This window comes from Leucoraja erinacea, chromosome 20 (genome assembly GCF_028641065.1).
Source record: "Leucoraja erinacea ecotype New England chromosome 20, Leri_hhj_1, whole genome shotgun sequence".
NCBI lineage: Eukaryota > Metazoa > Chordata > Chondrichthyes > Rajiformes > Rajidae > Leucoraja > Leucoraja erinaceus.
The window spans coordinates 5056516-5196656 of record NC_073396.1 but is presented as its reverse complement, the minus strand read 5'-3'; the positions used below and the strand labels follow the sequence as shown (position 1 = coordinate 5196656).

The window sequence follows — 140141 nt, the reverse complement described above, 5'->3', positions numbered from 1 at the left end:
CAATAGGTGCAAGAGTAGGCCATTCGGCCCTTCGAGTCAGCACCGCCATTCAAGTTCAAGTTCAAGTGAGTTTATTGTCACGTGTCCCTGAGAGGACAATGAAATTCTTGCTTTGCTTCAGCACAACAGAACATAGTAGGCACTTACTACAAAACAGATCAATGTGTCCATATACTATAATATAAATATATACACACATGAATGAATAAAATGATAAAGTGCAAATAACAGATTAGCACATTCAATGTGATCATGGCTGATCATCCCCAATCAGTACCCCGTTCCTGTCTTCTCCCCATATCCCCTGACACCGCTATTTTTAAGAGCTCCATCTAACTCTCTCTTGAAAGTATCTAGAGAACCGTCCTCCACCACCCTCTGAGGCAGAGAATTCCACCGGCTCACCACTCTCTGTGAGAAAAAGTGTTTCCTCGTCTCCGTTCTAAATGGCTTACTCCTTATTCTTAAACTGTGGCCCCTGGTTCTGGACTCCCCCAACATCGGGAACATGTTTCCTGCCTGCTGTACCTGCATGCTTATTTTTAACCGGAGAATCTTCAAACTGCCAGTTCTCTCCCAGTTGAAACTCCAGCTGCCTGACCCGCTGAGTTACTCCAGCACTTTGTGTCCATCTCCGGGATGCAAGGTGTGTTTCATCCCAGTGGGCTGTCTGAGATGAGTGGAGTTCTGTGGTTGCATATAAATCACACTGGATAAACGTGACCCCTCGCTGAGTTACTCCAGCACGTCTTGTGGCAGGTTGCCTTTCTGAAGGGCATTCATCATTCAGTCACATGTTTATGGCAGTTTCATACCTCCGTAGTCACCGATACTAAGTTTTTAATTTTCGACGTAGCTAATTGAATTGAAATTCCCCTGCTGTGGCGTATGCTCCAAACTCCAGTTTCCAGATGAACAGAGCAGCAATTTAATCAAGGTGCTATTGTACACCATTGCAGCTGTATTCTGCAGCAGCCTAGGCTCAGAGACAACAGTGCTGTCATTTCATGCTCCAGTGTAATTAGTTTTACCATCAATAACTAACACAAATGAGGAAGAAAGCAATTCACCAGAATGGACAAAGAGCTTTATATAGGCTGTGACCTGGAAGGGCTCTCTCTCTGAAGATAGACACGAAAAGCTGGAGTAACTCATCAGGGCGGGCAGCCTCTCTGGGGAAAAAGGATGGGTGATGTTTTGGGTCGGGACCCTTCCTCAGTCACACCAGTCTATCTCTCAGTGTGGGAAGGGACAGCAGATGCTGGTTTACACCAAAGATAAGACGCAAAATGCTGGAGTAACTCAGAGGGTTAGGCAGCATCTCTGGGGTAAATGGATAGGGGACATTTCGGGTCAAGACCCTTCCTCACACTAGTCTATCTGTTTCTCTTGCCTTATAGAGTCTGAAGAAACGTCAGCTGTCTCTTCCCTCATTAGATGTTGCCGAACCCGCTGTGTTACTCCAGCTTTTTGTGTCTATCTTTGGAGCGATAGACATTCCAGGTCATAGCCTAGATAGAGGCTCTTTGTCTATTCTGAAGAATTGCTTTCTTCCTACAGTCCTCCAGCATTTTGCCTTTAGTTTGAGATTCCAACATCTGCAGCCTCACAAGTCTCCCAGGTTTTTGTGCCTCTCTGCCAATTCCAGTAGTTTCCTCTCCAGAGTGTTTATAGTTCTCCAGTCTCTCTTGTTCCAACCCTTGGCATGAGTGATTTTATTTGTTCTGTGGCTGAGTAAACTCTTTCCTTTGGTTTCCTCTCACAGTGTGTCTCTGGACTCCAGGCTGACCATTTTTGGATAAAATGGACTCAGAATAAAAATAAGTGTCTGTTACAATGGGATTGCATTGTGAATAACAATCAGAATTTTTTTTTTACATTTACATGATGTAGAAGTCGTTGACAAGTCCAGAATATATCTTTGGTTTCGTTCAGAAATATAGTACGGGAACAGTCCCTTCGGCCCACCGGGTCCGCGCCGACCAGCGACCCCCGCACATTTAACACTACCCCCCACACACTAGTTACAGCTCCATAGATGCTGCCTCACCCGCTGAGTTTCTCCAGCACTTTTGTCTACCTTCGATTTTCCAGCACCTGCAGTTCCTTCTTGAACACATTAGTTACAACTTACATTGACACCAAGCCAATTAACCTACAAATCTGTATGTCTTTGGAGCGTGGGAGGAAACAGGAACACCCGGAGAAAACCCGCGCAGGTCACAGGGAGAACGTGCCAACTCCGTACATATAAATACCCACAGTCAGGATGGAAGCTGGGTCTCTGGCGCTGTGAGGCAGCAGCTCTAGAAACATAGAAACAAAGAAAATAGGCGCAGGAGGAGGCCATTCGGCCCTTCGACCCTCTACCACTGCGCCACTGAGCAGCCCTGATATGTGGAAGGCAATCATTACCTCTATAAAACCTGAACCAGAAGGGAAGAAGCAGGGAACGCGAAGGGAAAATCAAAAACATTTATTCTGTGTAAACCATTTGTTTTCCACATTTGTTACACATTTTAGAGAAAATAGAGGAGAATTTATTCAAGTTCATGGCCAATCGATGTTTCTGTTTCAGCTTCAAATAAATAAAACTCAGCAGAAATAATATTTGAACTCACGTGAGTGAATTGCACGGACCGTATGCAGGTGTGGTGGGCAATTAAGAAGGGAGAGCTGGCGTTCATTACAAGCAGGTACAAGCTTGTGGAACTGACAGCCTCTGGAGAACCTCCTTGCTGAATGTACAGACCTGATCTGACATGTCGGTCGGTGTGATGTGAGTGGATGTACCCAAGGATTGAGGTGCAGCAGACTGAAATACAGTACATCCTCGTTTTTACGCTCCTCTTTATAACGGGTTGTAGTGGACCGACCTAGGGATCGCCACCACCACGAGGCTTGGCTGCCAACGCCACCCCCAGCGCTCACCGCCTCCCCGGCCACTTCCAGACCAGACCTCACACTACCACTGTCAACCCTCCCTGCACTCCGGCCTCCCACGGCCCGCGACCATTGACTCTGCCTCAGAGGGCGGTGGAGGCCGGTTCTCTGGATGCTTTCAAGAGAGAGATAGATAGGGCCCTTAAAAATAGCAGAGTCCAGGGGATATGGGTAGAAGGCAGGAACGGGGTACTGATTGGGGATGATCAGCCATGATCACATTGAATGGCGGTGCTGGCTCGAAGGGCCGAATGGCCTACTCCTGCACCTATTGTCTATAGTCTATTGACTCCGACGATCCTCGCTTCTTCCCCGGGTGACAGCTGGCCAAAGCCGGCAACTCACCTGGATCCCAGCACCGGTTCCAGACCGAAGGGTCTCGACTCAAAACCTCGCCTATCCATGTTCTCCAGAGATTTTCCCCGACCTGTTGAGTTACTCCAGCGCTTTGTGTCCATTTGTGTATTAACCGGCATCTGCACCTCTTTGTTTCTACGACTACAGGTGTACAGTAGAGAGCACATTGACTGGTTGCACCCTGGCCTGGTTCAGCAACTTGAATGCCCAGGAGCGGAAAAGACTGCAAAAAGTTGTGAACACTGCCCAGTCCATCATCGGCTCTGACCTCCCCACCATCGAAAGGATTAATCGGAATCGCTGACTCAAAAGGCAGCCAGCATCACCAGAGACCCACACCACCCTGGCCACACACTCATTTCACCACTGCCATCGAGGAAGAAAGTACAGGAGCCTGAAAACTGTAACGCCCAGGTTCAGGAATAACTGCTTCCCTACAGCCATCAGGCTATTAAACACGACAACCTCAAAAAAGCTTTGTTATATATTACTATTATTATTGCACTACTATTATTTTTTGAGTATGTGTGTATGTGTATATATATATATATGTATGTACGTACTTGCGGGTATGTGTATATATACACACTGAACTCTTCTTTGTCTCTCTCATTCATTATATTGTTTATAGTGTACTATGTTTACATATTCTGTTGTGCTGCAGCAAGTAAGAATTTTATTGTTCTATCTGGGACATGACAATAAAACACTCTTGACTCTTATACAATGATAATCCCTTACTCTGTTATAGTGGACAATTGGCAATAATGGACACCAAGGGTTTACTGTATTGCCTCTATTATTGGCTGCAATCTTTAGTTTAGTTTAGTTAATTATTGTCACATGTACCGAGGTACAGTGAAAAGCTTTGTCAGCAAACAAGCTCATCAGGAAGGCTGGCTTCGGCCTGGGGGCAGAGTTGGATTCATTGGAGGTTGGTCTTGGAGGGGAGGATGGTCCTCAAACTGTGGAGCATCTTGGACAATACAGCTCTCCACCTCCATGACACACTGGTCAACCTGAGGAGCACTGTCAGCCACAGACTGGTTCCACCAAGATGCAGCACAGAACGCCACAGGAGATCCCTTTTCCTTGTGGATATCAAACTGTACAACTCCTCCCCGTTCTGTCGAGGGGTAGACTGAGACCGACTCCCTTTCCACCCCCCAGTCACCCAGTCCTTCTCCCCACAGATGTTGTGCAAAGTACTATTGATACAGAGTCATTACATATCATAACAAGTGCTTTAATTAGAATACATACAGAGACCATCAAAATGAGTACTGTAGGCTGGGAGTCATGTTGAACTGACTAAACAGGGCTGCCCGCATGCCATTAGGGGGTAGTGTGGAATCCCGACATGGAGTATGGATTAGGTCAGCAGCAAAACCAGACACGGAACAAATCGATCTACATCCCCCTTCTTAGGCTTCAGCCCAGAGGGCAAACATAAAGCATGCAGAAGTAATATGTATATAAAGCTATAAAATTAACTATCATCTACAGTAAAGCAATGGAGGATACATTGCAAGGAATACAAGTAACGTGGGTTATAGTTTAGAGTCCAAGATCTGCATCTAGACATAGTCCCCGTGTCTGGCCATGGGCTTGCTGACCTGTCCTGCACGTGTATGGTACAGGCCTTCAGCCGTGCCTCTCGCAGGAGACGTTGCACAGGCACGGCCTCCATCGGGAGTTTCTTAGCAGCGACGACGACTCAACCAGCGCAGGTTTTGCAGGGGATATGTCGACAGGCTTTACAGGGTTCATCATCATCGGCACCAGTCCCATTGGCAGTCCTTTTGCAGGTGCAGAAACAAAGTCCTGATCCCAGGACTGCTCACCGTCTGCTGTCACATACACATCATCTGGGTCATCTACATAATCATACTGAACCTGCCTCAATGGCACCTGCTCATTTACTGGCCGGTGCCATTTCGTCTCTGGAGACATCCGCCAGATTGAATCAAATAAGGCCTTGGCTCCGGACACATCTCCTTGACCGTGCCCATACAGTCATACCCCTTCTGAGTCGGACCACCTGGCCCTCCGACAAGGGTTGGAGAAGACAACTAGAACCAGCCGCTTCAAGACTGGAGGCGTGGGTTCGAATCCCACTTCTGACACCATGTGCAAAGTACTATTGATAGAGTCATTATATATCACAACAAGTACTTTAATTAGAATACATACCGAGACCATTAAAATGAGTACTGTAGTAAGTTGAATAATCATGGCTGCCTGCATGTCACTAGGTGGTAGTGTGGAAACCTGAGACATGGAGTATGGATTAGGTCAGCAGCAAAACCAGACTCGGATCAAATCAGAAATACTGTTTGATCTACAGATGCTGCCTGTCGTGCTGAGTTACTCCAGCATTTTGTGTCCACATTACAGGGTAACTGTTTGGCCCTGGGTATAGAGTGACATGTGTGCCAGACCAAGGAAAGATGGTGAATTTTTTTCTTCTGGGTGAATAGAGAGCCAGATGGGTTTTTCAATGAATATTTATTTAGTGAATTTGAATTTTTGAATTGCAAGAGGGATTGAAACTTGTGCGTCTGGCAGTGTGGTGCTAGACCAGAAAATACTCACCATTCCACCATATGGTCTTTGGCACTTCATCCCGTAAACATGGAGACGCAGAGAGACAATGTTATCACCGAACCATGACTAATGCTGGAGACAAAGTTACAGAACACAAATGAGACCCTTCGGCCCAACTGCTCCATGCCGACTAAGGTGCATTCCTGAGCTGGTCCCATTTGACTGCATTTGGCACATATCCCTCTAAACCACGTGCAGGGAGGAACTGCAGATATTGGTTTACACCAAAGATAGACACAAAATGCTGGAGTAACTCTGCGATACTTTGTGTCTATCTTCCCTCTGAACTATTCCTACCCATGATCAATCTGAAGAAGGATACTGAGCTTAATGTTTAGTTGGGACCAGGAGGGGGCTCAACTATGATTCTCTCCCCTCCAACAGGTGGTATATTCATAAAGATCTCTCATATAAGCAACTACTGGTATCCATGTATATGACATTGGGCGGCACGGTGGTAGAGTTGCTGCCTCACAGCACCAGAGACCCGGGTTCGATCCCGACTACGGGTGCTGTCGGTACGGAGTTTGTATGTTCTCCCCGCGAAGGGTTTTCTCCGGGATCTCCGGTTTCCTCCCACACTCCAAGGACGTACAGTTTTGTCGGCTAATTGGCTTGGTAAAATTACAAAATTAACCTTAGCACCAGGTTAGGAGGATAGTGTTGATGTGCGGGGTGATCACTGGTTGGTGCGGACTCGGTGGGCCGAAAGGCCTGTTTCCACACTGTATCTCTAAACTAAACAAAGCAAGAGTTTCAGTGAAGAGAAGTAAATGAGAGCATGGCTCGTGTAACACCCATCACAATGAAATTTCGACATTCAAACCCTTAATGGAATGGAACCAAGAAAAATACTATTTATGGATGAAATAGTCCACATGCAGCCTGTGCAGTCTACACATGGTCTTGCTAAAGTACATCTGTTTCCAGCGCACAAAACGCACTTCCAACTGAAACCCAACTCTCTGGCAAAATAATTTCAGGATAATGGATACCTGGGAATGATTATAAGACGATAATCTAATTAAAGAGTTAAATTGATGTCATTAAACACGAGTGCAAACCTCGTGCTGTTCCTGGACACAGCATCAAGTCTTCAATTAGATTACTGCCTTGTAATTATTCCCAGGCCTCTGTATGGATTATGTACACGCTATAAAACTTTATAGGGAAGGTTGAGTCACATCTGAAACATTTTGAGGTTTACAGTAGCTATCATTGTAATTCCAAGTGTCCACAATCTTCCACATCAATGGGCTCTCATTACAGATTTGAGTCTTCAGGCTTCAAATTGACTTCTCTAATTTTCGGTAAAACCTCTAACGACACCCCTCCTCCCCCTCTGCCCTCCAGCCCGCCTCACCTTCCTTCCCCCGCCCCTCCATCCTCCACCTGGACTCGGATCTATTTCTCCCCTCCCCCTCTCTCCACATTCCTTCCTCTGGCTTCACAATTCGCAACTCTTCAACCGTGTCTCAAGTCTTCTGTTTTAATTTCGGATCTTTATTCCAACTATCTTCCTATCAAACCCCCCCTCTCCTTGTCACCTGTGTCCACCTATTACCTCTCTCTCCCCCCCCCTCCCTGCTACCACAATCAGTCTGAAGAAGGGTCCGACCTGAAACATCATCTATCCATCCAAACCCATTTAACAAACTGACTAAAATTGAATATAGAGCCAGAATGTTGCAGCAGTCCAGAGAGGGCCCTGTACACTAGCACTATCCTACACACAAGGGACAATGTACAATTTTACCAGCCAATGAACTTACAAACCCGCATGAATTTGGAGTGCGGGAGGAAACCGGAGCACCTGGAGAAAACCCACGCGGTCACAGGGAGAACGTACAAACTCTGTACAGACATCACCCGTAGTCAAGATCGAACCCAGGTCTCTGGCGCTGTAAGGCAGCAACTCTACCGCTGTGCCACTGTGCCTTGCCACTGAATTTCCAAGCTTGCTGTGTGCCATTAGCAAACTGGGATCCACTTCTCTCACACTGTTCGCCTGTGTCATTTGTAGAAGCATACACAGTGGAGGAACAAACTCCGTTCCCTGTGGTACCCCATTAGCAGACATGTACCAACTTAAAGACGACTCATTTATCCATATACAGTCTTCCATCTTTTAAGCAATTCCCTACCCAGGCTAATATGTTACCCCTAAACCCCAGGGCCCTTGTCTTGCAGCTTTGTGTACACCGTCTTATAAAAGACTTGTTAATTAGCTTTCTTTTCCCAGATTTCATCTGATCTCCTGTGTGTTTCACCTCATTATTAATGGATCCATGGCGGCATCAGGTGTAATGTTCAATAACAGGTAATTGGTGCTGTTTCACGTGAATAAAAATAATATAATATATTATATTCTTTGTCTTAATGTAGTTCTATCTTTAATTTACATTTGCAATACATCTCCATTAGATATAGGTTCCCAATTCTACTTATTCCCTACTTATAATGTAGACTTTACGTTAGACTTTACAGATACAACACGGAAACAGGCCTTTCGGCCCACCATGACGACCAGCAGTCACCCTGTGCACTAACACTATCCTACACACAAGGGACAATTTACAATTTTTACCCAAGCCAAATAACCTACAAACCTGTATGACTTTAGGGAATGGAGGGAAACCGGAGCACCCGGAGAAACCCACATGTTCACAGGGAGAATGTACAAACTCCATACTGACAGGACCCGTAGTCAGGATTGAACCCGGGTCTCTAGTGCTGTAAGGCAACAACTCTACCGCTGCACCACCGTGCCACCTTAAATAATACAATATACAGTATATAATATGCTCTATATTATAATAGTAATCAATTATAATATTCCTGGTTAGTATTTTGGTTAGTGGGTTTGTAGACATCAAGTGGAGTTGCGGGGAGTGTTAGTACACGGGGTGATCGCTGGTCGGCACAGACTCGGTGGGCCGAAGGGCCTGTTTCTGCACTGTATATTAAAGCCTACAGCCTAAATTAGCTGTTTCTGGTGAAGGCTTTAAAGGTCAGGAATCTACCAACTTGTGTTTCTGCTAACATAAAGTCTAAATTATCTTCATAATAACATTTTAGCATGGAACTTAAACAAAAGGTTAGAAGGAAAAGGAATCTAAGAAAGTAATGACAACTGAATTAATGTCTCCTATATAAAACAAATCTATTGCACAAGTAGAATGTCATGTTAATATATTAAAAAAAAAGACCTTGTAACGGTGACCAAATGATCAAAACCGTGCCTTGAAAAATATCGCTAGGAGAAAATGGCGGCACGGCGGCGCAGCGGTAGAGTTGCTGCCTCACAGCGCCAGAGACCGGGGTTCGATCCTGACTACGGGTGCTGTCTGCACGGAGTTCGTACCTTCTCCCCGTGACCTGGGTGGGTTTTCTCAGAGATCTTCGATCCCCCCCCCACTCCAAAGACGTACAGGTTTGTAGACTAATTGTCATGGTGTATGTGTAAATTGTCCCTTGCGTGTGTAGGACAGTGTTAATGTGCGGGGATCGCTGGTCGGTGCGGACTCGGTGGGCCGAAGAGCCTGTTTCCGCGCTGTATCTCTAAACTAAAGAGGCAGAGGAATAGTCATTGTTTAACAGCATGCACTTTCTAAGGATCCAAACTAGTGGAGAAATGGAAACAGGCAAATCAAGAGATATTGTGACAGCTATGTACATGTCTACTCATGTGTTGAGAACACATACCTACAAGCAATGGTTTATGAAAATATCCCAATGAATAATATTAAATCTTGGCAGCCAAACCCTGGAGGCATGAGTAAATCAAAAACAAAAAAAATTACAAGGATTTTAGTTTTTTTTTAAATCTCTTCTGCCACTAAATTTACAAAAAAAAGGCTTTTTCACCTTACAAACAATGACACCTGTACTATTTTTCTTTTTCTGCAGGCATCTGATTGATTGGGGTTTATTCATACTTGGTTACTAAAGGAATGGTTTAGAGATACTGCCTAGAAACAGGCCCTTCAGCCCTTCGCAGCAATCACCCATACAGTAATTCTATCCTACACACTAGGGACAGTGGGAGGAAACTGGAGCACCCAGAGAAATCACACGTGGTCACGGGGAGAACATGTAAACTCCGTACAGGCAGCACCCGTGGGCAGGAACGAACCCGGGTCTCTGGCGCTGTGAGGCAGCAACCGTCGTGTGAGCCATCAGCGCCATCGCAGGAGCTGCCAGAGCGAGGTTGTAGACAACGACGAACTGCCTTTGGGGCTCCGACTCCGGATTTTCTTGAGGTTTACTCCTGGAGCCTTTTCCATGACTGGATATGGCCACAAGGCAGTGGAGGTTTTAAATCAGAGCTTTCCCCTCTCCTAGATGGACTGCCTTCCCAGGCTGATGAGCCCCATCTGCCACTATGCAGAATGGAAGGACATTACCCACATCTTACCTGGTTCTTTTGTCAATCATCCTCAACCCATATCCTCAGGTTAGCAATGATATGACCAGTGAAAATAGTTTCCCCTCATTTATCTTATAAAACTCCTCAAAATGTGAACAAATGGGTTTGTTTCTGTTTTGAGTGGGAAGGGGATCAGAAGATAAGATTTTAGTCTAGGATGTTTAGTGCAAAATTATAAAGAGATGTTTACTCTGAAGTTGCGGGAGCAAGAGTGGTTTTAATTATAAAAATACCATCCCTCACATCTGACTTGCAAGGGAAGAGGGAGCGAGGAATGTTCTTCTGAGCAGATGTCTGATCACTGGGAGGCTTCTGGCTAGCAATACCCTACGAGGTCAAGTCTGAAGTTGCTTTTGCAAAAACATTGTACATGTAAATCATGTGGTTAATATTCCCATTGCAAGGAAAGAGAGGCCACGGGCAACAAGAACATGCACGTCTTGAAATGATCCAGTCTGCACTGGCCCAGTCCAGCTAATGACTGCAGAGGTCATTGACGGAATAGGTTTGTGTAGAATTGAAGGGACAGAGCATAGCTGTATATGTGGAGGGCAGGTTGTAAACCGTCCGGGATACTGAGGACCTCTGTTTACATTTGGTGAGGTACAGGCACCATGAGTACCATCACATGCACATTGATCAAGGCAACACACAAAATAAAATTATGCTGGTACACCAACAATTTTCCAGCAACTGATGGTCAGACCACCTTTAGTTTAGTTTAGTTTAGAGATACAGTGCGGTAGCAGGCCCTTCAGCCCACCGAGTCCGCACATTAACACTACCCTACACACGCTGGGGACAATTTACATTTATAACCATATAACAATTACAGCACGGAAACAGGCCATCTCGGCACTACAAGTCCGTGCCGAACAAATTTTTTTTTCCCCTTAGTCCCACCTGCCTGCACTCATACCATAACCCTCCATTCCCTTCTCATCCATATGCCTATCCAATTTATTTTTAAATGATACAAATGAACCTGCCTCCACCACTTCCACTGGAAGCTCATTCCACACCGCTACCACTCTCTGAGTAAAGAAGTTCCCCCTCATATTACCCCTAAACTTCTGTCCCTTAATTCTGAAGTCATGTCCTCTTGTTTGAATCTTCCCTATTCTCAAAGGGAAAAGCTTGTCCACATCAACTCTGTCTATCCCTCTCATCATTTTAAAGACCTCTATCAAGTCCCCCCTTAACCTTCTGCGCTCCAGAGAATAAAGACCTAACTTATTCAACCTATCTCTGTAACTTAGTTGTTGAAACCCAGGCAACATTCTAGTAAATCTCCTCTGTACTCTCTCTATTTTGTTGACATCCTTCCTATAATTGGGCGACCAAAACTGTACACCATACTCCAGATTTGGTCTCACCAATGCCTTGTACAATTTTAACATTACATCCCAGCTTCTATACTCAATGCTCTGATTTATAAAGGCTAGCATACCAAAAGCTTTCTTTACCACCCTATCTATATGAGATTCCACCTTCAAGGAACTATGCACGGTTATTCCCAGATCCCTCTGTTCAACTGCACTCTTCAATTCCCTACCATTTACCATGTACGTCCTATTTTGATTTGTCCTGCCAAGGTGTAGCACCTCACATTTATCAGCATTAAACTCCATCTGCCATCTCTCAGCCCATTTTTCCAAATGGCCTAAATCACTCCGTAGACTTTGGAAATCCCCTTCATTATCCACAACACCCCCTATCTTGTTATCATCTGCATACTTACTAATCCAATTTACCACACCTTCATCCAGATCATTGATGTACATGACAAACAACAAAGGACCCAACACAGATCCCTGAGGCACCCCACTAGTCACCTGCCTCCAACCCGATAAACAGCCATCCACCATTACCCTCTGGCTTCTCCCATTCAGCCACTGTTGAATCCATCTTGCTATTCCTGCATTTATACCCAACAGTTGAACCTTCTTAACCAACCTTCCATGAGGAACCTTGTCAAAGGCCTTACTAAAGTCCATATAGACAACATCCACTGCCTTACCCTCGTCAATTTCCCTAGTAACCTCTTCAAAAAATTCAAGAAGATTAGTCAAACATGACCTTCCAGGCACAAATCCATGTTGACTGTTCCTAATCAGACCCTGTTTATCTAGATGCTTATATCAGATAAGATATATTATACCAGGCCAATTAACCTACAAGGTAGACAAAAATGCTGGAGAAACTCAGCGGGTGCGGCAGCATCTATGGAGCGAAGGAAATAGGAAATGTTTCGGGCCGAAACGTTACCTATTTCCTTCGCTCCATAGATGCTGCCTCACCCACTGAGTTTCTCCAGCATTTTTGTCTACCTTCGATTTTCCAGCATCTGCAGTCCCTTCTTGAACAATTAAACCTACAAACCTGTACATCTTTGGAGTGTGGGAGGGAAACCGAAGATCTCGGAGAAAACCCACGCGGGTCACGGGGAGAACGTGCAAACTCCGTACAGACAGCACCCGTAGTCGGGATCGAACCTGGGTCTCTGGCTGTAAGGCAGCAGCTCTACCACTGTGCCACCTTTAACCCGGCAACATTACGAGATCATTGTGTGTGGCGCCTTCGTCCTGAAAGACTTAATTATTTACATCTTTGTCAACTGTTCATTTGTCATTTAAGTTTCTAGCTTAAGGGGGGGGGGGGAGATAGTTAGTGGGTCAGAGTTGTATTGTTGAATTATTATTTTACACAACCTCTGTTGGTTGGTCCGGCAGAATGGATAATCCAGCAAGCCTACGGAACCAAGGGTGCCAGAAAATCGGTGGTGAATCTGTACATAAATGACACATAAATTCTAAAGACGCGCTGGAGCTCCGGTGAGCTGGACCGCCGAGAGCAACACCTCCGGGCTGCGAGTCTGCGGAGCAGGCGGCGCCGATTTCAACATCAGGAGCCTGGGAGCTCCAAACCGGCGCGGCCTTGTCGACTCCGGAAGCCGCGGTCTACAGCTTGGAAGCGGCCGTTCCAGGTGGCCCAGCCGCTGTGAGGACTCTCCCGACGCCGGGGCAACACCACCCGGTGAGAACGGCCAGGAACATCGGGCCTCCGTAGAGGCAACTGCGGTGGCAGGCCTGACTTTGGGTGAACTTGGGGTTGGGGACTTGACATTGTGCCTTCCCCCACAGTGGTAACCATTGTGGGGGGATGATTTTCTGTCTCTACGTAATCCTGTTAGTCTTTGTCCAAGATGGCTGCCGTGAAGGGAGAGTGGACGCTGGCGCGCTTTGGCTGCCGCTGCTCTCTCTTCACATTGTGTTTTTGATTTTCTGTTTTTGGACTGAATTCTGTTTTAGTTTGTGTCTCTGTGATGTCTTTATTATTTATTTTACTCTGATTATATGTTTATATTCCTGTTAATCTATGTAAGGTGTCCTTGAGATGTCTGAAAGGCGCCCAACAAATAAAATTTATTATTATTATAATTAAAGTTCAAGTTCAAGCGCTTTTTATTGTCACTTAACCAATTATGGTTCAGTGATATTTGAGTTACCATACAGCCATACCAAGTGAAAAGCAACAATGCACACAGCCACATAAAATAATATCTAACATAAACATCCACCACAGTGGAATCCACATTCCTCACTGTGATGGAAGGCAATAAAGTTCAGTCACCTTCCTCCTTTGTTCACCCGTGATGGTCGGGGCCTTTGAACCCTCCGCAGTTCGCCGCTGCCGACAGTCCGATGTCCAAGCCCTCGTGTCGGGATGGTGGAAACTCCGGCGTGGGGACAGATCGGAACACTCCGTGGCATGGAGCTCCCGAGTCGGCCTCTTCTTACCGGAGACCGCGGGCTTCACGATGTTAAAGTCCACAGGCCCCGCGGCGGCCGGATAGCTTTCACTGACGATCCTCGGCAAAGGATCGCCTGCTCCGCGATGGTAAGTCTGTGCCGCGCCTTGAAGCTCCGGGCGGGTCCCCAGGAAAGGGCGCATCATTCCATGTTGTAGGCCGCAGGGCGGGACGGAGATCCGACACGGGAAAAAAAAAAAATCACATCTCCGTCGAGGTAAGTGACTGAAAAAAGTTTCCCCCGATCCCCTCCCCCCCACATAAAACATACCAAGAAACATTAAAACATATGTTTGAGACATACTTAAAATAATAAAAACAAAGAAGGGACGGGACAGACTGCTGGTGAGGCGGCCATTACGCTGGCTTTTAAAAGTAATTGCCAATTCTGCTCCCATTGTTCTTTCTAGTGATGTATTCCACACAACAGTGTAAACCTTTCCTCACCTGGTTCCTTTGGCCAAATCATCTTAAACTTTATGTTTTTGTGGTTACCAAGTGTTCTGCCAATAAAAACAGTCCCGCTACTTCATTCTTTTTGTACCAGAGGGTAAGGTAAATGAATCAATTGGCAAGAGACCGAAACATGCTGAAGTTTACTTAGGAGCAGGCCCTTCGGCCCATCGAGTTCACACCGAGTATTGATCAACCACACACTATGTTATCCCACTTCCGCATCTTATACACACCGGCCGGTTTACAGAAGCCAATTAACCTACCACCTGCAAGTCGTTGGGATGTGGGAGGAAACCGGAGCTCCTGGGAGAACATGCAAACACCACCCAGACAGCACCTGGAGTCAGGAATGAACCCGGGTGTTTGGCGCTGTGAGGCAGCGCCTCTACCAACTGCACCACCGTTGCGCCCCACTATTTTTCATATAATGGAAACTGAGAATGGATGCTATTGAAGCAGCAAGCTGGAAAGAGTGCAGAGAAGATTTGATGATGTTGCCAGGACTCGAGGGCCTGAGCTATAGGGCAGAGGTTGAGCAGCCTGGGATTCCTTGGAGTGCAGGAGGATGAAGGGTGATCTTATAGAGCTGTACAGGATGGTGGGGAGGAAGGCGGCTGGGCCACGTAACTCGCGGCTTGTGGAAGGGTGATCTTTGCCGCGAGGAGCAGAGGTATTGTGACATCATCCAGCTCGCTTCAGCGCATTAGATTTTAAAAAGATGTCAGATTGGCTAACAATTTTAGTAAAATACTCGGGAAATAATGAATCAAATTTACAGATGAGGGGATTTTTGAAATCATGAGGTAAATCTCTACCGGAATATGTAAAAATGTCACCGTTAGCACGTCGGGTTTTCAAGGAGATGTGAATCACAGAAAAGGTTCAAGCAAGCAAGCACACATAAACATCCAAGATCAGAGTTTTATAATAATAGAGATGGGCCAAATGTAGGCAGGTGGGACTAGTGTAGCTGGGACTTGTTGGCCAGTGTGGGCAAGTGGGACCGAAGGGCCTGTTTCCAAGCTATTTCATGATCTTAAGTTGGAACCTGAGAAATAGAAACAGGTGCAGGAGTAGGCCATTCGGCCCTTCGAGCCTGCACCGTCATTCAATATGATCATGGCTGATCATCCAACTCAGTATCCTGTACCTGCCTTTTCTCCATACCCCCTGATCCCTTTCGCCACAAGGGCCCCATCTAACTCCCTCTTAAATATAGCTCACCCTGGCCCGAAATGATAGCAAAAGGGCATAGACAGAGAGCAGATGAATTATTTAACCAACATGGCATAGTGGCGCAGCACTAGAGCTACTGCTTTACAGCGCCAGAGGCACAGGTTCGATCTTGACTTCGGGTGCTGTCTGTATGGAGTTTGCACGTTCTCCCTGTGACCTGCGTGGAGTTTCTCCGAGATCTTTGTTGTCCTCCCACACTCCAAAGACATACAGGTTTGAAGGTTAATTGGCTTGGTATGAATGTAAATTGTCCCAGTGTGTGTAGGATAGTGTGAATGGGCGGGGATCGCTGGTTGATGCGGACTCGGTGGGCCGAAGGGACTGTTTCCGTGCTGTACTTCTAAACTAAATAACACGCACACACAAAGGCTGGTGAAAGCTTGTAAACGGTCGGTCCAGAATAGTGAAAGAGGCAGACAGCATTAGGGATGTTAAGGACTGTTGCGAGCATTAGAAATGAGAAATGAGTCAAACGGGGAATGAGCTGAATTTTGAGTGGGCTCTGTTAGATGGCTCCAAATTGCTTCCTCAGCTCTGTGCATTCCTAAGTTGTTTATCTATATAATTTAGGTTACGATCTCTGGGAACAAAACAATACAGCTTAATGGTTTTCGAACATGCTAAAGCAAGACAAAAATGTGCCAAGTGCAGCAAGATGTGCACTTTCAGACTTAGCCATGTGTGCTTTATATTCACAAGTGATTTCCCTGCTGCAGCTAAAACGCCGCTACAGTTTTGTATCAGTATTTGGCAACAACTGGTAAACAGCCACGGCATGTCTAGTGGGATGCGAAGCTCTTTACCTAAACAGAAGCTCCCTTGAAACTTAAATTCCAATTACGGTAATCAAATTAGGAAGACAGCTGAATGAATGAAAGATACAGCACGGAAACAGGCCCTTCGACCCACTGTGTCTACATGGACCATTGATCATTGATGATCGCACTAGTTCTATCCCCCCCCCTTTCTCATCCACTCCCGACATTTGGGGCAATTTTACAGGGGCCAATTATTAACCTACAAACCCGCGCGGCTTTGGGATGCGAGAGGGGACTCAGTCACAAACTGCGCACACCAACAGCATCCGACGCCAGGATAAAACCCGGGTCTCTGGCTCTGTGAAGGTGTAGCTCAACCAGCCGTGCCACTGTGCTACCCAAACAAGGTGTTTATAATGTTGACTGAAAGCCAGCAGAACAGAGGGGAGAAAAAGAAAGTTATGGTTCAATTCAGGGACTGCAAAGAACAGTTCTGTTGAAAGAATGATTATAAAACAATTAAGAGAATGACCCAAAGCAGAAATTGATGCTACAGGTCCACCACCGATTTTCTGGCACCCTGGGTTTCAGAGCCTTGCCGTATTATCCATTTTGCCGGACCAACAGAGGTCACGGCCTTGGTGGAGCCGAGATACCGGCCTGCAAAATCTACCGTGGAAGTCGGCTATGGGAATTGATCTCCCGGCCGCAGGGAACAAATTCCTCCCGGACGCGGAAGTCCCGGTCAGGTCGAGATCGGGCCCCCCTCACCCACAGCCTAGGCGCCACATTTTCTGGGGAACTTCAAGCGCTCTCTCATATGATTTTGTCCGGATTAAAGGAGATGTCGGGACGCCAATTCCCGGAAAAATCAGTGACGGACCTGTATATGAAATGCTAGCACTGATACAGGCAAGCAATGGGTCAAATGACTTACTTGTATATATATAAAATTGTATATAGGCCTGCAAAACAAACTGTATGTAAAACAAAAGTGGTTTTGACTCACTATTATATGGTTATATTCAAGTTGTTGGTGCTGTTGAAACAACAGAGTTAATGGCTCAGGAGCTCAACCAACAGGAGTTTAACAGTATTGCAACAGGTTAAAATTACCACTTCCAAAAACAGGGCACAAAGTGCTGGAGCAATAACTCAGCAGGCTGGGCAGCATCTCTGGAGAACATGGATAGGTTGGGACCCTTCTTGGGACTGAAAGAGGGGCTCAACCCAAAACGTCGCCTATTAATGTTCTCCAGAGATGCTGCCTGACCCACTGAGTTACTCTAGCGCTTTGTGTCCTTTTGTGAAAACCAGCATCTGCAATACCTTGTTACTAAAACTCCAAGAACTGTTGGCTTAACATTGTAGGTGCAAGGCCTGCGTAGTTTCTTCCGACAAGGATCCAGAAGATACCAAATCATCTGAGATAAAGCTCCCACCAGCACCAAGTAATATTATCTGGGTAGTGAGGATTCAGCTTTTTAGCATCACCGATTCATTTAGCATGTAAATAAGCCTTTTGTCCATGCTGGCCAAGATGCCCCATCCACTAGATATAATAATCAGATGTGTTTAACAGAAAGTCATGTAATCACTTAATCAGAATGGAATAAAATAAATATTTATAAATTTGATGAAAAGCAGGTGGGATAGATACAAAACTCGTATTGGACCAGTTGGGTCAAATGGTTTGCTTCTGTGTATGAAGGCACTGCAGATGCTGGTTTAAACCAAAGATAGACAACAAAAAAGCTGGAGTAACTCAGCGGGTCAGGCAGCATCTCCGGAGAAAAGGAATAGGTGACGTTTCGGGTCGAGACCCTCTTCACCTATACCTTCTCCCCAGAGATGGTGTCAGACTCACAGAGCTACTCCAGCTTTTTGAGTCTATCTTTGGCTTGCCTATGCGCTCTAAGTTGCTGATAATATGCACAAACATATAACAGGCTGTAGTGAGGAAACAGAACAGGAAATTGAAAGAATTCTTCACTGACGATATTGGCAGAAAGCAACTTTTATAAAAAGATTGCCAAACAGGAGGGCGAGATGCTTAGCAAGAATATAGGCGTCAAAAGACTTCAAAACACTGATCCGATCACACTGGAAATGTATTTAATTTGGTTATTAAAATCACAAAGAACACACAAAAATATTGAAGAGTGTGCAAAGAACTATACTGATCCTCGTATACTATCCAAGCTTGGACAATAACTGAGGTGCATGCACAGTTTAGAAAAGCAGCAGTTAATGGGGATACAGGGGGGAAACTTGGTCTCATCTAGATTGTTACAAAGATCAAGCAAGGAAAGTAGAACCAGAGGAGGCAACCCACTGAAACATTAGTTACTCTTAAAATAGAATGGAATGCTATTCTGAGAGAGCGTGGGCACATTGGGGCCGACAGTTAATGATTCATTACTTGTCCTTGGGTTGGAGTTCCTAATCTGAAGATCGTAAAGACTACAACAGGCACAACATTGAAAAATAAACCACTGCACAAAATCCATCACTACTGGTACTGACCCAAATTTTGTGAAGGAAAAACATGGCAATGAGAAAAGATGGAAAGCACTCAGGCAGCTTTCCAAACCTTCGACACCTCCACGGTTTTTACAAGACAGTAAAATAGTGTGTGTCCAAAAAAAAAAAAAAATTTTAAATGACAGCATCATCTACAAGTAGGGTAGATTCAGGAAGATAATCACACAAGGGGGGGGGGGGGTGGGTTTACACAACACCTATGCATTCAATGCCTCTTCCTTCAAGTCACCACCAGAGACGCGGAGGGTCCTCGGCCACGCGGCTTTTAAACAGGGTGATCTCATCCAGGTGCATCATTGGGACATCTCGGATGACATCGGCAAGTCCTTCGTGGAGCAGTGGGAATATGGCCACGTTCAAAGCCGGCCTGGCAGTCTGAAAGCTGCAAGGAAAGACGAGGCTACACGTTAGAAGGGACAAACTAATCCTCACTTCCTCTCAATATTTAACAACAGCGATAATATTGGAGATGAACCTTTCACAGCACGGAGGACTAAACATCCAGATAGTCTTCTGCATTCTGTGGCGTTAAAGGCGACAGAGATTAAAGACGTTGGTATTGTTCAGTTTAGTTTAGTTTATTGTCACGTGTACCGAGGTACAGTGGAAAACTTTTGTTCAACGCTAACCAGTCAGCGGAAAGACAATACATGATCACAATTGAGCCATTCACAGTGTATAGATACATGAAAAGGGAATATCGTTTAGTGCAATCAAAGATAGTCCGAGGATCACCAACAAAGTAGATAACAGTTCAGGACTGCTCTCTAGTTGTGGTAGAATGATTCAGTTGTCTGATAACAGCTCGGGAAAAAAATGTCCCTGAAGATATGACAGGCTGAAGGGTCCCGACCTGAAACGTCACCTATCCATATTCTCCAGCAATGCAGCCTGACGTGCTGAGTTACCCCAGCATTTTGTGTCTTTACTTCCACAGAGACTGCCTGACCCACTGAGTTGCTCCGGCACTTTATGCTTTGCTCAAGATTTTAGCATCTGCAGTTCCTTGTGTTCCTTGTGACTTGATGTGAGCACCTTTGAATTCACCTACTAAACTAATCAACGGATTGAATTGGACATTTCGGGTAAAGGATCTCACATCAAAACATGAATGAGCTACAGATGTAACAAGTTTTCAACAAGAACAGACCGATGGCATAGTGAGGTGGCAAAGGAGAACAAATATCCTATCAGGGTCAAGGGCACAACGATTTGAAGGAAATTCCTAACAGCGGCACGGTGGTGCAGCGGGTAGAGCTGCTGCCTCACAGCAGCAGAGACCCGGGTTAGATCCTGACCTCGGGCACTGTCTGTGTTCTCCCTGTGATCGCATAGATTTCCTCCCACATCCCAAAGACGTGCGGGTTTGTAGGTTATTAATTGGCTTCTGTAAATTGCCCCTAGTGTGTGCAGGGAGCGGATGCGAAAATAGGGCAACATGGAAGCAGTGAGTACGGGTGATCGATGGTTATTGTGGAATCAGTGGGCTGAAGGACCGGTTTCCAATGCTGTACCTCTAAACTAAACTAGGGTGTGGCATTTAACAAACATTAGCTTATTATTGGGATTGCCAGAAATTCAAAGTATAAATGTATATGTTGGAAACTGCAAACAGCATCCGTAGTGAGGGCAACAAACTTAATGATACAGGCTCCTGGCCGACAAGGCAAGTATTTGTAGCATTTTTCTCAATTTCAGATGTAGCATCTTTTGCACATTTGAAATATTTTTGCAAGATATTCCTTAATGTAATTGAACGCCAACAAAGATTTGCATTTTCTTTTACCTTCCTCGAGGTCAAGTCCTTCACAAGGCAACGCTGGATAGAAATGCAAAATCCTGCTGGGAATGCACAACAGTATGAGAGGCAGATACGGGTAGGTGGTCCATTCCTTTGTGTGGAAATGTCAAATACCAGAAGGTAGTGGCTGTACAATCTCAGCAGATTAGATAGCACCAATTGAAAACTAAATAGTTGCTGCCTCACAACCGTACTGTATGTCTCAGTGCAACCCTGTGAAGTTACAGATACAGCGCGCAGAAACACATCCTAAAACTACTTTATCGGATCATTAACAATATCCTACACGCACTAGGAATAATTTACAATTTTTACTGAAGCCAGCTAACCTACAAACCTGTACGTCTTTGCAATGTGGGAGGAAACCGGAGTACCCGGAGAAATCCCACGCAGGTCAAGGGGAGAACGTGCAAACTCCGCACCGACAGCGCCGTAGTCTAGATCGAACCCGGGTTTCTGGCGCTGCGAGGCAGCAACTCTACTGCTGCGCCACCGTTCATTAATTAATTTTTACCTGCTGAAGTTGCATGATCTCGCCTCAATAAGATGTTTGTGTGATTTATTTTGCAGAGATGGGAACATGCCAGATAAGCACCTCACATTCCCTCATTAACCAAACAGGCCACTACGCCCAAAATACATGTAACAATATATTCTTTGTTTTTATTTTAACCTTTCTTTCACATCGTGCAATTTTTTCACCCTCGGCCCAACAGAATCAACTTGCATTTCTGAAGAATCTTCAACATAATTCATTATCCATTCAACAGGCAGCAAGCAGTTACTGGAACAGCCACATAAATTCAAAACCTTCAAGTCAATAATATCCTCCAGCTACGACACAATGATCTGTTTAACACTTTCATGGCTGCGATCCAAAGTTTTGTTTTACTAATTCTTCAGGCTATTGTGTTTAAGATCAGAATCACTGCGTAATTTTAGGGCTCTGAACTTCGCGGGCAGAAAGTGCAAGTGAATACTGATTCAACTGCGACACATCAAAGTGTGAAGGAGGACAAAAAAAAATGAAGGACATCACTCTTGAAGAAATGAAATCGATAAAAAAAAAATTGAGCATTTATATAATAGGGTTAGAAGAAAGTGTTAATGCTTTAAAGCTTTTGTGATAAAGTGCTTTGATGTTCAAAGCCTTACTGAAAGCGGTACTCTCTCTGAACGTGGCAAGCTGTAGCAAACCCCGCAAGTTCGACCTTGCTCTTTCTCTTCGAAAACTGCAGAACGTACAATTCCCACTTGTGCAAATTGTGGAGGCCGATTACAGCGGTGAGGAATGACATTTATATTAAAATAAATGGCAATATATTAAGGCAATTGTAATTAAGTTGGGGTTTTTTTCCACAGTTAATTTATATGTGAATATTGAAGTCTTTGATAACGACTGTCTGTTGCCGTTCAAAAGCTTTTAGAATTTGTTCAAAAGCCTCAAGGTTTTCTCAGAACCATAAGCAATTGAAGTTTATATACAGATATCTCCCGCATAAAGGGGTAAAAACAACTCAGCCACCTCATTTATTCCTCTCAAACATGCAATGTTATATCTGTCATTTGTATGCAGAGAAGCAGGAAGTTTGAAGTCTGCTCCCAGCAGGGATGTGGAATTAACTGCACCGCTCTAAAGAGACAGCACAGTGTACTGGGCCCACTGGCTACATGTCTGCTTGTGGTATTCTATAACGACCGGCAATATGTTGCCTATGGGAGTGAGAATGAGTGAGTGCGAGTGAGTGAGCAAGTAAGTGTGCGACCGAGAGCGAGTGTGCAATCGGGAGAGCGATCAAATAAGATCCACTCAAGGTTGGGCAGAAGAGCAGCAGACACCGAATAATTTCAATCTATTACTTTCTCATAACCATCATGTTTTAAGATGTTTCAGCAGGGTCCTTTTCATCCTTTATCTGTGAATAATTCATCTAAAAGTTTGGTTTTGTCAAATCCACCTAAATTGTCATTTTGACTACTCAGTATTTCATGCCCACGTTACACAATGCAATGCTCAGTAATATCGAAACACCAGGCCTCTGGGTTTCAACCTGCCTTACTGCACAGTGCTGGCAACATGCAGACACAGTTCAAATAGTATAATTGGCCTCTTTTCACTATTCAGCAAACTCTGCCGAAAAGAACATTAAAAAAAAAAAAAAAAAATAGGAAGTGGTCATTCAAACACCCTCTGCCATTTAACAAGATCACAGTGGCGGCACAATGGAACAACGGTAGAGTTGCTGCCTCACAGCGCCAGAGAGCCAGGTTCGATCCTGTCTACAGGTGCTCTCTGTACGGAGTTTGTACGTTCTCCCTGTGACCATGCAAATTTGCTCCAGGTGTACAGGTTTCCTCCAACACTTCCAAAGGCATACAGGTATGTAGGTTAATTGGCTTCAGTAAAATTGTAAATTGGCCCTAGTATGTGGGTTAACGCTAGTGTATGGGGTGATTGCTGGTCGGTGCAGACTTGGTGGGCCAAAGGGCCAGTTTCTACGCTGTATCTCTAAAGTCTAAAGTAAACATCACAATTTATCCTTTACAATTTCCAATGCTCCAATTTCATGCTCCATTTCTTCTCAACTCTTTTATTAAACACCAGTTCTTATTTTGAAACATTCCCTCAACCGGGGGAAACATCAACTCTACATCTAGATCAACTGCTTCAGAAGAAAGGTCCCGACCCGAAACATCTCCTATCCATAGATGCTGACCGACCCGCTGGGTTAATCCAGCACTTTGTGTTTTACTCAAGAATCCAGTAGTTTCTTGTGACTCCAGAAGAATTGTATTTGTTTCAATTAAATAACCTCTCATTCTTCTAACCTGACATGTAGATCTAGTCAGGCAAATGTCTCCTGTATGATAACCCTGTCACTCCTGGAATCTATCTAGTGAACATTCACAGTATGCCCACTTTTTGCATATATAGCTTTCCTTGGGTTGGGAAACCAGGCCTGCCTGTAATAGAGAAACAATGAACTTACAATAGAACACAAAATGCTGAAGTAACTCAGCAGGTCAGGCAGCATCTCTGGAGAATATGGATAGATGACGTTTCAGTCTAAAGAAGCATCCCGACCCGAAACGTCACCTCACCTATCCACGTTATCCGGTGATGCTGCCTGACTCGCTGACTTACTCTTTGTGTCCTCCCCTGTATATAATATTCCACGTACGTAAGAAGGAATTGCAGACGCTGGTTTACAGCAAAGATAGACACAAAATGCTGGAGTAACTCAGCGGGTCAGGCATCATCAATGGAGAAAAGGAATAGGAGACCCTTCATCAGACTAAGAGTCAGGGAGGGGGGTAAAACCACGCAATTTCACTGGATTCTGTACAACTGGAGAGGCATCCCTCCTCTTGTACCCAAATTCTGCTGCAGGTAAGGGGCTACGACTGAAGGATGGGATTAGCACCGATAAGAATCACATTCGGCATGGAAGCGATCCTAAAGGCTCATTTCAGTGCTCTATACTTCTATAAAGCACATTGGCTCCTCAGAACCCCAACTCTTTCAATAAAAATGCTCTTCCTTTTTCACCGAGTGTGATGACCTCACGTCTTTCAGCATGACATTTTATCTGCTATGTCCTTGCCGACTCACTGGACTTATCTACATCTCCCTGAGGCTTCTCTGCATCCTATACAGCCTACACTGCCACCTAGCTTTGCAACATCAGCAAACCTTTTTTATATTTAACCGAGTCAAACATCCAGATGGTGAACACCTGGTGTTCCAGCATTGATGCTGGCAGCACCCCAATGTCACAGAAAGCCGAACATTACCAACTCTGTTTTCACCCTACTCTGTATTCTGCCTGTTTACCAATCCAGTTTGCAACAGTATCTAACCCCGATCTCATGACCTCCGATTCTGGTCAATCCAATCTGCTTCATTTCTTCCATTTCAGTCTGTGACGGACTTAAGGGCCTGTCCCACTTATGCGAATTTTTTGCCGATTTGCCGGCGCCCGTCATAGCCGCAGCAAGTCGCCGAAAATGTTCAAAATGTTGATAATCCAACGGCGACCGGAAAAAGGTACGACTCTTTGGGCGACAGGCGACACCCCGTCTGTTTGGTGGTGAGTAGTCGCTCAAAGAGTCTTACCTTTTCCTGTGAAGAGAAGGAATGGGTGACGTTTCGGGTCGAGACCCTTCTTCAGAAATATAACATTTATTTAATATTTAATTAAAAATTTCTATTTTGTTTAATATCTTTCTTGTTGGTCTACCCTTTTACTTTACTTCTCCCTTCCTTTTAAATCTTCTTTGCTGGATGCTAAATTTTTCCAATCCAAAGATTTAGTTTAGTTTAGAGACACAGCGCAGAAACAGGCCCTTCGATCCACCGAGTCCACGCCGACCAGCGATCCCCGCAAGTTAACGCTATCCCACGCACACTGGGGACAATTTACACTTATACCAAGCCGATTAACCTTACAAACCTGTACGTCTTTGGAGTGTGGGAGGAAACCGAAGATCACGGAGAAAACCCACGCAGGTCATGGGGAGAACGTGCAAACTCCGTACAGACAGCACCCGTGTTCAGGATCTCCGGCACTAAGGCAGTAGCTCTAAGAAGTGTCATATTATTCATTGGAATTAATTGCCACAGAACAGTGTGGGGCGGCCAAGTCGACGGATACTTCTAATGGCGGAGATTGACAGATTTGTGAATAGTATGGGTGTCAGGGGTTATAGGGAGAAGGCAGGAGAATGGGGCTGAGAAGGAAAGATAGATCAGTCATGATTGAGTGGCGGAGTAGACTTGATGGGCCGAATGGCCTAATTCTGCTCCTGGAACTTATTCCCTGCCTCTGTTTAAATAGCACAGCAGCACCACCAGGTTAAGCTGTTGTTCTTGCAATCAGATTCATAGTTGGTCACTGTCCAGTGTATAAACCTGTTCAGTCCAACTGAAATGACCCAGGCAAGTCACCTCCTGCAAGAATCAATTTGGAAGGTGATCAAATAACGAATCAACACTCAATGATCTGGCCCACAAAGACAACACATGGCCATGTGGCAAGGTTTCCGAGTGCCATCAATGTCAGGGAGAGATCCTCCAACCAAACGTGTCACAGCACAAGAGACCCGGGTTCGATCCTGACCTCGAGTGCTGTCTGTAGGGAGTTTGTATGTTCTCCCTGTAAGGAGATAGGAGTTTTCTCTGGTCGCTCCAGTTTCCTTCCACATCCCAAAAGAGTGCAGGTTTGTGGATTGATTGCCCTCTGTAAAATGCTGCATCTCTAAACTGAAGTAAACTAGTGACATCTACCATCTAATTGGTGTAAAAAGTGATAGCCAGAAGGCAAGTGGTATAAAAGATAATGAAACATTTAAAAACTTAATTCAAACTATGTGCACCATGGTATTTCCCTGCAAATTACCTCAAATTGGTTTCTGTACAATTACTTACCTTGTTAAGGAGCAAAAGTAAATTGGTGATTTTTTTTTTGAGGCTGTGGATGAAGCATGGCATAGAATTCAATTCAACATATGGCTAACGTGGCCAGAATACTGGTGTTTGGCGCATCTCCACAGGGGGAGATGGAGAAGCTTCCTGGCTCATCTCACCAGCCTTCTGGTGGGTAATTACAGATTGCCACTGGCAGAGACCTGGCAGCAAGCCGTCTGGCTGAGCGTTTGGATGAAGTCTTGAAAAGACGCAAGAATTGAACTGAAAATAAAATTCCTTGTAAGATTTTAACCATTATTCAAACTGTCTTTAGATTTACTTTAGACTTTAAATTTTAGCGTTACAGCATGGGACTGAGCACTGAGTATAGCAGTTGGGATGTAATGTTAAAATTGTACAAGGCATTGGTGAGGCCAATTCTGGAGTATGGTGTGCAATTTTGGTCGCCTAATTATAGGAAGGATGTCAACAAAATAGAGAGAGTACAGAGGAGATTTACTAGAATGTTGCCTGGGTTTCAGCAACTAAGTTACAGAGAAAGGTTGAACAAGTTAGGTCTTTATTCTTTGGAGCGCATAAGGTTAAGGGGGGACTTGATAGAGGTCTTTAAAATGATGAGAGGGATAGACAGAGTTGACGTGGATAAGCTTTTCCCACTGAGAGTAGGGAAGATTCAAACAAGAGGACATGACTTGAGAATTAAGGGACAGAAGTTTAGGGGTAACATGATGGGGAACTTCTTTAATCAGAGTGGTAGCTGTGTAGAATGAGTTTCCAGTGGATGTGTTGAAGGCAGGTTCGATTTTATCATTTAAAAATAAATTGGATAGTTATATGGACGGGAAAGGAATGGAGGTTTATGGTCAGGTAGATGGGACTAGGGGAGAATAAGTGTTCGGCACAGACTAGAAGGGCCGAGATGGCCTGTTTCCGTGCTGTAATTGTTATATATTTTAGGCTAATATGCAATTTTTTAATGTATCTTTGTAATTCTTTGTACTGTTTGATGTGTATATGGACCTGTGTCTGAAATAAAGCTTTAATAAAGCTTTAATTATACGGTTATATGGAACTAGGGCCTTCAGCCTACTGATCAGCGATCGCCTCATGCACTAGAACTATCCTACACACTAGGGACAAGTTAACCGAAGCCAATTAAACCACAAACCTATACGTCTATGCAGCGTGGGGGGAAACCGGAGCACCTGGAGAAAACCCACGTGGTCAAGGGGAGAGCGTACAAACTCCATACAGACAGCACCCATAGTCAGGATTGAACCCAGGTCGCTGGTGCTGTAAGGCAGCAACTCTACCGATTTGATCAGAATTTCTAGTTTAAAATAACATTTGCTACTTCTTGTGTATGGCGTGCACAGCCTAAAGTTGTAGGACAACTTGGTCTATTTAATTTTTTTACATTTTCTACTATTGTCTGAACACAGAAAATTCTTATTTCCTCCACTGAAGACAGCCATCCATTTTACATTATAGAGTCAAAGACCACGGAAACAGGCCCTTCGGCCCAACTCGTCCCATGCCATCCAACATGCCCCATCTAAGCTAGTTTCACTTGCCTGTGTTCAGCCCATGTCTCTCTAAATCTTTCTAATTTATAATACCTGTCAGTGTCTTTTAAATGCTGTGATAGCACCTCCTCTGGCAGCTTGCTCGAAATACCCACCTCCCTCTGAACGAAAATGTTGTCCCTCAGGTACTTATTAAATCTTGCTCCTCTCACCTTAAACATATGTCCCTCTTGTTTCTGATTCCCCTTTCCTGGGTGAAAGGCTATGAACACTCACCCAAGAGCTTCCCCTCAAAAGTGGTCAAGTCCTTGTGAAAGTATACATTACAAATAATTACTGAGATAACACGTCACCCAATAGTATGAAATATAAAATACATACCACATTACTGGAGAATAAAAAGGTATTGAAGACGACCCATTAAACTGTGCCACTTACTGGCTTTTAAAATAATATTTCCTATGTGTGGGACCCTGCAGAAAGTTAATATTTCAAGTTGCTGGAACTAAAAGGACTGCAGTGAGGGTCACCATATTTGCTTAAGATAGACACAAGAAGCTGGGGCAATTCAGCGGGCCAGAGAGCATCTCTGGAGAAAAAGGAATAGGTGACGTATTGGGTCGAGACCCTCCTTCAGACTGAATGTTCAGATATATGTTCAGGTCTGAAGAGGGGTCTCGACCCGAAACATTGCCTATTCCTTTTTCTCCAGAGATGCTGTCTTACACCAGTTTTTTGTGTCTATCTTTGGTTTAAACCAGCATCTGCAGTTCCTTCCTACACCATATTTGCTTAATAGCTGAGGTAAAGGTGTCAGAATGACAAGCAACTCGAGATTAGAATTGCTCAACTATTCTAAGTATTAGTGTCTTTTCTCTTTCATGAAGGATATGAAGCATCCCTCTAATTTATGGAGTTATACACAACTGGGCTTGACAGCATTATTCATATTCACTCACTTGCTGCCAGCTCCGAGACCATCTGCCTCGAAATCAAATGGTGCAAGCAAGGAGAACCCGGAGGAACGCACTGTTATGGCAATGTTCAAATAACACATACATTGGCACAACATGCTGGAGTAACTCAGCGGGACAGGCAGCATCTCTCGAGAGAAAGAATGGTTTAAGTTTCGGCTCGAGGGTCAGGGGAGAGGGAAACTAGAGATATGGAAGGGTACAAAGAGCATAGAAACAAAAAGCTGGAGTAACTCAGCGAGTCAGACAGCATCTCTGGAAAAAAGGAATAGGTGATGTTTCGGGTCGAGACCCTTCCTCTGAGAGTCAAGGGAAAGGGAATTGGGGGATATAGAGGGCGATGTAGAGAAATATAGTACAAATGAATGAAAGATGTGCAAAAAAGTAATGATGATAGAGGAAACGGGCCATTGTTTGCTGTGGGCTAGGTGAAAACGACTTAGACAATGAGACTCAACAAGACGACGTGGGTAAGAGAGGGATGGAGAGAGAGGGAAAGCAATGGTTACAGGAAATTAGGGAAGTCAATATTCATACCGCGAGGTTGTAAGCTGCCCAAGTGAAATATGAGGTGCTATTCCTCCCATTTGAGTTGTGCCTCACTCTGACAGTGGTGGAGGCCCAGGACAGAAAGGCCAGTATGAGAATGGGAGGGGCAGTTAAAGTGGTTAGCAACCGGGAGATCATGTAGGTCCAGGTGGACTGAGTGGAGGTGTATAGTTTCCCTCTCCCCTAATTCTTAGTCTGAAGAAGGGTCTCGACCCAAAATGTCACCCCTTCCTTCTCTCCAGAGATGCTGCCTGTCCCACTGAGTTACCCCAGGTATCTTCAGTGTAAATCAGCATCTGCAGTTCCTTCCTACAAACACATTAAGTAGCATCTTTTGATGATAATTGGACTGACCATCAACACACTTCATGGGAAAACAAGGTTGATTTCTGGATTGGCACATTTATATTTATTGATCCATATCATGGGATCCAATGAACTGATAGCTTCATTGCACATCCTGTTGGCTCTTAAACATTGAAGAATTAGCCAGTAGGCAGCTGCTTTCTTTACAGCTTGACATAAAGAAAAACCTGCATGGATATTTTTCTGCAGCTGTATGTGAGCAGCCGACCCACAAACTGGAATGTTATGATAGCCAGATAAACCTTGTGATATCGGCATAAAATATTAACGTTACTAAGCCTTTATTTTATCTGCCGAGTATCATTTTGACTTGATCTGATCCAAAAGTTTGCAATAATGAAATTAGTCCCTAATTTTCACTACAGAATCGAACGAACATAGTACAGCACAGGAAAAGGGCCCTTCGGCCCATCATGTCTGTGCCGAACATGATGCCAAACTAAATTGATCTCATCTGCCTGCACATGATCTATACTCCTCCATCCGTTACATATCGATTTGCCTATCTAAAAGCCTCTTAAACGCCACTATCATATCTGCCTCCATTAACACCCCTGACAGCACATTCCAATAGTCAATAGTCATTAGCATTTTTTGGTCACATATGTTCATTGTTAATACAGTGAAATTCTTTTCCTTCCAAACAGAAGGGTGGAGTATCATTATATCCCCGATTCCTGGCATCCTCTACACTCTACTTAAACTTGTCCCACACATCTCCTTTAAATGTCGCTACTTTCACCTTCAATATATGCCCGCTAGTCTTTGACATTTTCACCCTTGAAAAAAGGTTCTGATTGTCTACTTTTTCTATGCCTCTCATAATTTTATATACTTCTATCAGGTTTTCCCTTCAGCCTCTGACGCTCCAGAAAAAAAATAATCTAAGTTTGCCCAACCTCTCCATATGGCTAGCATTATTTAATGCTGGCAGCATTTGGGTAAACTCCTTCTGCACCCTCTCCAAAGCTGCCACATCCAAGCCACATAGTTGCTTTAGAATCTCAATGATAAAATAACAACAGCAACAACAACAACAACAAATGTCATTGGTGCTTCTATTCATCAGCAGGGTTGATTGGTCAAGACATTCACTAAAATCAGGACTGTTGACAACAAAACAGCTATCCTTCTTGACCATGCACTCGACACTATTAAAACATCAAAAAAAAACCTTGAGCCAAAAACTAAATTCAACATTGCATTCTCTTACCAAGTGCTTTGCAATTCACCAAGCTGGTTTGACAAAGGGGACATTGTGTCACTCACTGTACCTTTCCACTATGTTAGTCCAGCAAGCTGCAGTCTATTAACAGCTGCTGCCACTGGTCATCCAAATGATAATTACAGTGGATAATACAGTGATGCCTTGTTTTAACGTTTCTTAATTTGATAGTAATTTATGCATTTGATTGCCAATTTAACAGATTGCATACTGGTCAGTCGATTTTTTGATGCGTTACTTAAATAAAGATCAAACCTCATCCTTTCATATTTATCAGTGTTATCAACTAGTTTGCATGGTTCATGTTAAGACCTTATTTTCCAATTGCAGAGTGGAAGGCAAGAGTTAATTGGTTTCTCCGGTACAAAATATTTTAATATTCACTAGCAGTTTGAACTAGAGCAAGTAATTCAGCAAATTTGAGATAATGGTCAGCATCAGAATGAAAAATGTTATTACCAGGCACCAACAGCGAGAAGAAAAAACAGTTCACTCCCGTCACTGGATTAGCCTTCAATAGAGCTTCTAGGATGGGCAAAGATAGACAAAGTGCTGGAGTAACTCAATGGGTCAGGGAGCATCTCTGGAGAAAGAGGATGGGTGACATTTCGGGTCAGAACACTTCTTTGATTTAGTTTAACGATACAGCGCGGAAACAGGCCCTTCGGCACGCCGGGTCCATACCAACCAGCAATCGCCCATACACTCGTTCTATCGTACACACTAGGGAGAATTTACAGGAGCCAATTAACCTATAAAAACCTGCACGGCTTTGGAATATGGAAGGAAAGCGGAGCAGCTGGAGAAAACCCACAGGGAGAATGTACAAACTCCGTACAAACAGCACCCGTAGTCAAGATCGAACCCAGGTGTCTGTCGCTGTGAAGCAGCAATTCCACCGCCGCAACACAATGTTGGGCTGTTTGTTTGTCCTGTCACAGATAGGTGAGGGGAACCATCTATGCCTGAGATGGGCATAAAACATTCCATGGTTCTGTCGTGAAGATCAGAGGGATTTTCCCTTTGGTTTCTAGACCAATAATTATTTGTCCACCGGCACCAAAATACCTAGTATTTGATTTAATCACCTGTGTGTGTGAGCTTTCTGGGGAGAACAGGCTCAGGAGCAGTCAGAAGCTGTTAAAGGCATGTTGTGAATTCTGTTACAGGATGGTTCTTTCTGTGGCTCAGTGGGTAGATGAACAGTGAGCTGCACAAACCAAAATAATCCCATTTAACAATGTTTAGTTCGTCTTCCATTTGCTGGTGATGGCAAAACAAAGCTACCCAACTTGTCGAACGTTGTTCCAGCGAGTCCTGTGGACACAATTGCAGCAGCTTCCATTTTTTAACAACCAACCCAAATTCTAACACAAGATCCTTTTCCTTGGTGCGTAAACTTTCATTTGCTACTTTGGGATTCAGAGGAACGCAGGTTGAAACCCAAGCTAAATGAAGCGGAATATTGAAACAGATTTAGGGTGGCAGAGTGGTGCAGCTGATAGAGCTGGCACTGTAACGTCACCTATCCATGCCCTCCACAGCGGCTGCCACACCCGCTGAGCTACTCCAGCACTTTGCGAGTTTTCTTTTTGTAAGCCAGCATCTGCAGTTCCCCGAGCCCCCATCAGACATTAAACATTATCGTGCCCGATTTGTTTAGGCCAAAAATATTGTAAAGGAGAAGAATTAAGCACACGATGCTGCCCACAAACTAATGACGACATCGCCCCACTTGCCGAGTAAACAAATGCTCTGTGCATTGGTAAATTCAGTCTAGCTTGGCAGTTCGTACGCGAGTTGCTGGTGCTGCTGCTGCTCCTGCCTGCAGAACAAAGGCGGCCTTAGTTCCTCGCTGACTCGCATCTTGCTGCTGAGATTGTAGTTGACAGATACAGCTAGCTGGGTGTAGAAATCTGGGCTTCAATGAGGCGTAATGCATGGCTAATGACTGAGGCACACATCTGTGCTTCTCCCATGCGTCAGGACACACTGGATTTGTGTTATAATTTCTCAGTCAGGCTAAAACATTCTGGGGTTCACAATGCTGTGCTTTTATATGCATAGATTTGCCAAGGAAAGTGCTTGCCTACTGAACTTTAAAACGTTTAGAATCCTTAACAAAAGCTGATGTGCCCATGTACATTGCTGTAATGTAAAATATACATTCCAGTTATCAATCCATAGCAAAGAATTGCTTCACAATGAAAGCAATATTCTAGTTGACTAAGGACGATATTTCAAGAATTTGGGCATGTTTTAAACATGGTACAAAGTGTGGTACAAAGAATACAAAAATGAACAAGACTATGATCAATCTAGTTGCAATATTAATTAGTGACAATCCAGAAGGCAGAAACGTTCTTCTCTTCACTCATCTTTCTTCTGGAGGCTGGAACTTAAACACTGTTAGTATTCCAACTACATTAATGGCCTCTACTCATCTCGATAGGGCATTCTTTAGCCATTATCATGGCGGCACGGTGGCGCAGCAGTACAGTTGCTGCCTTCCAGTGCCAGAGACCAGGGTTCGATCCTGACTACGGGTGCTTATCTGTACGTAGTTTGTACATTCTCCCCGTGACCACGTGGGTTTCCTCAGATCTTCGGTTTTCTCCCATTCCAAAGACGTACAGGTTTGTAGGTTAATCTGCTTGGTATAACTGTAAATTGTCCCTAGTGTGTGAAGGAAAGCGTAAGTCTGCGGGGATTGCTGGTCGGTGCGGACTCAGTGGGCCAAAGGGCCTGTTTCCGTGCTGTATCTCTAAACGAAACATCAGAGCGCATAGATTTTGTCGTATGCTCCCTACTAACTATATACCTATTTGAACAGTATCATAGAGGAGTGATCAGATATACTTCTACCTTCACCCACTACCACATGAGTCTCAGCTGATCCACAGTCACCACTGCTACTTTCCACACTACCAATTTATCAGACAACTCAAAACAGGGCAATAATCGCAAACAACATGGCAAAGTATAACCCTTGAACAAATGAAGAGAAATTTCATTTTAAATTCAGCTTCAGAGCTTGGAGACTCAGTGTAGTCTAGTTAAGTTTAGAGATACAGCGCGGAAACAGGTCCTTCAGCCCACCGAGTCTGCACCGACAAGCAATCCGCACACTTTAACACAATTCTACACATTGGGGACAATTTACATTAATAGCAAGCCAAGTAGCCTACAAACCAGTACGTCTTCAGAGTGTGGGCAGAAACCGGAGCTTCCCGGAGAAAACCCATGCAGATTAGAGGGAGAATGTACCCGTAGTCAGGATCGAACCCGGCTCTCTGGCGCTGTAAGGCAGCAACTCTACCGCTGTGCCACCGTGTCGGTGGTGGGGGTGAGAGAAGTGTAGCTGAGTTAAATTGGGGGTGATCAGTGTAGACGCAGACACTGATGCTGGAGTCACATGCGAGTGCAGATGCTGGAATCTCAAGCAAAACAAAATGCTGGAGGAACTCAGTGGCTGGAGGAACATCGAGAGCATCCTTACCAACTGCATCACAGTATGGTATGGCAACTGCTCTGTCTCCGACCGGAAGGCATTGCAGAGGGTGGTAAAAATTGCCCAACGCATCACCGGTTCCACGCTCCCCTCCATTGAGTCTGTCCAAAGCAAGCGCTGTCTGCGGAGGGCGCTCAGCATCGCCAAGGACTGCTCTCACCCCAACCATGGACTGTTTACCCTCCTACCATCCGGGAGGCGCTACAGGTCTCTCCGTTGCCGAACCAGCAGGTCGAGGAACAGCTTCTTTCCGGCGGCTGTCACTCTACTCAACAACGTACCTCGGTGACTGCCAATCACCACTCACCCCCCCCCCCCCGGACACTTATTATTTTTTATTCAAATCGTTTGCTATGTCGCTCTTCAAGGGAGATGCTAAATGCATTTTGTTGTCTCTGTACTGTACACTGACAATGACAATTAAAATTGAATCTGAATCTGAATCTGTGGGTCAGGCAACATCTGTGGGGGGAATGGACAGGCGACATTTCGGGTCGGGAGCGTTCTTCAGACGGATTCTGTTTGTTTGCAAAGTTGCTGTCGTGGGTCAACGTGCAGATAAATATAACACAACCAATGAGGCCAAAGACCGATCTATTGTAAACATCAATGTTGACTGCGTGGGCAAAGGAAGAGAAACCATTTCAGCTGATTCTCTGGATTGATAAAAATGGAACAAAGCAAGTACGATCCCACGAAGCAGGATTCTGAGAGGCATTGGAGAATAATCACCAGGGCAAGAGAGCAAATAGATTCAAAGTAGTTTAGAAACAAGGAATAATTAAATACATACATGTATATCGGACGGTCATTGGTGACTCAATAAGAGGCCATTTTGTTATTGTGAACAGGAGAGAAAATATTGACTGAAAGGATTTGCACATCTAGTGAATAGGTGGCACTGGGAGAAAATAAACTAAAAAAAAAAAAAAGTAATGCTGGAGGTACTGCATCTTGCTTTAGCCAACAGTTTAGTAACCGCCAACACCAATAAGGTCAACAACAGCAGTTGGTGAATCCTCAAACCCGTTACATGCAGTTGGCCAAATTGCTTACTGGCCGGCGGTGTCTGCTGAGTAGTCAGACAAATGTTATTGAGTTGGTTTCATAGAAACATAGAAATTAGGTGCAGGAGTAGGCCATTCGGCCCTTCGAGCCTGCACCGCCATTCAATATGATCATGGTTGATCATCCAACTCAGTATCCCGTACCTGCCTTCTCTCCATACCCCCTGATCCCCTTAGCCACAAGGGCCACATCTAACTCCCTCTTAAATATAGCCAATGAAGTGGCCTCAACTACCCTCTGTGGCAGAGAGTTCCAGAGATTCACCACTCTCTGCGTGAAAAAAGTTCTTCTCATCTCGGTTTTAAAGGATTTCCCCCTTATCCTTAAGCTGTGACCCCTTGTCCTGGACTTCCCTAACATCGGGAACAATCTTCCTGCATCTAGCCTGTCCAACCCCTTAAGAATTTTGTAAGTTTCTATAAGATCCCCCCTCAATCTCCTAAATTCTAGAGAGTATAAACCAAGTCTATCCAGTCTTTCTTCATAACAGTCCTGACATCCCAGGAATCAGTCTGGTGAACCGTCTCTGCACTCCCTCTATGGCAATAATGTCCTTCCTCAGATTTGGAGACCAAAACTGTACGCAATACTCCAGGTGTGGTCTCACCAAGACCCTGTACAACTGCAGTAGAACCTCTCTACTCCTATACTCAAATCCTTTTGCAATGAAAGCTAACATACCATTCGCTTTCTTTACTGCCTGCTGCACCTGCATGCCTACCTTCAATGACTGGTGTACCATGACACCCAGGTCTCGCTGCATCTCCCCCTTTCCCAATCGGCCACCATTTAGATAATAGTCTGCTTTCCTGTTTTTGCCACCAAAATGGATAACCTCACATTTATCCACATTATACTGCATCTGCCAAACATTTGCCCACTCACCCAGCCTATCCAAGTCACCCTGCAGTCTCCTAGCATCCTCCTCACAGCTAACACTGCCCCCCAGCTTAGTGTCATCCGCAAACTTGGAGATATTGCCTTCAATTCCCTCATCCAGATCATTAATATATATTGTAAATAGCTGGGGTCCCAGTACTGAGCCTTGGGGTACCCCACTAGTCACTGCCTGCCATTGTGAAAAGGACCCGTTTACTCCTACTCTTTGCTTCCTGTTTGCCAGCCAGTTCTCTATCCACATCAATACTGAACCCCCAATGCCTTGTGCTTTAAGTTTGTATACTAATTTTTTATGTGGGACCTTGTCGAAAGCCTTCTGGAAGTCCAGATACACCACATCCACTGGTTCTCCCCTATCCACGCTACTAGTTACATCCTCGAAAAATTCTATAAGATTCGTCAGACATGATTTACCTTTCGTAAATCCATGCTGACTTTGTCCAATGATTTCACCACTTTCCAAATGTGCTGCTATCCCATCTTTAATAACTGACTCTAGCAGTTTCCCCACTACCGATGTTAGACTAACTGGTCTGTAATTCCCCATTTTCTCTCTCCCTCCCTTCTTAAAAAGTGGGGTTACGTTTGCTACCCGCCAATCTTCAGGAACTACTCCAGAATCTAAAGAGTTTTGAAAGATTATTACTAATGCATCCACTATTTCTGGAGCTACTTCCTTAAGTACTCTGGGATGCAGCCTATCTGGCCCTGGGGATTTATCGGCCTTTAATCCATTCAATTTACCCAACACCACTTCCCGGCTAACCTGGATTTCACTCAATTCCTCCAACTCCTTTGACCCGCGGTCCCCTGCTATTTCCGGCAAATTATTTATGTCTTCCTTAGTGAAGACGGAACCAAAGTAGTTATTCAATTGGTCCGCCATATCCTTGTTCCCCATGATCAACTCCCCTGTTTCTGACTGCAAGGGACCTACATTTGTTTTAACTAATCTCTTTCTTTTCACATATCTATAAAAACTTTTGCAGTCAGTTTTTATGTTCCCTGCCAGTTTTCTTTCATAATCTATTTTCCTTTCCTAATTAAGCCCTTTGTCCTCCTCTGCTGGTCTTTGAATTTCTCCCAGTCCTCCGGTATGCTGCTTTTTCTGGCTAATTTGTACGCATCATCCTTCGCTTTGATACTATCCCTGATTTCCCTTGTTATCCATGGATGTACTACCTTCCCTGATTTATTCTTTTGCCAAACTGGGATGAACAATTTTTGTAGTTCATCCATGCAGTCTTTAAATGTCTTCCATTGCATATCCACCGTCAACCCTTTTAGAATTAATTGCCAGTCAATCTTGGCCAATTCACATCTCATACCCTCAAAGTTACCTTTCTTTAAGTTCAGAACCATTGTTTCTGAATTAACAATGTCACTCTCCATCCTAATGAAGAACTCAACCATATTATGGTCACTCTTGCCCAAGGGGGCACGTACAACAAGATTGCTAACTAACCCTTCCTCATTACTCAATACCCAGTCTAAAATAGCCTGCTCTCTCGTTGGTTCCTCTACATGTTGATTTAGATAACTATCCCGCATACATTCCAAGAAATCCTCTTCCTCAGCACCCCTGCCAATTTGATTCACCCAATCTATATGTAGATTGAAGTCACCCATTATAACCGTTTTGCCTTTGTCGCACGCATTTCTAATTTCCCGTTTGATACCATCTCCAACTTCACTACTACTGTTAGGTGGCCTGTACACAACACCCACCAGCGTTTTCTGCCCCTTAGTGTTGTGCAGCTCTACCCATACCGATTCCACATCCTCCAAACTAATGTCCTTCCTTTCCATTGCATTAATCCCCTCTCTAATCAGTAACGCTACCCCACCTCCTTTTCCTTTCTGTCTATCCCTCCTGAATATTGAATATCCCTGGATGTTCAGCTCCCAGCCTTGGTCACCCTGGAGCCATGTCTCCGTGATCCCAACTATATCATAGTCATTAATAGCTATCTGCACATTCAACTCATCCACCTTATTACGAATGCTCCTTGCATTGAGACACAAAGCCTTCAGGCTTGTTTTTACAACACTCTTACCCCTTACACAATTATGTTGAAAAGTGGCCCTTTTTGATTTTTGCCCTGGTTTTGTCTGCCTGCCACTTTTACTTTTCACCTTGTTACCTATTTCTTCTACCCTCATTTTACACCCTTCGGTCTCTACGCTCACACATTTAAGAAACCCTTTCCCTTTAACTCCATCCTCCACTGTCCCATTCAACACCCCACCCCCCTTATTCAGTTTAAAGCCACCCGTGTAGCAGTGGCAAACCTGCCTGCCAGAATGCTGGTCCCATACCTGTTAAGATGCAATCCGTCCCTTTTGTACAGTTCCCCCTTACCCCAAAACAGATCCCAGTGATCTAAGAATCTAAATCCCTTTTTCAATCTCTAGTGACCTAATGGACTCAGTCTTGCCCAGACTATCCAAACCGAGTGCAGACCAAAGTACAGCAAAGATGTACCAGTGACGTTCCAACCTGCCGGCAGTGTTCCAGTTCCTCCCCCTTAAATAAGCACGAGTATCTTTTGCATTGAATCATTGTGACTGCATCACATGGTCAAAATACGTCATGCTGATCAGTCTGTAAATGGATATTAAATTTTTTTTTTTTTTAATGCAGAAAATACTAGAAACATGCTGGCTGGTAGCATCTGTAGAAAGAGGAATAGAATTAAAGTTTTATGTCCAATGCCCTTCATTAGAAATGGGAAAGCGAGGAAATAGAAGACACAAAGTGCTGGAGTAACTCAGCAGGTCAGGCAGCATCTCTGCAGAACATGGAGAGGTGATGTTTCGGGTTGGGTACCTTCTTTAGACCCGAAACATCACCTGCCCATGTTCTCCAGAGATGCTGCCTAACCTGCTGAGTTGCCCTGGCACTTCGCGTCTTCTTTTGTAAACCAGCATCTGCAGTTCCTTGTTTCTATAAGAGAAGAAATAGGTTGTTTCAAAATATATTGAAGGTGGGGGAACAGATGGTATTTCTTCGAATCAGCAACGGATTTGGACCTGGTTGGCAAATCAATGGACAGAAAAAGCTTTTGTCGAGGGTGTGTGTGGAAGACAGAGACTAGATTCATAATTTCTGAATTGAATTTTTCTCTTTTGCCAAGGAAGCTGCATATCAACTTTTAATTCTTATCCAATTTCTGGATTAACCCTTTCTATTTTCCGCCAAAGCAGAAGCTCTCACATAAATAGATGTCATGCTTAATGTACTGAGCCAACCATCATATTAAAATTATCTGCCAGACCTACGCAGCATGACTGATAACCCATCTTGTGGATGCACCTATAAATGTAGCAAGCCTGCCTGACTAGCTTTGCATACTCCCACCAAATGATCTGTGAAATTACAGGAAATAAACCATGTATCATGAAGTTATTGCAAATTAGAATCACAAGGGGCTGGCGGGGAAGTTGTTCAAGAATGCAAAGATTCTTCCCGATGCTCACCATTAACTAATAAGATCAATGGAACACACAAAATAAAGTCTAATGCTCTTTACTGTGTGAAGTATTACCCCCATCTAAAATTCTATTACCCTTAGAAGCCAGCAGTGAGTTCATCTTGCCCTGGCACGAGGACTCCCACAAATAGAACCACTGCAAAGCATCACATTTATTAGGTGGCTGTCAAATAGCAAATCCAGTCACTGTATTAGGTGTGAACTGTGATACATTGCCAAGCAACGTGAACCAAGAACACTGCTGGATTGAAAGCGAGCACAGAGACACATTTTTGTTTCATGCTCCTTGTGTCATTAACTACACTGCAGTGAAATTGTAACGTGCAGAGGCTGAGGGTGGGGGGTGAATGCAAACCCTACAATATGAGAACTTTGAGAAAATAGAAAGGTAAGTGCTTCAAGCAACCTTTTCAGAAAGCGCCATAACTGAATCAGCGGCTGATTCTGCAAAAGCAACGTACATTAAAATCTAAATACATCCGCCAAAACAGACTCTTATTCCAATGAAATTATAGAGCTTATGCTTCGTAAGGAGGAAAATCTACTCAATTCCGGCCTTTCAGGAGGATATAAAAGAGTGCAATTCAATGCATATTCCCTGCGCCTTTTGCCATTGCTGTTAATTTCCTCCCAACACTACTCTGAATGCAGTCTTTCAATATTTCACTATTCTGTGATCTAAAGCCATTCATTTCGTCTTTCCCTCCCATTTCTCCTTCCAGAGTGCAGTTACCTCAAATGCACATACATCACACACAGGAATGTAGATTACAGATAACATTTTCAGGAAATCCAGAGGGATTAAGTACCTCTATCCATTATGAAAAGGATAATGTACACATGAATCATTTATGAGTCCACATCGACCGTATAAATCAAACAATCCACTAATAACTTTGCAGCGCTGCTGCTCTTTTATTCACACGGTACGTGCTTGGGCGATTCAGTACAAGAATGAGACAGCAAAGGGCAAAAAAAAAACTCCGGAGCTATTTGCAACCGTTCTGCTGAAACATCACTTAGAGGATGTGTTCAATGTGTCACAATGCTGCAGTTAAACACAATACTTTAGGCCCATTCATATTTTGTTAGAATTCAGCTTGTAGAACGGGCTTGGTGACAGCCTCGAATGGAAGTTGGAACGGCAACTCCAGCCCAAATACCTCTGGCAACATTGCCCCCTACTGTCAAAGTAAAGAGATATCCACAAAAAAATAAAATCAGGCAGCATCTCTGGAGAACATGGATAGGTGATGTTTTGAGTCAGGACCCTTCTACAGAGAATCAAATACTAGAGAGCAGAGCTTTATGGTGAGAGGCCAAGTTTAAAGGAGATGTGCATGACAATTTTTGTTTTACACAGATAGTGGTGGGAGCCTGGAACGTGTTGCCTGGGGTGTATGTGGAGGTAGATATAATAGTGGCATTTAAGAGATCTTTGGATAGGCAAATGGACATGCTGGGAAAGGGGGGATATGGATTACAGCTATGATACCAACTACTACCATTGCAATTACTATGGCAATGATTAAGAAACATTTAGACAGGTTTATAGGGATATGGGCCAAACACATGCCGGTGGGATTAGTGTAGATGGGACATGTTGATCGGTGTGGGCAAGTTGGACTGAAGGGCCTGTTTCCACACTGTATGACTATGAATCTATACATGGAAATGAATGCTGACAGACAATGACCCTTCTCTGCCTGCACGTAATCTGCATGGAGGCAGATAAGAATTGGTCTTGCCATCGTGTACAGAACAGACATTGTGGGCCAAAGGGCCTGTTCTGGTGCTGTTTTTACGTTCCACAAGCTGAAAACCAGAGTGGTAGACTGTCACCATATGGCAAATGTTATAAAAGGTGCCGGTTATGAATTTTAAAATAATTGTTTGTTCGTTCCTTCAGAAAGCATCTCAAAACTCACAAAACATGTATTGATGTGATAAACTGTTGCTGAATCAACTGCAGAAGATAGACACAAAATGCTGAAGGGCCTCAGCAAGTCAGGCAGCATCTCTGGAGGAAAGGAATAGGTGACATTTCAGGTCGGGATTCTTCTTCAGACCATCTCAACCGGAAAGGTCACCTATTTATTTTCTCCAGAGATACTGCCTGACCCGCTGAGGTACTTCAGCATGTTGTGCCTATCATCGGTGCAAATAAGCATCTGCAGTTCCTTCCTACACATGGGGAATCAATGCGATTTGTTTAGCGTTCGTTGGTGATATTAACCCATGGGCATTGTTATACAGGGCATCAAGTATTTGGCTCCGTTGTTCACTTGCATATGGACTCACTTGCAAAAGCGAGCTGTTCTGTACATTCAGTAATAACAGGGACGGTGCTCGTGTACAGGGAGATAGTCTTGCTGAGCTGTACGCAAAAATAAGTTTTCCTTTGTACCTTGGTACACGTGACAATAAAGAAACCATTGAACCATTTCTTGATTCGAAGGATTAGGAGGCAGAGATCAGCCAGGATTGAATGGTGGACTCGATGGGCTGAATGACCTAATTCTACTCCTATAACTTGTGAACCATTGGTAACTCGCTGCTTATGAATACAAGCCACTTTGTTCACTTACCCTCGAATCAGCGCCTGTTGGAGTTTTTTGCAAGCCACGAGGGTTTCTCCCGTGAACATGTGGCACATGATAACGTCTGAGCACTTGGTCATGAACGAGAGGACTGCGCTGTGCTGGAAAGTTCCGTGACGAGACACTATGCACAACCGTCTCAGAGATGAGCAGTGACCCAACGCTTGGAAGAACTGCGCACATGCCGCCAGGTACGGCTGTTCCAATCTGCAGGAGAAATAAAAAGCAGATAGTGAAGACTAAATCTCACAAATGTAGATGCAGCCTTATAAAGTCCTATACACTTGTGCTTATGTATAATAATACTTTTTACTGAACTGTATGCAAACATTTAATTTCACTCTACCTTGGTACACATGACAATAAAATACATTTGAATTGTCAGCAATAAAAAAAAAATCACGCCAGACCTACCCCAACACAAAAAATTAAAACTGGAAATATTCGGTTAATTGTAATAAAATAAATAAAGATATGCATTTTTTCATAGGATTTATGTGGAACCTCTGTTGCTATCTACCTGGGCTTTCCCTAGACCATTGATAAAGTACCAAGCTGATGAAATAAATTACATCAGGTTACAGATTAGTGATAAATCTCCATAACTCCTCTCAGGTTCCTCACACCACTCCCTATCCCCAGCAGCTAAAGTTTCAAATGATATGATATATAAGAGAAATTATTTAGTGCAGCACAGTGGTGCCTCTGGTAGTTCTATCGCTTCACAGCACCAGAGACCCGGGTTCAATCCTGAACTCAGGTGCTGTATGTGTGGAGTTTGCAGCTTCTCTCTGTGACCACGTGGGTTTCCTCCAGGTGCTCTGGTTTCCTCCTACATCCTGGGGACATGTGGGTTTGTAGGTTAATTGGCCAGTAGTGTGTCCCGTCAAGAATAGTCTACAACTGCGCTGCATCCGATCAATCACACAACCTGATTAAACTCACTGAACACGGCAAGAAGGCCGGCACGGTGGCGCAGCGGAACAGTTGCAGCCTCACAGCGCCAGAGACCCAGGTTCGACCCTGACTACGGGTGCCGTCTGGACGGAGTTTGTACGTTCTCCCTGTGACCGCGTGGGTTTTCTCCAGGAACTCCAGTTTCCTCCCACACTCTAAAGACGTACAGGTTTGTAGGCTAATTGGCTTGGTAAAATTGTAAATTGACCCTAGTGTGTGATAGTGTTCGGGTGCGGGGACCGCTGGTCGGCGCGGACTCGGTATGCCGAAGCACTTGTTTCCGTGCTGTATCTCTAAACTAACAAATAACCTTTTGAGCAAGGAGTGACCTTGCAGGTAAACCTTGCCATTATCCATGAGCTTCTGTCAGTCTTCAGATGATGTTTGGGGAATTCTGGAAGGTGGAGGCAACTGTGTATGCTTCAGATTTTACATACTCAGATAAGAAAACATTTAGCTGTGTGACTTTGTTTGAACACATAGCAGTCTCACTCAACACCATAAAATGTTGGCTTTTATTGCCATAAGATTTGAGTGCAAGAATAAAGGCCTTTTTGTGCAATTAAATGGGACTCTGGTAAGACTGCACCTGGAATATCATGACAGGTCTGGTCTCGTTACCTAATGTAAGATTACACTTATAAAATGTAAAATAGATTGTTTCCTGGGGAGGGGAAGATTGTTCTATGAAGAAGGATTACGCAGGCTGGATCTAACCTCCAGAGTTTAGAAGAATAACAGCTGATGTTATTGTGAACCACACACACAAGGGCTTGTCAATTGGCCCCCGAGTAAAATTAAAGTCAATGGGAAAGAAAGGGAAAGCTTAGGATTGACTGAAATTATACCGAACATAATGGAAACCCAGAGGAAATCCTCGCGGTCAAAGGGAGATGTGTAATCTCCACACAGGCAGCACCCGCGGTCAACATCAAACTCGGCTCTCTGGGGCTGTGAGGCAACAGCTCTACCAGCTGTGCCACTGACAGAAGTGAAAGGTAGCTGGAATGTTATCTGAAATCACTGCCTGTGATACCCAGAGAACCTCAGGAAATACTACAAATGCTGTGAATAATTAAAAGTAGCGTTAAAGGCGCATTAAGACTCTGAAACTGTTTAAAGCATTAAGTTGAAATGAAAACAGAAGTAAACATTTATTGTGTTCCTTCTAACCGCCAGACTGGAGATCTGCTTTCAAATGGATGATGACACTGACAATAGGCCAGATGAGCAACAACTAGGATTGAGAGGCAGCTCCCCAACCATGCACCCCTCAGTTCCTACACCTACGACTTAATTACACATTAATTTTGTGGGACCAATTGAATGCCATCAATTTCATTTGGCTGCTATCAACATAAGGTCGAAAGTGATAGGAGTGAAATGAGGCCATTCGTCCCATCGTCCACTCCACCATTCAATCATGGCTGATCTATCTCTCCCTCCTAACCCCATTTTCCTGCCTTCTCCTCATAACCCCTGACACCCGTACTAATCAAGAATCTATCTGCTTTAATCATGTGCATAATTGGATCAAATAATATATTTATCCCCCTCTCACACGATGATAGTATTTCCAGAATTGTCTGAGGGAGGGACGACATATGGATATTGATTGAACGATACAGCATGGAAACAGGCCCATTGGTCCACGCTGAACATAAATCACCCTTTCACACTAGATCTATCTTATCCCACTTTTGTATCCAATCCCTCCGCAGCAGGGGGCAATTTACGGAGGCCAAGTAACCTGCAAACCCGCAAATCTTGGGAGCACCCAGAGGAAACCCACGCGGTCACAGAAAGAACATGCAAATTCCACACAGACACCACCAGAGGTCAGGATCGAACCTGGGTCCCTGGCGCTGTGAAGCAGCAGCTCTACCACCTGAGCCACTGTGCCAATCCCAAAGATATGCAAAGACGATATTTAAATTTTCAATTCTAAAACTTAACTGAGTCACAGGGACAAGAGTATTGCAAAGACCAGGAGAGTAGAAAGTACGATGAATAAAGAATAGAGGTGGTGGTAAACGGGTAAAATAATAACAGAAAATAAGAAAATAATAAATTCTTATTTTCTCCACTGAAGACAGCCACCCATTTTACATTATATAGTCATAGAGCTTGGAAACTGTCCCTTCGGCCCAACGTGCCCACGCTGACCAAGATGCCCCATCTAAGCTAGTCCCAGTGCATGCGTTTGGTCCATTTCACTCCAAGCCTTTCCTATCCATGTCCTTGTCCAAGTGATTTTCAAGGCAGTGATTAAACAAATGGACGAGCAGCTGGAAATATGGGCCATGTTCAAATCCCATCAGAGCAGGTAAAGATTGTAAGTATTTAAATAAATCTAATTTGAAAAAGCTATACTCTGTAACAATGAAACCACAGTATTGCCAAAAAAAATGATTCACCTTTAGTGACAAAGAATTTGGGGGGGGGGGGGGGGGGGGGGGAAGTGAAATGGAAAAGTAGCATGGCTGAGGAAAAACAGGAAATGGTGGAGATGGGAAAATTATCAAAATGTGGCAAGGAGCAACGAGGGAAGGCACGTTTGAAATGCAGCCAAAGCTGCGAGAGACTGCTGAAAATTAAGCCTTAGGCAGTGCGTTCTTCATGCCATAAAGGAGAGTTTGGGGAGAAAAAATAGCAACATTAAGATGACAAATAAGATGGACGTTTGCAATATATAAATAAACAAAACAAGCAGCAGCAGCAGCAGCAGCAATAAGACTGAAGTTGCCTGGCCAGTACAAGTAACATTAGGTAGTTAATAACGACGGCAGTTAAAACCCAATGCAGTATTCCCTGTAGCCACAACTCCAGTCTCATCACATAAACATTATTTAAATGTGCAGTTTTACTTATGTTAATTGGACATCAGAATGAATAAGCATTTGTTGGGACAAAAATATTACTCCTTGGGGTCCAAGAACGTGTCGCAAAATTGACCTTCACAAATGAACAATGCAGCAGTGAACAAAGCTGTTCATGAGCAAAGCCGCTGAAACGCACTGAGTGGTAACTCTCCCTGTATTATATCAGTTTTCAATCTTCGACATGAAACAAATAAAACTTGCCACAAAATATAAGATAGACACAAAAAGCTGGAGTAACTCAGCGGGTCCGGCTTTTCTCAGGAGAAAAGGAATAGGTGACGTTTCGGGTCGAGACCCTTCTTCAGACTGAGAGTCAGGGGAAAGGGAAACTAGAGGTGTAGACGGTGATGAATAAAACAAATGAGTGAAACGTATGCAAAAAAGGAACAATGATAAAGGAAACAGGCCATTGTTGGCCGTGGGCTAGGTGATAACTAGTTGCAGACAATGGAACTCACTAGGACGACAGTGAAATTAGTACAAACATTTGCCACAAAATAAGATATGGTAGACTAACAAGAGTTTTGAATGAGAGTGAAAGATGTACAAGGACAAAAATGGGGGACCAAACAATGAATGAAATACATGTGTCGGAAGGACATGCACATGCTGGTATAAACTGAAGACAGACAAAAAAAGCTGGAGGAACTCAGCGGGTCAGGCAGCATCTCTGGAGAAAAGGAATAGGTGACGTTTCGGAGAAGGGTCTCGAACTGAAACATCACCGATTCCCTTTCTCCTGCCTGACCTGCTGATTTACTCCAGCTTAATCAATCAAATACAGTTTGATTGTGTTATGACAGATACATAACTGTAACTGGAGCAATAAACAATAATCATACAAAAGATGGACACAAAGTGCTGAAGTAACTCAGTGAGTCAGGCAGCAACCCCAGAGAAAATGGATAGGTAATGCATCATAGCGGGACCCTTCCTCACACTTTTATTCCAATAACTAAACATATTGTTTTCTTTCACCCTTATCTTTTCAACTGGTAATGAGAATTACTGAGGACTGAGACGAAGTTTCTTTTGACATAACCAGAAAAGGAATTGCCTTTTTCAGATAGAGTCATAGAGTGATAGTGTGGAAACGGGCCTTTCGGCCAACTTGCCCACGCCGGCCGACAAGTCCCAGCTACATCAGTCTCACCTGCCTGCGTCTGGCCATTATCCCTCTTGTTTCAGTTTAGTTTATTGGCACAGGGAAAAGTCTAAACCTGTTCTAGCCATGTTCCTGTCTAAATGCTTCTTGATCCTTGCGATAGTCCCTGCCTCGACTACCTCCACCAGCAGCTCGTTTCCTACACCCGCCACCCTTTGTGTAAAAAAAATACTCCTCAGGTTCCTATTACATCTTTCCCCCCTAATTTTAAACCTTTGCCCTCTGATTCTTGATTCCTCTTCTCTGGGCAAGAGTCTCTGCATTTACACAATCAATTTATCTCATGATTTTGTGTACCTCTATAAAATCACTCATCATCCTCTTGCTCTCCAAATAATGGAGTCATAGCATGCTTAACATCTCCCTATAGCTGAAGCCCTCAAGTCCTGGCAACATCCTTGGAAATCGTCTCTGCACCCTTTCCGGTTTGTTCATTCATAAAAGTGCCTGGCTTGTTTGGCAACTTATAGGTTGCAGCGGGATATTAGTTCACCAATGATCTTTTTAGGAAAAAATCAAAAATATTCAATTTTAATGTAATCACCTTCTTTCGCAGTCTTTTGTTTAAAGAAAAAGAATCAAATTTAAATTCTCCATCTATCATAATAGGATTTGAACTCAATTTCTCCAGATTATTCCAAGTCTCAGGATTACAAGCCCAGTATCATAACTACAACACAAATATAATTGTTTCTTTATCTCGGTGCTATTTGTGGGACTTTCCGTGCAAGCTGCTGCTTCACTTGTCAATGCAGCAAATGACTTCACTTAAAATCACCGGCTCCGATATTCCTTGTGGCAACCCAAGCATTTAGCAACAAGGGCTATAAAAATGTGATCTCCCGTTTTCATATGGAGGATTACAAATTGTACTACAATAAGATGTAAAATGTTGTTATATCTTATACAAAGTGCACCCTTCATTCCTGTAATATATCTCATCAAAATCAGATTACATTCGCTCACCTCAAGTCCTTCAATTGTTTGCAGTGTTTCAGCATTTCACACAGGGCAGGCATGTAGGCAACATTCCCCAGCAGACCCAGGTTTGCCAGTGACAGGGTTTGGAGCTGCTGACAATTCAAGCCGATGGCAGTCAGGCCCGACCCAGTCAGAATGCCAGGGAGCTGAGCCAGAGTCAGAAGGCGCAGGTACTGCAACTGTCCGATGAGCATCAGTTCTTCATCGCGGATGCGCTGCGCCCGCTCGCAGGGTGGCTGCATATTCCTGATGGCGGGCTCGTTCCGAGGCACGTTCGAGGAGAAACTGGACCCAATCAGTTCAAGTTCTTCTAAAAAGGGAACGTTTTCCAGCAGAGTACCAAACACAGGCGGAGGTGCTTCCAAGGGTGGCTGCTCCTGACCATCATTCGGATAGGCAGCAACTCCAATCCGGACCTTCTTCCTCAGACCCCGCCGCAAGGATTGGCTTGGTTGCTTGCCGACGTTTTTGCCACTTTGCACGACACAGCACACAGGCAGCGAGAGGGAGCGTAACTTTTTCAACCTGGCTAACAGCAGGCACAAGTGTTGCCCTGTCCCCTCGGGGCTGTGGTGGTGAGCCGCTGAGAGGTTCAAGTGCTTCAGGTTGGGGCAGCAGTTTACCAGCGCCTCCACCACGTCGAAATCAATGTTATCTTTGGCCTTGCGAAAGACAGAGCAGTCTGACAGTAAGCAGTGGACGCAGCCACTGAGATTCAGACTAACCAGCGACTGAACGTTTCTGCCGCCGTTAATGATCTGATGGCTCAGCTGGCATCCGGAGAGTATGCAGTGGCTGAAGTTTAAATAGACCGGGTTACTCAGAGTAATGGTGTGCAGCAGCGAGGAGTGCAGAAGCGATGACCCATTCAACCAGGAACGAGGGAGCTGCAATGCCTCCAGGCTGAAGTTTTTGGTCATACAGTCAAGGAAGTTCCATGTGGAGCACCCGGTGTCGACAAAAATGCCCGGGACGGAGAGGATAAAGGCACGCAGGTTCTCAGGAGTCCGGATACTCAGGACTGACAGGTAAAACCTCCCCACCTCCTGGTTGACGTAGCCTGGTGATAACCTTGCATAGAACACCTTGAGGTTTTGATAGTGGGGAATGTTGCTCTGTCCGACCATCAGCTGCCCCGAGAGCATCTCGCCATCTCGAGTCCGGTCGGGGATTTCAAAGTAAAGCAACAGCCTCTCCAACTTGGTACAGCAGGGGACGATGCCGTAGGAGGGGGTGAACAGGGTCTGCTTCAGTTCGGTGACTTTGCGGAGGGTGGTCTTGCATGCGCTGCTCAGCTGGCCCACGTCGAACCCTTGCTTGATGTCCAAGGCGAGCGAGCGGAGGCTCCGGAGCACGGACAGCATCTTCGAGAGTCGCAGTGACGTCATCTGGCACCCCGTCAGGTCAAGTTTCACGATGTTCTTACACCGAGTGACCAGGTCAATGGTTGAGCCGGACAACCAATAGCAGCCGCTCAGCTTCAGCAGCTGAATGCCGCCCGCTAATTCTTTGAGTAGCAAGGTCACCTTTGCATCACTTTCCTAGGAAGAAAGCAGAATTTAGTTCAAAACAGGAAATATTTTGAAGAGAACCTCAATTATCACAAAATAAATAAGCATATTTACTGTGAAGCCAATGTGCCTCTTGTCTCTTTCTTTACACAGAGTGGTGGGTGCCTGAAACACACTGTCAGGATGGTGGTGGTGGAGGCAGATACGATAGTGGCATTGAAGAGGATTTTAGAAAGGCACATGGATGTGTAGGGAATGGGGTGATATGGATCATTTGCAGGCAGAGATTAGTTTAACCTAGAATCATATTCAGCACAGCCCTCATGGGCCGAAGGGCCTGTTCCTGTGCTGTACCGTTCGACATTCCATGGATGCCCCTAGTTGTGAATCCTACAATAAAAGCAAATATCCTCTAATTCCACTCTGGTAAAACTGCTTAGGAACTTAATACAATCTAGGAAGTTCCATGTTCCCCACCCACAGCTTACTCATCTAAATTCAAGCAGACATGCCTGTCCTGTCTAACCTTTCCTCATAAGACAACCCACTCATTGCAGTAAACCATCTCCGAATTGTATTAACTGTCAAGTCAAGTCAATTTTATTTCTATAGCACATTTAAAAACAACTCTCGTTGACCAAAGTACTTTACATTAGTGCAGGTACTAACTTGCTCCAAACAGTGGTACATAGATCAACAGTACATACAGAAATACATACATACAGCGCTCCCTCAGAGGACCTCAAGAAAGGCTTGAGAGTAGAAATAAGCTTTAAGTCTAGACTTGAATTTGGGGGCAGTTCTGATGGGAAGAGGGATGCTGTTCCATAGTCTAGGTCCTGCAACCGCAAAAGCGCGGTCGCCCCTGAGCTTATGCCTAGATGGTCAGTAACCCCAAGTCGGCTGATCTGAGGGACCTGGAAGTGGTATGGTGGGAAAGCTGATTTTTGATGTAGGTGTGGGCGAGCCCGTTAAGGGCTTTGTAAACAAAAAGAAGGATCTTGAAATTGATTTGGAACCACACTGGGAGCCAGTGGAGAGAGGCCAGAATCGGGGTGATGTGGTCCCTTTTTCAGGTGCCCCCTTCCTTATAAAAATAAACCACTATTTTACACAATACTTCAAGTGAGGTTATGTCAATGTGCACATAACTAAAGCCCAACCTCCCTACTTATATATTTAATTCCACCAGTGATAAATAATAATTCCTAATTACTGCGTATTGGCCTTTATGAATCATGGACTGGGCCACCTAGATCTCTCCGCATCTTCTCTGCAGTTATATCATATGCAACTTCTTTACTTTTCTGCACACAAGAGACAATTTCACATTTTCCCCATCCATTTGCCAGACCTTTGCCCTTTCCATCTATATATATCCTTTTGCAGCACCATTAAATCTTCTTCATAACTTACTTTTCTACCAATCTTTACGTCATTAGCAAATTTAGCAATTTTGGGGTACTTTCTTCCAAGCCATCACTATAAATTGTCAGAGGTTGAGGGCTCTCTACTGATCCCCAAGGCAATCATTGCATCTTGCCCACTAGGAAAAGCCACATTACATCACAGTCTATATCTCTCGTTTCCCTTTGCCCTGACTCTCAGAATGAAGAAGGGTCTCGACCTGAAACGTCACCCATTCCTTTTCTCCAGACTTGGTCCGACCCAGCTTTTTGTGTCTAATCTCCCATTGTACCTACTTTGTTTCCCTTTAGCCAGTCAATCTGGCCGTGCCAACATGTTACCTCATACATCGTCAGCTTTTGTTTTCCTTAATAAGATGTGGCATTTCATCAAATGTCTTCTGAAAATCCAAGTACTTAATGCATCCATTAGTTGTCCTTTATCAGTTTTTCATGTGATTTCTTCAAAAGAATTCCAATAAATTGGTCAAACCTGATCTCCCTGTCACCTCATTGATTTTGCCCGATTACCTTGAATTTTTCTAAGTAGCTTGCTGTAACATCTTTAATAATAGCTTTGAACATTTTCGGAATAACACACATCGAGCTAACAGTCCTGTAATTTGCTGCTTTCCGTCTCCCTTTCATTCAAAGAATCAAGATACAAATACAAAATGACAGTCCAGACCAGGATCTACCAATCGTGATGCTTTCTGTAGCAAAAACTTACTCATTACACGTGGTCAGTGTCAATTGTGCAAAGCACTCGTCATTAACCGTGAAAACCTATCTACGAAGGTTGCAACTGTTTACACATGCTTACCAGCAGTATCTATAGCACCAGATAATGAATTTACTGACCACACACACAATTTTCATTTCAGGTTAATCTGAAATTTGCAGCAATGTCATGTTTGATCCAGAGATGTTTCAACATTATCACTAAACCATCCTATTTAAGGACGGCACGGTGGTGCAGCGGTAGAGTTGCTGTCTTATTGCACCAGAGACCCATATTCGATCCCGACTACAAGTGCAGTCTGTATGGAGTTTGTACGTTCTCCCCGTGACTTGCGTGGGTTTTCTCCGGGTACTCTGGTTTCCTCCCAAACTCCAAAGGTTTGGAGGATAATTGGCTTGGTAAAGTTGTCCCTAAGATGTGTGGAATAGTGTCAGTGTGCAGGGATCGCTGGTCTACACCAATGAAATGTGGGCTCAATGCCTGGAATATCTCAATTTACAATTATACCAAGCCAATGAACCTACAAACATGTATGTCTTTGGATTGTGGGAAGAAACCAGAGCAGTCATAGGAAGAACGTACAAACTCGGTACAGACAAGCAGCTGAAGTCAGGATCGAACCCGAGTCTCTGGCGCTGTAAGGCAGCATCTCCGTGGCGCCCCTATCCTTCCAAAATGACTGATGTACCTCATTAGCCTAAGCCTGCAAGTAGTTGAAACCAAACTCACAGCTAAATGAATAACTAGAAATGAAATCTGAGCTATTCCAGGCAGTGATCCCACATTTTGTCACTGGAAGGCACTCTACGTTTGACAAATGTTAAACCTCTCCATCACTGTCAACTTTTGTCCAAATTTGCTGTAGGTTTTATTACATTGAAGGCGCTATGTCAATGTTTTGCTCCCACTCTAACTCGATGTTCCTAGATTTAACCCCGATGATTTTTCTGGCTGGTTGGGGCAGCAATCATTGAGTTGCAGGGAAACAAAAACAGCTCCGGAACCCACAACTGATCATTGTCCAGCAATGTACCCTGGTGCACACAGAGCTCGTTTTGCTTTGCATCAGAGCTGAATGACATGGTTGATCTATAATGTTTAGTTTAGAAACACAGCATGGGAATGGTCCCCACAGACCACAGAGTCCACACTGGCAATCGATCACTGTTCACACTAGTTCTATGTTAATCCCACTTTCGCATCCACTCCTTACACACGAGGGGCAATTTACAGAGGCCAATTCTCCTACAAACCCACACGTCTGCGATGTGGGAGGAAACCGGGGCACCCGGAGGAAACCCACGTGGTCACATGGCTAGTGTACAAACTCCACCCAGACAGCACCCAAGATCAAGGTCAAGCCGGGGTTTCAATGCAATGAGATCGACGTTTCGAAGCAACTGCGCCACTGTGCTGCCCAACGTCAGATGGGAATTCAGGAGTGCCAATCGCAGTGTAATCTATTCTCACGGCTTTCACACATCGACGCACATCCACGAGGACCCGTGCTTGGTGAGAGGGGAGGATCAACCCCATGAAATGTCGACTGAATTTGCTGAAGCCTTCTCCACTAATAAAATCTGGTGAGACAACTGAAAACCTAAATAGGGGTCAATGCAGAGTCTTACATCTGCTTACTCTGACAAACACAAACACTTCAATGACAGCGCTTCCTTCACCGCTTACCAGACCAGCAAAGGTCACGAACAAGATGCAATCATTATCTTTGCTTAGATGATTCCAGTCCCATAGACAAACACAATGATGCAAAACTATACACATATCGGGGTAATAGAGGGCCTTTTAACGTCAGATTTTTGACGATTGGCTGTCAATAAATGTAACTATTGCAAGACATCTCATCCAGTTAAGCAGGATAGACAGAATCTGTATCTCAGCTCATGCATTAAATCACAAAGCCACCAAAGAGAATCCGTATTATTGCACAAATTGTAGTTCTCAATTTTAATCTTTATGTTCATATTAAGAAGATCAGTTTTTTGGCTTCAAATCATTTGACCTTAATTGAGAAGATAGCCAACATATTTTGTAGGAATAAATAAACAACATTGAAGGGGATGAGTGGATGGATCAGATTCCCAAAGAGAACCACGAGCTGGATGATCTGGAATTATTTTTATTGCCATGAAGCTTTTGGGGAGGGGGGGGAGAGATAGTCAAAAAGGAAAAGGAGATGAAGGAGCGATATTAATAAAGGATGCGATCAATGCAATAGTGAGAAGCTCAGTCTGAAGAAGGGTCCAAAGCGCAAAAACAGAGTCAGCTAAAGTGGACCGAGAAGATAAATTAACAGAGAAGAGAGTGGATAAGCAGTGGCATAATCAAGGAGATAATTCACTTCTCAAGGAAGATATATAATCCATTGAGAAATAAATACTAAAAGGACAATCCATCTACCCCCAGCTAAAGATAGTACCCGACTGAAAGACATGGGAAACATTATTGCAAAGATTAGTGGCAGTTCAGAAAATTGGGAGCATATCAGAGATCAGCAAAGGATGACGAAAAGAGAAAATCAATGGCAAGACTAAAGGTAGAAAGAAATATTTTTTAAATGACATTCAAAGCGACTGAAAAGAAAACAGCAGAGGTAAATATTGGTCCTTTAGAGGATTGGAAAGGGAATAATAGGAAATAAGGGAAAGGGCAAGACCTTGAGCATATTTTTTTGTATCTGTTTTTATAGATGATTAAAAGCAATACAATAATATGGAAAATCCAGGAGGAAAGGATAGGGAAGCACTTAAAATAGCAAATACCTGAGAGAAAAGCATTAAAGCAAAAGGCAGAGAAGTATGCTGAACTTGTCCCATGTCCCAGGGCACAAGGAGAAATGGTTATACAAATAGGTGGATACAACGTGTGTAGGAAAGAACTGCAGATGCTAGTTTAAATTGAAGATAGACACAAAATGCTGGAGCAACTCAGCGGGACAGGCAGCATCTCTGGAGAGAAGGAATGGGTGACGTTTCAGACTGAAGGGTCTCGACCCAAAACGTCACCCATTCCTTCTCTCCAGAGACGCTGCCTGTCCCGCCGAGTTACTCCAGCAATTTGTGTCTCGGTGGATACAACGGTGGTGATTCACTAGACTTTTTTTTAGTTTTGAGTTGCAGCAGGGAAACAGGCCCTTCGGCCCACCAAGTCCACGCACACTTACATTATACTACACATGAGGGACAAATTACAATTATACCAAGCCAAACAACCTACAAACCGGCACGTCTTTGGAGTGTGGGAGAAAACCAGAGTACCCGGAGAAAACCCACGCAGGGAGAATGTACAAACTCCGGATAAAAATAACACCCGTAGTCCGAATCGAACCAGAGTCTCTGGTGCTGCCCATAGGAAAGAAATGTAACTCAGAAACACAGACAAAGTAGGAAACCAAAAGTGGGCCAGCCTGACATCATTATTGGAAACATGCCGAATCCATTACTTAAAGCTGGTCATTACAAATCATAATATAATTAAGGATTTTACAAAAGGGAAATTACACTTGACAAATGTATTCTTTTTTTTTAACGTAGTCGGCTGGATAAAGGGGAAACAAGAAGTTGTGCGTTTAATTTTCCACAACACAACTGATGGGATGCCACCAGAAAGACGACTACACGGCAAGAGCTCATGGTCTGAGGAGCAACACATTGGAATGGAGAGAGGATTGCCAAACTAACACAGAAAGTCAGGGCAAAAGTGATTGTTTTCAAAGCAGCAAGCTATAATCAAGCCTCAACTATTTAGAATCTATATTAAGGAGTGGTTGAGACTTATATTGCACGTCTTTAAGATGTGGGAGGAAACCGGAGCACCCAGGAAAACCACACGGTCACAGGGAGAACACGCGCACTCCACATAGACAGTACCTGAAACCTGGGTCTCTGGCACTGTGAGGCAGCAGCTCTACCAGCTGCGCCACCACATTCTTGTTCGAATGTGACAGCTAGAATTACATTGCTGGCTGAAACACAAAGTGCTGGAATGACTCAGCGGGTCAGGCAGCATCTTGGGAGGACATGGACAGGCAACATTTTGGGCCGGGCCCTTCTGCAGACTGATTGCAATAGGCAGAGAAAGCTGAAAGTAGGGATAGGACAAAGCCTGGCAAGCGATAGGTGGATAGAGATGAGGGGTGTTTGGTAGGCAGATGTGTAGTCAAAGGCTAGAGATAAAAAGGCAGAAGGGTGTCAGATAAGAGGAATGAAATGGAAAGACAGAGATATTGATGGAAGGGAGCACGAGAGAAAAGGGGCAGGATAGCATGGGAAATAGATCAGATGAGGTGGGGGATGAAGGGGACAGGTGGAGGGTGGGCAGGACATTGAGAAAAATGGTGCGGATTGGAGTGGTGATGATGGGAAGAAGAGAGGGGGTTACATTGTTGGTGATAATTTCACAATTGCGGGTGTCACTAGGTTGTTGTTGGAATGTTATAGTCAGGCTTACAATGGTGATAGAAGCAAGGAACTGCAGGTGCTGGTTTACAAATGCTGAAGTAAGTCAGCAGGTCAGGCAGCATCTCTGGAGAACATGGACAGGTGACGTTTTAGGTTGGGACCCTTCTTCAGACTAAAGAAGGATCCCAACCTGAAACGCCACCTATCCATGTTCTCCAGAGATGCTACCTGACCCATTAAGTTACTGCAGCACTTTGCGTAGTGCCACTGAGCTGTTGTCGGTATGTGACAGTGAGAATGGCATTGCTGGTGCCACTGTGGAATGTGACAGTGAAATTTACATTGGTTGTGTCACTGGGTTGTGGACTATATTAGTCATAATTGTACAGATGCTGACACTGGGTAGTTAAGGAATATAAGAGTCAGAATGTAAGACTCAGCTATTGTCGGTATGTGGTAGTGAGAATGACTTTGAGTGCTACCGGGATGTTGTGGATTATATCAGTCACAATTACATTATTCGGACCACTGAGTTACTGTTGGTATGTGAAAGTGAGAATACTAATATAATGCAACAACAGTGGGTTGTTGTGCACTATATTAGTCAGAATGGCATTGATGGTACATGTGGATTACTGTTGGGAGTGTGATAATGAGACTGCATTGACGATGCCAGTGGTATGTGGCAGTGAGAATAACAGTTGCTGCTGGTGTGTGACATTGAGAGCTACAATGATGGTACCACTGGATTATATTAGTCACAATCACATTGATAGCTCCACTGGGCTATATATAGTATGTGATAGTGAGAATTAAATTGCTGATGGCACTGGGTAGTTGAGGAATGTAATAGTCAGAATTACATTGACGATACCACTGGTCTGTTGTCGGCGTGTGATACTGAGAATTTATTGATGCTGCCACAGGGCTGTTGTTGGTAAATGATAGTGAGAATGACATTGCTGGTGCCTCTAAGTTTTTGTTGGTACGTGATAGTGAGAATTGTATAGATAGTACCGCTGGGTTGTTGGGGATTATATCAGCCACAATCACATTAGTGGTTTCACAGGGTTGTAGCTAGTATGTGACAGTACCAGAACTACATTTCTGGTGCATCTAGGTCAGGGGTTCCCAACCTTTTTCGACCCGTTTACCCCTGGCAACTTTAATAGCACATAACAATGTTATTTCACTTATTTATGAACAACATATGATGAACAGGTACTGGCAAACCAGAACCAAACTGTCAAAGCCCTGTCCCACTGTACGAGTTAATTCAAGAGCTCTCCCGAGTTTTAAAAAATCAAACTCGTGGTAAGCACGTAGAATGCAGTAGCGGGTACGTTGGAGCTTGGGGACGTCTCTTAGCGGCTCGTAACGCTAACAGCAGGTACTCGGGAAACCCGGTAAGCTCGGAAAGACTCGTGAAGATTTTTCAACATGTTGAAAAATATCCACGAGAGCCCCGAGTACCCGTGAGCGGCCATTACCGTAAATCTCCGAGTTCGAATCAGGGCAAATTCGGGAGAACTCTTGATGAACTCGTACAGTGGGACAGGACTTTCAGTCAATGACAAAAAAAAAATGTACAAATCCAGAATCAACAAATTTATCTCCTGGGTAGGTGAAATTTACCCCAGGTGGAGAACCCTTGATCTTGGTATGTGTCAGTATTGCATTGAAAGTACCCCTGGGCTGTAGTGGATTATATCAGTCACAATCACATTAATGGTTCCACTGGGTTGTAGCTGGTATGTGACAGCACCACAACTACATTGCTGGTGCATCCATTGTAGGTGTGTGACGGTGACAACTACAGTGCTGGTGCCTCTAGGTTGTCATTGGTACGTGATAGTGGAAATTGTTTGATTGTACCACTGGGCTGTTGTGGATTATATTTGTCACAATCACATTAACAGTTCCACTGCCCTGTTGTTGGTATGTGACAGTAAGAATTACATTGACAATACCTCTGGTCTGTTGTCAGAAGGTGATAGTGAGAATGTAATTGATGCTGCCACAGGGTTGTTGTTTGTGTGTGACAGTGAGAGTTACAGTGCTCTCCATAATGTTTGGGACAAAAACCCATCATTTATATATTTGCCTCTGTACTCCACAATTTGAGATTTGTAATAGAAAAAAATCACGTGTGGTTAAAGTGCACATTGTCAGATTTTATTAAAGGGTATTTTTATACATTTTCTTTTCACCATGTAGAAATTACAGCTTTATACATAGTCCCCCCATTTCAGGGCACCATAATGTTTGAGACACATGGCTTCACAGGTGTTTGTAATTGCTCAGGTGTGTTTAATTGCTTCCTTAATGCAGGTATAAGAGAACTCTCTGCAACTAGTCTTTCCACCACCTTTGGAAACTTTTATTGCTATTTATCAAAACGAGGACCAAAGTTGTGCTAATGAAAGTCAAAGAAGCCATTATGAGACTGAGAAACAAGAATAAAACATCAGCCAAACACAAGAATAGAAACATCAGCCAAACGTTACGCTTACCAAAATCAACTGTTTGGAACATCATTAAGAAAGAGAGTACTGGTGAGCTTACTAATCACAAAGAGACTGGCAGGCCGAGGAAGACCTCCACAGCTGATGACAGAAGAATTCTCTCTATAATAAAGAAAATCCTGTAGAGGGAACTCGCAGGGATCCAGCCAAAAACTAGTCGGACACAAGTTGTGTGGACTACACGTGTTTAATCTCTCTATTACAGCTCGCTACTCCTCCAAGGACACGGGCGTTGCCCGGCCTTAAATACCAACTCAGGTACCGACCCTGTGACTATCGCCTCCCACACCAAGACACCGCCCTCTAGTTGGATCAGCACCAATGACAGGGTATCCTGGAGCCCATCAGCAGCAGGGACAAACTCCCAGGGACGGTGAGCGGAGCACCATATACCAACTCCGCAGAGGACAATGACAGATCCTCCTTGGGGGCCGTCCGAATCCCCAACAAGAGCCATGGCAACTCATCCATCCACCCAAGGCCTGTGAGGCGATCAGTGCGGCCTTCAGACATTGGTGGAACCGCTCCACCAACCCATTTGACTGGGAATGGTACGCTGTCGTGTGGTGGCGCTGCGTCCCCAACAGGCGGGCCATGGCGGACCACAGTTCAGACGTGAACTGGGCTCCCCGGTCGGACGTGATGTGAAGCGGAACCCCAAAGCGGGCAATCCAAGTTGCCATGAGGGCACGATTGAGTTGAAGTGTCCGTGAGTGGGATGCCCTCCGGACACCGCGTGAAATGGTCAACCACCGTAAGCAGGTGTGAAACACCCTGGAACCTAGGCAGTGGCCCAACGATGTCCAAGTGTACGTGATCAAACCGCCAGCGTGGCACTGCAAAGTCTAGAACGGGCGCCCGGACGTGTCGATGCATCTTCCATGTCTGGCACGGGATGCACGCCCGGGTCCAGCCAGTTTCCGAAGCCGCGCCACATAAACCTTGCGGCCACCATAGCGGTCATATGTGTGGATTGAATTGCCATTGGCGGCAGTTAACAGGGGGCCCCTCTTACCATCACGAAGGTCGAGTCCAGATGGGGGCAATACGCTGACGTCTGTCCCGGCGTCCACCAAGAACCTGAGCCCCGTCCGCAAGAGACTGTGCATCTACCCGATCTATTCCTCTCATGATTTTACTCATCACCCCTCATCCTCCTGTGCTCCAAGGAATAGAGTCCTAGCCTACACAACCTCCCCCTACAGTTCAGACCCTCTAGTCCTGGCAACATCCTCGTAAATCTTCTCTGTGCCCTTTCCAGCTTGACAACATCTTTCCTGTAACATAGTGACCAGAATTGAACACAAAACTCTAAATTTGGCCTCACCAATGTCTTATACAAATGCAACATGACCGCCCAACTTCTATATTCAATACTCTGACTGATAAAGGCCAATGTGCCAAAAGCCTTTTTGACCACCTTATCTACCTGTGATGCCACTTTCAATGAACCATGTTCCTGTACTCCTAGATCCCTCTGCTCTACAACACTACCCAGAGGCCTTCCATTCATTGTGTATGTCCTGTCCATGTTAGACTTCCCAAAATGCAACACCTCACATTTCTCTGTGTTAAATTCCATCAACCATTCCTCAGCCCACCTGGCCAATCGATCCAGATCCTGCTACAATTTTTCACAATCACCTTCACCATCTGCAAAACTACCCACTTTTGTATCATCATCAAACTTGCTAATCTTGCCCTGTAAGTTCTCATCCAAATCATTGATGTAGATGACAAACAGTAATGGGCCCAGCAACAATCCCAGGAGCACACCACTAGTAACAGGCCTCCAGTCCGAGAAGCAACCTTCCACCATCACCCTCTGCTTCCTTCCTGGAAGCCAATTTTCCATCCATTCAGCTATCTGACCTTGGATGTTATATGTACCGACAGTAGAACAATTTACATTTTTACAGTGCAGATTTACAGGCCTATTAACCCAATATACACAGTTACCATGTAATAAACAAAAATGCTATAAATTAATAACACCAATTCCATTGCATAAAAGCCCTACAAGTGCCTAAAATGTTGAGGGGAATAGAGAGTGAATAGTATAGATAGGGTATAGAAACATAGAAAATAGGTGCAGGAGGAGGCCATTTGACTCTTCGAGCCAGCACCGCCATTCAGTGTGATCATGGCTGATCATTCACAATCAGTAAACCGTGCCTGCCTTCTCCAAAGACCCCTTGATTCCGCTAACCTCAAGAGCTCTATCTAACTCTTTCAAATTCATCCAGTGAAATGGCTTCCACTGCCTTCTGTGGCAGAGAAATCCACAAATTCACAACTCTCTGGGTGAAAATGTTTTTTTCTCATCTCAACTTTATATGGCTTCCACTTTATTCTCAGACGGTGGCCTCTGGTTCTGGACTTCCCCAACATGGAGAGCATTTTTCTTGTATATAGCTTGTCCAGTCCTTTTATAATTTTATGTGTTTCCATAAGATACCCTCTCATCCTAAATTCCAGTGAATACAACCCCAATCTTTCCAATCTTTCCTCAGATGACAGACCCGCCATCCCGGGGATTAACATCGGAACCTATGCTGCACTGCCTCAATAGCAAGAATGTCCTTCCTCAAATTAGAAGACCAAAACTGCACAAAATACTCCAGATGTGGTCTCACCAGGGCCTTGTACAACTGCAGAAGGATCTCTTTACTCCTATACTCAAATCCTCTTGTTATGAAGGCCACTTTCTTCACTGCCTGCTGTACTTGCATGGTTACGTTCAGTGACTGGTGTAAAAGGACACCCAGGTCACGTTGTACTTCCCTTTTTCCTAATCTGACAACATTGAGATAATAATCTGCCTTGTTCTTACTGCCAAGGTGGATAACCTCACATTTATCTGACAGAGACCTGTTTATTACTCTTTGTTTTCCTGTCTGCCAACCAATTCTCTATCCATGTCAATACCCTACCCCCAATACCATGTGCTCTAATTTTGCCCACTAATCTCCCGTGTGGGACCTTATCAAAGGCTTTCTGAAAGTCCAGATACACTGCATCCACTGGCTCTCCTTCATCCATTTTACTCGTCACATCCTCAAAAAATTCCAGAAGGTTAATCAAGCGTGAATTTCCCCTTCATAAATCCATGTTGACTTGGACCAATCCTTTTACTGCTATCCAAATGCGCCGTTATTACTCCAGATCTTTCCCACCATCGATGTCAGGCTAACTGATCTATAATTCCCCGTCATCCCTGCTTATCCAGAAATAGTAACATTTGCGGCTATGATAGTAACAGCCATACCACCCACTCAGGTCAGCGTAGAAACTGTTTTCCACACTGAAAATAATTAAATCAGATTTAAGGGCTTCAATGAAAGAGGATCCGGCAGAAGCAATTCGGTTCCTAAGGACAAGTTATTCATCAATTTTCAGTATGTACCTAAGTAACAAACTTAACAACCTATGCATTTTCTATTGCACGAGAATTGCACTTTAATTTCTATTGCACGAGAATTTTTTTTGTCATAATTTAGCCATTTAGCTCATACTTGTGGCCTTAGTTAAATACATTTTGGAGTAATGCTTTAATATTTTTTAGTTTACTCAATGGAATTTCAATTTTGTCATAGTCCTTTCTGTATTTGTTTTTCTTTAAGCATAATAATGAATTATGTTTTTTTTCCCGAGAATAAACAATACAAAAAGCTACAAATAGCATAGCTACAACCAATAGACTCAAAACGTTTAAAAGGTAGCCTAATGATTCATGTGGTTCTTATGAAATGCCATCTTGTGTAATGTCATCATAGCAGATTTAGAATTATTATACCTAGGGATCAGGGTCGGATACACAAGAAAACTAGGATTCGGAATCGAGTGTTTTCGGTATCGACTCCACAACCCTGCTTAAAAGAAGAACCACAGTTCTGGAAAAAAGTTTTGTGGACAAATGAGACTAAGATTAACCTATATCAGAGTGATAGCAAGAGCAAAGTATGGAGGAGAGAACTGCCCAAAATTCAAAGTATACCACTTCATCTGTGAAACATGGTGGTGGGGGTGCTATAATAATAATAAATTTTATTTATGGGCGCCTTTCAATAGTCTAAAGGACACCTTACAAAAATTTAGCAAGTAGAGGAAAAACATGTAAGCGGAATGAAATAAATAGTAGAGACATGACTAGTACACAAATTAAAGACAGAATTCAATTCAAAACACAATATGAGGCAATTCAAGCACATATGTAAAGGGAGGGGGACGTGGGGCTAAGGATAGGCAGAGGTGAAGAGATGGGTCTTGAGGCGGGACTGGAAGATGGTGAGGGACATGGAATTGCGGATCAGTTGGGGGAGGGAGTTCCAGAGCCTGGGAGCTGCCCTGGAGAAGGCTCTGTCCCCAAAACTGCGGAGGTTGGATTTGTGGATGGAGAGGAGACCGGCTGATGTGGATTTGAGGGACCGTGAGGGTTGGTAGGGGGAGAGGAGGTCAGTGAGATATGGGGGGGCCAGATGGTGGAGGGCTTTGTAGGTGAGGACCGGGATTTTTGTAGGTGATCCGGTGGGAGATGGGAAGCCAGTGAAGTTGTTTGAGGACTGGAGTGATGTGATGCCAGGATTTGGTGTGGGTGATGAGTCGGGCAGCTGCATTCTGGACCAGTTGGAGTCGGTTGATGTAGGTGGAGCTGATGCCAAGGAGAAGTGAGTTGCAGTAGTCCAGTCGGGAGGAGATGAAGGCATGGATGAGTCTTTCAGCAGCGGGAGGTGTGAGAGAGGGTCTGATTTTGGCGATGTTGCGGAGATGAAAGAAGGAGGTTTTAATGACATGGCGAATGTGAGGCTCAAGGGAGAGGGTGAAATCAAAGATCACGCCAAAGGTTGCAGGCCTGGGGAGATGGGGAGACAGTGATGCCGTCGCTGGTGAGAGTGGGGTTATTGATTTTGCTGAGTGTGGCCTGGGCATGTATGGCTGCTGAAGGAACTGGCTCATTGATGATACAACTGCTGATGGTAGTAGCACAATGAATTCTGAAGTGTATAGATTCAAGATTCGATTTAATTTTCACATGTACCAATTAAGGTACAGTGAAATTTGAGTTTCCTTACAGCCATACTAAGTGAAAAACAACAATACACACCGCCACATAAAATAAAATTTAACATAAACATCCACATTCTTCACTGTGATGGAAGGTAATAAATTTCAGCCGTCTTCCTACTTGTTCACCCATGATCGGGGCCGGTCTTCAAGAAAGGCTGCTAAAAAAAAGCTAAAAAATGGTCAAATCTTGAATGACCAAGTCAATCACCTAATCTGAACCCACTTGAGCATCCCTTTTATATGCTGGGGACTAGTCCCCAAACAAGTATAAGCTAAAGATGGCTGCATCATCAGAGAACTGTTGATGTCCATGAATCAGACTTCAAGCAGTCATTGCATGCAAAGGATATGCAACAAAACACTAAACATAACTACTTTCAGTGTCACGACATTGCTGTGTCCCAAACATTACGGTGCCCTGAAATGGGGGGACTATGCATAAACACTGCTGTAATTTCTACATGGTGAAACCAAAAGGTATAAAAATGGCCTTTATTAAAATCTGACAATGTGCACTTTAACCACATGTGGTTTTTTTTCTATTACAAATCTCAAATAGTGGAGTACTGAGGTAAATAAATAAATAAATGTTGGGTCCTTGTCCCAAACATTATGGAGGACACTGTACATTGCTGGTGCCTCTAGATTGGTGTTGGTGCGTTACAATGAGTTACATTGCTGGTGCCTCTAGGTTGTTGTTGGTGTGTTACAGTGAGAGCTAAATTGCCGGTGCCTCTGGGTTGTTGTTGGTGTGTTACAATGAGTTACATTGCAGGTGCCTCTAGATTGGTGTTGGTGCGTTACAATGAGTTACATTGCTGGTGCCTCTAGATGGTTGTTGGTGTGTTACAGTGAGCTACATTGCTGGTGCCTCTAGGCTGGTGTTGTTGGTGTGTTACAATGAGTTACATTACTGGTGCCTCTACATTGGTGTTGGTGCGTTACAGTGAGCTACATTGCTGGTTCCTCTACATTGGTGTTGGTGTGTTACAGTGAACTACATTGCTGGTGCCTCTACATTGGTGTTGGTGTGTTACAGTGAGCTACATTGCTGGTGCCTCTGGGCTGGTGTTGTTGGTGTGTTACAGTGAGCTACATTGCAGGTACCTCTACATTGTTGTTGGTGTGTTACAGTGAGCTACATTGCAGGTACCTCTACATTGTTGTTGGTGTGTTACAGTGAGCTACATTGCTGGTGCCTCTAGATTTGTGTTGGTGTGTTACAGTGAGCTACATTGCAGGTGCCTCTACATTGGTGTTGGTGTGTTACAGTGAGCTACATTGCTGGTGCCTCTAGGCTGGTGTTGTTGGTGTGTTACAGTGAGCTACATTGCAGGTACCTCTACATTGTTGTTGGTGTGTTACAGTGAGCTACATTGCTGGTGCCTCTAGATTGGTGTTGGTGTGTTACAGTGAGCTACATTGCAGGTACCTCTACATTGGTGTTGGTGTGTTATAGTGAGCTACATTGCAGGTGCCAGGGGGTTTGCAATGAGGCGGGGTGGGCAGTGGGCAGTGGGCAGTGGGCAGTGGTCCCCGCGGTTACCTGGTACTCTTTGTGCAGGGAGATGGAGTTGACCAGGCTCTTGTCCACGCACAGGGCCGCCAACTTTCTGCTCACTCTCCTGACGTTGAGCAGCAGGTCGCAGCTGGGCACGAAGCCCAGGATGTTGAGCAGGATCTCGTCCGAGAACTCGGTGAGGTTGCGGGCTTGTCCGAGGCCGCGCTCCGAGTACTGGCGCCCGGGCCCAGACTCCGCCTCAGCCTCGGCGTCATCCCCGCTCTCCATCAGCGGCGGGACACGGGCCGGCAACCAGGCGGCACGGATTATACAACAGCTGGGCAAGTGTGTGTGTGTGTGTGTGTGTGTGTGTGTGGGGGGCGGGTTGGGACACTGGAGGCGACGGCGGCAGCGACTGCGCTTCTCCTCACGGCCACGGCACCGACATAGGCCGAAGGCGCCTCTCCGGAAGGAACCTCCCGCCAACCCGTGCAGGCCCACTTCCGGCGGATGGAGCGACGCAAGCGGCGGCCGATCAGCCCGGCGAGCCCGTACTAGCCCTCCCTCCCCACTTCGCCCGCGCGACCGTGTTGTCCAACCGCCTCCCTCAGCCAGCGGCGGCCCCTCAGCCCGGCGCGCCCGTACTAGCCCTCCCTCCCCACTTCGCCCGCGCGACCGTGCTTGTCCAACCGTCTCCCTCAGCCAGCGGCGGCCGATCAGCCCGGCGCGCCCGTACTAGCCCTCGCTCCCCACTTCGCCCGCGCGACCGTGCTTGTCCAACTGTCTCCCTCAGCCAGCGGCGGCCGATCAGCCCGGCGAGCCCATACTACTAGCCCTCCCTTCCTACTTCGCCCGCGCTAACCCACCCCGCGCGCCCGTGTTGTCCAACCCTCTCCCTCAGCCAGCCGCGCCCCCCCAGCCCGGCGAGCCCGTACTAGCCGCCGACCCCGCGCCCAACCGTCTCCCTCAGCCAGCGGCGGCCGATCAGCCCGGCGAGCCCGTACTAGCCCACCCTCCCACTTCGCCCGCGCGACCGCGTTGCCCAACCGTCTCCCTCAGCCAGCGGCGGCCCCTCAGCCCGGCGAGCCCGTACTAGCCCACCCCGCGCCCACCCGCCTCACCTCAGCCAGCGGCGGCCCCTCTAGCCCGGCCAGAGAGATTATTAGCAAAACTGTGCGGAGACGGACAACATATCGGAAAATAAGACAAATTAATAACGCAGATCAAACCAAATCCAGTTTATTGTCAAATGCGTAAGTGGGCTTTAGTTTTAGGTTTGTTATAATATTTTATATTTATATTTATATATATATATAATTATATAATATTATATATGTATAATTATATCATTATATATTATATTTTATCAATATATTATGTTTTATATTCATTATTTATATATAAAAAATATTACATATTTTGTATATATTATAATATTTTTCCACTATTTGTTATACATTTACTATACATTAAATATATCAGATTCAGATTCAATTTTAATTGTCATTGTCAGTGTACAGTACAGAGACAACGAAATGCATTTATATTTAATTTTATATATTTAAATTTAACATATGATAGATATTTTGTGTGTATATATATATGTGTATATATATATATATATAATCTTCATTTTTAGTTATGTATTTGATTTATATATATTTATTATTCATTAAAGGTAGGCACTAGAGTAGCTCAGTGGGACAGGCAGCGTCTCTGGAGAGAAGGAATGGGTGATGTTTCGGGTCGAGACCCTTCTTCAGAATGTTTTTATTCTTCGTCAATATAATTTATTATATATATTTATATATTTGCACACACACCTGAGTCTTCTGGTGCGCACTTTCACGCTTCTGCCTCTCTCACTTTAAACCTATGCCCTCTAGTATTTGATTTTTCCATCTGGGGAAAAAGGATCTGACCTCTCATAATTTAATATATCAGAGCAAATGCCGATTAACCTACTATGGAAGATCAAAGACATCATAGTCAGGAGACTGAGCTCTTAACTAAACAGATATGGTAATGGTAAGCAAACCCCTGGCATATCTGCATTACATGTCAAATGGTCAGGGCACATTCTCGTGGGAACGTGTTGGAAAGGTCTCCGATACGTTGTCTTTAAAACAAAATTATTCCAATCTGTGTCAGCAAGATTTCCTGATTTCTGGGCCGACTTCGATTTTTCCAATGAGAGTTCTGAGTTGAAGTATGCAGTCCGCCAAGGTTTACTGGAGGTACACAAAAATGCTGGAGAAACTCAGCGGGTGCAGCAGCATCTATGGAGTGAAGGAGATAGGCAACGTTTCGGGCCGAAACCCTTCTTCAGACTGATATGAGGTGGGGGGAGGCGGGGAGAAGAAAGGAAAAAGGAGGAGGAGGAGCCCGAGGGCTGAGGGAGAGGCAGGAAGGGGAGAAGACAGCAAGGGCTAACAGAATTGTGAGAATTCAATGTTCATGCCACCAGGATGCAGACTCCCCAAGTGGAATATGAGGTGCTGTTCCTCCAATTTCCGGTGTTGCTCACTCTGGCCGTGGAGGAGGCCCAGGACAGAGAGGTCGGATACGGAGTGGGAGGGGGAGTTGAAGTGCTGAGCCACCGGGAGATCAGGTTGGTTAGTGCGGACCGAGCGGGGGTGTTCGGCGAAACGATCGCCAAGCCTACGCTTGGTCTCACCGATATAGATCAGCTGACATCTAGAGCAGCGGATGCAATAGATAAGGTTGGAGGAGGTGCAGGTGAACCTCTGTCGCACCTGGAACGACTGCTTGGGTCCTTGAAAGGAGTCGAGGGGGGAGGTAAAGCGACAGGTGTAGCATCTCTTGAGGTTGCAAGGGAAAGTGCCCGGGGGAGGGGGTGGAGTGGGAGGGAAGGGAAGAATTGACAAGGCAGAAGGCAGGGGGGGAGATGGGAAGATGTGGCGAGTGGTGGGGTCACGTTGGAGGTGGCAAAACTGACGGAGGACTATTTGTTGTACGTGCCGGCTAGTGGGGTGAAAGGTGAGGACCAGGGGGACTCCACCCTTGTTGCGAGTGGGGGGATGGGGAGAGAGAGCAGTGCACGGGGTATGAGACCCTGGTGCGAGCCTCATCTATAGTAGGGGAGGGGAACCCTCATTTCTTGAAGAATGAGGACATATCCGATGCCCTGGTGTGGAACACCTCATCCAGGAAGCAGATGTGGCGTAGACGGAGGAATTGGGAATAGGGGATGGAGTCCTTACAGGAAGCAGGGTGGGAGGAAGAGTAGTCTAGATAGCTGTGGGAGTCAGTGGGTTTATAGTGGATCTCCTGGTTGCTAATCACTTCCCTTCTCATTCCCAAACTGACCTTTTACTGTCATGTCATTACCGTCTATATATCGCGTTTCCCTTATCCAGACCCTAACCAGCCTGAAGAAGGGTCCCGACCCGAACGTCACCCATTCTTTATCTCCAGAGATGCTGCCTGTCCCGCTGAGTTACTCCAGCCTTTTGTGTCTATCCTTCTGTCCTGGGGCTCCTCTATTGCTGGAGTGAGGCTACACGCAAACTGGAGGAACAGCACCTCATATTCCGCTTGGACAGCTTACAACCCAGAGGTATTAGAATTGAATTCTCCACTTTTAGGTAACCTTTAACAAACCCCCTCTCCACTTTCTCCCACACATCACACCACCTCCCCCCACCCCCATACCTTGGCCTACCTCGACTAGCACCTAATTCAACCCTGCACCTCTCCCTACATCCCTTCTTCTGACTCCACAATTTGCAACTCTTCAATCCTTCGTTCTCACACCTGCTTTTATCTCTGGCCTTTGTTCCAACCATCTGCTGTATCCACCCATTCCCTGTCATGCTTTCTCCTGCCCCTCCTCCCTTCCAGCTTTCTTCCACCCCCCCCCCCCCCCCCCCGCCATCAGGCTGAAGAAAGCTCCCGACTCGAAACATCACCTGTCTGTTGACGCTGCCTGAACGCCTGAGTTACCCCAGCACTTTGAGTCCTTTAAAGTACAATAACGCTACTGATGTGAGCAAAGCCTAATATGAAAAGACTGTCTCGCAGCACCACCTACAGGTATCTCAGATGTCAGAGAAACCTCTCCACAGAGAAACAACAACTGGGGTTGCTGGAAAAATTAATTTTAAAAATTGTGGAAATTTGAATTATATGTAAAAGATGCTGGAAATCTGAAATGTATATTCAATATGTTCAGTAGGTTTGTGTACAGGCACTGATATTCTATCTTAGGACATTTTTTTTTTAGTTTAGTTTGCCTGCAGGGGTGGATGCTCCATTGATGTCCCGGATCACCAACTACCTGACTGGACGACAACAATATGTCAGGCTACCATCTACACCTCAGACTTCAGATATAACTCGGACTCCTGCCATCTGCAGAAGTTTTCAGGTGACTCTGCCGTTGTGGGGCTGCATCAGTGAGGGGAGGGAAGCTGAATACAGAAGAGTAGTCAATGACTTTGTTGAGTGGTGTGGGCTGAATCACCTGCAGCTCAACACCGATAAGACTAACGGGTTAGTGGTGGACTTCAGGAGGAGTGGAACACCCCTGTCCCTGGTCTCCATCAATGGTGTGGATGTGCAGTTTACCAGGGAGTACCAGTACCTTGGAGTTTAGCTGGACAGTAAACTGGACTGGTCCAGGAACGCTGAGGCCCTGTACAAGAAGGGACAGAGCCGGCTGTACTTGTTGAGAAGGCTCCGCTCCTTCAATGTCTGCAGTAAGATGCTGCAGATGTTCTACAATCGGTGGTAGCCAGTGCCATCTTCTTCATTGCCGTGTGCTGGGGCAGCAGGGTGAAGGCCGCAAATGCCAACAGGATTAACAAACTCTTTAAGAAGGAACTGCAGATGCTGGAAAACCGAAGGTAGACAAAAGTGCTGGAGAAACTCAGCGGGTGCAGCAGCATCTGTGGAGCGAAGGAAATAGACAACGTTTCAGGCCGAAACCCTTTCTTCAGACTGCTGCACCAGCAGAGTTTCTCCAGCACTTTTGAATTACCAAGCTCATCAGGAAGTCTGGCTCTGTCCTGGGGGCGGAGTTGGATCCATGGGAGGTTGGTCTTGGAGGGGAGGATGCTCCTCAAACTGCAGAGCATCTTGGACAATACAGCTCACCCCCTCCATGACACACTGGTCAACCTGAGGAGCACCTTCAGCAACAGACTGGATCCACCAAGATGCAGTACAGAACGCCACAGGAGAGCCATCTACTCTGTGGCTATCAAACTGTACAACTCCTCCCCCTTCTGTCATGGGGTAGACTGACTCCCCTTCCCCCAACTCCCCCCCCTAAATCATAGCACATCCCCAATCCTTTCCCCTCGTCACTTTATTTTCATGTATCTTGTGTTTTATGACTGTTACCAGATCGATTTCCCTCCTGGGATAAATAAAGTTCTATCGATCGTATGGTATCGTTTACTTATATAGCATGGAAATAGGCTCTTCAGCCCACCGGGTCTATGCCGATCGTCAGTTACCACTCACATTAGTTCTATGTTACACAGTAACCTCTTTCTCATCCACTCCCTACACACTAGGGACAATTTACAGAAGCTAGCTAACCTACAAACCTGCACGTCCTTGGGGTGTGGGAGGAAACCAGAGCGCCCTGAGCACGTGGTCACATGGAGAACCTGCAAACTTCACACAGACAGCACCCAGGGTGATGATCAAACCCAGGTGTCTGGCATTGTGAGGCAGCAGCTTTACCGGTTGCGCCACTAAAAAAAACCCATAAAATATGACCACTAGGAGGCATTTGGTGACTGTCATTTATCAATTTCATGGCTGAGCTGCTGCTTCAACATCATGTTGCTTACCCGATCCGAATATTCCTTGATTCCCCTAATATCCAGAACCCTATTCATCTCTGTTTAAAATACAATCAATCCCTTCTTTCCCCTGTTCCTCTGCACACTGCTAACACAAATCAAAAACACACCTATGTGAAGTTTAAATGAAGGCTCCAAAAATTGAAAAAAAATAAAATCCAGGTGCACCAAAAGTAGACACAAAGTACAAAGTCAAATGACCTTACCCATTGAGTTGCTCCAGCCATTGGTGTCTATCTTCGCTATAAACCAGCATCTGCAGTTCCTTTCTATACAGGTGCACTCGTTGGCTGTTGGGTTTCATTAATGGCATTGATTCAAGAGTGTTTTATTGTCATGTGTCCCAGATGGAACAATGAAATTCTTCCTTGCAGCAGCAGAATATGGAAACATAGTACATGGTAAACAATGTAATAAACAAGAAAACAACAGTTCATTGTGCGTGTATACACACATATACATACATACACACACACACATATATATATGCATACACACACATATTTACACATAAAAAACAAGCAAACAATAATCGTGCAAACAAACAAAACCTATGCCCCCAGGTTTATGTAGTTCAGAACTTTTTGGAGGTTCACTAATGCTATTTTCCAATTGGGGTAGGAAATATAGATCAGGAGACAATGGGAGACACAAGGCACTCTACAGATGCTGGGATCTTGACTGGATCTTTACTGAATGTTTTTCCTTCCAATATGTAAAAGAATATGTGTGTGTTTATGATTGTGTTTATAGTTTGTTTGGTTGTTTGTTTGTTTGTCTTTTTGCACAAAGTCCGCGAGCATCGCCACTTTTCAATTCACTGCACATCCCGTATGTGTATGTGACGAATAAACTTGACTTGACTTGATTTGTGTAAACCACAAAGCGGTGGAGTAATTCTCTGGAACGGCAGAGGTTGTGGGGAGACCTGTTAGAAGTGGATAAAATTGTTGTGGTCCAGGTGGGTCAGGGCAGAGTGTATATAGTTAGTGTAGGGCAGTACTCCGGTGTTAGACTTTATTAGGATTTTTTTATTTTATTTTTTTATGTTAGAAATTATGACAGGGGTAGACAGTCAGAACCTTTCTCCCAGGATGGAAAAATCAAATACTAGAGGGCATAGCTTTGGGGTTTTCTTCTTGCTTATGGCATGCACAGCCTAAAGTTGTAGGACAACTTGTTCTATTTGATCTTGTTTGATTGTGCACGCCAGGTTGATTGCATTTGTTGAAACAGGGCGGACCACGTGAAGGTTGCAATCTCCCACCCCAGCTTTAAGGTGAGAGGGACAAAGGTTAAAGGAGATTTTTAAGAAGGAACTGCAGATGCTGGAAAATCAAAGGTAGACAAAAATACTGGAGAGACTCGGCAGGTGAGGCAGCATCTATGGATCAAAGGAAATAGGACGTTTCGGGTCGAGATCCTTCTTCAGACTGATGTGGGGGTGCGGGGGACGGGAAGAAGAAAGGAAGAGGCGGAGACAGTGGGCTGTGGGAGAGCTGGGAAATGGAGGGGAAAGAAGGAGAAAGCAAGGACTACCTACAATGTTCATTCCACTGGGGTGTAAACAACCCAAGCAAAATGATGCAGGAAGATTGTTCCTGATGTTGGGGAAGTCCAGAACAAGGGGTCACAGTTTAAGGATAAGAGGGAAGTATTTTAATAATAATAATGGATGGGATTTATATAGCGCCTTTCTAGATACTCAAGGCGCTTTTTAGGAGCGAGATAAGAAAATCATTTTTTACACACAGAGTGGTGAATCTGTGGAATTCTTTGCCACAGAAGGTAGTTGAGGCCAGTTCATTGGCTATATTTAAGAGGGAGTTAGATGTTGCCCTTGTGGCTAAAGGGATCAGGTGGTATGGAGAGAAGGCAGGGATGGGACACTGAGTTGGATGATCAGCCATGATCATATTGAATGGTGGTGCAGACTCGAAGGGCTGAATGGCCTACTCCTGCATCTATTTTCTATGTTTCTATGAAATATGAGGTGCTGCTCCTCCAATTTCCGGTGGTCCTCACTCTGGACAGAAAGGTTGGATTCGAAATGGGAGGGTGAGTTGAAGTGCTGAGCCACTGGGAGATCAGGTTGGTTATTGTGAACCGAGCGGTATACCTCGCCAGGGGGCCACATGAGTGGCACGGGTGGGGGACAGATTTGTGAAATTTGGAAAATGTATAGACTGTATTGAACAATTTGTATAGCCTCCGAAAATGTCAGATGAATTTTTCGCACGGTTCACGTACTGTATATATTGATTACTTGAAAAAGTCTATTTTGAAATTTTATAAAATTGTGAACTGAGCGGAGGTGTTCGGCGAAGTGATCGCCAAGCCTACGCTTGGTCTCACCGATGTAGAGCAGCTGATACCTAGAGCAGCGGATGCAATAGATGAGGTTGGAGAAGGTGCAGGTGAACCTCTGCCGCACCTGGAAAGACTGCTTGGGTCCTTGAATGGTGTCAAGGGACAAGTAAAGCGACAAGTGTAGCATTTCCTGCGGTTGCAGGGGAAAGTGCCAGGAGAGGGGGTGGTTTGGGTGGAAGGGACAAATTGACCAGGGAGTTACGGAGGGAGCAGTCTCTGCGGAAAGCCGAAAGGGGAGGAGATGGGAAGATGTGGCCAGTGGTGGGATCCCGTTGGAGGTGGCGAAAATGTCGGAGGATTATTTGTTGTATGTGACGGCTGGTAGGGTGGAAGGTGAGGACAAGGGGGACTCTGCCCTTGTTACGAGTGGGGGGATGGGGAGTGAGAGCAGAGTTACGGGGTATAGAAGAGCCCCTGGTGAGAGCCTCATCTATAGTGGAAGAGGGGAACCCCCGTTCCCTAAAGAATGAAGACATCTCCAATTTGGTTTGACATCTCCTGGTTTGGAACACCGCATCCTGGGTGCAGATGCGGTATAGACGGAGGAATTGGGAGCAAGATTAAAGGAGATGTGCGGGGAAACTTTTTTACACAGAGGGTAGTGAATGCCTGGAATGTGTAGCCAGGGTTGGTGGTTGAGTTGGATATGATAGTGACATTGAAGAGGCTTTTAGACCAGCACATGGACATGCGTGGAATGGAGGGGAAATGGATTATGCGCCGGGACATAAGAGATGGTCGTGGTATCATGTGGTAAACAGTGGTTGAGACGTTGTGGACCAAAGAGTCTATTCTTATGCTGTAACCTGTCACGACCTTCCTTCAGACTCAGACTTGGGTTGATTAGACTAACACTTGTATTAATATCTAAAGTCACAGCCGTGATCACTGATCTCAATACCGTCCTGGGTTTCAACCTGAATGGTTCAATGGCTGGGCTTGTACACTCTGGAATTTTGATGGATAAGGGGATCTTATTGAAACATATAAGATTATTAAGCGATTGGACATGCTAGAGGCAGGAAACATGTTCCCGATATTGGGGGAGTCCAGAACCAGGGGCCACCGTTTAGGAATAAGGGGTAGGCCATTTAGAATGGAGATGAGGAAAAACATTTTCACCCAGAGAATTGTGAATCTGTGGAATTCGCTACCTCAGAAGCAGTGGAGGCCAATTCACTGGATGCTTTCAAGAGAGAGTTGGATAGTGCCCTTAAAGATAGCGGAGTCAAGAGATATGGGGAGAAGGCAGGAACGGGGTACTGAATGTGGATGATCAGTGAATGGTGGTGCTGGCTCGAAGGGCTGAATGGCCTACTCCTGGACCTATTGTCTATTGTCTGCCTCCGTTGCATCTATTAGAATGCAGTCACATTACTGGCATGGTAAAAATGTGTTTCCTTAAACTAATTAGACTACAGTTGGAAACCTAATGACACAATCCTGGCACTGGTACTGAGAGCCCAAGTATCTCGTGGGGTGGAAACATAAGATCCTACTGAATTATTCATAATCAACAAGCAAATTGTCCGGCCTTGCTTTCTGCAAATTACCTCAAGAATCTCAAGTGTTTAATTGCCATGTGCACCGACAATGGAACAAGGGAATTCCTACTTGCAGCAGCATAACAGGCCCACAAACACAATACTCATAGATAATATATAATAATCAAAAGCCCAATAAGTTAATAATGACAATACTAGTGCAAATGTCCTTAGTGCAACCAAAGACAGTGCATAGAAGTTCATAGTTGAGGTTAGTGTTATGCAGTGTTCAAAAGCCCGATGGGCGCTGGGAAGAAGCTGTATTATGAGCGGTGCCTGCTCCAGGCAATAGACAATAGGTGCAGGAGGAGGCCATTTGGCCCTTCGAGCCAGCACCGCCATTCAATGTGATCATAGCTAATCATCCCCAATCGGTACCCCATTCCTGCCTTCTCCCCATATCCCCTGACTCCGCTATTTTTAAGAGCCCTATCTAGCTCTCTCTTGAAAGCATCCAGAGAACCTTCCTCCACCGCCCTCTGAGGCAAAGAATTCCACAGACTCACCACTCTCTGTGAGAAAAAGTGTTTCCTCGTCTCCGTTCTAAATGGCTTACCCCCTTATTCTTAAAGTGTGGCCCTGGTTCTGGACTCCCCCAACATCGGGAACATGTTTCCTGCCTCTAGCATGTCCAAACCCTTGACAATCTTGTATGTTTCAATGAGAATCCCTCTCAACGTTCTAAACTCCAGAGTGTACAAGCCCAGCTGCTCCGTCCGTCTCTCAGCATATGACAGTCTCGCCATCCCGGGAATTAAACTTGTAAACCTACGCTGCACTCCCTCAATAGAAAGAATGCCCTTCCTCAAAACTAGGGGACCAAACTGCACACAAAACTCCAGGTGTGGTCTCACTAGGGCTCTGTGCAACTGCAGAAGGACCTCTTTGCTCCTACATTCGAATCCTCTCGATTCCTATTCGAGGCCAACATGCCATTAAGTGCAGCCGGCACTGGTACTGTTGCCTTGGCGATGTTGGCCTTCCCGTGGACGTACGGGCCGACCTATGAACCGACGTCCCTCTCCTCGCCCGCCCGCCTTTGTTTGGGAACAAGTCAGATGTCACCCTTGAGGGACCGACCACTACGAAGATCTGAAAAAGAACTCTTGGTCTGAAGAAGGGTCTTGACCCGAAAAGTCGCCTATTCCTTTGTTCCATAGATGCTGCCTCACCCGCTGAGTGTATCCAGCTTTTTTGTCTACCTTTGATTTTTCCAGCATCTGCAGTTCTTTCTTAAACAAGACTCTTCCTCCGAAATAGTCTCTGTCTACAATAATATGAAATTTAAAGCTCTTATCAGTGATGGTGATCATAAAACTACATGATTCGTTAAAAATGCATCTGCTCATGGCATTTAGAGAATGAAATCCAACCTCCTGAAAGAACCTGCCCTACATGTGTTTTCAGGCATGAAGAAATGTGCTTGAGTCCAAATTGGTAATTGTTAGCAAGCCATTTGGCTAAAACACAATACTTTATCACAATCACAATAATGCTTTACTAGCCAAGTATGTTTTGCAACATATGAGGAATTTCATTTGCCAAGTCAGTCACACAAATAAAAAGCAATGGAACACACAAAATACATTTTAACATAAACAACATCCACCACAGTGACTCCGCAACATTCCTCACTGTGATGGAAGGCATAACAAGGTTCAATCTCTTCCCTTTGCTTGACTCACGTAGCCGGCGGCGTTAGGGCCCTCCGCGTCGAAGCGATTAGCTCCTGCACCGGGAGGATGTCAGCTCCCCACGGCGGATGATCGAACCGGGACATTGGAGCTCCCGACAGTTAGAACAAAATCACCGGGCAACAACCGTAGCATTAGATAGACAGAATGTGTAGAAAGGGACTGCAGATGCTGGCATATGCTTAAGGTAGACACAAAGTTATCCTGATAGCCCTGTCCCACGGTACGAGTTCATTCAGAGTTCTCCCGAGTTTGCCCTGATTCGAGCTCGGAGATTTACGGTAATGGCCACTCGTCAGTACTCGGGGCTCTCGTGAAGAATTTTCAACATGTTGAAAAATCTTCACGAGTCTTCCCGTGCTTACCTGCCGTTAGCGAGTCTTCCCCAGTACGTGCTGTTAGCGTTACGAGCCGCTAAGAGACATCCCCGAGCTCCGACGTACCCGCTACGTTAATTCTCCGTGCTTACCACGAGTTTGATAGTATTTTTTCTTGGAATGAACTCGTACCGTGGGACAGGGCTTTAACTTAACTTACCCTAACATAAACCTTAACATTAAATTAGCGTTGTCCCACCCTCACCTCTCTTTTCCAGCTTCCCCTCCCTAGTCCCAATGGTCTCAAATCAAAACATCACATCCATTCCCTCCACAGATACTGCCTGACCCACTGAGTTACTCAATTAACAGTTTATGTTTTACTGCTTTTATTCCAGCATCTGCAGTTCTTTGCGTCTCCCTGTTTCTTGCGATTCTCTAAATTTTTCACCCTGAAAAATGGCATTAGTGAATACAATGGATTTTTACAATAATCACAATTTTTTGTGGTCATTCCCGCTAATGCCTTATTAATCTACTGAATTTCAATTTCAGTTGCTATGGAACATAAAACAGTACAGCACCAGAACAGGCCATTCAGCCCACAATGTCTGTGCTGAACATGGTGCCAGGAACTTGTCTCTTATCTACTGCATAATCCATATCCCTCCATTTCTTGTAATATCCATAGGCCTATTCAAAAGCCTCTTAAATGCCACTAATGCATCTGCCTCAACCACCACCCCCGGCAGCCCACTCCAGGCCCCCACCTGTAACGTTGCCTCCATAAAGATTTTGCCTCTCACCTTAAGGGCCATTTGATTGTAGATTTGGATTATATGTTTGTTAATTTAACGGATGCAGGATCACTATATCCTATTTTCATTTTATTAAAACAATGAAATAAAACTCCACATGGATTTATGAAAGGGGGATGGTGTTCATTTTAATTCTCTGGGAGGGGACAAAAGGAAGCCGATGAATATAGTGAGCTTGCATAATGCATTTGATTAGTATTGGATGAAAGGCAATCGTGCACAAGTTTTTTTGTATTGACCACAATACCTCTGTATGGGCAGAGGATTAGCTAATTAACGCAAAAGAGAATGGGACAAAGAATTGATTTTCAGGTCAGCGAGTTGCCACAACGTAGTATCATCCTACTCCTGATCTTTAATTTACAAATATATTGTAAGACATGCAGGGGTGTTTGGGCTAAAATGTAAAACACACCTATGCTGCTGGTTCTGCAACAGATATTTGGATTTACCAGAGGATATGCTGTAGAACGGAGACATGGGAGTAGATGCTTCTCCATTGAAGTGGCCATTTCTATGGCTGTTGGTTCAACCCATTGTCTCCCTTTAGATTGATTACAAAGACAAGCCAGATTGAACTTGTATGGACATTAAGTTAATGAAGAGCGTGGTGTGTTGTAAGATTCATAATTCTGGGGTCAGTGAGAACAGGGACAGCACAGTGATGTTGGGTAGAGCGGCTGCCTCGATCCATCCCTCGGGTGCTGCTTGCATATGCTCCGTGAGTTTCCTCTGTGAACTCTGGCTTCCTCCCACATCTCAAAGGCGGGCGAGTAGTTGAGGCCAAGGTAACATTAGGGATTGGTACTGAATATTACAGCAGGGCCGAGTGAATTATTATTTCTTGCCATTACAAAGAGATCATCAGGCCCCAAGTCAGCCCTCGAATAATATGATCAATTCTTGCATCATATTGTGTAGGAAGGGAACTGAAGATGCTGGTTTAAACCAGACACAAAAAGCTGGAGTAACTCAGGGACAGGGAGCATGTCTGGAGAAGGAATGGATGATATTTAGGGTCTCACACCAAACTGTCCCTTCCTTCTCTCTAGTGATGCCCCGCTGTGTTACTCCAGCTTTGTGTGGCTATCTTGTATATTACTTGGCATTATTGAAATGTCTGTCAACGTTTGATCTTACTACTGAATTGTTGATTGAGCCAACAAGTTAGTCAGAGGTAATGCAAACTCTGATGTTACTCAAGCCTTTATATCTTGATTTCTTAAGACTGCCATGAGCCCAAAATTCCATCTCCATCCCAAAAGTCTCCCAAACCCGAGTGTCATTGGTTGTCAGTAAAGGAACACTTGCAGCCTAGTAATGTTGTCACGCATTAGCTTCAGTATGGGATGTCACTATTGCCAACATGATTCCAATGACCAAATACACTTTGCGACAGATCAGTTAATAGCTGAAAATATTAAAAGATGGCCTTATTGAGCAATATATCACCTCCTGAAACCCAATTCTCCACTCCGTATCACACAAAATGGCATTAATGGCTCGATAGCTTATTTAGCCCGCTAATGGGTCAAAACGTCAGTTTGATTCTATTTTATTTTCTCGCAATGCACGAGCTTACCAGTTTGTTGCCATGGATACTTAAGACTAATCATATTCCCAGGATTTAAGGAATAGCTGAAAGCTGCAGTTAAGGTAGGGTGTGATATATAAATACATTGTCCCACTTACCTACAATTCTGACCCAAGACACAAGTCCTCAGTGAATATATGCAATATAGCCTCACGTCATTGTGATCACCAAAATTATAATTCAGTGGGATCAAAATCTGTCCAGAATATCAGATAAATCCATCGTCCTTAAATTGTTTTGTTTTTTTAACTGAAATGTGAATTTTGAAGGAACATGCAACTTAATTGAGGAAAGACGAATCTTCTACCCCCATTGTAAGGCAAGGGCAGAGCAAGGTTACAACGTAGACGACAGAATCTCAGCTGGGGCTAATAACCAAAAATAAGCACTTTGAATTGCAGTCCTTCCTACACCTAACAAAGGAATTCAAGTTAGCGCAGTAAAAGATTATCTTAAAAACAACAAATGTACACAAAGCTCAAATGTTCCATTTAAACATGTGCACTTTATTGTATTAGTCAGTGTAGGGTCCCACAAACTGGCATCAAGTTTTAAATGGTTTGTCTTATGCCCGGGGATGTAAACCTCACTTGTGTGTTTGTATAAAGGTAAAGCTTTTGCATACCAAAATCAAAGAGGACCGAAAATTTTAAGGCGGAAAAGTACAAAACGGGACATTTTTTTTTCCGGTTACATAATTTACATATAAGCAATACTACACAAGGTTAAGTATTTGCTCCCACTTTGGGCAGCCTTCACAGAGGCTTTATAACCTTAAGACAATGCAATCCTTTACATCAATATTTGGAATGCCTAAATGTACAATTCAGTCCTTGAAACTCATTGTAGAACTTCTGGGATGCTTGTTGCCAAAAATACCACCAACACCTTCACTGTTCCAGTTTTTATTCCTGAGACAAGCACTAAAGCCATGCCAATTCATCTCGCGCAATCACTTGTGATAGTTACAGTCCACTTAGAAGCATTTACGGTGGACAATGGAAGGTCCAGACTCATCATATTCTTGTTTGCTAATCCACATCTGCTGGAAGGTGGAGAGGGAAGCGAGGATGGAACCTCCAATCCAGACAGAGTACTTGCGCTCAGGTGGGGCAATAATCTGGAACAAAATTAAGTTCATTAATAAATACACTACACCAATGGCTTTAATCAGCCCAACTTCAATGTCACCCATCAACTGTATCCAAAGCAATTCAAATACAGAATTCTATTTAAATTACCTTGATTTTCATGGTGCTTGGAGCCAAAGCTGTGATTTCCTTCTGCATTCGGTCAGCAATACCAGGGTACATGGTAGTACCACCAGACAGGACAGTGTTCGCATACAAGTCCTTCCTAATATCGACATCACACTTCATGATGGAGTTAAAAGTGGTCTCGTGTATACCACAGGATTCCATACCTATTGGCACAAATATTTTTAATCAACAAACTGCCTTCTTATCATAAGAGCCAAGTAATAGTGACATTTACTGATTAATAAAGTGTTGGTAATGGTGATCTACATACCCAAGAAAGATGGTTGGAAGAGGGCCTCTGGACATCTGAATCGCTCATTGCCAATGGTGATCACCTGCCCATCAGGCAACTCGTAGCTTTTCTCCAGAGAGGACGATGAAGCAGCAGTGGCCATCTCTTGTTCAAAGTCCAGTGCAACGTAGCAGAGTTTCTCCTTGATGTCACGGACAATTTCTCTCTCAGCTGTGGTGGTGAACGAATAGCCTCTTTCTGTCAGAATCTTCATGAGGTAGTCTGTCAGATCACGGCCAGCCAAATCCAGACGCAAAATAGCGTGAGGCAGGGCATAACCTTCGTAGATGGGCACAGTGTGGGTTACACCATCACCAGAGTCCATCACGATACCAGTGGTTCTACCAGAGGCATACAGGGACAGCACAGCCTGGATGGCAACATACATTGCAGGGGTATTGAAGGTCTCAAACATGATCTGCAAAGATACAAGCAAACATTCAGTGTGATGTTTATTGGTCCAAATTTTCACTTAAATGGAAGGAAATCAACTATTAAGGAATTACAGGCATCAACAAGCTGAACCAAGACCTTGTGTATCATAACCAGTCAAAAAGTTAATCATGCAATGGTTTACAGCAAAATACTATTCCAGTTACGAAAATGCCAACTCACTCTTACTAGTTCATAACCCATCTACAGAAACTTTTAGTCACATTCCCCAAATTCCTGAAATCGTAGTTAGGCTCAAATCAATACCCAGATCCCCAAAGACAACCTGCAAAACCAGCTAAGACAACTGAAGATTAGAACAGCACACAAAACATGCATAAGTTAATGGAACTCAGTGAGAAAGCAAATGAAACCTTGAAATTTCCAGGAAAGAATGTCACCTTTGAAAGATTCCCTGTGAACAAGGATAGGAAAGAATGAAAGAGTTTTCAGAGAAGGAAAAAGGGAAGGACAACAAGGTAGCAGCACAATGTGGTCACTTTCATTTTCAGTACCTGTGTCATCTTTTCTCTGTTGGCTTTGGGGTTCAGGGGAGCTTCAGTGAGCAGGACTGGGTGTTCTTCAGGTGCGACTCTCAGTTCATTGTAGAAAGTATGATGCCAGATCTTCTCCATGTCATCCCAGTTGGTTACAATGCCATGCTCAATGGGGTATTTCAATGTCAGGATACCCCTTTTACTCTGGGCTTCATCACCAACGTAGCTGTCTTTCTGTCCCATGCCAACCATCACACCCTGAAGAACAGAAAGACATTTATAGCAACCAGCTAACATGAAGAATAGAATGTAGAGTGCAAAAACATCCAGTCATTTCCATACCTGGTGTCTTGGGCGGCCAACAATGGAAGGAAAGACAGCTCGTGGGGCGTCATCTCCAGCGAAGCCAGCCTTGCACATACCAGAGCCATTGTCAACCACCAGTGCTGCAATTTCATCATCCATGGCTGTTATTTACCTGGGGGGAAAAAAAAGAAAGCAAAAAATAGTTTTAACAAAAAAAATCCGATTGCATGTGAAAAAGAAATCTGGAAATATGGTAGTCTCTTGCCGGCTGGTCAATGCTTCTGCAGTCCGCCCGAGTGCTGTGCAGACTGTCCCATCCCTGCACCGGCAGCAGAGGGCGCAGTCACTGCATTCCCGACACACACAGACAAAGGAGCGCCGGCCGGCCGAACCTCGCACTACCATAAAAGGCAATGGCTGGTAGTGGGCACTCGGCCAGACTCGGAGACGGCTGCTGCCACTCCCTGAACAGACTCCACACACACGCCCAAGTCTCCACAGGCTCATCTAGATAGTGGCCACCAGCCTCTCCCATCGCCGGGAGATGTGGCTTAGCCCCCCATACCCCACCCCTAGCCTAGCCTTCCCTAACCATACACACCAAAACCAACCAGGAATGCCGGGGGATGTAGTTCCCCAGCCCCAGACACACTACGCATGGGCAGAACCGACCCCTAGCTCCCGGGGTGCGATGGGAGATGTAGTCGCCCCCAATTCGCGACGCATGTGCAGAGTCGACCCTCCCGGGCAGGCTGGGAGTTGTAGTTCCACAGGGCGCGACGCACGCGCAGACAAAGCCTCACCCGCTGAATTGTAGTTGGAACAACGGAGCGCGGCGCATGCGCCGGCGAGCGGACCGTTATCCTTGAGGAACCGGCGGCGTCGCATCTCCCCCTCCCCCCCCCCCCCCCTCCAGCCCGCTTTGTGCTCGGGATAGCGAGGCTTTGTCCCCCCATAACACCATCCCTCGGGCAAGGGAGAGCGAGTGGAGTGAAGTCAAAGGGAGACGAGCCGCGCCCCCGGACTATTTAACGGTCCGCAGCCGCCCGCCATCACCTCTCCCTCTCCCAACGTCCGCCAGCGCTTCCAGAAAGATCCATGGCCAGCCCGGCTCGCCACGCCCCTCACACCCGGCAGGAGGGCGCGGACACCGGCAGCTCCACAAAACCAGCACCGACGGTAAATAACCACCCGCCCCCCAGCGCCGGCAAAACAGTTTAAATATACATATAATTTAATATCTAAACACCGATAACCAGACGTTCAAACCCGTCGGGAGAATAAAACCCCTCTAAAAATTCACCCACCCACTCACGCGAGTGCATTGATGGGTGGCGGATTTAAAATTTTCTTTACCCCCCCTCCCGCCTTCTTTTAAAAAGGTGAGGTGAGCTCGAGGTAGTTCACGTGCCCCTTGTTAGTGGTTTGGGTGCTTACCGTTGGTTTCCTTCCACAAGTGCAAAATAAAAAGCTGTGCTCCGCTGGATGGTGCAGGTGCAAGGTCCCGACGCCGCGCCTCAGAGAGAGTGCGGGCAGCCGGCGCGCCGCCGCTCTTATACCCCGGCCCGGACACGCCCACTCCCCGCCACCGCCATAAAAGGGAAGGTTTGCGAAACCGCCACCGCCATTGGCCGATCGTCACCGGGATTGGCTCCTCCCCCGCCCCGCGCGCTCGCTCGCTCTGCTCGAGCGACCCCCCCCCCCCCACACACACGTCAACCCCTCCCCCCCCACATCCACCCCCCCCCCCACACACACATCACCCCCTCCACCCAACATCACCCTCCACAGCTCCCCCCCCCCCCACACATCACCCCCCCCCACCCAACATCACCCTCCACAGCTCCCCCCCCCCCACACATCACTCCCTACCAACATTTCCTCCTCCCTATGGGCCCCCCCTCCACAGCACTCCCCCCCCCATGCACATGCTGTAATCGAGCGACCCCCCCCCCCCCAACATCACCCTCCTCAGCTCCCCCCCCCCACACATCACCCCCTCCACCCAACATCACCCTCCACAGCTCCCCCCCCCCCACACACATCACCCCCTCCACCCAACATCACCCTCTCCACCCAACATCACCCTCCACAGCTCCCCCCCCCCCACACATCACCCCCTACCCACCCATTTCATCACCCATGCCCCCCCCCCCCCCCCAACACATCCCCGCACGCACACGCTGTAATCGAGCGACCCACCCCCCCCCACATCTCCCCCCCCCCAACAACACCTGTAATCGAGCGACCCCCCCCCCCCTTCCAACACCCCCCCCCCCCTTCCAACAACACCCTCCTCATCTCCCCCCCCCACCACAGCAGCCCCCCCCCCACTTACCCCCCCCCCCTTCCCAACATCACCCTCCTCATCCCTCCCTCTCCCACCACAGCAGCCCCCCCCCCCCCATCCACCCCCCCCCCACCCACAACACACCCTCCTCATCTCCCCTCCCAACAAACGAATGGTCTTGGTGAGACCACACCTGGAGTATTGCGTACAGTTTTGGTCTCCTAATCTGAGGAAAGACATTCTTTCCATAGAGGGAGTACAGGGATGGTTCACCAGACTGATTCCTGGGATGTCAGGACTTTCATATGAAGAAAGCCTGGATAGACTCGGCTTGTACTCGCTAGAATTTAGAAGATTGAGGGGGGATCTTATAGAAACTTACAAAATTCTTAAGGGATTGGACAGGCTAGATACAGGAAGATTGTTCCCGATGTTGGGGAAGTCCAGAACAAGGGGTCACAGTTATAAGGATAAGGGGGAAATCTTTTAGGACCGAGATGAGAAAAACATTTTTCACACAGAGAGTGGTGAATCTGTGGAATTCTCTGTCACAGAAAGTAGTTGAGGCCAGTTCATTGGCTATATTTAAGAGGGAGTTAGATGTGGCCCTTGTGGCTAAAGAGATCAGGGGGTATGGAGAGAAGGCAGGTACAGGATACTGAGATGGATGATCAGCCATGATCATATTGAATGGCGGTGCAGGCTCGAAGGGCCGAATGGCATACTCCTGCACCTATTTTCTATGTAACCTCACCCCCCCCCCCCCACAACACACCCTCCTTATCTCCCCCCCCCAACATCACCCCATCTCCACCACAACATCCCCTCCCCAAACATCGCCCCCTCCCCCCACAACATCATCCCTCCCAACATCACCCCCAGCCCTTCCAAACATCACCCCATCCCAACATCACCATCCTCATTCCCCCCCCCACGTCACCATCTCCCCCTTCCCCCAACATCACCTCCTCCCCCACACACTACCCCCCCCCACAACATCACCTCACATCTTCCCCCAACATCACCTCTCCCCCTCCCCCCAACATCACCCTCATCATCTCCCCCCCTCCCCCCAACATCACCTCTCACATTTCCCCATCACCCCCTCCTCACAACATCACCCTCATCAACCCTCCCCATCACCCCCCCTCTCCCTCATCCCCCCTCCCCATCACCCCCTCTCCTCATCCCCCCTCCCCATCACCCCCTCCCCTTTCGTCACCCCTCCCTCTCCTCATCAATCCCTCCCCCTCTCATCACCCCTTCCCTTCATCATCACCCCTCCCCCTCTCCTCATCACCCTCTCCCCCCTCTCCTCATCACCCCTCCCTCCTCCACCAACATACCCCCATACCATCACCTCCCCCAACATCACCTCATCCCCCTCTCATCACCCCCCTCTAACATCACCCCCTCCCCAGCCTCACCCCTCCGCCTCACCCCAACATCACCTCTCCCAGCCCCTGCCCATCACCTCCTCCCTATCACCCCCCCCCCCCCCCCATCACCCCTTCCTTCTCCCACATCATCTTCCCCTCATCCCCCTTTCCCCCTTCCTCTGTCACCCCTCGCTCTCCTACATAATTTCCCCTGATCTCTATCACCCCCCACCCGTAAGACAGGACCATCGCACCGCCTTCGGTCAGCAGCAGCCGATGCCCCCGTTGCACTCTCCATCCTCAATGCATGAACTTTGGACATTTTCCTCTCCCCACCCCAACCTCCCCTCGCCTTCTCCACCCACCACAGGATCATTGCTCTACCTCGGGGCCGCAGTGTCCACAGCCACTAGTGGACTCCGCATGCCCAGTGCATTGGAATGACTACCCCACCTCCGGAGTCCTCCCCTTCTTGGTGCTTTTATCTCCATTTAAGAACAAAATGCATATGCAAATAGGTGAAAACAGGATGCGTTACAGATTTAGTGGATAAATATTTTAAAGAGGATGAATAAAACAAAGGGCTCCCTGAGAATGGGCGTTTTTTTTTCTGTCTTGCAAACAGGATGGGCCAAATGATCTTTCCTTATGGTGCAGTTCTCCAGTTCCATTTTCTCGTTAATTACAGATCAGTGCGCTCCACTTGTGGAACCGAACAGCCAGACAGGGCTTACTGTAAAACATGGTAGTTAAGTGAAACAGGAAACCTGCAATGCATAAAGAAATATTACTGCTCAGACTCTTAACATTATTTGCTTAAGGGTGGTTTATAATCAGTGATAAATCCACTGACTAACCACATTTATATATGGTTTTGGTTCCGCTATTTATAATTCTTAATGAAATGTTTGTGATGGGGGAGGTGAGGAGAGAAACACTTCTACTTTCTGCAATCCAGAGGAGTGAAAAAATCTCTGTTAACCACGTGTTTTGCTGCACTCGAACTTCAGGATGCAGTGTGGCAACGCTAAAATGTTTAGACAAAAATACATTCAATATACTGTGTGCAGGGCATCTATCCGGTCAGCAAGAGGCCTTCAATTTTCTACTGAGCTGGTTTCAAAAGCAGCTTAACAATTGTTAGCTGCCCCATCCCCACACTGGCTGGGGAAAAATAAATTATTTTAATTATTGTTAACACAGATAAATGCGACCAGGAATATTTATTGGACTTTTAAAAATCGTCCTTGTGGAGTAAACACAAACTATTTAAACCACTTATTAAATCACTTGCTATTGTTAAAAGCACTATTTTTTTTTAAATGCACCATGATTGTAACATTCTCGGACAATCTTGTATTTATACCACAAAACAAGTCCAGAACCCTCAATCCAACATTGATAAGTTCCATCTCCTATTTTCCCCATAAAAGTCAGCTGAATGAATTGCGTCATTTAAGAGAAAAACATGATATGGCAATTGAAGGGTGGTCCATCTTCCTTCCCTACAGTAACCACGTGCTTGTACTTTTGAACAAGGACATGTATTAAAATTAAAACAGTTTACTCGTCCTCAGGATGCCCCAAAAAGGTTTACTGGTGAGGTTTTACATGAGGATCAGTGTTGACTCCCAAGCTATTTGCAATCCATGTACATGATGGATTGTAGTGTCTCCATATTTGATGGTAATGCATAACAGAATGCTGGTAATAGTTAGAAGCTCGGCAAGCATCCATTGTGAGAGAAACAGTTCATGTTTTATGCCGATGATTTTAATCTTATCTCAATGATTCAATGATACAATTATACTTTATTGTCACATAACTAGATGCAGTGAAATTCTTATTTTTGTATACAATCCCATAAAATCACTTACACAGCCCTTATAATGACATGTGTAGGAAGGAACTGCAGTTGCGGGTTTAAACCGAAGATAGATACAAAATGCTGGAGTAACTCAACAGGACAGGCAACATCTCTGGAGAGAAGGAATGGGTGAGCTTTCGGGTCAAGACCCTTCTTCAAACTGAGGTTATTTCATTCATGCTGACTATCAGAGGAGCAATCTTATTTAGTCCCATACCATCCCCTTCCACTTTATTCCTGCACCCTGGCAAAGTATTCTATCTCACCATCAGCTTCTGTTTTGATTTTTTTGCCATTAAGTTGAGCATACAGGAACCAGTTTACTATTATCAGATCTTTGAGATGTGAGCGGAAACCAGAGTACCCAAAGGAAACCCACACAGCCACAGAAAGAGAACTTGCAGAAACAACACTCAAGGTCAGGATCAAACCACTGTTCCTAAAGCTGCGAACTAACAGCACCATGCCATACCTGACAAAAGTGATCTGTATGACGATCTAATGAGTTTGTGGGTTAAAAGGGTGGCTGATAACACAGTAGATGGTGTTTCATATATGAGGAAGAATAGATAAAATGGTGATAAATTGGTAAATATTGGTGTTTGGGATTGCAGCTGTACACAATGTTAGCATCCAGGTACAACAAACCATGAAGACAAATGGCAAACACAAAAAGCTGGAATAACTCAGCGGCATTGGCAGCATCACTGGAGAATAGGAATAGGTGACGTTTCAGGAAAGAAGGGTTTCGACCTGAAACATCACCTATTTCTCTGCTCCAGAGATGCTGCCTGACCCGCTGAATTGTTCCAGCATGTTGTGTCTATCTTCAGTGTAAACCAGTATCTGCAGTTCCTTCCTACACAAGACGAATGGTAATATTGCAAGGGTATTGGAGTACTAGAATGAAGATATAATGGTTCAATTATACAGGACTTGGATGTGGCAATTGAAGAGTAGCCACAATATCCATAACCAAAGAAGGATATAATAACCCCTGAGCCGAGCAGACTAGATACACCAGGTTGATTCTTGAAAAGAGTGATTAATTCTATGAGGATAAAATGCATATGATATGTTAATACTCAATGAAAGTTAAAGAATGTGGCGATTTTAATCAAGTGTAGGATTCTGATCAGGACTGACAGGGTAAACACTGAGAAGTTGTTTCTTCTGTCCAGAGTGTTTAGATCAGAACTGTTGGCTCAAGCAATGCTTTTGATTACGTTAAAACATTTTTATTTATTGCCCATGCTATTTAAAAAAATCCCATAAACATGATGAAACCTCAATTGCAAAGGTTCCAGAACAGTGTTGTCCGGTTTCCCCCTGCAGTACCATCCTGTGTCATTTTCAGACCCTGTTAATCTATTGCAAAATCTTGCAACTGCTGGCACTTAGCCTAGCAGCTGCAACCTTGGCAGACAGACTTTAATGGGCATGCCATATTACAAGAGCATACTTTTGCTTAATGGATTGTGCATCTGCTTAAATAATGATGCTGCATTAATGGGAGGGAGGGCTTTGGATAAATCTGGACAGTAAAAGCACTATAAAGGAGCCACAAAGCCTCATCAGGTCCTCAATCATTCTGGATGACTACAGTCTATGGCTAAGATACACACAAAAGGCTGGAGTAACTCAGCAGGACAGGCAGCGTATCTGGAGAGAAGGAATGGGTGCTGTTTTGGGCGAGACCCTTCTTTAGTCTATGGCTGTCTGCTATTCTAACAAATTCCTATTCTGCTGTGGGCAAAAAGCAAAGTAGACAAAATCTTCTCTGATTAGATGGTCCGAGTCTGAATAATTCAAATAGGTGGTCTCCGACCTGCACAGGGAATCTGCAATGACCTTCGCAAAGCCATCAGAAATGTCGAGAGACCTTCAAGATTCAAGATTCAAGAGAGTTTATTTTCATGTGTCCCTGATAGGACAATGAAATTCTTGCTTTGCTTCAGCACAACAGAACACAGTAGGCATGACTACAAAACAGATCAGTGTGTCCATATACCATTATATAAATATGTACACACACACATGAATAAATAAACTGATAAAGTGCAATTAACAGATAATGTGTTATTAATGTTCAGAGTTTTGTCCGAGCCAAGTTTAATAGCCTGATGGCTGTGGGGAAGTAGCTATACCTGAACCTGGTCGTTGACGTTTTCAGGCTCCTGTACCTTCTACCTGAAGGTAGCAGGGAGATGAGTGTGTGACCAGGATGGACCTTGCTGAATCAGGCTAGAGTCCAGGATTAATGACACAAATTGGCAAAGCTTGCATGTAATAAAGAGCTATACAAAGTGAAATTGGGCAGATTCATTGGCACTATGCATCCCTCCACAATGAGCTCAATGCATTCTATGCTAGTTCAGAACAGAAAGACAGCGGAATAATGTAAACCTATCCTGGCAGTCTTGGATGAACTTGTACCCTCAGTCACCATCAAAGTCATCAGATCACCTTCTTGAGAGCAAACCTACAAAAGCGACTGGCCCGGATGGAGTCCCCAGCCGTGTTCTCAGAACCTGCGTGGATTAGCTGGCAGGAGTATTTGTGGGAACATTTAACCTCTCCATACTTCAATCTGAGGTTTCCACAAAGACCACTACTACTTATGTCTAGATCTACTGTAATTTCCCCACGCTTGGCCCGTTGTGCACATTTATCTGTTTCTGTGTAACTGACGGGAAACTTGATGCTTGACATTCGATCAGGATTTCTGTTAACACTGGAAACTTGTCCTCATTAAACTCTCCAAATGAAGTCAACAGTGTAATAGACAAAATTTATCTCCACCATCACTTATAACCTCCTTGGTTCATTGATGAAAATCATTGGTGTAGTTGACAGGTTATTGGGCCGAAGACACATTGCTGAGAATTTCTGCATCAAATGTCCGGTGGCTGTGATGCTTGACCTTCAACAACTACAACCACCTTCCTCTGTCTGAGGAATGATTGCAACCAGTGGAGAGTTTTCCTGTTGATGCCCATTGACTCCAGTTTGACCAGACCTCACAGTTCATCTCTGCACTGAAGGCAGGGATGGTCACGCTGACCTCCCTGGTGGAACACAGCTCTTTGGTTTGGATTGAACAGAGATCTAGAGTCAAGTGATCCACACAGAACCTGAGCCTAAGCATTAGTGAGCAACTTATAGGCAGTAAGTGCTACAAAATTATATATTCGGTCACTTTGTTGGTGATTCAGAGTTGGATTTGTTGTACTTCAGGGTTGGATTTGTTGTACTTTTTATGGACAGCACACACTGGGCGATTTCCCACAATGTCAGGTAGATGTCAGTATTGTAACCACCAATCGTGTGGCCAGAGTTCTGGGAGATAAACTGGAATGTTGTGTGGCCCCATCATCTGTGTGTTGTATTCTGGGCATTCAGCCATTTCCATCACTTGAAGTAAATTGAATTGGCTGAACACTGGTGTCTGTGATGGCGAAGATCTTGAGGAAGCTGCAATGAATCAACTATTTGACATTTGTCACTGAAGATGATTGAAAACACTTTATCCTTTTCAGCAGTCACTTACTGGGCTCTACTGTCATTGAGGATGAGTAGCTATTTGGAGTCTCCTTTGCTCATAAGCTGTTTAAATGTCCACTCATATTGATGGCTGGATTTGCCAGGACCACAGATCTAATATGTTATATGCAGATCATTTAGCTCTGACTTTGTTGTTGAGCATGCATTTGTCTTGTGTTTGTTCCGATTTCACCAGCTTGGATTCTCACATATATGTGACAATATACAAAATTATGAGAGGAATAGATCGGGTAGATGCACAGTCTTTTACCCAGAGTAGGGGAATCAAGGACCAGAGGGCATAGGTTCAAGGTGAAGGGGAAAAGAATTAATAGGAATCCGAGGGGTAACTTTTTTCACACAGAGGGTGGTGGGTGTATGGAACAAGCTGTCAGAGAAGATAGTTGAGGCTGGGATTATCCCATTGTTTAAGAAACGGTTGGACAGGTACATGGATAGGACAGGTTTGGAGGTTATGGACCAAGCACAGGCAAGTGGGTAGCTAGGACATTGTTGGCTGGTGTGGGCGAGTTGGGCCAAAGGGCCTGTTTCCACACTGTATTACTCTATGACTCTATGACTATGAGTATACCTAAACATATACCTAAACATATTTCGGTATGTTTAGTGCTGTTCCAAACACGTTCTTCTGCATACATCATCAGTGATAGTAGAACAAGGGATCTCGTAGACCATGAAGACGTCTGAAGAAGGGTCTCAACCCGAAACGTCACCTATTCCTTTTCTCCAGAGATGCTGCCTGTCCCATTACTCCAGCTTTTTGTGTCTATCTTCCATTTCAATGTAGATCAGGAATTTGCTGTTCCTAGTAGAAAGCTGCACATTCTCACCACTCTGAGTAAACATGTTTCCCCTGAATTTGCTATTGGATTACTTGGTGACTGTCACATTCTGACAGCCTCCACGAATGTTCCTTTTCACATGTGTAAACTCTTTCTCTGCAACCATTCTACCAAAGTCCTTCATCATTTTGAAGACCTCTATTGGTTCATACTACGACCTTTTCTGAAGAGGAGAAACCCAGTGTTTTATGCTTCCCTGACATGTTCACCCTTGTATTTATGGTATCTTCCTTGCAAGTGGAAATGGCACCACTGTATACTGTCTCAGTGTACTATTGCTATACACTTGTGCAGTATCTGAGAAGCTTATTTAAGATGTATCTATGCACATATGTACCATATAATGATATTTGTAATGAACTATGTACAAAAATGACTTTCACTGTACCTCGCTACATGTGACAAATAAAGTGCCATACCATACCATATCATACCATACCATACTGTACCATATCATACCATACCATATACCTGGAGTATTGCGTACAGTTTTGGTCTCCAAATCTGAAAAGGACATTATTGCCATAGAGGGAGTGCAGAGACGGTTCACCAGACTGATTCCTGGGATGTCAGGACTGTCTTATGAAGAAAGACTGGATAGACTTGGTTTATACTCTCTAGAATTTAGAAGATTGAGAGGGGATCTTATAGAAACTTACAAAATTCTTAAGGGGTTGGACAGGCTAGATGCAGGAAGATTGTTCCCGATGTTAGGGAAGTCCAGGACAAGGGGTCACAGCTTAAGGATAAGGGGGAAATCCTTTAAAAACCGAGATGAGAAGAACTTTTTTCACACAGAGAGTGGTGAATCTCTGGAACTCTCTGCCACAGAGGGTAGTTGACCAGTTCATTGGCTATATTTAAGAGGGAGTTAGATGTGGCCCTTGTGGCTAAGGGGATCAGGGGGTATGGAGAGAAGGCAGGTACGGGATACTTAGTTGGATGATCAGCCATGATCATATTGAATGGCGGTGCAGGCTCGAAGGGCCGAATGGCCTACTCCTGCACCTAATTTCTATGTTTCTATACCATACCGTGCCATACCATACTATACCATGCCATACCATACCGTACCATACCATACCATAGCATACCATATCATACCATCCTGTACCATACCATACCATACCGTATTATACCATACCATACCATACCATAGCATACCATACTATACCATATCATGCCATACAATACCATACAGTAAATTGCACAGAATCACACTATTGGTATAGTGTGGAAGGAGGCCATTTATTCCATTGAAACTATACTGGGTCTATGTTAGAACAAACCAGCTTGTCCTTTTCCTCTATCTTCTCGCCAAATATTTACAATTTCTTTCAGATACTTATCTAGCTGTCTTTTAAACACTGCAATCTATGATACATCGCAACAGCATGTGCTTTATTCATCATGTTGACAGACCTGCTTAGATCTCTTCCTTATCATGTTTTATCCCATCCAGAATCTCAACCACATCTCTGTAGTTTCTTAATTAAAAATTGAGAGTTTCTTTTTTTGATCGTTCAAGGGCACCCACTTTCTCCAAAAGTGCAACATTCGCCTTCATCATTATTGCCACATCCTATCTTTTTTCCCTTTGTCATCTTTCCTACATATCCAGTATCTAGGAATATTTACAATCCAATCCTGCCATTTCCTTCGCTCCATAGATGCTGCTGCACCCGCTGAGTTTCTCCAGCATTTTTGTGTACCTCCTGTCTTTTTTATATCTGTTTTTTGCCATGACATTGTGCTCCCTCCTGGTCAATGTTGCTGCAACTCACCAATCTTGGAGCATCTTATTTAGACCTTATAACACCTTCTTTGCCTGATCTTATATACAACACTAATTATCTCTCCCAATCACTTTTGCATCTAATTCTCCTTTTTAATGCTACTTTCACCATTACTAATTACATCCCCTCGATTTGGAATCATCTGCAAATTTAGAAATTATGTAGACAAAAGTGCTGGAGAAATAGAGCGGGTGAGGCAGCATCTATGGAGCGAAGGAAATAGGTAAAGTTTCGGGCCGAAGCCCTTCTTCAGAAATTATGTGTTTGATTCCACGATCCATATCTTCAATGCTAGTTGCGAACCGTTATCTACTGTGGAAAGCCAACCATTGCTCCCACAAGAAATCTATTCTGCTACTACTCTCCTGACTCTGAATTCTCTGACCATAGTGTTTTATGGAGTACCTTATCAAAGGCCTTTTGAAATCCTAGATAAATTGAAATCGACTGCATTACCGTAGTTTTCTTTCTGTCAGCTCAAAAATTTCATGTGAGTTTTCCCTTTTGAAATGCATGCTGATGATCATTCATTGTTATACTTTTCATCTCTGGAGATTCTTCTATCCTAGTAAAGATTCTGTCTGTTATTTTTATTACAACTGAGGGGAAACTGATTGATCCATAATTCTCTGAACATTAATCCACTTCTTCAATGCAGGTATTGCATGAACTATCGAGCAGTCATCTGGCATGACATCTATTTTTGGGCAAATTATTAAATATTTTTAGTGATGCATCTTTTATCTGTGGCCTAGATGTTTCTTTTAAACGCACGGATAGAATTCCCAATATGCAGAAGTTGCATCCCTGAGGAGTGGGTTTCTCACAGAAGGCATAACCCGCAACATTGATAAGTGTGTTATGTCGGAAGAAGGGTTCCATTCCGAAATGTCACCTATCCATGTTCTCCAGAGATGCTGCCTGGTCCGCCGAGTTACTCCAGCATTTTGTATCTACCTGAGGGAAGCACTGCATTACTCCAAGAAGATGGTTTACCACCGCTTTCTGAAGGGCAGTCACAGAGGGGTAATAAATGCTAGTCTTGCCAGTGATGTTGCACCCTGAATAATGAATAGAAAAATATTCCAGTTGTGTTATCCTACAACTTTAAGATGCAACACAATTGCCACTGAACTCCATGATATACAACCACCATAGATCCCCTGCAATCAATATTTAACAGCTATCACAATATTCATCCCATCTTATTCCATCTTATCTGATTCAACCTACAACTCTGGACTCATTTAATACATACCATCGTTCACCAGTGCTGGGTGGCACTGCACTGTCTGTTTTCATGTTCCCCTCTTGTCTATCCAGTCATAAGTATGGAATCATATGATCTGTTACCTCTGGTGCCTCTCAAGGATCCATGCTTGGTTCTCTCTTGGGTCTCATCTCTGTGATGTCCCTTGGCAATATTGCCTGGAGACACAACTTTAATATGCCCATGAATGCTGACAACACCCTGCTTTTCTTTACCACGCTTAGTCTTGAATTACCAGATTGTGTGACCAACATATGCCGGGTGAGGAGGAATTGCCAGCAATTAAATATGGACAGGATTGAGATGATTACTTACACAACCGACCCTGCGCCCTAACTACTGGGACAATCTCTCAGCTTGGTATCTGTGAAACCAAACTGTTGCAGGTACGGTTCATGGTTAATCTCAGGAGAATCCTCAGCTCTCCTTGACAAAAGTCCAAAACCATAAACACTATTTTTGGGAGCAATTAATTTAAAGTGAACAATATGCTTCAAACCATGAGGAACACTTTTGGAAAAGTCTATTGGATATTTAGGTATGAGTGCTGGCTAGCTGATGGAAAAGCCACCTAAAAAGTCTGAATCATTTCAGGTCTAAAGAAGGGTCCAAATCCAAAATGGTGCCCGTCCAAATCCTCCACAGATGCTGCCTGACCCGCCTTCCAGCATTTGCAGTTCCTTGTTGCACCTAAAAACTCTGATCGGTAAATGAATGCACAAATTCTAAAGCTTTTATTGCTGGCCGTGCCTTATTATACGCAAGAAATGACCGAATTACAGAAATTCATTTCCTGCTCATACGCAGTCCAACATGGGAGCTTCAGCAGAATGAAAAGCAAGTGTTGATGTATACATTCTGAGAATTGAAAATATATTGCCTGATGGGAGAAAAGGCAACAAAGGAGAGATTATCCACAGAATATTCATGGTAGTCAGAGCATCATATTTAGACAAATTCCCCCACACCCATTCCTGATCCCTCCCACTCATGTGACCTCCCTGGCTAATGCCAAAAATGAAGAAAAATCATTTTTTTGCCAAGGGAAATAATACTGAAAAATTCCCTCAGGCGATCAAAACTTGTTTAGAAGATCACATGGACAATGTGATATCTGTTAATTCTCCTTAAAGAACATTAGTAGAACAGTGTTCCACTATCTGCGGTATTTGTACTGGGCTTAAACTAATTTAAACATTGGTTTCCTTCATCAGATGCATGGCAACAATAATAGGAATAAGACTTGAACATACCTACGATTGTCTCCCAGAGGTGCTCAATGAGAAAGTCTGATGCATCTTTAAAGCAAATTTATTTAAAACACAGCATGAACATTATGGGAAGAAGGGCCTGTTCATGTGGTGTAATGGTGTACAAAATCACCAAAGTTCATCTGTCTTTTGTTTAAAGCATTCAAAAGGGCTTCATATTGCTCAGGAATTTCAACTAAATGACCTTCAAGCCCTAACATGGAAATGGATGAAAACAGGATATGGACCAGGGAAACTCATGAGAAAATCTTTCTTTATATGGACTTTTCTGAAGTTGATTTTTTTTTAAAAAGGAGGCAGTGTGTGAAGTACATTAGCCAATCAATATCATCAAAGAACCAGAAGTGCTCTGAAGCAGAAACTAACATCCTGTAATAATGAAAAGTTCAACTCGGGCAAACATACAATATATCTCGTGACCGAAGAAAAGGTCGAAATGTTATAGCCTCCTTGAGAATGAAACTTTATTTAACATGTTATTTTACCTCCTATTTTTAATTTGCATTTTCAGTTACAACTTGATAAGAGCAAGGCTTTAAAAAATATTATTTACAAGAAATAGCCTATAAATTGATATGATCTTTCAGTTTTATTGCAGCTTTATATACACTCCAAAACTCACAAATTGTTGAATGGATAGCCAGTTAATAAGTAAACCATTTTGAAAGTAAATAGCTGTTTTCAATTAAACTATTTCTTAAATTGCTCAAAATTGCAAACTTTTGCATGGGCGTTATGAATATCTAGCAAAATTATGCATGTTTAAATTATGCATTTTCACTCTAACATATTAGTGCTTTACGGTTTTCAATATTGTGCAGTTCACCAATTCAAATGAGATTTTTACAGTGCATATTTTCTTAACCTTAAACATATTTTCCAACATTCATCTACTTTAATTTACTTTGAAATTGTTACATTTCCACACCTGTACTCAGGCATACATTGCATAGATTTGCAAACACAACAGCAAGGAAAGGCATTTGCTCCCATTGAGGAATCTGTATGGGTGATGCTAAAAACACAAGAGGGCAGGAAATATTGGCGGATTTTTATGTGGATCCCCAAACAGATGTAGTAATGTAGGAGGTTGCATTAAACAGGAAACTAGAAACACATGCATTGAAGGTATGACTTCAATTATGAGCGCCTGCAATCTACATAATCCACATAAAGATTGAGCAATCCAATTTAATAGGAATTTCTGGACTGCATTTGTGATGGCATTTCGAACTAACATGTTGAGGAACCAACCCAGAAAGAGGATCATCCTAGAGTGAGTCCTAGAATCTCCTTTCCCACCAAGGGGAAAAGATTCATAAAAGATTCATAAGCAGACTTGTTGTGCAGGCTTCCCTGTGGGGAGCAGCCAGAAATGATAGAATTCTTCAGTAAGATGAAGAGCGAGGGAGCAGATTGTGCAATTCGGATCCTGAATCCACACAGAGGAAACAATGAAAGAATGAGATGTGAGTTCCCGATGATCGATCGGGGAATATTACATAAAGCCTTCACAGTGGTTAGCCAATGGCTTCCATCCAAGGAGTGCATGAATGAATCACAACTGTTGTTCAATCCTGTCTGGCACAAAAGTAAAACAGAAAAAGTAGCTTGACAATGTTTCCCCATTTCATTTGACACAGAAGGACACTCAGAGAAAAGTTACACGATTAGACAAAGCCAATATGGATTTGCAGAATGATAATCATGTGTGACAAATCCACTGAACATTTTTTGAGGGTGTAACTGGCAGAATATATGAGGGAAAACTGGTGGATGTGTGTATTTGGAGTCCTATGTTTACAAACCTGTTGTGCTGCTGCAAGGAAGAATTTAATTGTTCCGGTACAGATGACAATAAAACACTCGACTTTTGACTCTTGGGTTTTGGAAGGTTTTTGTAAAGATCCCATGTAGCATGTTAGCATGCAGAAAAGGACAGAAAGCAAACAATAGGAATATTATTTCTCACTAAAGGCAGGCAGTGGCTGTTGGGGAATCACAGTGATTAGTGCTAGGACCTAAACTATTTAACATAGAAACATAGAAAGTAGGTGCAGGTGTAGGCCATTCAGCCCTTCGAGCCAGCACCACCATTCAATATGATCATGGCTGATCATCCAAAATCAGTACCCTGTTCCTGCTTTCTCCCCATATCCCTTGATTCCGTTAGCCCTAAGAGCTATATCTAACTCTCTCTTGAATACATCCAGTGAATTGTCCTCCACTGCCTTCTGTGGCAGAGAATTCCACATATTCACAACTCTTTAGAATATATATTGATGATTTTGATGAGCGAATTGGCTCTATTAACTCCACGTCTAAGTAGAACACAAAGCCTAGTGCTTGAGTGTGAGAACATTGAGTGAGTGATTAGATATATATCAAAATGAGTATAATGTAGACAAATGTGAGGTTAACCAATGTGGCGGCAATAACAGGAAGGCAGATTACGATTAGAATGGTGATAGATTGGGAAAGGGTAGGTTGCAACATGACCTTCATGTCCTTTCATCAGTCACTGAAGTTAAGCAAATAGATGCAGCACTCGATTAAGCAAATGGTTCGTAGGCTTTGGTCGCAAGAGATTTCAAGTGTAGGAGCAAAGATTCAGAATCAGCTATGCTGGTCCTTGGTGAGATTGCACCGTGATGTTTGTGTACACTTTTGGTCATAAATGAGGAAGGATGCCCAAGCTATGGAGGGAGTTCAGCCAAAGTTCACCTGGCTGCAGGGGGACATGTACGGAGAGAGATGGATTAGGCTTATATTCACGGAGTTTACAAGAGTGGGAAGGGATCTCATTAAAAAAATGCAACATTCCAACAAGCCAAAGCAGATTAGATGCAGGAAGGATGTTCCCGATGTTGGGGAATTCAGGGTTCAGAACCAAGGTTCACAGTCTGTGGATAAGGGCTACATCACATAAGACTGAGATGACAAGAAATTTCATCTCCCAGAGAATAGTGAACCTGTGAAATTCACTATTGCAAAAAAACATTTCACTTGAAATCATGAAATATATTCAAGGAGTTAGATCACATTGAACGGCAGAACATTAATCAGAATAGACAGGGCACACAATGTATGGGTAATATAAATATTACCCATACATTGTGGTCTGAAGAAGTATCTCGACCCGAAACGTCACCTATTCCTTTTCTCCAGAGATGCTGCCTGACCCACTGAGTTACTCCAGCTTTTTGAGTCTATCTTATGAATATAAAGACATTTTTGTTAGAGTGGAAGACAATTGGATCACAACTTTGATAAGTGATTGGTGTGCGTAAAGTGTGGGTAAATTGCATTTAACATAAAGGTTAACTCAGGGAGAGCGGCACACTGGCAAAACTGAGTGCTTGAGTTTCCTGAACGTTGGAAAGAGTGAAGAATACAGTGGTCAGGATCTTTGATCAGAACATCACTGTTTCAGGTTCTGAGCTAATCAAAAGGACAAGTCTGCAGCGGACTACGCTTACACCAAACTATGAGTGGGTTTTGGGGGGAGGGGAGGTTGTGAAAGTTCAAAGGATAACAGATAACCGAAGTACAAAAAGCCACAACGTTCTGGAGTAACCAAGCGGGTCAGGCAGCATCTCTGGAGAACATGGCTAGGTGATGTTTCAGGTTGGGATCTTTCTTCGTGTTGGTTGGGGGGAGAAAGCTAGGAGAGAGGAGGAGCAGGTCAAAGCTTGGCGAGTGATAGGTGGATACAGGTGAGGGAAGGTTTTGATAGCCAGAGGTGAAAAGACAAAAGGTGTGAGATAAGGATTGCGGAGGGACGAATTGTGAAGCCAGAGGAAGGAACATATGTGGAAGGGGAGAAATGGCTGCAAGTGCAGGTTGGGCACAGGGAAGGGGGGAGGGGTTGAAGAACAAAACGGTTGTCTTTTTTGTAAACCAGCACCTACAGTTAGTTCCTTGTGTCTCCAGATAACTATGGCACTTGACTTTGTAAGGAAGTAGTTTTGTGCTGCACAAGCAAAGCACGATTGACTGTGGAATAATTAATGACGATCACTCCCATCAGTGTGGGATACTTTTTTGGCTGTGCTTCAAATGGAACATTGTATGATGATGATGCATGCTAGTAATACCTGTCAGATATTAACGTTGCATCAATTCACAGCAAAGTGTCCAGTAAAACAGTGATGAGAAATGAATCAAATGTTGTTGTGATTGTGTTGTTCTTTCCATTCAAATGTTTCAATTTGCATTACGTTGAAATAAGCAGGGTTGCTCCATTTATATACTTCAGCGTCTCGAGGATCATAGCACGAGAGGCCTGTTTCCTTTATCATCGTTACTTTTTTGCATATCTTTCATTCAGTTCTATATCTCTCTACATCACCGTCTATATTTCTTCTTTCCCTTTCCCCTGACTAGTCTGATGAAGGGTCTCGACCCAAAACGTCTCCAGAGATGCTGCCTGTCTCGCTGAGTTACTCCAGCATTTTGTATCTACACTCGGTTTAAAAAAGCATCTGCAGTTCGTTCCTACTCCAGGACATTTTTAATTGTTGGTTGGGAAGATAAAGTAAAATGGCAAGGAAAATAGAAGCGTCATTATATCAGACACGTAGACGTGGAAAATTACAATAAATTCCTATTTGTTTTTATTTAAGATGGTGTTGTATTTGTAGGTGTCGGGGGACTGTCATTATTTCCACAGATCCACACCTTCAGAACTGTTATAAGCATTTGCTTCAGTCCCTTGGCTCCTGTTGTGGTGGTGATGCTGCAATAACAAACTGAACGATCAAATGACATTTTGCGCTTGAATTTCCTTGCTAAGCACTTCCCACTACGTACAGAGAGCGGGAAAATCTAATCCCACTAAAACTAGGAATTACTCGGAGCAATGCTACTGGGTTTTACGGTGACAAATGGACAATAGTTTGTACAATTTTATCATGCCTTAATGAACCTAAATGTTATGACAAATAATAGGATATTTTATGGTCCATAGTAGCTTATTTGGACAATTCAGCGGCAAACTAATGTGGAGCTTTATCATTATGTCTGTGCTTTTTCATATCAAACAACATAGGCATATCTGAAGGAACTGCAGATACACCAAAGGTTTACACCGAAGATAGACATAAATTACTGGAGTAACTCAGCGGGACAGGCAGCATCTCTGGAGAGAAGGAATAGGTGATGTTTTGGGTCAAAGGCGGCCCTGAAGAAGGGTCTCCACCAGAAAACATCACCCATTCCTTCTCTCCAGGGATGCTGCCTGTCCTGCTGTGTTACTCCAGCATTTTGTGTCCATCTGAAGCATATTGGAGGTCCATCACAGTACTGCTATTACTGAGTGTGGGGATTAGTTAACCAGGGCCTGGGCTGCAGTTGAGCCAAAGACCATCATGACTTGTGTGGCTTGGTACAATATAGAAAAATACACGTACAAACTATGGTTACTCAAAGAAGTCTTGCTGGGATTGATTTACCCATGGTCACTATGTGATTGTTAGTTGGATGGAGATAACCATTTATTGAGCCTCATTGGCATCTAGTTGGCACAGCCCACTTGAACAGCCCATCAGAAAAAAAACAAACAGAAATAATGCTGCTAGTTGGATAAGAAGGAGGAAGAAGCCAAGGGTGGTGGAGGTGAAGTGGGAGACTAGTGATCTCAGACCATGGGATGAGCGAAGAAGTCATGGACTTAGGGTACAGTGACACACTGTCATAGAATCAGACAACATGGAAACAGGCTCTTCGGCCCAACTCATCAATGCTGTCCAAGATATCCATCTAAGCTTGTCCCACTTGCCCTTATGCCACTAAACCTCATTGGTGACCCACGGACTATCTTTGATCGGACTTTACTGGCTTTACCTTGCACTAGACATTATTCCATTATCATGTATCTATAAACTGTAAATGGCTCGATTGTAATCATGTATTGTCTTTCCTATGACTGGTTTGTGTGCAACAAAAGCTTTTCACTGTACGTCAAATGTCTCTTACATATTATTATTGTACCTGCCTCAACTACCTCATCTGGTGGAAGTTGAGGGTTGGAGTAATGAGAAACCAGATCAGGAAGGCCAGTTTCCCACTTTCATTAAAGATGAGATTGTGAAGAATGCTGCTTACTCCCCTGGTGCCATGTACAAGATTCAAGATTCAATGTGGGTTTATTGTCACATGTGCTATAGGGTACAGTGAAATTTGAGTTACCATATGGCCACACCAAGTGAAAAGCAGAAAGACACACAATCACATAAAATAAAATGTAACATAAACATCCACCACAGAGGCTCCCCACATTCCTCACTGTGATTGAAGGCAATAAAACATATTATATTGATAAGGTCTCAGATAAGCTTCTAGGCAATGCTTGGCCCTCAAGTGTTATTTATATTTGTTAACTATTTCAAATATGTGCACTGCATGATGATTTATTTTCCTTTTTGTGACTAGAATTGCAGCTCGTTTCTGGCCATAACTGCATGCAAACCGTGTGCAGAGAACTACCTGAACAGTGCAATGGGAACCTTAATTGGTCATAGTGTCGCTTATCAAACTCTGTATCTTCCTACGAACTGGATTGGAAAATATATGCACTTACACAGAATGCATAAAGTTAATAGGAATGAGCAGATAACAAAGCCTTGACTATGCATTTAGCTCAGGGATTGTTCCTACCTTGTTTCAAGGCACCATTGTTGTCTCTAGCCTTTCAGTAAAAGTTCTACAGTATATCAAAAGTCAGTCATTAACCGAGTCTTCACAGGCCTGTAAAAGCTCAGGTTAACAGAGTCTAAAGGGCATTATACTATCAGGCTCCAAAACAATCACCATAAAAGGGAAGAAAAATGCAGGTACAATCTGCAATCTCGAGACTTGGTGATCAAAGGAACCAATCCTCACTACTTCCTTAGCTGATAATCTGAGGCAGCTATCACAAAGTGACTTATTAGAGTTGTTTGATTTAGCCATAAAACGGAGCTATGTTGCAATTATTAAAAACAAACTAACTAGCTTGTACTGACACTGCGCTCCATGGAGACCTCTGTAAGATATTGCTTGCATTGAAAGAGACCAATACATGACTGCACAGACAGTACAGGACACAGACACACAGCTGAAAGTCCTGTGTGTTCCATACCAATGGAGGCCACTGTTCATCTTCACCATTCTCTATTCATTAGAAGCATAGAACATCGAAAGATAGGTGTAGAAGTAGGCCATTCAGCCCTTCATGCCAGCACCGCCATTCAATATGATCATGGCTGATCATCTAAAATCAGTACCCCATTCCTGCTTTCTCCCCATATCCCTTGATTCTTTTAGCCCTAAGAGCTAAATCTCTCTTGATTATACCTGTATATAGACTATAGAAGATCATATATTTTACTTATAAGACTTGTGAATGCTCCTAGAACAAAATAGACAGGGACTTTGACTTCACTGTGGTAAGTCCCCAAATCTCTTAGGTTTTTTTTTAATGTAGAAAATGGCTTACATGATACACAAACAACCAGATGGCCTTGTGGCGAATGGGTTTTAGGTCCTGCATCAGCCCAACATTGGCATTATCATCATATACAAATATCGGGTTAACCCAAACAGTTTGGCTATGTGTATTAGACAGGAAGTCTCATACACACAAGTTCGATTATGTGTATTAGACAGGAGTTTGCTCACTCCCTTTTCATGTATTTATTGGAAATTTCTTACAAGAGCTTTGATGTGAGTGAATTCAGTTAGGAGTCTGTCTAATTCCCAGTGCTGTAGCACTGAAGGGAAACAAGCACAGTGGTTGAAGACTATGGTAGAAAATAGATTTTCTCCAGGTTCCTTTATCACAGACCAAGTGTGGTTGAGAGTAAAACGTGACACAGCTGTTTTATAACTGCTGTATCACCACTGGGTGGCAGAATTCTTTCTCCCTCCTGGTTTCACCACATCAAATCAAGACTTACTGTACGACGAAAATAGACACAAAATGCTGGAGTAACTCTGCGGGACAGGCAGCATCTCTGGATAGAAGGAATGGGTGACTTTTCGGGTCTGAAGACTGAGGAAGTCTGAAGAAGGTTCCCGACCCGAAACGTCACCCATTTCTTCTCTCCAGAGATGCTGCCTGTCTCCTTGAGTTACTCCAGCACTTTGTGCCTATCTTTGGTATCAACCAGCATCTGCTGTTCCTTCCGACACTGACTATTTGACTTCCTATGAAATGAAAATTAAGTTAATCTTAAATGTGAACATTCAGAAGCAACGCCCGCAAAAAAATACATTTGGAATTGATTTCTCAAAAAGATCACAGGGGCTATTTTAAGAATGTCTTTCCACTACTGTGCCTGAAGTGCTGATCCTTGGATTATTTACTTTATAAAATTACTTTAACGTCAAACGTCTTGCTGTTCCAAAGCTGTTTGGTTGTGCAGACTAGCACCTGTGTGTGATTTTATGTTCAGTGGGTTGGATCAGTGCAACTTCTTTGTTATCGCACATGCAGTGAAAGCTAAACTTGCGCTTATTGTGACAGTGTGGGCCAAAGGGCTTGCTCCTGCGCTGAACTCTCCACGCTCTCTGTTCTTACACGGAGACACAAGAAACTGAAGATGCTAGAATTTTGAGCAAAACACAAAGTGCTGGTGGAACCCAGTGGGCCAGGCAGCATCTGGAGACCTCCAGTTTAAATTCCATTTGGAATATTTTGGAGGACCAAGAAACCAAGAACCAAGGAGAGGGAATGGACAGATGACATTTCTCGTAATAAGCTTTATTCTTCTTGCACTAAACATTATTCCCTTTATCATGTACTTGTACACTATGGGTGGCTCGGTCGTAATCATGTACAGTCTTTCCGCTGACTGGTTAGCATACGGCAAAAGCTTTTCACTTTACCTCGGTACACGTGACAGAACTAAATAAAACTGATATTGATCACTGTTGATGTCCAGAAAACTAGCCTATAGCTGTTGTTTTTTCGCATTGGTTTGGCCTCAGCTGGAATTCTCTGTTCACCTTTAGTCCACACTCTTAAGGAAGAATGCTTGGACAGGGTGCACTGGAGGTTTATCAAAATGCTCCCTTCTTCTTAAACTGTCTCGTAGGATTAAGAACGACATGTGCTAAAGGTGATACACGTGAGGGTCTTCACTAATGCAGAGGATCTGGAGAAACTAGGCTTGTTCTCCACAGAGCAGAGAGATAAAAGACAGATTTAATAGTAACGTCTTACATTGAGAAAGTGTAGTTTAGTTTAGTTTAGAGATACAGCGCGGAAACAGGCCATTCAGCCCACCAAGCCCGCGCCGACCAGCGATCCCCGTACATTAACACTATCCTACACACACTAGGAACAATTTACATTTACTGTATACCAAGCCAATTAACCTACAACCCTGTACGTCTTTGGATTCAGATTCAGATTCAGATTCAAACTTTATTGTCATTGTGCAGTGTACAATACAAAGACAACGAAATGCAGTTAGCATTTTGGAGTTAGGAGTGTGGGAGGAAACCGTAGATCTCAGAGAAAACCCACGCAGGTCACGGGGAGAACGTACAAACTCTGTACAGACAGCACCCGTAGTCTGGATCGAACCCAGGTCTCCGAAGCTACAAGAGCTTGTTTACAGGCAGCAACTCTACTGCTGCGCCACTGTGCCGTCCACATTAAACACATTACAAGTGTTTCTATAAAATGAACACTTTTTTGATTTTCAATTCCAAGTGAATGGCAGAGGGGTGATTGGTTTGCCTGTTGTCTTCCTGATCCCAATGGACTAGATGTAGGGATCAATGAAAATAAAAAAGCACATGCTGGAAATCTAAAATCAAATCAGAACATGCTATAAATAGGCCGGGCAGCATCTGTGGAACAAGAAACAAACTTGCTGTGGGTAGTCTGGGTACTGCCCTACCAGAAAATGAAATGCCTCCATCCAAAATCAAGATTACATTAAGAAGAGACCTGATAGAAGTATGTAAAATGATGTAAGGTATAGATAGGGTAGACAGTCATAACCTTTCTCCCAGGGTGGAATTGTCAAAGATTAGAGGTATAGATTTGATGAGATGAGGAAAATATAACGAAGATATGCGGGCAAGTTTTTTTACACAGAGATTAGTAGGTACCTGGAATGTGCTGATCGGGGTGGCGATGGAGGCAGATACAATAGTGGATTGAGGTAGTTTCATAGTGGTTTAATAGGCTTTGAGATGGGCACATTAATATGCAGGGAATGGAGGGATATGGATTGTGTGCAAGCAGAGATTACTTTAGAAAGGAACTGCAGATGCTGATGTAAACCGAAGATAGACACAAAAAGCTGGAGTAACTCAGCGGGTCAGAAGGCATCTCTGGAGAAAAGGAATAGGTAAAGTTTTGGGTCGAGCCCCTTCTTTGGATCGGCACCATTGTGGGTCTCGACCTGAAACGGCTCCCATTCCTTCTCTCCAGAGATGCTGCCTGTCCTGCTGAGTTACTCCAGCTTTTAATGTCTATCATCAGAGATTAGTTTAACTTGACGTCATGGTCGGCACCAACATTGTGGGCCGAAGGACCTGTTCCTGTGCTTCTATGTATAAAAATCTGAAATACAAGCAGAACAGGCCACAAGTACTCGGCAGATCAGACAGCAATGTGACTTCGCTTAGACGGTCATCAGTCTGAAACATACGCTCTGCTTCATTCTTTCCAGATGCTGCCTGACCTGATGGGAAATGTTCTCATTTGCTGTTTGTTTCAGATGTAGTGGACATCTGGAATTTACTGAAGGGGGAGCTCATTTGCTCCTTAGTTTCCATATTGCTGGCACAAAGCAAGAGCTCTCAGCTTGCTGAAAAACATTCACTGAAGACTTTGGAATGAAGGCAAAAGGGAAAGACTAACATCAGAGAGTATTAAATGGCATTTCTTCTGTAAAAATTACATACTACCAGATATAATTTTAGTTTTGGATCACTGCTCAGAAGTAATTAAAGGAAAATTTCACATATATCCAGCAAATGTATCGTCTTTGAAAAGACACATTTCTATGCAGATCATCATTTTTGGTTGAGTTCTTTGTTGTCTTGAGTAGAAAGGAACTGCAGATGCTGGTTTATTCCAAAGAGTTGGAGAAATTCAGCGAATCAGGCAGCATCATGCTGCCAGACCCGCTGAGTTACTCCAGCACTTTGTGTTTAACAAAGAACTGCAGATGCTGGAAAAAAATCGAAGGTAGACGAAAATGCTGGAGCAACTCAGCGGGTGAGGCAGCACCTGAAGAAAGGACTCGACCCGAAACGTCGCCTATTCCTTCGCTCCATAGATGCTGCCTCACCCGCTGAGTTTCTCCAGCATTTTTGTCTACCAGCACTTTGTGCCTTGTGCCTTCTTTGTTCTCATTCTCTCTAGCTGTAATAGCAACTGGTTGCCTGTAGGTGCCACAATGGAGTTACTTTGGGAATGTAGGCTTGAACCGATCATTTTATTTTGTTCATGTTGAAATGGATTGTGACAATGTGCTGGGATTTCTATTGAAAATAAGAAAATAGTTTCTGAAAAGTTGTCAGAAAATGTTTCCTTCAGAAATGTGTATAATCTAATCGTTTTGGACGCAAAAGTAACTCAACGGTCAGTCAGCATCTTTGGAAGGTCTCGACCCGAAACGTCACCCATTCCTTCTATCCAGAGATGCTGCCTGTCCCCTAAGTTACTCCAGCGTATTGTGTCTCTCTCTAGAGAACATTGTAGGTGATGTTTCGTGTTGGGACACTTCTTCAGATTGATTGTAAGGGGGAAGGTGGGAAAGGAGAGAATGGAGTTCTCGTCCCACCCCCCTTCTCCTCCCCCTGCTCCATCTGTACCATCTACTTCTCTATTCCTCCCCCACCCCCTCCCCTCCCCCTACATTCCTTCCTCTGGCTTCACAATTTGCAACTCTTCAATCAGTGTGTCTGACACCTGCTGCCTCTCTGAACCAAAGATCCCAGAGCGGATCTGCTCTGAACTGCATGAATCACATTGCACCTGGTGTCCAGGACCACTCTGAATGAAAGGGGCTTGGAGACAGATTCTATAGAGGTTGTGAAAGGGGAATTATAATTTGAAAGGCGATAGGGAAATTGTGGGGGAAGTGGGGAAGAGTGTGGGACTAACGAGAATGCAAATGGCCTCCTTTTGTACTGCTTGATTTTGTGTTGGATGAAGTAAAGGCAGACTAGTGCTTATATCAAGTCTGTCACGAAACCAAGAAGCCCTAAAGTTCCTACAACTAATAAAATATCTTTGCACTGCCATCCCTATTATAATGCAGGAAACACCGCAGCCAATTTGCACACAGCAAAACCCCATAAACAGCAAAATAATAATAACTGCTTTTTAATGAAAAAAACCCACACAGTGCTGGAGTTACTCAGCGGGTCAGGCAGCATCTCTGGAGAACATGGTACAGTGACGTTGTGGGTCAGGACCCTTCTTCAGACTGATTGTGCGGGGGGGGGGGATCCAGATAGAGGGCATGAGGACAGGACAAAACCTAGCGGGTAATAGGTTGATATAGATGAGTCGGGGGGGTTGATGGGCAAATGGTGGACAAAAGGCCAGAGGTTGAAAAACAGAAAGACGAATTAAGGGCGGCACGGTGGCACAGCAGTCGAGGTGTTGCCTTTCAGCGCTTGCAGCACCAGAGACCGGGTTCGATCCACACCATGGGTGCTGTCAGTATGGAGTTTGTATGTTCTCCCTGTGACCGCATGAGTTTCTCCCTAGTGTGTGTAGGATAGTATTAATGTGTGGGGATCGTTGGTCGGTTTGGACCCGGTGGGCCGAAGGGCCTTTTTCCACGCTGTATCTCTAAACTAAACAGGTGTGAGACAAAAGGATTGAAAATTTGGGAATTGTGAAGCTAGAGGAAGGAATGTAGGTGGAAGGGGAGGGAGCGGGGGGGGGGGGGGGGGGGGGGGGGGGGTGGGGGGGGGGGAACAGATGTGAGTCCAGGTGGGGCACAGGAAGGGGGGGGGGGGGGGGGGGGGGGGGAGGTGGTGGAAGAAGGGAGAGGGGGAAGGTTACTTAAAATGACCTAAAATTGATTTATTAAACTCTTCAAAGGTGTTGTTTGAGGGATAAGTAGGCCCAGGTCACTGGGGAGAGTTCTCCTGTTCTTCAGCAAAATAGGGCAATGATTGTTTTGTTTACGTCCAGCTGAAAGAACAGATGCAGGTTGTATTTAGCGGCTCATTCAAAAGAAGGGTGTGAACTCTGCCCGGCAGTGCCGAGCGGAGGGCAGTCACTGGACACGTGTGGAGGGAGGAGAGGAGGGCCAATGAAGAGAATGAATGGAGATAGATCCCAGCTCCACTGCAGCAGATGCCTCCCCTCCCCCTTGTGTTAATTGTCGCCATTAGCAGGAGGTTTGTTCCCGTCTGTCCCAGTGGGAAGAGCTGAGATGTTGAAGTTTCCATTGATGAAGTCCAGCTGCATTAGCCGAGCAAGCGCTGGAGTCAATGATGGGGAGCATTTTGCTGATTTTCTTTTTGGCACAACGAGTTCAATTCATTGTGTTTTGGCACAACTTGCTCGACAGGGATTTTTATCAAATCATTTCTGAAAGCAGTCCAGCAACCGGCATGCATTGCAAAGAGCAGCCATTGTGAATAAGAAACTAGGAGAGCTGTCAAAGTTACAAACCATTTGAACTTATTCAAGATCTCGAGTCGAGAGTGTTTTCAGTTGTAGTTTATTGTCACCGAGGTACAGTGAAAAGCTTTTGTTGTGTGCTAACCAGTTTTATTGACACATATTGACAACATCATGTATTATAAGTTTATAAGTGACAGGAGCTGAATTAGGCCATTCGGCCCATCAAGTCTACTCCGCCATTCAATCGTGGCTGATCCATCCCTACCTCCCAACCTCATTCTCCTGCCTTCTCCCCATAACCTCCGACACCCGTATTGCCTTTCCGCTGACTGGTTAGCACGCAATCTACACTTACCATGGTACACGTGACAATAAACCAAACTCAAATGGAACAATTTAATTCTTACTTGCAGTGTTTGCATTCCCAGTATAGCATTCCTCCTCCCTGTTTTTGTACTTGTGTTTCTGCTAACGGGATATATGTAGTCTTATTATTAATAATCGAAGGTAAACTTAAAATGCTGGAGTAACTCAGCGGGACAGGCAGCATTTCTGGATAGAAGGAATGGGTGACATTTCGGGTCGGGACCCTTCTTCAGACTCTGACGTCCCGCTGAGTTACTCCAGCATTTTGTGTCCATCTTCAGCGTAAACCAGCATCTGCAGTTCATTCTTACTTATTATTGATGGATCAGTTGTGCATAGTTTGCAAATGCATTTCTCCAGTGTAATGTCAGGCTATGGAGACCAGGAAGATCTCAGTGCAGTTTGCAGTAAATAGATTCAACCAGGGCATGGTAGCTACTCCACTTGATCCCGGCCACCGAAACACACTGCATCTAACAGGTGTGGATGAGTGTTAGCTTGATGGCTTGATGGAGTTTAGCTTTTGGTGGGGGGAGAGTGGGTGGGGATGGGAGAGTGGAGAGTATGATTAATGTGCCATGAAATTTGTGAGGATATGAGTCATAGTCATACAGCATGGAAACAGGCCCTTCGGCCCAACTTGCCCACATCGATCCCATCTACACTAGTCCCACCTTCCTGTGTTTGGTCCATATCCCTCTAAACCTATTCTATCCATGTAACTGTCCAAATGTTTCTTAAACACTGCGAAAGTAACAGCTTCAAATAACTCCTCCGGTAGCTTGTTCCATAACCCTTTATGTTAAAAAATTACGCCTCAGGTTCCTAGGTCTTGGCATCATGTTGGGCACAGGGATTGTGGGCCGAAGGGCCTGTTCCTGTCCTGTACTGCTCTATTCTCTACTTTTCATGAGGTAATTCAGTGTATTGTGATCTTGACAAGAAGATTCATAGTAACCTTCATGTGGGACTTGACTGAGAAATATTGGCTGTTATGGGATTTAATCACTGGCTCTTTCAGTCAAGTGGATGGATGTAGTCTCATGGATCAATTGTGCTCCATCTGAATATGCATTTGTGCAGTGCACTTGGAGGCTAGGAGGTTCCTAGCATAAATTGGGGCCAATGGATTCAGTTATGAATGCAGCTAATGCACTCATGCACTTGATACCAAACAGGCTGAGGTAACTAGTGATCCAAGCAACTGCAGATGCAGGTTTATAAAAGCAAAGTGCTGGAGGAACACATCCAGGTCAGGCAGCATCTTCCAAGATGGAGTAAGGATTGCTGTTCCATTTGTTTATCACTGAGGCAAGTTAATAATGTTAAGGCCCAGTAATTGTGCCAAAGACAAAGTTGGAGAGTTCACAGCTAGCGGTGCCAAGCCGATGAGCCATCCAAACCTCCTCAGAAGATCCCAGACTTCTGCACATTTAATTTACTCCACATGGTATAAAAAAATGCCCGAGATCCCTAGAGATGCTAAGGCTATGAAAGAAGCAAACATGGTGACTGTAGTAGTGAACACTAGCCACACCTCCACCCTGCTACATACACAGTTACAACACAGGCATCTACTTGGCCGAGGGTTGCCAACTTTCTCACTCCCAAATAAGGGACAAAAGGTCAAAATAAGGGACAAATTCCCAACGGCAATTTGTTGACCGACTCGGTCGTGGCTGAGTGAATGATGATTTGGCCCGGGTACTGGACTGTACACAAAGCCCACCCCGGCTGGCCAACTGAGGAGTTTTGGCCTGTGCGCCAGGCCCGGCACCCCTTCCAATTCATGAACCGATGATCGGCCATGAGAAGGAGGGGTGGTGGTTTCGGCGGTAAGCGAAGGTCCGAAGGTCGGACAGATGGCTGGGCTGCCGACCGACGGGGTCACGGGCGAGGCGCTGCTGCTGCTGCACTCCATGGGCTGCACTACGTCGGGACAGGTGAAGCGGGGCCGGACGAGGTGCTCTGACCTGACAGTCCCCTCGACCCGAGTAGTAGCGGTCAAATAAAGGACAAGGGCGGTCACATACAGGACAAACCAATTTAGCCCAATATACAGGATGTCCCGGCTAATGCGGGACAGTTGGTAACCCTAACCTCGCCCCATCTATGACTGGGCCACAAGATGGCCAAATCAATAAAATAATGCAACAGCAGCTTTACTAACCCCCCAGTAACATCTAGGAGCTCAATTCACTGGTTTTATTTCATATTTTCAGCATCTGCAGAAATTTGATTTTTAATATTTTTAATTTTATTTTTGAAGTATCCATAATTTTTTCTTCCGTATTTATCTTCTAGTTATTTCACATGTCCGCTCCAATCCTCTGACTTGCCACTGTAGCTGCGTAGCTGGCTGTTAAACCTCTATGGAGAATGGTGGGAAAGGAAGCCAAGTCTCCATGGCGACTGGTCTTGCGAGAGAAGCAAGGTGGATACAGGTGAGGGGGAGTATTGATAGGTAGATGGTTAGACAAAGGCCAGACATGGAGACACTAAATTTGTGAGAAAAGGATTGAAGAAGTGCAAATTGTGAAGCCAGAGGAAGGAACATATGTGAAAGGGGAGAAGTGAGTCCAAGTCTAGGGGGGGGGGGGGGGGGGGGGGGGGGGGGGGGTGGGGGGGGGGGGGGGGGGGGGGGGGGGGGGGGGGGAACAAAAAAAGGTTGTTTAGTTTAGTTTAGTTTTGAGATATAGTGTGGAAACAGGGTGTTCAGCCCACTGAGTCCGCTCCGACCAGCGATCCCAGAACACTAGCACTATCGTACTAGGGCCAATTTACAATCCTTACCAAAGCCAATTAACCTGCAAATCTGTACGTCTTTGGAATGTGGTGGGAAACCGAAAAATCCACGTGGTCACGGAGAGAACGTATAAACTCTGTACAGACAGCGCCCGTAGTCAGGATCGAACCCGACCAGGATCGCTGGACTCGGTGGGCCGAAGCGTCTGTTTCTGTGCTGTACCTCTAAACTAAACTAAACTAAACTAAACTAAAAAGCTAGTTCATGAAATTGGATCTGAAAGATGAACTGTACTCTTAGTTCCCTGTGCATTACTCATATTATGCAAAACCAGAATGGTTATGCAGGCTTAGCCAAGAGATTTATATACAGATGACTATGGTTTCACATCAGTGATTTTAAGTCTGGTTTATGCTGTCTTAAAGTAACCAAATGCAAATACTGACTCACAAATGAATTAAACCAATTGCAGTTGCATGCAATAATAAAATTTGCGAATACATTCCAAACATCCCTCCTATTAATCCTACAATAATATTTCATATTCTTTTCAAAATGCTGCATCAGGGTAATAAATGCCAGGCATCCTATGAATATTTCAGTATTCACAAGAAACAGCTGGCGACAGAAAGATGAAATGACCTTCCAGCTACTCAATATGCAAGGATTCGAACCAAATCTAAGACTATTTTAGATACACCAAGGGCTGGAGGAGGTCAGCGGGTCAGGCAGCATCCAGGGTGGTAGACAAAATTGCTGGAGAAACTCAGCGGGTGCGGCAGCATCTATGGAGCGAAGGAAATAGGCAACGTTTCGGGCCGAAACGTTGCCTATTTCCTTCGCTCCATAGATGCTGCTGCACCCGCTGAGTTTCTCCAGCAATTTTGTCTACCTTCGATTCTCCAGCATGTGCAGTTCCTTCTTGAACACAGCATCCAGGGTGGGAATGGACAGGCGATGTTTCGGGTTGGGACCCTTCTTCAGTCATTTTGTCTCCTTTTCACCTCTGAGCAATGTCACTACCGCCACCCATCTGCCAATCACCTCTTCCCCCACCTGTATCCACCTATCACTCTACCTACCGTATGCCCGATATCTCTCATTTCTCGTTTTCAGCCTGAAGAAGGGTCTCGATCTGAAACGTCACCTATTCCTTTTCTCCATGGATGCTGCCTGACCCGCTGAGTTACTCCAGCTCCAGCATTTTGTGTCTGTCCACCTATGGCTCGCCAGGCATTGCCTCAACCCCACCTGTCTTTTTCTGCTTTCCTCCCCCTACTCCATCAGTTTGAAGAAGGGTCCCAACTGTCCATTCACATCCCAGATGCTGTCTGACCCACTGAGTCCCTCCAGCACTTTGTGCTTTGCTCATTATGCAAATACTTGATCGCTGGTCAGCATAGACTCAGTGGGCCGAAGGGCCTATTTGCCCGCTGTATCTCTAAACTAAACTAAAGTAAAAGTTCCTTATGATATAATTCATCTCATTGCAGGAATTCCGAGTGCTTGATGCAATATTTCAACATGGTTTGTGGTTGCTGCTTGTGGTCTCACTTTCTTCATACTTTACATTTTTTGGTCATTGTGAAAGAACATAATCATCTTCTTATTGGACTTTGAGGTATTTGGATGCAGGGCCTTCATATTTACAGTCAGTCCACAGCTAATGAGAGAGAAAGGTTGGCAACACTGGATATTGGTATCTTTAGAGACATAATCCCCTGCCTCTAACGCCCCTGTCTGATCAGCCTTATGACTAATGTCCAGAAGTACCGAAGGAAAAGTGAAACCAAATGTGTTTTTGAAATACCCTGATGATTTTTCTCCTTATAGCAACATCGAAACATGGAAAATAGGCGCAGGAGTAGACCATTCGGCCTTTTCAATATGATTATGGCTGATCCAAAAATCTTTTCACTGTACCTCGGTACACATGACAAACTAAATTGAAACATCTTAAATGTCTAGAGACTCGGTTACTGCCCTGGAGAGCTGGCTATCTTAGCTACACAATATATATTCCCTGTGTCATGTACAAGCAATGCTTTGAGGCAAGTGATTTTTTGCTAGAATCTGCATTTTGTTAATTTTCTCAACTTTAAATGTTTTGCTTCTTAACTGAATTAGGCTTTGATGGGGTAGCTTTTTTAAATAAATGTTACCGATTTATCAAGAATTTCTGACTCCAGTGGAACATGTTGACGACATCACGGCATAAAACATTATGAGAAGTCACTTTTGATTGATTGAGAATACAGGCTCTTCAGCCCACTGAGTCCACACCGACCATCAACCACCCATTCACACTCGTACTATGTTAGCCCACTTTCTCATCCACTCCCTGCACACTAGGGGCAATTCACAGTGGGTAATTAACCTACAAACCCGCACGTACTTGGGATGTGGGAGGAAACTGTAGCATATGGAAGAAACACAGGCAGTCATAGAGAGAACGTGCAAACTCCACACCGACAGCACCTGAAGTCAGGATTGAACCCGGGTTTCTAGCGCTGCGAGGCTGCAACACGACCAGCTGCGCTACTGTGCCTTCCTGAGAGATGTCCTGGATAGAGTGGAACAGCAAGCCATTCCTACAATTAGTGTCTGGTTGGTCACACGGAATGGTTGCAGGCCCTGATCTCAACTAAGGTAGCCCATGTGTTCCACAAATGGCCTGAGGGTTTAGTTTAATTTAGTTTAGAGATATAGTGCAGATACAGGCCCTTCGGCCCACCGAGCCTGCACCGACCAGCGATTCCCACACACTAACACTGCCCTACTCACACTACGGACAATTTTACATTTACACCAAGCCACTTAACCTACAAACCTATACGTTTTGGAGTGTGTGAGGCGCGCAGATCGCGGGGAGAATTAACATACTTCGTACAGACAATCACCCGTAGTCAGGATGGAACCTGGGTCTCTGGCGCTGTAAGGCAGCAACTCTACCACTGCGCCACTGAGCTGTCCTTTCATCTTCATTCTCCAAGTGAGGTTGGAAGTGCGGTTCCCTGCCCACAATGATGCAAATTCAACTAAATCATTGCAGAAATATTAACAACATCTCATCTTCCTGCATCGGAGCTGCTAACTGTGATTTTATTAAATGATATCCTGTCTCCACCTACCCTGATGTGGTTAGTCTGACCTACTCCCCCCTTTCCAACTGAAAATGGTGCAGCTACATGAGGAGGTCAAGGGGTACTGGATGTGGAATAGTCATGAGGAAGGCTCCATTCTAACTTTGAGATTCACACCATAAATCACAGCATTGGAAAATATTCCAATAGGTCAAAATCATTGTACAATCCCTCTGTTTACTAAGCAGGACAGGCAGCATTTCTGGAGAGAATGAATGGGTGATGTTTCAGGTCGAGACTCTTCTTCAGCCCTCATGACCCAAAGCGCCACCCATTCATTCTCTTCAGTGATGCTGCCTGTCCCGCTGAGTCACTGCAGCATGTTGTGTCTATCTTCGGTGTCAACCAGTATCTGCAATTCCTTCCTGCACACCTCTGCTTACTGGTGGGTTTTCTGAGGGTGCTCCAGTTTTTCCCCACATCTCGAAGGCGTGCCTGTTTGTAGGTTAATGGACCTCTGTAAACTGCCCTTAGTGTGTAGAGAGTGGATGGGAAAGTGGGTCAACATAGAACTGGTATGAGCGGATGATCGATGGTCGGCATGGACTTGGCAGGCCGAAGGGGATGTTTCCACGCTGTATTATTCAATCAATCACAATCACACTAATGAGGAAGATAGTGGCACAGTTCTAAAAAACTTGTACGAATGGATGTCAGAACATAAAGTTGGGCTTGGGACTTCATGTGAATAATATTTGGTAACATTTAGTACCCACACGTCAAAACATAGAGGAAATATGCTGATGAAGCCCAATTGTTGTCACGCATGGGATATATCAATTCCAAATTGTCTTTTTACTTGCAAAACTGCCCCGTGCCAATTGCTAATATTCTTCTTAATACAACTGCCAATTTTCAAGTCAATTGCAATTTTCCATTCCTTTGGCAAAGTTTCTTCTTCCCCCCACAGGCTGTGTGTTTAGTTTCCTCTTTAAAACATTGAGCGTTTGATTAGACAGCTATGTTCCACTCACCTAACAGAGGTCCTTGGTTCCCTTTGATCATTCGTTGCTAATGAGGCGATTTATGTATTAGATAACTACTGTAATGAAGGAAAATTCTTCAGAACTTCCTTATGAGGTTGGAGTGTGGGTTTAAAATGTGAACAAGGAACGCAATTACCTTTAATTACGTGGGTGATGCATTATATATCAACAACATCAGAAAATGCTCTGAGTGCACTATTTGCGCTGGAGGTCTCCACACCAGGCCATAACATCTGATGTCTGAAGTCTCATGCCTCTTAACGTTGGCCCTTCCTTTACTTAACCACACATTCTTTGTGTAGGAATCTGGGCACCGAGAACTGGCTTGAAGCATCCAATCTTAGTTTGACTCCTCTTCCCATTCCCATACTGACCGTTTTTAGAAGGATCTCGACCCGAAATGTCACTGATTCCTTTTCCCCAGAGATGCTGTCTGACCCGCTGAGTTACTCCAGCTTTTTGTGTCTGCCTAAGTTTGATCCTGTTCATCTAGAACATCTATATATTTTTTCTAGAACAAGAGACAGAAATTGATGGCACCCATGTGCCAGGACATTCTTTTAGGAAGGAGGTGAGGAGAAATTCCTTTAGTCAGAGGGTGATGAATCTGTGGAATTCCTTGTCACAGAAGACTGTGGAGGCCAAGTCAGTGGATATATTTAAGGCCGAGATAGATAGATTCTTGATTAGTACAGGTGTCAGAGGTTATGGGGCGAAGGCAGGAGAATGGGGTTAGGAGGAAGAGATAGATAATAATAATAATAATAATAATAATAATAATAATAATAATAATAATAATAAACTATACTTATGGGCGCCTTTCAAGGACTCTCAAGGACACCTTACAAAATTTAGTAAACAGATTACAATCCATGTAAGCGGAATGAAACAAAACAAAAAAAATAACAACAAAAAAATAAAAAATAAATAAATAGTAAAGACATCAACAAACACAATTCAAAGAGAGAGCAGCGGCAGCTAATCGCACCAGCGTTCACTCTCCCTTCTGGCAGCCATCTTGGATCAGCCATGATTGAATGGCGGAGTAGACTTGATGGGCCGAATGGCCTAATTCTACTCCTAATCCTTATGACCTTATGTGCTTCAGTTCTACACCAGGGCATTGGAAAGAATTGTGCAAAAATTAGAAACTAGATACTGGAAATGAAAATCAAAAACAGAAAGTACGGAGGGTAACCAGCTGGTCAAGCAGCGTCCGTGGTTAGAGAAACAGAGTCCACTTATCATCGGTCAAACGGCCATCGACCTGAAATGTGGTCTCTGGTTTTCTCTCTCTCTGATCTATTGAATTCCCCCCCTAGATCTCCCTGTTTCTATCCACACTAAAATCAAGTCAAGTAACGGGATTATTGTGTGCAGCAGCATCTATGGAGCGAAGGAAATAGGCAACGTTTCGGGCCGAAACTCGGCCCGAAACGTTGCCTATTTCCTTCGCTCCATAGATGCTGCTGCACCCGCTGAGTTTCTCCAGCTTTTTTGTGTAACCTTCGATTCTCCAGCATCTGCAGTTCCCTCTTAAACAACGGGATTATTGTAGTGGTTTACAAACAATTGATAGGACTGGTGCCTTGCAGAGAAATGATGGGGTTAGTCTGGAGTTGATGGGTTTAGTTTTTTTTAAAGCCGTTAACTACTTGATAATGGGTCTGCTGAACATTGATCAAGGCCTGGGTAGAGTGGATATGGAGAGGATGTTTCTACCAGTGGGAGAGTCTAGGACCAGAGGCCATAGCCTCAGGATAAAAGAACGTACCTTCGGAAAGGAGATGAGGAGGAATTTCTTGGAAATCTGTGAATCTGTGGAATTCATTGCCACAGATGGCAGCGTGAGGCCAAGTCAACGGATATTTTTAAGGTGGAGATTGATAGATTATTGATAAGTAAGAGAGTCAGGGTTTATGGGGAGAAGGCAGGAAGAGTTGAGAGATTATAGATTAGCCATGATTGAAGGGCAGAGTAGACTTGATGGGCCGAATGGCCTAATTCTGCTCCTACAACATACGAGAACAGCTTGAGAACAGTTTCAATTGATAAGGACTTAGACAATAGACACAAAATGCCAGAGTAACTCAGCCCGACTCAGCTTTTGATGCATGCTACCCAATCATACGGTCATGTGTTAAAAGTAGAATTAGGCCATTCGGCCCATTCAATCATGGCTGATCTATCTCTCCCTCCTAACCCCATTCTCCTGCCTTTTCACCCATAACCTCTGACACCTGTACTAACCAAGAATCTATCAATCTCGGCCTTAAAAATATCCACTGACTTGGCCTCCACAGCCTTCTGTGGCAAAGAATTCCACAGATTCACTGCCCTCTGACTAAATAAATTTCTCCTCATCTCCTACCTAAAATAACATCCTTTAATTCTGAAGCTATGACCTCTAATCCTAGACTCTCCTACTAGTGGAAACATCCTCTCCACATCCACTCTATCCAAGCCTTTCACTATTCTGTACATTTCGAATATGTTCTCCCCTCGTTCTAAACTCCAGCGAGTTTTGGCCCATGCTGACAAACACTCATCATAGGTTAACCTACTCATTCCGGTCAGCTGAAAGACAATACACGATTGCAATCGAGTCATCCATAGTATACAGATTCATGAGAAAGGCAATAATGTTTAGTGCAAGATAAAGCCAGTAAAGTCCAACCAAAGATAGTCCGAGGGTCTCCAATGAGGTAGACAGTAGTTCAGGACCCCTCTCTAGTTGTTGGTAGGCTGGTTCAGTTGCCTGATAACAATGGGGAAGAAACTGTCCCTGAATCCGGAGATGAGTGTTTTCACAATATTCCAAAAGACGGGAACACAACAAGGTGTGGCAAAAGATACAGAAGTGTGAAAACACACAGCAGGGAGTTTGTGTACCAGGGAGTTTGAAACGCTGCTTTGGAAAGATACTAGATGTCTCCCAGTAACCTTTGGAACCCCAAACTCGTTAAGATGCCTCAGCACAAGCCAAAACCAGACAAAAGAAAAACAGTGAAAAGCAAAGTGAAAAACAAGTGCCTCATTTCAACCACAAAGTAACCTCAAATATATTTCTGGATTTCTTCCCTGGTCCAATATGAGATATAAATACATTTAAAAAAAAGGGAAAAAACGAGCCTCCATGTTATAAAAATATTGGAAGATATGTGAAAAGTACCTTCAGAAAATGTGCTGTCAAATACTTTTTTTCCACAGTCTAAACATAGCTGTGATCTGAATCACCGTCTTCCACAGGAAGTCTTAAATCTTTAACAGTAAGTGAAACCAAATGTGTGGAAAGGAATTGTAGATACTGGTTTAAACCCAAGACAGACACAAAATGCTAAAGTAACTCATTGGGACAGGCAGCATCACTGGAGAGAAGGGATGGGTGATAATTCTTCAGACTTCTGTCCCGCTGAGTCGCTCCGACATTTTGTATCTATCTTCAATGAAACCAAGTGCTGAATGTGGTCCTTATGGAGATTTCAAAAACACTTACACGAAGGAAACTCAGTCCTGACACACTTCCTTTCTTTCTTTTGCCAATTAGTACCAAACATGGATGTTGTTTCATGGTAACATTCAGTGGAGATTGGGAAGCTCCTGCCACAAATATCCCGTCGAACACCTTGGAATGAACAACTTATTAAACAGTAATCAAGAGTCAAGAGTGTTTTATTGGGATATGTTCCGAAAAGCATATATATACTAGACTAAGTGGGACCCGTTGAGTCCCAGCATCACACAGGAGGGCTGGTCCCCCAACGCAATAATCCACCTCTCCACCAATTCCAATATTGTTCACCAGTGGGGTGGGGGGGGGCTTTCTGGAGTGCTAGCATGGGTGTAGTGGGCTGAAAGGACTGGTTTCCAGAGGGCTAGTATGGACATTGTGGGCCAAATGGATTCTTGGGCTGGTGGCTCAGTCACTCAAGCCTGTTGTGCTGGCAGCTCACTCACTCACGGCTGGTGGGCTGGCAGTTGACACGGCTATTCCTTGAAATTACATTTCAAGCAGGGTGCAAGACCACCAATTTCAAGTGCAGTTTCATACCATTTCAAGCAGGGTGCAAGACCACAAAGTCAGTGTGATCTCTCCCTCCTCCATCTTGCAGAGACTGAGCCACGCCCACACTTCTGGGTTTTATAGTCCCTCCTCCCTTCCCACCTTCATGGCGTCATTAACAGGAGAGAGAATCTCAACATTTTTTAAACACTAACATCTCTTTTATTTTTCATCGATGGGAAATATCCTCGGCACCTGATGAGCGGAGGGGGACTGAGTAAGATGGCCAAAAATCACAGCCGTACGTGATAGCGTCTTTTCTAAAATCAATATAAAGCGCAAAGAAGTGGTCAAGAGTAGACTTTTAATTATATAGAAGGCAAGGCAACTTTAGTTAGGCAAGGCAACTTTAATTAAGCAAGGCAACTTTACTTAGGCAGGCAACTTTACTTAGGCAGGCAGGCAACTTTAATTAGGCAACACAGCTTTAGCATTTCCAAACCAAAGGCAACACAGCTTTAGCATTTCCAAACTATATTTTCAAACCACATTAAGGGCACTGATAGGTCAGTAAAACCACTCACAGTTTAATAGACATGTGTTCAGTGTTATTCACAGCTCAGACTGAGAGACGTGACCCTCTCACTCCCCCATCTTGCAGAGACTGACTGAGGCACTCAACGCTTCCGGGTTTTATTGTCCCTCCGGAAGGGGCGTGGCCTTCAAGAGAGAGAATCTCAACATTTTTTAAACACTAATAACTCTTTTATTTTTCATTGATGGGAAAAATCCTCTTGTCCTGAGCAGCGGAGGGGGACTCTAAGATGGCCAAAAATCACAGCCTTAAGTGGCAGCGTTTTTTCTAAAATCAATATACAGAACAACAGAAAGTGGTCAAGATCAGACTTTTAGTAATATAGATATATATATATGATTAATGATTGAATGGCAGAGTAGACTTGATGGGCCGTATAGCCTAATTCTGCTCCCATCATTTATGAACTTATGAAGGCCCTTCTAAAGAGCAATCAGTGATGGACAACAATTGCCAATACTGATAATGATATCCAATTCCCTGATATGAATATTTAAACAAATAATGAGATGTGTTTGAAGTTCTGAGAACAGGCTAAGCTCTGAATGGCTAATGCTGGCTTTTAAATGTATTTGTTTCTGCTCTTAAAATGATTAGCCCATGCCAAGAATGCTGCTATTTTGGAGGAACAAGCATCTGCAAATGCTGGTTTATTACAGAAGACACAGGTTGTTGCAGTGACAGGTACAGCAGGCAGTGAAGAAAGCAAATGGCATGTTGGCCTTTATAACAAGAGGAATTGAATATAGGAGCAAAGAGGTTCTTCTGCAGTTGTACAGAGCCCTAGTGAGACCACACCTGGAGTATTGTGTGCAGTTTTGGTCCCCTAATTTGAGGAACGACATTCTTGCTATTGAGAGAGTGCAGCGTAGGTTTACAAGGTTAATTCCCGGGATGGCGGGACTGTCATATGCTGAGAGAATGGAGCAGCTGGGCTTGTACACTCTGGAGTTTAGAAGGATGAATGGATATCTCATTGATACATATAAGATTGTTAGGGGTTTGGACACGCTAGAGGCAGGAAAAATGTTCCCGATGTTGGGGGAGTCCAGAACCAGGGTGCACAGCTTAAGAATAAGGAGTAAGCCATTTAGAACGGAGACGAGGAAACACTTTTTCTCACAGAGAGTGGTGTGTCTGTGGAATTCTCTACCACAGAGGGCGGTGCAGGAAGGTTCTCTGGATGAAAATAGCGGAGTCAGGGGATATGGGAAGGCAGGAAAGGGGTACTGATTGGGGATGATCAGCCATGATCACATTGAATGGCGGTGCTGGGTTGAAGGGCCGAATGGACTAATCCTGCACCTATTGTCTATTGTCTATTGTCTAACGGGTCAGGCAGCATCTCTGGAGAACATGGATGGGTGACATTTCAGGTCGGGACCCTTCTTCAGACTGATTGTGGTGGTGGAAGGGGGAGAAAGCTGGAAGAGAGGAGGGGCAGGACAATGCCCTGCGTGTGATAACCTCTGACACCCATCTTCCTAAACCACTGCAGACTGTAAGGAAAAGTTGTTCTTGCCTTGCTATTGTGTGTGAGCTGAAAAAGTCTCAGCAAACTGAAGCCATAAAACATCTCGACCCAAGTCAAGCTGGGGTGTGACCATGAAGCCAGCACTGCACAGTCAGAGATGGACATCAACTGCTACTTCAAGCTTTGGACAAACAACATGGACACAGGCCCTTCGGCCCACCGAGTCTGTGCCCACCAGCGATCACCCTGCACACTAACACTATCCTACACACTAAGGAGAATTTACAATTTAACCGCAACTAATTAACCTACAAACCTGCTCATCTTTGGAGTGTGGGAGGAAACCGGTGCACCTGGAGGAAACCCACGCGGTCATGGGGAGAACGAGCAATCTCCGTACAGACAGCACGCGTAGTCAGGATCAAACTCGGGTCTCTGGCGCTGTGCGGCAGCAACTCTACCGTGGCGCCACCGTGCCGCTGGCTCAAGCCTCTCCAGTCTGAAGAAGGGTCTCGACCCGAAAAGTCACCCATTCCTTCTCTCCAGAGATGCTGCCTGTCCCGCTGAGTTACTCCAGCTTTTTGTGTCTATCGTCGGTTTAAACCAGCATTTGCAGTTCCTTCCTACATAGCTGTTCCTTGGTCCGTTCAATGCAAACAGCAGCATCATTGTAGGAGCAAGGATTTTGCTGATGTGTTACCCATTCCCAACCCCAACCCTTCCCACTAAATGTCCTTTGTCTCAGGTGCCTCAGCAAAAATACAGCATCTTATTAGGCAGCTGAGGCACAATTAGTCCAATTAGTACAACCCAGGAATAGGAATAGTGACCTTTGGCCTGTATGGATTAGCTCCACTCTCTAGAGTGCTTTCCCCAATCTGTGGAAAGCTATTGATCAGCTATTGATCAGCTATTACCTTAGTGCAGATCAAGAGTCAAGACTGTTTTATTGTCATATGTCCCAAAAAGAACAATGAAATTCTTAAACATAGAAAACATAGAAAAAACACAATAGAATATGTAAACATAGTGCCCTGTTATCAATATAATAAACAAAAAAATTATATATATGTATACATATATATGTGTGTATATATATATAAAACATTTTATATATAACTTTATATATATATATGTGTGTATGTGCGTGTATATGTGTACGCATATATGTATGTGTAAGAAAGAACTGCAGATGCTGGTTTAAATCGAAGGTAGACACAAAATGCTGGAGTAACTCAGCGGGTGAGGCAGCATCTCTGGAGAGAAGGAATGGGCGACATTTCGGGTCGAGACGTCTGAAGCCTGAAGAAGGGTCACCACCCGAAACGTCGCCCATTCCTTCTCTCCAGAGATGCTGCCTCACCCGTTGAGTTACTCCAGCACTTTCTGTCTACCTTATGTGTGCATGTACATCTATATGTGTATGTATACATATATACATACAAATGTTTGTGTATATACATACATACATACATACATACATACATACATACATAATACATACATAAACATACATACATACATACATACATACATACATACATACATACATACATATCTAGCCACTGGAGCTAAACATTGTCTGTCCCCTCATGCAGTGGGAGTGTGCAATGCTGTAACAGGGAGGGATCTGAACTGCTGCACACTCCACACACACTAGACCTCCGCACATTTGCAGTTCATTGATTGTTGCAATCAACCAACACTATTCACTGAGCCCGAGACACCGGGGCGGTGCCAAGAAGGAGAGTTTTCTACATCGAGAGAAGCTGAATTGTATTCCTCAGCACAGGGAGGATTAACGGTGATTTAATAGAGGTTGTCACAATTATGGAGAGTAGATTAAGTGTGTTTCCTCAGACTGGCAGCTCAGTTACAGAAGATTGCCTTTAAGGTAGTTGGCAAAAAGAAACAGAGGGGAGATGCAGCCATTTTATGCAGTGATTTGTTTTGATAAGGGAAGTGCTGGTTGAAATGATGATGAGAAGCAGATTTAGAGCTAACTTTCAAATGAGAAAGAAATTAGGAAGAAAAACTGGTGAGTTGTGGAAAAATGCAGTGATAAAACTAATCAGACATATTGTCAAACCTCTGACACAGACAAGAAAGGTTAAATATGTAGGAAGGAACTGCAGATGTTGGTTTATACCAAAGTCAGACACAAAACGCTGGAGTAACTCAGCGGGTCAGGCAACATCTCTGGATAGAAGGAATGGGTGACGTTTCTGGTCGAGACCCTTCTTCAGAGTCTATCTTCTATGAAAGGTGAAATAGACTCTTTCAGTGTTGTGTGATTCCATGAATGCTTGGTCATCTTTACTCTTTAATTTTGTGGTGTCATGGTGGCGCAGTGGTAGAGCTGCTGCCTTACAGCACCAGAGACTCAAGTTTGACCCGACTACGGGTGCCTTCTGTACAGAGTTTGTACGTTCTCTCTTTGACCACATGGGTTTTCTCCGGGTGCTCCGGTTTCCTCCCCCACTCCAAAGACATGCAGGTTTGTAGATGAATTGCTTTCTGTAAATTATCCCCAGTGTGTAGGATAGAACTGGTGTTATCAGTGATCGCTGGTCGGCATGGACTCGGTGGGCCGAAGGGCCTGTTTCCATGCTGTATCACTAACTAACTAACTAACTAACTAACTAACTAACTAACTAACTAACTAACTAACTAACTAACTAACTAACTATCTGAAATGCTTATCAAATATGTATTTAAGTGCTTATGTATTGTGTATACTTGTACTGAACCATATACAAAAATGAATTTCACTGGACCTCAGTACATGACAAATAAAGCACCATAGCTAACTAACTAACTGACTGACCGACTAACTAACTTAATTTTTCCCTCCCAATGAAAGGGCAATGTTCGCCCTCAACATGTGTAGGAAGGAACTGCAGATGCTAGTTTACATAGGAAGACACAGAATGCTGGAGTAACTCAGTGGGTCAGGCAGCTTCTCTGGAGAGAAGGAATGGGTGACGTTTTGGGTCGAGACCCAGTCCTTCTTTTCAGAGATGCTGCCTGTCCCGCTGAGTTACTCCGGCATTTTGTGTCTGTCTTCACCCTCAACACACCCTTTTCACATTATGTCCTCAACTTACCTGTAAACCATGAAAATATCCTGCGTCTATTGGAAACACAAGGAACTGCAGATGCTGGAATCTTGAGCAAAACACAGTGCTGGAGGAACTCGGAGGGTCAGGCAGCATCTGTGGAGGCAATGGGCGGACGACGTTTTGGGTCTGAAGAAAGGCCCCTTCTTTCTTCTTCCCCACTCCCTCGATAGATGCTGCCTGACCCGCTGAGTTCCTCTAGCATTCTGTGTCTTGCTAAGTATAATAGACTCAAAATGCTGGAGTAACTCAGCAGGACAGGCAGCCTCTCTGGAGAGAAGAAGGAATGGGTGATGTTCCGGGTCGAGACCCTTCTTCAGACTCATCGGACTCAGCAGCCTCTTCAGACTTGCTAAGTATCCTGTCGGTAAGCAGCAATTGCTGACAGTGATATTCTATTCTATTCCTGCTCTGGAACGGAAGAGACTGAGTGAAATAAACCAGAGACAAGGTAATGGATAAATAAGGAAGCCATAGACTGCTGCTTCTGCTTAATGTCAAGCAACCTCCCACCTTTCTCTACATTACTATGAATGCTGCACAACATCTTTGAACATCTCAAATATTTACAGCTAATTTAAGTTGCCACAATGTCAGTAGAGAGGAAGTAATGTTTTTGAATGGACAAACAGCTGGCAGAATGTGCGGGGCCACTGTCTGCGGTTGAGGGAGGTCAACCAGTGTTGCCATTGCCTCTGTCATGAATGCATATGAGTGGGTTAGACAAGGACGGAAGTCTCTCAGAGCAAGGTTGACAGCTTTACTGGCCCATAAACACCAGCCATGCAGGTGGCTCCATTTTGACTGGAGCCCCAGCACCTGTTTTAATGTTTGAGTTTCATTTTAAGATGGAAACCTAATTTCCTACGACACAACAGGGGTTCAGTTCATAAGTCATAGGAGCAGAAAAAAGGGCGGCACGGTGGCGCAGCAGTAGAGTTGCTGCCTCACAGCGCCAGAGTCCCGGGTTCGATCCTGACTACGGGTGCTGTCTGTATGGAGTTTGCACGTTCTCCCTGTGACCCGCGTGGGTTTTCTCCAATTGTAAATTGTCCCTGTTGTGTAGGATAGAGCTGGTGTACGGGGGGGTGATCGCTGGTCGGCGTGGACGCGGTGGGCCGAAGGGCCTGTTTCCGGGGTGTAACTCTGAAGTCTAAATCTCTAAACCAGCTTCCTTTGTCTGATTTGTACCCCATCTCTAACCTGCTCCCTGCACCATCAATTATTAGTGAATGGCATTAAAAATGATACAACGTGCAATATCACAAGCCACTCAATCTCCCTCCCCCTTTCTCACGCACACATGCATCACAGCTGCAGTCTGAACAGCACTCCGGGTGAAGTTTACAAATCAGATGCTGGACCCGGGAGCAAAGAAAAAAACCCACAAAGTGCTGGGGGAACTCAGCGGTCACTGGGCTATTCTGCCACTCCATCCTCCCATTCAGTAGTCTGACTGCCACTATTGTGAAGCCTCTCACATCGCACTGCCACGTTACCATGGGAACCCGCCAATGCCCCTCCCCCACCGCCTCGGATGGCTCGCTACCCTCCCCTGCCTGTGGGGTTCTCACCAACAGTGTGGAAAATATTGGTAGGAAGGAACGGCAGATGATGCTGGTTTAAACCGAAGACAGGCACAAAAAGCTGGAGGAACTCAGCGGGTCAGGCAGCTTCTCCGGACAAGAGGAATAGGAGACGTTGCGAGTCGAGGCCCTTCTTCACCGGGAGTCAGGGGAATAGGGAAACGGGAGATGCAGGCGGTTTAAAAGGACAAATGAATGGAAGATATGCAAAAAGCAACAATGATCATGTCAGTCTGAAGAAGGGTCTCGACCCGAAATGTCACCCATTCCTTCTCTCCAGACATGCTGCTTGTCCCGCTGAGTTACTCCAGCGTTTTGTGTCTACCTTCGATAATCAAGGAAAGGTGGAGTCCACAATGGTCCATTGTGGAAAAATATTTGCAAAAAGATAGTTGCTTGCATCAAACCCTTTTGCTCTTCATGAGCAGAGCAGTCCCTCTCGAAGCTCTCGCTCTCTGAGCGTGGATGAGCGTATCCTGGTTGCTCAGTCCATGTTTTTCTCCTGTCAAAAGGCGATGGGAGAAATGTAGTGCCGCCTTCATTTTGCTGCATTAAACAGAGCGATGGTGCGGCAGGACAAACCCCTGTGAGATGGCACTTAGTTCCCATCCTCCTGATTCATACTGAATGCAATCCCTCCGGGGGGTCTGCGGAATAAATGGATCGAGCAGCTCTAATTGAACTGCTTTATGTTATGGCCTAGGATCACATTAATGAGATTTGACCATGTAGCAATTATAATTCATGGGCTGACATGTTTGGTTCGCTCTAAGTGACGATTTGCTTTATTGATGTCAAAATTAAGTATCTCCCCCTTTGCTCAATGTGAATTAAGATGTGCTTTTTGCAGCTGCCACAGTAATATGCCTGGTCTGTGCCGCCCTGTCTGTGTGGAGTGTGCACGTTCTCTCTTTCACACGTGCCCACAGAGAGAACGTGCAAACTCCACACAGACAGGGCGGCACAGCGGCACAGTGGCACAGCGGTACAGTCGCTGCTTCACAGGGCCAGAGTCCCGGGTTCGATCCTGACTGCTGCTTGCACGTTCTCCCTGGGACCTGCGTGGGTTTTCTCTGGGTGCTCCGGTTTCCTCCCACATCCCGAAAATGTAGAGGTTTGTTGGTTAACAGGGAGTGGATGGGAGAGTGGAGGAACATAGAACTAGTGTGAACGGGTGGACTCAGTAGACCTTTCAAGTTGAACTTTGACATTACACAATTGGTGCAGCCTATGCGATCTGAGGACACTTATTGGCCATGAATATCATTTAAAATGAACATACTGCTGCCTGTGCAATAGACATCTGCAATATCGTGGTAGAGTTAGATCCCAATGAATATGGAATTGATCTACACAGTGAAAGGACTAGTTACACATGTCAGCACTTAATGGAGGGCATGCAATGTCACTTACATAAGGTTACATTACATCAGCCTCTATTCTACCACACAGCATATTTTTCAATTCAGAAGTAAGAAAAATGCATAAAGTTACAAAGAAGATTGACACAAAATGCTGGAGTAACTCAGCGGGACAGGCAGCATCTGTGGAGAGAAGGAATGGCTGATGTTTCGGATCGAGACCCTTCTTCAGACTGGTTGGGGATAAGGGAAATGAGAGATATAGGCGGTGACGTGGAGAGATAAAGAACAATGAGTGAAAGATATGCAAAACGTAACGATGGTAAAGGCAACAGGCCATTGTTAACTGTTTGTTGGGTGAAAATGAGAAGCTGGTGCCACTTGGGTGGGGGAGGGATAGAGAGAGAGGGAATGCTGGGGCTACGTGGAGTGAGATAATTCAATATTCATACCACTGGGCTGCAAGCTGCCCAAGCAAAATATTAGATGCTGTTCCTCCAATGTGCGTTTAGCCTCACCCTGACAATGGAGGAGACCTAGGACAGAAAGGTCTGTGGAGGAATGGGGAGGAGAATTAAAGTGTCCAGCAACCGGGAGATCAGGTTGGTTCACGCGGGCTGAGTGAAGGTGTTCCGTGAAACGATCGCCCTGTCTGCGTTTGGTCTCGCCGATGTATAAGAGACAACATCTTGAACAACGTATACAGTAGATGAGGTCGTAGTAGGTGCAAGTGAACCTCTGCCTAACCTGAAAGGACTGTCAGGGTTTTGCTGGACAGTTGAGGGAGAAGGCAATAGCGACAGGTGTTGCATCTTCTGCGGTTGCAGGGGAAGGTACCTGGGGAGGGGGTGGTTTGGGTGGGAAGGGATGAGTTAACCAGGGAGTTGTGGAGGTGACTGCCTCTGTGGAAGGCAGTAAGGGGTGGAGATGGGAAAATGTGGCTGGTGGTGGTGGGATCCCGTTGGAGGTGGTGGAAACTACGGAGGATTATGTGTTGTATGCGACGGCTGATGGGGTGGAAGGTAAGGACTCGGGTGACTCATGTCTCTGTTGTGACTAGGGGGAGGGGGAGCAAGGGCTGAGTTGCGGGGTGCCGCGGAGACACGAGTGAGGGCCTCATCTATGAAAAGATCTGTCTCACCAATGACAAAATTTGCAAAGTATCTGAAACTACTCCTTGGAATCTGCCTTATTATAGGACATAGAGATTTACAATCACCCTCAGTATGTAATGGCAGAAAACTTAATTGAATAGGGGCTTCATATTTTGGGTGGCACGGTGACACAGCAGTAGAGCTGCTGCCTTACAGCACCACAGACCCAGGTTCAATCCAGACTGCGGATGTGGAGTTTGTCGTTCGCCATGTGACCACGTGGGTTTTCTCTGGGTGCTCCAGTTTCCTCCTACACTCCAAAGACATACAGGTTTGTAGGTTAATTAGTTCTGGTAAAAATAGTAAATTATCCCTCGTGTGTGTAGGATAGTGTAAGTGTGCAAGGATCGCTGGTCAGCACGGATTCGGTGGGCCGAAGGGCCTGTTTCCGCGCTGTATCTCTAAACTAAACTAAACTAAAAATCATCTAAAATAACGGCAACGGATTTTGTCTCCTATTCACCTCTAGCCTTTGTCACCATCTCCACCCATCTGCTAATCACCCCCCTCACCTATATCTCCTGTTCCTGTTTCTTAAATATTATTTGTGTAAGAAAGACCTGCAGATGCTGGTTTAAATCGACGAACTGCAGATGTTGGTTTAGACACAAAATGCTGGAGTAACTCAGTGGGTAAGGCAGCATCTCTGGAGAGTCTGAAGGAGGATCTCGACCTGAAACATCGCCCATTCCTTCTCTCCGGAGATGCTGCCTCACCCGCTGAGTTACTCCGGCTTTTTGTGTCTTAAATATTCCTATCACATAATTAATTCGAATTATATTTTCCGTCATGCCACTCACGTGCTAGGCTGATAACATAATTTTTTTTGCATACCATGTTTGGTCAAAATTCGGACGAAGAACCAGCCTTGACAGTTACGTTTTACAAATTGTGATGGAGGCTGATGGTTTCCTTCCTTCATATTATTTTTGGCATCCCTATCCTCGCCCTTTTCTTCCTGTCCGTTGTTGGCTGTGGAATAGGAAAGTGTCTGGGCTGTAAATTATCTGAAGATAATGGATTCTGAGTTCCTGCATCGAAATGTCAAAGTGTTTATCCAGTGCTGAACTCACTGTTGGCTACATGGGTCTGTGTTGAATGGTGAAAGGGTAAATGCTCAGAGTGTTTTACCCAGAGCAGGTGAATCAAAAACAAACCCAGAGGATATTATTTTAAGGTCAGAGAAGAAAAGATTTAATAGGAAACTGAGGGGGAAATGTTTTCATACAGAGGGTGGTGTGTGTGTGTGTGGAACGAGCTGCCAGAGGTGATATACTGTAACACAATTTAAAAGACATTTGGACAGGTGTATGGAGAGGAAAGGTTGAGATGGATATGGGCCAAAAGGGTGCGGTGTAGAAGGGGCATCTTGGTCGGCATGGGCAGGTTTGGCTGAAGGGCCTGTTTCAATGCTGTATGACTCTATGACGGATATTTATACATATACTAGACCAAGTAGGACCCAAATATCCGTTATAAACAAACAATAATAGTGTTAAGACAAAACCAATGCCCCAAGTCTATATAGTTCGGATATCTTCTATATAGTTCAGAGTTTATTTCAGAGTCAATAGCCTGATGGTTGTAGGGAAGAAGCTGCTCCTGAACCTGGATGTTACAGTTTTCAGGCTCCTGTACCTTCCTACCGATGGCTAAGAGGGAGACTAAGTGTGCGTTTACAGGATCTTTCATCAGCAGATAGCCACAATTGCTGGAGTAACTCAGTGGGACAGGCAGCATCTCTGGAGGGAAGGAACGGGTGATGTTTCTGCTGAGCCACTTCTTCAGACATCAGCAGATCAGGCGTGTAAGATGCCTGCCAGTGAGGAATGTCATTGTGTTTGTGGTGTCTGGTGTAGTTCAGGGCGGTGGATGGATTAGAGAGTTGACAGGAGTTATCTTTGCCTGGTGCACTGGGCTTCAACTTATTTATGCTTTGGACATATTTCAACTGCTTAGTCATCTAGCCACAGCACCGTTCCATCCCAGCATCTCTGCGACAGAGGTGGAACATCAGCATTGCCAACCTTCCAGGAAGGGTTTCATGTCCTGGGTGCTGCAGCAAGCAGCCTGGAATAAAAATGATAAAGGTGAAAGCATTTAAAAAGACACTTTTAACACTTTCATCTGCTGGTTAAATATACCGAGTTGACAAAGTTATGAAAGGCATGTTTGCTTTACGGTTTAGGTTCAAAAGACAAACGCCAAGAGTGTTTTATTGCCATATGTCTGGAAACAGAACAATAAAATTCTTACTTGCAGCAGCTTAACAGATATGTTGTGGTTTACATTTATTTTTGTCACGTGTACAGGTGCGAAACTGGTGTACTACCACACTGAGAACTATATTCTGCACTCTGTATCTTCCTCTTTACTCTCCCTATTGTACTTGACGTTGATATGATTGTATTTATGTTTTTATATCTGATCTATTTGGATACAAGTCTTATTTTGCATGGTATCCAAATAGATACATGCACTACATGTTATTCCCTTTATCATGTATCTGTACACCGTGAACGGCTCGATTGTAATCATGTGGTGTCTTTCCACTGACTGGTTAGCACGCAACAGAAGCTTTTCACTGTACCACGGCACACGTGACAATAAACTCAACTCAAACTTAGGTCAGATATACCATACATAAATACAATCATGTCAAACTCATGTACAATACATAGAGCAAAGGGGAAGATACAGAGTACAAAAGATAGTTCTCAGCATTGTAGTGTATAATTACCATGGACAAATTCCAGATTTGTTGAGGTGAACCAGACAGTATCCTATTCATTCTTCAGATTCAGATTCAGATTCAGATTCAATTTTAATTGTCATTGTCAGTGTACAGTACAGAGACAACAAAATGCATTCTTTCCCATAGACAGACTCAAGAGTGGATAATCTTCATTTATTCGTGTTCATAAGTGATAGGAGCAGAATTAGGCCATTCGGCCCATCGAGTCCACTCCGCCATTCAATCTTGGCTAAAGATACAGAATGCTGGAGTAACTCAGCAGGACAGGCAGCATCTCTGGATAGAAGGAATGGGTGACCTTTCAAGTCGAGACCCTTCTTCAGACTGGTTAGGGATAAGGAAAACAGGAGATATAGACGGTGATGTGGAGAGATAAAGAACAATGAATAAAATATATCCAAAAACGTACAACGGCAGAAGTGAAAATCAGAGCAGGAAGATGGGGCATGTTCAGTCCACTTGTGTTTAGAATGGATATTTTTAGCTGCTGATCATTGTTAAAGGTGGCTCATGTTTCAAACCAAGTGTAAGGCATGTAGAGGGGTGAGCTAATTTTAAATCCACTGACATTCTCCCTTAAATGTAAAGCAGCAGCATTTGCGGTGAGCAGGCAATAGCTGACGGCAGCTGCAACAATAACAACAATGTCCCTTTAATCAATGCCATCAACGTAGCAAAAATGTGCGGTGCAAGTCATTGGAGCACTATCGAAGAACACAATCACACAAAGTCACAGAGAGCGATACGAAATCAAATAGCCAAAACATTAGTCAAAGAGGTAAACACAAAAAGCTGGAGTAACTCAGCAGGTCAGGCAGCATCTCTGGTGAAAAGGAATGGGAGACGGTTCGGGTACAGACCGTTGCTCAGACTGAGAGTCAGGGGAAAGGGAAAAGAGAGATTATAGAAGGTACATAGAACAAATGAATGCGAGATATGCAAAAATCAACGATGACTGCCAGTTCATTGGCTATATTTAAGAGGGAGTTAGATGTGGCCCTTGTGGCTAAAGGGATCAGGGGGTATGGAGAGAAGGCAGGTACAGGATACTGAGTTGGATGATCAGCCATGATCATATTAATGGCGAATGGTGCAGGCTCGAAGGGCTGAATGGCCTACTCCTGCACTTATTTTCTATGTTTCTATGTTTCTATAAAAGGTGGAGCCCACAATGGTCCATTGTTGGATGTGGAGTAGGTGACAATGAGTTATACAGTGAAACTCAACAGGACAACAGTGAAACTAGTACCATGACTAGGGTGGGGAGGGATAGAGGGATAGAGAGAGAGGGGATGCAAGGGTTACTTGAAGTTAGAGTAAATAAATATTCATACCGCTGCTTTGTAAACTGCCCAAGTCCTACAGAGTCTTTTATAGGAAGATATATGGGTGACACAGTGGCCTAGTGGTAGAGTTGCTGCCTTACAACGCTTGCAGCGCCAGAGCCCCGGGTTAGATCCAGACTATGTTTACTGTCTCTATGGAGTTTGTACGTTCTTCCTGTGAAGGCGTGGGTTTTCTCCGAGATTATCGGTTTCCTCCGTCTCTCCAAAGACGTACAGGTATGTAGGTTAATTGGCTTGGTAAAATTGTAAATTGTCCCTAGTGTGTGTGGGATAGTGTTAATGTGTGGGGATCGATGGACGGTGTGGGCTGAATGGCCTGTTTCCGCCCTGTATCTCTAAACCAAACAAAAAGGAAGAGACAATAGGATAGCAATGTGAACGGGTGATCGGCAGTCAGTAGGTACTTGCTGGGCTGAAGGGCCTGTTACCATGCTGTATTTGTCAACTACAAAACTAAAACTAAGTCACACACCAGCAACTTGCATTATTCAAGATGAAGTCCTTTCTGTCCCTGTTCTGTCCAAAGCTGTTTGAACCGAAAGGTTAACGCTGTTAGACAAAAGTGCCGGAGAAATTCAGCGGGTGCAGCAGCATCTATGGAGCGAAGGAAATAGGCAACGTTTCGGGACGAAACCCTTCCGGGTTTCGGCCCGAAACGTTGCCTATTTCCTTCAGAGTTTCGGCCCGAAACTTTGCCTATTTTCTTCGCTCCATAGATGCTGCTGCACCCGCCGAGTTTCTCCAGCACTTTTGACCACCTTCGTTTTTCCAGCATCTGCAGTTCCTTCTGAAACGGGTTAACTCTGTTTCTCTTTCCGCAGATGCTGCCTGACCTGCTTGCCGTTTCCTGCGTGTTGTGGTTTTGGACGAGGCAGAGTTACTGGGTGTGACTGGGGAAATAACACTGCGGTATTAATCAGAACCGGATTTCGACGGAGCTCTTTGTTTTTACAAAAGGTGTGTCTGACACACTTTGTGGTCTTTGGCTGAGAATCGGTCTGCTCGTCCTGAAAGCAGGTATCAGTTTCCCAGTCCCAACTAATTCCCAGCACGGCTCAGTTGTACAGCACCTGCATTACACAATCCTGCCGCAGTCTAACCTTCTGCATGAAGGCACGGTTTAAAATCATTAGCAACAGAACCAGAAGAATAAAAAAGCTTCACTGTAAATGAGCTAGAGCTAGGCAGGGCTCTTAAAAATAGCGGAGTCGGGGGATATGGGGAGAAGGCAGGAATGGAGTACTGATTGGGAATGATCAGCCATGATCACATTGAATGGCAGTGCTGGCTCGAAGGGCCGAATGGCCTACTCCTGCACCTATTGTCTATTGTCTATTGTAAATGGATCGATTGTAATCATGTATTGCCTTTCTGCTGACTGGATAGCACGCAACAAAAGCTTTTCACTGTACCTCGGTACACGTGACAATAAACTAAACAGTTATAAAGATATAATATAATTTTTTATAATTTAATTTAGTTTTATTTAGAGATGCAGCATGGAAGCAGAGGTCACCGAGTCCACATCGACCGCTGATCGCCCGTTCACACTAGTTCTATGTTATCCCAAAGGGAGCGAGATAGAACCCCTGGCATGGGAGGGGCGCCAAGAGGAAAGAAGGACCTGCATGGGGGCGGGTGAAGGTGGCAGATGTGTACGTCGTCAATAGACAATAGGTGCAGGAGTAGACCCCCACCTCTCTTCCAGCTTTCTTCCTTCCCTCCCCCCCTCCCCCCACCACTATCTCAGAGGGCGGTGGAGGCCGGTTTTCTGGATGCTTTCAAGAGAGAGCTGGACAGGGCACCTTAAAAATAGCGGTGTCAGGGGATATGGGGAAAAGGCAGGAACGGGGTACTGATTGGGGATGATCAGCCATGATCATATTGAATGGCTGCGCTGGCTCGAAGGGCCGAATGGCCTACTCCTGCGCCCATTGTCTATTGTCTATTGTTTATTGTCACTACAGTCAGTCTGAAGAAGGGTCCCGACCTAAAAGTCACCTACCAGTGTCCTCCAGAGATGCCGCCTGACTCGCTGAGTTACTCCAGCACTTCTGACAGTAGCCCTTTCTATTCGTGTAGCCTTAGGTCACGCAGTTGAATCCTAATGAAGCCGTGTGAGAGATTTACGTGCACTTTGCTGCGATCTCTTCACACCACCCACAGCTCCCTCCCCTCCCCGCTGGAAGCCACAGTCTTGTTTTTCCTCAGTCATTCTCAAACATTATCTTTTGTACTCATAACTGCCTCGGTAACAATTTACAATGCAATTAGAACCTATAATATTTATATGATATTTATATCCAAATCCAGAATTTAACGAAACATTTATAGCTGATTATATTAATCAGCCAAAAGAGCAGACCTGACCTACTATCCATCTCACTGGAGACCCATGCACTATCTTTAATCAGACTTTACTGGACTTCGACTTGCAGTAATCTTTATTCCCTTTGTCCTGTAACTGTACACTGTAGACGGCTTTATTGTAATCATGCTGGCTGGATGGAACGCTACTAAAGCTTTTCACTCCACCTCGGTAACCGTGACAATATACCAAACTAAACTAAACTGAACTCAACTTTACGGGCAGCACCGTTTTTTTTAAATCAAAAAATGTATTTAATGATTAAAAATAATATTTACAATACAATAGAACAAAACATCACCCACCACCATAACACTAGACAAACAAGAATACTAAATAAACTACTGTACAACTATGTTACAATCCTTGTCAAGGATGCATTCAACGCGGTGCCCAGCGGTCCCAAATCCCCCAGGGTGCCCGTGGACAGCGCGTAGTCCCTCTCTAACACCACCCGGGCACGGATGGAACCCCAGAAAAGGGGCAGGAAGCTGGCTTGGGCAGCGCCAACGGGCGTCACAGTGGCGCAGCGGTAGAGTTGCTGCCTTACAGCGCCTGTAGCACCGGAGACCCAAGTCCGATCCCGATTACGGGAGCTGTATGCATGGAGTTTGTACCTTGTCCCCGTGACCACGTGGGTTTTCTCCGAGATCTTCGGTTTCCTCCCGCACTACTAAGACGTACAAATGTGTCGGTGAATTGGCTTGGTAAATGTAAAAATTGTCCCGAGAGTGTATACGTTAGTGTTATATGCAGGGATCACTGATCGGTGCGGACCCGGTGGGCAGAAGGGCCTGTTTCCACACTGTATCTCTAAACTAAACTAAACGCGAGAAATGGCCACATATTTTTCCTAGTTCTGAAACACTAACTCTGGCTGACGGAGAGGCCAGAAGCATGTCTGTAATCTCGGCAATTTCACGTCTGGAAAAATCTGCAAGCAACGCTGGGAATGCAGAGCAATCCCGCGCCCTGCCTCCACCAAGCCCACTGTGGCCCACGGCAGCTACAGGGCCACACAGGCCACTTTAATGATCAGGATATGGATCTCCTCACTTACAGTACAAAGGCCCAAGAAGTGGAAGAGAGAAGTGTGTAGAACGGAATCGCAGATGCCGGTTTGAATCAAAGATAGACATAAAAAGCTGGAGCAACTCAGCAGGATGGGCAGCATCTCTGGAGAGAAGGAACGGGTGATGTTTCGGGGTCGAGACCCTTCTACAGACCAGTCAGAGTAGAGGGAAACGAGAGATATGGACAAAAATGTAGAGAGGTAAAGAACACTGAATGAAGGATATGCAAAAAATGCAACGATGATAAAGGGAACAGGTCATTGTCCGCTGTTTGCTGGGTGAAAACGAGAAGCTGGTGCAACTTGGGTGGGGGTGGGACGGAGAGGGAAGGAATGCCGGTGTTACTTGAAGTTAGAGAAATTAAAATTCTTACTGAAGATAGACACAAAGTGCCGGAGTAACTCAGCTGGACAGGCAGCATCTCTGGAGAGAAGCAATGGGTGATTCTTCAGACTGGTTAGGGATAAGGGAAATGAGAGATATAGACGATGATGAGTTCTCCTTCCCATTCCTACACAGACCTTCCTGTCCTAGGTCTCCTCCATTGTCCATAGATTCATACCACTGGGCTGTGAGCTGCACAAGTGAAGGGGACATGATGTTCAGCTCTCACGCTCCTGGTGTGTGCCCCCCCCCCCCCCCCCCCCTGCCCGCTGCCTCCTGAATGCAGTGATTCATTTGGGGATTAACACACACCAAGCTTTCTCCAAAAGAGGAACTTTTTTTTTTTGTCAGGATGCAAAATACATTTGCTATCGAGCAGTTTGCATTTTATATCACATCACCATAATCTTATAGATCTGATGAATTTGAATGTGGAACAATGTGATTATATCAGCACTTAAAACAAATCTACAGTGGACAAGAATCAGTCTGAACCGAAACGTCAGCCTTCCTTTTTCTCCAGAGATGCTGCCTGACCCACAGCTTTACTCCAGCACTTTGTATCTATCTTTGGTATAAACCAGCATCTCCCATGATTTGTTCCTACCTATCCATGCGTTCTCGAGGTGCTGCCTGGCCCGCTGAGTTACCCCAACACTTTGTGCCCTTCAAAGCAAATCTACACACATACACGTGTAAGAATGAACGGAACGAGCTGCCAGAGGAGGTAGTTGAGTCAGGTAGAACAAATAAATTTAAAAGACACTTGGACAGATGGATGGACAAGGAAGGTTTAGAGGGATATGGAGAGGCAAGTGGGGAGCCTGTGTGTCTCCATGACTCTACAGCTCAGCCTTGAACACCTTTAGATTTTACTGAGCACAGACACAAAATGCTGGAGTAATGGGCCTGTCCCACTTGCCGATTTTTTAAGCGACTGCCAGCGACTGTCACGGCTGTAGCAGGTGGCCGAAAAACCAGCGGCAACCTACGTCACCCTGGCGACAACCTACCACAGCACCTACGTCAGGAGAAGTCAAGCTACGCTCAGTGGCGTCAAACCCACTGTCGGCGAAAACGTTTCAACATGTTGAAAATGCAGCGGCGATCA

The 140141-nt window shown here is 44.7% G+C and overlaps 2 protein-coding genes across 2 annotated transcripts; both read right to left on the bottom strand.

The window, feature by feature from the left end:
• Nucleotides 1–18697: 18697 nt before the first annotated feature.
• On the bottom strand, nucleotides 18698–66205 carry fbxl18 (F-box and leucine-rich repeat protein 18). Its single transcript, XM_055651058.1, has 4 exons — nucleotides 65784–66205; nucleotides 48554–50109; nucleotides 42572–42790; nucleotides 18698–19523 (listed from the first exon to the last, which is right to left on the bottom strand). Exons 1-4 carry the CDS (start codon nucleotides 66024–66026, stop codon nucleotides 19367–19369), a joined length of 2175 nt encoding a protein of 724 aa, XP_055507033.1. The 5' UTR covers nucleotides 66027–66205; the 3' UTR covers nucleotides 18698–19366.
• A 14192-nt stretch (nucleotides 66206–80397) lies between these two features.
• Nucleotides 80398–84276, bottom strand: LOC129706670 (actin, cytoplasmic 2). Its single transcript, XM_055651057.1, has 6 exons — nucleotides 84136–84276; nucleotides 82735–82870; nucleotides 82411–82650; nucleotides 81443–81881; nucleotides 81154–81335; nucleotides 80398–81032 (listed from the first exon to the last, which is right to left on the bottom strand). Exons 2-6 carry the CDS (start codon nucleotides 82855–82857, stop codon nucleotides 80889–80891), a joined length of 1128 nt encoding a protein of 375 aa, XP_055507032.1. The 5' UTR covers nucleotides 82858–82870; nucleotides 84136–84276; the 3' UTR covers nucleotides 80398–80888.
• Between the last annotated feature and the right edge of the window lie 55865 nt (nucleotides 84277–140141).

Excerpts from the sequence above, each read along its gene's own strand:
- fbxl18 (XM_055651058.1), bottom strand. The coding sequence starts at position 66,026 with ATGGAGAGCGGGGATGACGCCGAGGCTGAGGCGGAGTCTGGGCCCGGG. Across the intron at positions 50,110-65,783 it reads CCCTGCACAAAGAGTACCAG|GAAAGTGATGCAAAGGTGAC; the intron begins GTAACCGCGGGG and ends CTTTCTTCCTAG. Across the intron at positions 19,524-42,571 it reads CAACAGGCGCTGATTCGAGG|CTTTCAGACTGCCAGGCCGG; the intron begins GTAAGTGAACAA and ends CTTTCCTTGCAG.
- LOC129706670 (XM_055651057.1), bottom strand. The coding sequence starts at position 82,857 with ATGGATGATGAAATTGCAGCACTGGTGGTTGACAATGGCTCTGGTATG. Across the intron at positions 81,882-82,410 it reads ACAGAGAAAAGATGACACAG|ATCATGTTTGAGACCTTCAA; the intron begins GTACTGAAAATG and ends GTATCTTTGCAG. Across the intron at positions 81,033-81,153 it reads CAAGCACCATGAAAATCAAG|ATTATTGCCCCACCTGAGCG; the intron begins GTAATTTAAATA and ends ATTTTGTTCCAG.